The following is a 144179-nucleotide window of genomic DNA, read 5'->3' on the forward strand; positions in this document are numbered from 1 at the left end:
AAGCCAAGTTTGAGGAAAGCCAACATAACAAGAACTGACTGGTCTTGGGAACAGCGTGAGGCAGTGACAGAACATCTTGGAGGTTTGTGGAGATTGATTTAAACCCGGCAATTGCCTTTACACCTAGGATTTGGGGTAAAGAAGTACTCTGGCATGAAGGTGCCAGGCTTTTTGTGGGCATTTACTGCAGTCCTAAGTGCCAAAGTCAGGCACTACGCTTGCCCATGCACTGATATATGTTAGTTTTGTTCTTCCTCTCCCAGGACCCCATTCTTCCCTCCTGCTACATTCCTGACTCTGTGGCTTAGACAGAAGTGTGCAACAATGCCCAGTTTGCACATACACCTGAGATGTGGTGGCCCTAGTTCCTCTGCCCTCTTTGTGAAGAGGCCTCCTGCCCCCTCCCCCCGCCACCCCAGCCCAGCGGAGAATGACTCACCATAATGGAGAGGCAGACGGCTGAAGTACGTTTGGCGAAGACCAATAGCACACGGTGCGGCAGAGTCTGTTGGCTTTCCCTACCCTGAGCTTTCAAAAGCAAATCAAATAAGAGATGAGCCAGGTGCCAGGGTCCATTGATCTGAGTCTGTGAGAATTGAGGTGGATGTCGGCTGTGTCCCCATTTGGCACTTCCCTTCTAGACTGTGCCAGGAAGGCGCTAGAGAATGCCTACCGGAGAGCTGATGGAAAGCTCGCTGTCTGGCTTGCACTCCCTTTGTTTATCTGGGTCTCTGCACAGTGGCGTGGCCTCCATCCACCAGAGACTTGCCATGCTCGGCTTGTTTGACTTTGGCATTTTAACTTGTTTTTCATTTCCACGAGTAAAAGAAGATTATTCACTTAATAATCAGAGGGCAATTGGTTATTCAAGAACATCCTGTAAGCAGCACCGGGATCAGTCCTTGACCCTGAGGAAGAAAGGGAACAGACATTCCTTCGAATGGTGGACATCCAGCTTAGGAACTGCAGTGAAAAGAAGGCTGTCAAAAGCAGTTTTGGAGGGTCCATCCAGAACGCCCTGGAAACTGCACTGGCTTTGCAGAGCTCGGGGTTATTAAGAGCAGAGCTGTTTCTTTACCTGTATGGAATCCTAAATACTGCAAAATATACGAGGGCAAGACCGACTAATCACCTAACGTGAGCCCAGCCCTGTTCTGGGTCTTGGGATCCCAGAAGGAGGGGCTCCCAAAGGAGTGGGGACAGACGTTGACAGTCGGTGACCTCAGGGATACCTCCAAAGACTCTAAAGGAGGATTGTACAAAGCATGCTGAGAGCAGAGCAAAAGCCGGTCATGTTTGCCTGGAAAGGTCAGAGACAGCCACAGAAGTTGACTATCCAGTCCTTACACCCCTCTTCTGGAGAGCCTTGTGTAAGTCTCCCACTTCAAAGAGAATTTGTTTACAACATATTATGATTTGGGGTTCCCTTCTCTACTTCTATAGCTGTCATCACTGCTATATGTCCTTGCCAGCCAGACATTTCTGACTGGGCTCCTGGCTTCATGTAATCACAGTAACATTTATTGAGTTCTTACCAGGAGCCAACCAGGAGCCAGTAAGTCCTATCTCATTCAATCTTTGAACAATCCCATGAGGCAGCTTTTATTCCCATCCCCATTTATAGATATGAAATCCAAGACTTGGAGGGATTAAGTAGAATGCCCGCAGTCCTGCAGTGAGAGGCACAGAGTTATAAAATGGGGAGTCTGATAGCAGAGACCTTGCTCTAAACCAAGAATCAGCACAGTCTCAGTAGTGGGCCAAATCTGGCCCACTACTTGTTTTTGTAAATAAAGTTTTATTGAAACATAGCCATGTGCTTTTTTTTTTTTTTAACTATTGTCTATAGCTGTTCTCATGCTGCAAAGGCAGAGTTGAGTAGTTGTGATAGAGACCTGATGGCCCACAAAGCCTAAAATGTTTACTTCCTGACTCTTTGCAGAAAAAGTGTGCTGAACCCTGCTCTCAATCACTACACTAAACACCCTACCTTTCAATTAAATCAAAGTTACCCAGAAGGCACACGCTGCCTTATTCATCCCTGCCAGCCCCTCAGCCTCCAACCTGGGAGAGTCCATTACTGATGGTTACACTTCAATGGGCCTTAAAATGCTTGCTCAATTAAATGGATTTAACCTGTATTTAAGCAATCCTCAACCTGCTTCTAAAAATGTAAAACTTTGGGCAAAAATCATAGTTGTTGCAACCTTCATTAGGTGAGACAAATCCCAGAGATCAAGACTGATGGTTCTAGCAGCATAACAAGGACAGCCCTAAATTAAAGTGCGTGCCACAGCTGCAGTAAGCTCTTTGTAAGATGCGTTATTCTGGGAGCAGCTCTGCTATAAGCTGTCCAGTTTTAAAAAAAAAAAGACAATATATCTTTCAGCATTTTAGAAACTGGAAAGTACACATAAGCAAAACCTCAAGGAGACAAGAATAAATAAAGCCCATACTAAGTCTCTGGCATCTTGCAGGCAGCCCAGGGAAAAGAAGCCAAGGAGGCGGGATGGAGAGAGGGTGCCTTTTCTGCAATGGGGAGGGGATGTGGCCAGTCAGACCTGGAAAGGGTTGTCGTGTTGGAGGGTTGCCTCTGAACCAGGTGAGACTACACACCACAACCCTACCCAATGTCTCCCGTGGGGTTTGCTCAGTTTGGGGTCACCGGCATAGCAGGTGTGGGATGAAGAACATCCCATGGATATGGGAGGTCTGGGGTCAAGTCCCAGCTATCTTATCCCCTGGTCACTTCCTGACCCAGAAGCAGACACTAAGCAGGTAAGTCGTGAAGGTGTGTTGGGTATAGTGAGATGAGCACAGTCCTGGAGCCAGGTGGTCTCGGATTTAAATCCCCACCCTGCCTCCACTTCCAGTGCCTTATACAAGGGACTTCTATATTAGGCCAAAAGCTCTTTGAAGGCAAGGATTACCTGTCACTCATCCCTGTAGTCCTAGTACCAAGGAAACAATAGGTGCTCAACACAGAATGAACGAATCGCTTTGAACCTCTGAGCTACTGTGGACATTAAATGAGAGAGATGTCAAGCCTAACTAAGCCTTTAGCAAGCTCTCAATAGGGAGTATAGCGGTGACAGTGGGAATGATGACAGAGGGAATGATGACAGTGATGTGAATCAGCTTTTTTCGTGCCTCAATTTCCTCGACCATAAAATGGAATAATAATAATTGATAGGATCACATTATAAAGAATTAAGGTTGGAATGAATGCAAAAGCAGTTTCTTCCTCTCACAGAAGTTTTTGCCTCTTTTAGCTACGTGACAATCACCTGTTTCCAATTGCTTTCTCAGCACACTAACTGGAAAATAGTAGGTGCTTAATAAGTGTATGCTAGGTTGATAGCTTTTGCAATAGAGAGTGGCATAATCAAGAAAAATGACGCTATACAGACATAACTTTCAATTTTCATTGTAGTGAACATTCCAGCAATGCTGTGAAGAATCTTTATAAAGAGAAAGCAAGTGGCTTAGAAATTACATATTTTATGCCAATGCATACATTTATTAATATTCTCCCATACTCGCCAGTTTCTGGGGGTTTTCCCAACTACAGAGTCAGCATTTTAGATCAGTGTGCTTTCCAGATATTGGTTCATATCTTTCCTGAAGTTGAAAATGATTTTGGTTTTTTTGTCCAGGATTCTTCCGTCCTCGATATCATTTGAATTAGTTCACCTTTGTCACTAACATCTCCAAATGTGGTTAACCTCATAAATGAGTGCACTGGTCTTCCAGGTTGTCAATAGAGGTGGTTCCCTCACAGGCACCTGCTAAGCACCTCGAGGCAGCTAAGACATTGCCACCCATCACCTTCTCCCCTCCAACGGGTCATCAGGTCCCATACCATTTTTAGCTGAACCGATTTTATGAGCAAACATTCCAAGAATCCGTATGGAACAAGATACAGCTAACTTACAGCAGTTGTAAATTTTGCTACAAAACAAAACAGTGAAGGTCCTCCTACCGACAGTATAAGGTGGACATTTAGAGGACTAAGACTGTACCAGGCCCGTAGAAAATGGCAAGCACACTCAGGCCCGAGGAGACCAAGGCAGAGCTTCCTGCGTCGTTGTTGGTAGATCAGTCAACTGGGCGATGGCAATCAGTCAGACCAAAGTTCTGAATCTCTTTTTTCCCTAGGTGACAGGCAACGGCCTGCCAATTCCAGTTGCACCCTCTGCAGCTCCTGAAAGCACTTAACGCAAGTGTGTTAGAATAGCCGTCCTCCTGGGAGAACCTGGAGACCGCTCTCATTTGCAAGTTAGCCATTGGCAGTAGTTAGGTACACTAGTAACAAGTTGATAGTAATTACTTACTTACCATCCATCCTGCACTCGACTGCAGCCCACCGATGTGTCGTAACGCTGTGAGAATCTTCAAGAAATGCTGAGATAATTGGATAGAATCGATAGGCACCCGGAGAGCTCAGCCCGCTGCCTGTCCGTGTCACCTGGAGGAGGGGGATATTCATTTCCTCTAGGGAACTGGTTTGTCTGTTTGAACCCAGAGTGTGGGTTAAATTAATAGTTTTAAAAATCCATCTGCCTTGTATGTTATGCGACCCAGCCACAGTAGTGGGCTTGGTCTGCCTGCTTTTCAGTTGGGTTCTTAGGAACATCACACAAGACATGATAACAAGTGGGACAGAGTCATGAATTTAACCTACTCTATAACTTGAGTTTGTACCGAAAAAAAAAAAAATCTTTAAATTGTATCAGTTAGCTCTTGTTATGTAACAGACCACCCCCAAAATTCAGTGGATTCGAAGAGCAAATATTTACTATTTCTCAAATATTTATTACTGGTCGAGTGGTTCTTCTCATCTGGGCTGGCTCCGTTGGCTTAGCTGGTCTGAGATAGCTTTCCCCGTGTCTGGGATCTCATCTGGGAAGGCAAGGGTTGTGGGACAGCACGGGGTCTGTCAGAAGGAAACAAAGCCAGATGTGGTTAAAAGCGGTTCAACAGATTTTATTCAGTACCTACTGCGGTAGGGAAAAGAGCAGAGCTTTCAGTTTTGGTTTGCACAGGAGTGACTGGGCATATAAATGGGAAAAGGAGGGAGTCGGGAGGGGGAGCAAGCAGGGGCTAACGCAGAGTCAGGGAGGTGAAAAATTACCAAAAGCGGGTAGGAGGGTTGGTTCATGTAAATGCGGTTATGTGATTAGTGAGTCTGCTAACTGGGCTTAGAGAAGTTAGTCTCCTATCCTCCCACAGACTGCGAGACAGACGTCCTGTCCTTCCTGATGATTTCATTTTAATATATGTTTTTTAAAATTTTATTTATATATCTGACAGAGAGAGAAAGCACACAAGCAGGCGGAGAGGCAGGCAGAGGGAGAGGGAGATGCAGGCTCTCCACTGAGCAGGGAGCCCAACTTGGGACATGGGGCTCGATCCCAGGACCCTGGGATCATGACCAAGCAGAAGGCAGATGCTCAACCGACTGAGCCACCGAGGTGCCCCTGATGATTTCATTTTAAAAGAATGACTTTGGGGTCCTTGAGAAAGATACTCTAGAGTTGATGAGATATCTGTACATCGAAAGGGAGGGTGGAAGGATTCACAGTCAGCAGCTTCTTTAAATAAATGCTCTGAGAAAGGGAAGTCAGGGACCTATCTTCAGGTGTTGGCTGGAGCAAGGGCCTTGAAATTTCTAGAGAGGAACTCAAGAGAAACGGAGGCTGCTAGAAGCCATCCCAGTGTTTGGTCAAGCCACGCAGTGCAGAGGTTTGGACCGAGTCGGTTGTGCAGCGAGTTTTTGCGGTTCCCAGCTGTCTCTGCAGCCGGCATGTTAGCCTCCGACAGGCTCGTCTGGCTCGCTCACATGGTGTCGGAGGTCCCCGGAAGAAAGCGAAGATGAGCCCCCATACTCGGGCACATTTTAAGCTTCTGTTTGCTTCATGTTTGCTAACGTCACTTGGCCAAAGAAAGTCAGATGGCCAAGCCCAGACTCAAGGGGTGGAAAAAGAGATTTCTTCTCTAGATGGGAAGAGAAGCAAAGTCAGAAGGTAGGGGGGCATCCATACGGGGGTGGAAGGGGTCCTTGGCAGCCATCTTTGCAAACTATCTACCAAAGATTTTAGTCTAGCACCAGCCTGGGTTTTCCCCTAATTCCTATTCTTTAAGCAGAAGGAATAAAAAAAAAAAAAAAAAACAATCATATGACTATCTCACCTTAAGGCTTAGTGCATTCTGGTCGTTGAACAAGTGCATTTAGGTAGATCGAGTCTCCCTGGAGTCATAACGCTTACAGACAGCCTCACTCTTCCTAATCCGAAGACAGTATATGAGGGTGGGGACACGGCAGAGAAGAGGCACAGGATAGCTGCTGCGGTTAGTCTGTTTGGGTCTTGAACCAGTGGTCTCAGTGTGGTGGGAGTGGGGGTCTCATTCTCGCCCACGCCCTGCTTGCCAAGCCATGACCTGGCTGGGGCTGCAACAGCCTGGAGAAGGGACACCTCTTTCCTTTGTCTTCCCTCTGCCCACAAAGGTACCTTATTCTAATGCGCATGAAGGCACCACATAAGCTGGCAGAGGCCCAGGGTGTTCTCTACCTCCTCTAGTCCCTCGGGCGGCATCCCTTAATTAGCTGGTTACACCCTGCGCTCTTGGCTCTTACGGCAGAAGCCTGCGGCTGGAGAACCCATGTGGTCACGACATGGCCTCTCACGGCTTGCTGGAATCCAGTAGCTCGCGCCGGCCAGATCCGTCCCCTTCATCTCTTACATCGTTGAAGACCTCACTGGGTCTGGCTGTGATCCCCCATTAGAACCTTCTGGGGCAGCTGCTCAAGGAAGTGATTCTGGGTAGTATTCTTGGACGAGCTCTCTTGACCCTGCTGCAGGACCAGTCTCTCCTACACTTCTGGGTCCCATCTAAGCCAGCGCAGAACCACGAAATGTGATCGGACCCTGCTGCAGGACCAGTCTCTCCTACACTTCTGGGTCCCATCTAAGCCAGCGCAGAACCACGAAATGTGATCGGACCCTGCTGCAGGACCAGTCTCTCCTACACTTCTGGGTCCCATCTAAGCCAGCGCAGAACCACTAAATGTGCTCGGTGCCTCTAAGTCCATGGGGCTGCTCCTCAGACTACTCAGGGCAGGCCCCTGTGGGTGGGCTCTTCCCAGAATCCCTTAAAAGCAAGTATTCCTTTCTTGGGCACTCCCCTCTTTTTATCTTACACCCTAGCCTGCAGCTCAGCCAGCGGCAATCAGGGACACACATTTCTCTCATTTTCCGCCTTCTTCCTACAATCTCTGGGCCTGGAAATAGGCAAGGCTTCCCCACATCATATCCTCCTTGCTCTGTGTTCCATCTAAGTCTTAATGGTAGGCAGGGCAATGCCCTCTACTCTGTAGACAGGGATATCTGCTTAGTGCATTTTAGGTGCTAAAAGAGGAGACAACAAACTGAGGGTTTTAGTGGGGAGGGGGGTGGGGGAATGGGATAGGCCGGTGATGGGTATTAAGGAGGGCACGTACTGCACGGAGCACTGGGTGTTATACGCAAACAATGAATCATGGAACACTACATCAAAAACTAATGATGTACTACTGTATGGTCACTAACATATCATAATAAAAAAATAAAAATAAAAAATAAAATAAAATAAATAAAATTTAAAAAAATAAAAGAAGAGACAAATTCCCAGATACGGAAAATGATTTCTCAAGACAGTAGTATGGTTTGTAAGACTGCTGTCTTATTGCGTAATTGTACTTTGCATGGTGGAAGCCGACTGTGATCTTCCTCCTGGGTTAATCACCACCACCCTCTCTCCTGGGACACGGATGGGGGACTGGAGGACTGCTTCCATAAGCCAGGTCCAGCATCATCTGCATCACCTACAAAAGTGTAAAAATGAAAATTTGCAGGGACCGCCCCAGACTGATTGAATCAGAATCTTTGGGGATAGGGCCCAGGAATCTATGTTTTAACACTGCTTCTGGGAAATTCTGATGCCCACTAAAGTTTGAGAACACTGGGCTAGCATATAAGGCTTGTAATATACTCAAAAATGCAAATGAGAAAAATGCATTAATCACGCAAATTAGGAGAGGTTGGCAACTCTTGTCACTGCATGACACCACAGCTCACCATCATTCCCTAACTGCAGGCTTATCGTTCCATTCAAATGGAAGGAGCATCTCACCGGAAAGCCATGTCCTCAGAACCCCGGGCCCTCCTGTGGTCACTCAGTGCATGTCCTGGGCAAGTCGCATAACCTTTCCAAATCCTGTTTCTGCACCTAGGAAACGAGCATTCGGAGGAGATCATCTCCAGATTTCCTCCCAGCCTGTCACCCCATGATTCCGATCACTCTTTATAGTCTGACTAAACAATGCGACAGCTCTCCAAATGTGACTGCTCCTTTTTAGTGCTGATTACAAAAATATGAGGCTAAAGTAGTTGACTGACTTCCATTCTGGTTGGTACCTCTGGACAACACAAGAGAGCATGAGAGGTTGATACCACGGGAGCGGAATCAGCCCTGCTGTCTCCACCATTGACCGTGGAACAGTTTGCCGGAGGGCTGAAACTGACCAAGGGCTGTAACACTCAGAAGTCAAGTCGGACCACCAACTTCTCAGCATTTTCAATCCAGTGACTGTGATACAAATAAAAAAAAAAAGCTTTATTCTCTATCTACCTGCTCACCCTCATTGTTCTTTCACGATTGGAGTTAGGGAAATAACTGTTTTGAATTAAGTGGTCAACCTATATGCCAGTAAGGGCTGCTCATCTCTGCTCCCAGACTCAGAAGTCCTTAAACCTTTACGCATTTCCAGCCTATGTTTTATCCAAACCATGCCACTCTCTGGGCTGCCGAAAGATCCTCAAAGACCTGAGAATGAAATATGTTTCTCGATAAGAATAGTGCCCTCCCCTCACCCGAAGACGTCCCATCCCAGTCTCTGGAACCTATAAATGTGTTACCTCACACGCAAAAGAGACTTTGCAGGTATGATTAAATCAAGGATTTTGAGGCGGGAGACTATCCTGGATGATCTGGGTGGGCCCAGTGTAATCACAAGGGTTCTTCCAAGTGAAAGAGGGAGGCAGGAGAGTCAGAGGACACAGGAGGGTGGAAGCAGAGTCAGAGGTCAGAGCAACATAGAGCTCAGAGAAGGAACGCCAGAAGCCTCTGGAAGCAGCAAGCAGCAAGGAAATAAAGTCTCCCCTCGACCCTCCAGAAGAATATCTTAAAATTTAAGACTTCTGGCCTCCAGAACTATGAGATAATACATTTGTGTTGTTTGAAGGCACTAAGTTTAGAGTAACAGTAGGAAACTAACATAGTTGCCTCAACTCATTCTTTGTTGAGTGCTGACTATGCCTCAGTGTCCTGTGCTCACTTTAGAGGCATTATTCCTTTTCATCCTTAACAAGTTGTCATAGTTGTCCCAAGTCAACAATTAATTGTGCAGTCTGACCCAGGATCTGACGCAGGACCGTTTACACGATTATCTGCTGACGAAAATAAATGTGTTTTGATGAGGGTGGCAATCTTATGTTTTTTATTACTTTAAAGATAGTTTGGTGAATAACTAAAAGTGATTCCATCATAACATCTGCCATAGCACACAGAGAACAGAACACTTCCTAGATATTCAACATCCTCCATCCACAGTAATCAAAGAGCAAAATGAAATGCAAATTTGTCAAGGAAGGGCCACTTCTCTCTGGCTGACATAATTAAGTGGATAATTTTCTTATTATAAGTGGAGCTGGGGATTTGTTCATTCTCATTGAGATTATAGATGGAGCCTCCTTTCAGTTTGGTGCTTTAAAGATTCTCTTGCTCTCCTCATGGAAAATTCCAGATCATTTGCAATGAGGATCACTATAGTGCTGCTTGTTAGTGACCGTCCACTCAAGAAATGTACCACTTCTCGATAATTGATTCCACATGGCAAATGCAATAAACAAAGGATCGTTCTCTCCCTTCTGTGTAATGGTCTCCCTCAGGATAAAACTGATATAGGAAAAGGAGGTCAGACATAATCCAGTGGATTTCAATTATTCAGAGAGAAGATTATGCTCCCACGATTATTCATTTGCCCTCTTATCCTTCTATTTCTGTCCTACAGAATCCCATGTGGGAGCGGGACAGGGGTTGTGGGTAATCAGGCCTTATCCAGTGCTTACGGAGCCCGTGTGCAGAAAAGCCCCAGGCCCGGGGGTGCTGCTGTCTCAGACCTGGGTGGTGCTTTTAAGCAACCCTAGTGGGCTTTGAGCCCCCACAGCAAACTGGATCCTGGTAGGTCTTTAAAAGGGGGTCCAGCCTGCCGGAGTTAATCCTGCACCCAGATGCTGCAGTTCCATTTGGGACGACTAGAGAGCAGCAGAGAGTCGGCTGTCTTTCAGACGGCTGGGAGGTGAAGGACACGACCTAAGGAGCAGGGAGTTGCAGGCCAAGGTGGCAAGGTCAAAAAGGTGGCGATGACAAACAGGCCAAATATGACACAATGAAAACACAGGAAAAGAGTCCAGGGCAGTGACTGAAATATCACTGGGAGGAAATTTCAGAGTCCAGAGCAAAAGCCTCCAAGCTAAGAGAAGCCAGAATGGCCATGTAGAGAGAGGATGAGACCCATCAGCCAGAGGGAGACCCAGGCCGGAGATAACGAGCTAATTCTTATCCCCGAGGATGGGCAGTGCGCTCGAGGGGAGGGTGTCGGGGTAACCCAGCTGTAAGAGCATGTCCAGTTCCTCACATGGCCTCGGTCTCTGAACTGATCCCTCTGTGTTGTCCCCGACAGTCAGCTCTGATCCCCCCGCCCGCTCATCTAGTTCGCCACAAGAAGGCTGAAGACGAGCGAGGCAAAGCTCTCGAGCAGAGCTGAGGCCGAGGTTCCCACTGGGACGGAGGCTGTTGGGCCAGCCAGCGCCAGGCGCAGGTACCAACACGAGGACTGTCTCTGGGGTCCAGAGGAGAGGAGAGAGCTCCAGGGACACTGTGGCTCTGCGGTTCGGGAAAGTGGCGCGGGGGCTCACAGCACACACTTGGCAGGCCGGGACGAGGCTCACAAGATACATCTCCTGCGTCCAGGTGTGGCGGGATCCAGGGAACTGGGTTCTGAAGCCCTCAGTCACAGGGGTGTGGCCTCGGTGGCAACAGCCTTCTGCATGTCCTTAAAGGGAAGATGATCATTCTCGTGCCAGCAGCTCTAGCAAACACCGTCTCCTGCTTTCTTTCCCACCCCCTCAACGGCCTAGGAATATTGTGTCAAGCAAGGGAACATGATCTTACACCCTGCGTCATAGAACAAGAAAGAAATCCGAGGAAGGCATCACCTCTAAGTATTACTGCCGGGAAGTCTCCTTACAAATGACAACAAATGATTTCAGTGACAAGATAAAGTCTGTTCAAGGAGAGAGCCCTCTGAAGAACAGCGGCCGGAAGTGCGTCTCCACGGCGGGCACCTCCCTCCCACGTCCAATGACATCACACAGAGGACGGACAGTAAACAGGCCCGAGGGTCCCTGTCAGTACCCGCCCTGACACCGCAGAGCGGAGCGCGCAGCTCGGACTGTCGGCAGGAAAAGCTACATCAAATGTTTATCTAACGTTTTTGTGTAGCTTTTCAGGGACAATCAGGACCTGTACACAGAACCTCAGAGCTCCTAACCAATTACGTGGATGCAGCAAGAAGAAAGGCATTGGCTCAGGGGACAAAGATACCAAACCAATTCTTTGATATTCTATTAGGAAAACAGCCATTACATATATATTTTGTTTGTTTGTTTTTTGTTTTGTTTTTTTTTTGTTTGTTTGTTTTTTCAACCAGGTGTTGAATGCCTGTTTTGGTTTGAAGTTATGAGAACATGCGGCACCTACCAAATTCACCTTGCTTTACTTAAGCAGAAAGTAGTTTTCCCACAAGTGGAGTGCTGTGCTGGTCTGTAACTATGAGTTCTAGGACTGTATTTGCAGACATGGGAAAACACTTAGTTCGATATTATTAAATGCAAAAAAGCAAATTACAAAATAGTTTGCATTGTAGGAGTCCTTTGTAGGAAAAGACAAAAAGATTTAGAAGGCTATGAACTGGTCTATTAATTAGGCAGGTAGGACGGCTTTTCTTGTTTTCTTCCTTTTACTCGATGACTTCTTATTGTTATAAAATGACTCCATATCCTTTTGTAAAGTTGACAAAAATAATCATTTTTTTTAAATAGTCATAGCGTCAGGGAAAGGACCACTGTTACAGAATTTTCTGGAGTCGTGCTATAGTCCAACATTGCCTCACAGACCAAGTCTCAACTATTAGCAGGCACTTATAAAAAAAATTATTTCTGGAATAGCAGGAATACTTCTTGTAATAATCCAGAAGCTCAAGGATCCCTGAGAAGCATTCGAGAGAGAGCACATGTTTTGAAAGTCAGACGGGAAGCATGCACTCTGAGAAATGTCAACAAGTTGGCACAGGGGGACACCTAGAAGCCACCAGCCCTGCCTGTTTCCTGTCACTCTCTGGATCAACAGTGACTAGGTCCCCAGGACGTGCCCTCAGAGAGTGGCTTCATTTTTGGTCTGCTCCTGATTCACTGTGCAGTTCACTCTCATTGTTCTTAGGAGCCTCTTACAAGACCAGGACACCGGAAGTGGAGACCAAAGCGGTAGCAGAGGGGGTGGGGCTGGCGGCAACAGGGCCTCAGGTGGACTGAGCATCACACCGTGCTAGGCCAGGCCCTGGACCAGGTTCCTCTCCTTGTAAATGTTACTGGGTTTCATCCTTTTGTGATCCATGTGGAGCCAATGGGCTTTTGCTTCCCCATTCTATACTCAGAGAACCCTAGAGATGGAATTTTAAAATTGTAATGTATTAAACTCCTTGTAAACTGCTGAATGGACAATCCTCGAAGTATCTCAGAGGCGGTACGAGTAGCTGCCTTACACGGATGTTGGGAATATCAACTATTTAAAATAAAGCATTTAGCGTAGTGCCTGACATATAAGTCATATTATCATAAATGCTAGCTGCTGTTAAACATTATTTTAAAAGACAACTTAGGTGTTACAAACTTTATTTAATACCTCAAGAGGCAGTCAGTTCCCAAGGGTTCAGAGAACTGCAAGATGGGGCGGAAAGCAGGAAGCTTTTATAGGATAAAGAATAAGGAACGAGAAGGAGAAAAGTAGAAAATGAAGGAACAAGGAACTAAGGATAGAGCCCCGAGTTGGCCTGGCGTTCAGGGGTTGTCCAACCAGATGTATGTGCTGAGTTTCTGGTCAAGCAGATCATTGACAAGGACTCAGAAATTATCTAAGTTTTGGTTTGCTGATGCAGGACCCTGGGGCGGGAGTGGCTCCATCTCCAGCCTAGAAATTTATTTCAACACTGCTACGAGTGTCTAACTCAATTTTTTCTTTTTTTTTTTTAAACACAAAATGAATTTGCTTGTATTCTAAATCCCGCTTATTTTGAAGAGTTAAAATGTTAGTTTGATGGACTCTCGTCCTATGGAAACAGAGAAAAAGAAAATTCTCAATCATCAAAGAGATGATCGAACATCTCAGTCATGCTTAATTTGAGTCCCCAGGCATAGATTCCTTTCCGTTTCAAACTGATCACCCTACCTGATTTCATCCAGGGCTCAGAAGTTTGGCTCGTCCTTGCAATGCTACCTGGCTCTTCCAATCTTAAAGCGGGGTCTTTGTGTGCTAGGAATGCAGAAGGTTCAGTCTTACTGCTTTATTCCTTTCAACTTCCATTAGTGTCTTTCTTCCTTTTGAGATCCTGTAGTTGTAACCTACTTGGATTTCGGATGGGTTAGCCCAGGGAAGTTTGCTCCAGAAGAAGACTGTTGTTGATGTTTGCTTTCTCCTACCTGCTGAATGATACAGGAATGAAACTTCTAAAGAAAACCAGGGACGTCTATAAATAAGAAGACTGAGTAATTACCAGAAGTGGCATTCCATTACAAAGAGGACTCCAAATGACAGCTTATGCAAGTGATGGATATGGCTTTTGTTGCGGAGGTCTCTTGGGAGAAAAACCCGCACCAATCTCAATCCTTGTGGTTCAGCCATCCGTGACCAGGGCCTGTCCAGAGTTCTACACTCCCCTGGTCACAGTTATTATAACTCAAGCAGGGTAAATCAGAGCACAGTGGACTTTTTCTGGAACTAGTAACAAAAGAAGCACTCCTTTCTTTTTTCATTAGGATCACTAACTGTGAGAATTATATAAGCCTAGAGCTGCCGATGGCTCTCTTTGCCTTTACAAGGAGAGGTGGGGGAAACATACCCAAGAATGAAGCTAACCCGGAACTGAGAAATGGAAAGACAGTTCCCTGAGAGAAACTTATGGGCCCCCAGGTCTAGCCCTACAGAAACAACCTCTGTCTCAATCTTCATAGTTATATGAGCCCATGAAAGTAAGTCTGAACTAGTTTCTATTGCTTGACAACCGAAGGAGACCTAATTATGACAAAGTTTATTCAGTAATATTTATTGATATCTGCCTTTGTGCCAGGCATTGTGCTGGCTTCTATCTTGAGAAACTTCCATTCTACTTTGAGGCAAATGAAACAAAAAGTCATCAACAGGAGTGAGTCAGCCTCCAAGAGCCCATGGAACACAGAAATACTGCTTGACCTAAACCCTGGATATTCAGTGAATCTTGAAATGTCAAAGACATACTTCCCATGACACACTATCATGTTACTTGGTTTAACCAAAAAAAGAAAATCACATCTGAGGCATTGCTATTGCCACTGCAGAGCTTCTCCCTCAGTGCGCCGTAGTGTGTGGTCCTTTTAAAACTTCTCAGCTATGCTGGCTCCATCCTCTTGGATATGGAGTTCTCTAGGAAGCCATCTGGATTAGCTTCCTGGGGCTGCTGCAACAGAACAGCACAAACTGGGTGACTTGAGACAACAGAATTTAATCTCTCACAGTTCTGAAGGCTAGAAGTCAGAAATCAAGGTGTCTGTAGGGCCATGTTCCCTCTGAAAGCTCCAGGGAAGTATCCTTCCTTGCCTCTTCTTAGCTTCCGGTGGGTCCCAGGAATCCTTGGTGTTCCTTGGCCTGCAGCCGCATCTCTCCAGCCTCCATCTTCACATGGTCTTCCTTCCCCCCATGTGCTTCTGGGTCTTCACATGGCCTTCTTTTGACATACCCACCATTGGATTTAGGGCCCACTTTAAATTGATATGAACTCACCTTAACTAATTATATCCTCAAAGACCCTGTTTCCAAATAAAGTCATATTCTGAGGTTCCAGGTGGACATGAACTTTAAGGGGACACTATTCAACCCAGGATACCATCCTACAAAAGCCCTCTGTGGAACCAAACTTTCAGATATAATGGCACAAGGAAAAATCCCTTCTGGTGAGATTATTTCTCTACATGTCACAGAAATTAAAGGTAAAGCTTCTAATAGAAATTCTATGCTTTTGGAGTGAACCAAGAACTCTCACAAACTGGGCCAGCAGAAACTAAGAAATATAAACTCTATTACATCTGCATTTATATTTAGTCAAACTAGTTTCTGCTCAATCAACAAATAGTTCCGTTTGCAGACTGTGGGAGAGAAAGGAGAATCCTGAGAGAGATTTTCCTTCAACATAATTATTCACCATACAAAATGGAACCCCAATGGAATACCACTATACATCAAACAGAATGACTAAAACCAAAAAGAATGACAACTCCAAGAGCTGGCAAGAATGGGGAACAAACAGAACTCTCAGTTGCTACTGGGGGGAGTGTGTAATGGTACAGGCACTTGGGAAAACTGATTCGTGGTATATACAAAGTTAAACGTATGCTTACCCAACGTTGCCAGCATGTCTACCCTACGCATGCTCCTCTGAGGAATGAATGTGTACATCACAAAAGGACTTCTCCAAGACTTTTCATTGTGGCTTAAACTAGAAATGACTCCAAAGTTTATCAACAGGAGAAGGGTATATAAATTGTGATATATTAGTGTAATAGAATATTATATACTAGTAAGAAAAAAAAGCTAAAGACATAGAAAGATATGAATGAACCTCAAAAACACTTACATTGAGTAGAAAAAAAAAGCCAGACGTAAGAGAGTATACGTACCCTGAACTCCGCATGAAGTTCAAGAACAGGCAAAATTAATCTATAATGATACAAAATAGAAATATTGACTCGGAAGTGACATTAAAGAACTTCCTGGAGTGGTGGAAGTGATCTATATCTTAACCTGGGCAGTAGATATGTGGGTGTATGTGCACATAAAAATTTCCATCAACCTATGTACTTAAGATTGGTGTATGTTTATATAGGTAAGTAATACTTCAAAAATTATAACACTAATAGTGAAAGATATGGTTCCTGCCCTCTTGGAGCTTTGTGATGGGCAGCGGAGATGAACATTAACAAATTAAAGACTCAAACACATCATTAAAATTATTATAAATGTTATGTTGAAAAAGTGTACTTTGAGAAAGAGTGATAGAATACAATTTGGATTGAGGATTTATTTTCCAAATAACTTCCTACGTCACTATTTCTGCCTCAGATCTCTCTTGTGATCTCAGATAGTGTCCGTTATCTGCAGGCGTAGGAAGTAGTTGAAATCCAACTGACCCCAGCCTGTTTATTGGACCCCAGGAACCCTGGATCCGAACACACAATCATTTCCAATAGTGAGTCAGCATTTCATTCCAGAAAATTTAAGAAACTTGCAAATAAGAATCTCATACGAGTTGTCACTGGCACATCTTTCCTTGAGCCAAGGTAAGACAAGAGGGAAAGGTCACTTGACTGAGGGCTGCTAATGTGGACCTTTGGAGAGAACTGAATGAAATGATATACAGTATTCTCTTATCAAACATGCTCATCTACACGCAACAAAAATATTAATTTTCACTGAATTATTCATGGAGCAATATCTCAAGACATAACTACTTACAAGAGTGTTTATAGTGGAGGGAATGAAGTGGTCACTGACTTACCTAATAGGAAGTTATTGTTTATTAATTACATTAAATGCTTAAAGAAATGAAAAGCATTACAGAATTGAAATTTAAAAAAAAAGAAAACCCTCCTTGGAACGCCTGGGTGGCTCAGTCAGTTAAGCGTCTGCCTTTGGCTCAGGTCATGATCCCAGGGCTCTGGAATAGAGTCACATGAGGCTCCTTGCTCAGTGGGGAGCCTGCTTCTCCCTCTGCCTGCTGCTCCCCCTGCTTGTGCTTTTTCTCTCTCTGACAAATAAATAAATAAATAAATAAATAAATAAATAAATAAACTCTTTAAAAAATTTTTTTTAAATTAAAAAAAATTTAAAAATACCTCCTCAGGGCACCTGGCTGGCTCAATGGGTTGAGCCTCTGACTCTTGATTTCAGCTCAGGTCTTGATCTCAGGGTTGTGGGATCAGCCCATGTCAGACTCCCACTCAGCAGGGAGTCTGCTTCTCTCCCTTTCTTTCTCCCTCTGTCCCTCCCCATGCTTGCTCTCTCTCTCTTTCTCTCTTAAATAAATAAATAAATAAATAAATAAATAAATAAATAAATCTTTAAAAAATACCTCCTCATAAAAGGTATATGAAAAAAGAAACTAAAAATCTAAAACTTGAGAAGGTCATATCCTTGTAAAGGGTTTGGTTAGAAGAAAAGGAAACTTAAAGTATCAGATAAAAAGTCCCAGCAGATGGGAGCTTTGGAAAATCTTGTAGGCAGGACAGATGAAGTTTGTCTAAAAGAAAGGACCTAATCCAAAAATGCTAGTCTGATTACTAATGTCTGGGGTGGAAGCAGTAGTGAACCTCGATCAAAAGTCTATTAACAGCTAATTCAGCATCTCATAATCTCAGCTGTTCTAAGGCGTCCCTCTGCCTCTTGGGTCTGATGAGTAAATGCTGTGAATTTATCAGTTCAGTATAATACATTTTCAGTGTTTGCTTTAGAAATGGCTAATGTCTTGTTTTAATTTTGTGAAATTTCTGTAGTTTTGCGGAATTTTTTAGAATATTGAAAAGATTGGATAATTGGAATACACATACGTGTGTACATATATGTCTAAGAATATTGATTGAGTTAAAAACATTCACTAGCTACATCGAAGTGAACACCCAAGGGGAAGCTAATGAATCCGTCACAAGGAATTTTGGGGCCAAGAAAGATGTGTTCTGGGCGCTGCTTTGCCTCTAAGATACTGCTCTTTTTTCCCTACAGGTGTGAGGGGTTGCTCTTAACCATAGAGTCAGGTAAGCAAGAGGATCCCTGCCCCTACAGCCCATAATCCTGGCTAGTGTTACACAAGGTCAGAACACTGATGAGGATGTGTGTCACCATGGTGATCAACTTCAAAGGCCACAGAGACCTGCCCATGAGAGGAAACAACATCTCACTGGAATTTCTGTTGGTTGGTTGGTAGGTGTTGTTACATTTCAGAAGGAAGCAACAAATTTCTGAATATCTCTTCTCTGTCACCTGGTACCTCTGTACTCACTAGAATACCGTCTATGTAATTAGAATGAAACGTCCAATTACTAAGGTTGGTTGCACCTACATTTTTTCTATTTATTATGTGTGCAATTACTGTATTGTTGTCTTAGGAATAGATAAATATGGCAGAACTAAACAACGGTACAACTAACACCTTCTTTCAGACTTCCCTTGAGCTCACCGGCTCTCACATCTCGAAAGTGTGCTTTCATTTTTCCTTTTTAAAGGTTTTATTATTTTATTTGAGAGAGAGAGAGCACAAGCAGGGGGAACAGCAGAGGGACAGGGAGAAGCAGACTCCCCAGTGAGCAGGGAGCCCGACATGGGGCTCGATCTCAGGACCCCGAGATCATGACCCAAGCAGAAGGCAGATGCTTAACTGACTGAGCCACCCAGGCGCCCCGAGTGTACTTTCATTTTAATAAACTTCTCTGCTTCCACCGTTCATCCACTGTGTCTGGTCTGTCCTCGAATTCTCTCTTGCATCGAGACCAGGAGCCTCCAGTGACATCCCTGGGATGGGCTGGTGGAGGTCTCAGGGCCCAGGGTCTCCCCAGTTCACCCGGCAACAAACTGACTCTGTATAATCCAAGGCTGTTCAACAACGATTTCCTTAAGATGAGTTTTGAGCTGTGTCTTGAAGGATGGGTAGAAAAAAATGGTAGGCAAAGAGAAAGCAAAGACAGGTGGAGAGAATAGCACAAGGAGAAAATGAGACCAGAGAGAAGAGTGAAGGAATCTACTGTGGGGAATAAGAGGACCCCCATTGGGGAGGTATTATGGGATGCTGTTTTCCTTTACCCCCAACTGGGAAACATGAGGAACGTGTCTTAAGAGCAGGCATTTGAGCCAGATGGCCTTGTAAAAAATAACCCATTCTATGCTTTGGAATGTTCTAAAGTGGAAACCCATACCCAAGAATGGATTATGAAAAACAGTATTTTGCTATTTTTAGAAGCAACCGCCCTCTTTCTCTGAGTAATAAGCCTAATGCTCAGACTTATGACTCAAGAACTACAGGCAAATGAAAACTATATCAGATTAATATTTTCAAAATATTGTTCTTACTGCCTTCGCAGTTCTGCTCAGGATAACTCTGCCAAAAAAGACATTGTGAATCATGAGCACACGGTTTCATTTGCTGGATTTAGCAAAGAAAGAGGAGTGCGGGCCTTGGGGGTGGTGATGAAGGCAGAGAGCTCGCCAGCTGCTGGGCCAAGCTCTTGCAGCGACAGAATGACCTCTGAGGGCCGCTGCCAGGCCCTCTGCTCCCCAAACACAGCAAGCACAGCAAGAGGGCTCTGGAGCTGCTTCAAGGACGCCTGTGCCCAACGAAGGTCCTGAGGAGACTTCCGGATGGTTATGGTGGAGGGTTTTTGTCCCCTCTGTTGAAGTCTTGTCCCACAATGCTGCTTGGTACCCGAAATTGCCACATTTTTGGACTGTCTATAGGATCACACATCTGGATCTTGAACAGCCAGATCCAGAATAAAGAGTTTGATGGGAGAAGGAAAAACGAGAGCAGTAATGCTAATGGGCACCATTAATTAAGCGCTCACTACCTGTGTTATTGTGATACAGTAAAAAATACGTATTTAGTCTTTGTTCCTTTCCTGGCAGAGCTCCTAAAACCCTTGTAATTTCCTAAGTGGTAAGTGCTATAAAGGCTAGAGGGGAATCTTTTGTTATGTATAACAAGCCCCTTTCAACCACGTCTGAGTTTATGTAAATGAAGTGATTTTTGGAAAGCCCAAGAGGAGGGGGGGCTGGTTGCCGAGGAAACCAACCTTGTGATTAGAGTGTTGGAATTTTGAGCCCCACACAATCCCCCACTTCCCAGAAGGGGAGAGGAGCTGGAGATTGAGTTTAATCACCAATGGCCAATGATTTCATCAATCCTGACTATGTCATGAAGCCTCTGTTAAAATCCCTAAAGTACAGGGTTCAGAGAGCTTCTAGTTTGCTGAACATGGAGGTGCTGGGAGGGTGGTGAGCCCTCATACTTTCCCCTGTGCCTCCCTTCCATCTGGCTGTTCCTGAGTTGTATCCTTTTATAATAAGCCAGTAATCTAGTAAGTAAACTGTTTTCCTGAGTTCACTGAGTCACTCTAGCAAATTATTAAACCTGAGAAGGCCAGCATGAGAACCTCAGATTTAGATCCCAGAGGCACAGAGGATAACCTGCGCTGGTGATTGGCATTCAAAGTGGGGGTTGGGGACAGTCTTGTGGGACTGAACCCTCAACCTGTGAGATCTGATGCTGTCTGCAGGTAGATAGTGCCAATAGATTGGAATTGAGTTAAATTTTTAGGACACCCAATTGTTGTGCACTAAGAATTAGAGAATTGCTTGGTATGGGGGGTAGGAACCACACCCCCCACACTTGGAGTAGAGAAGTATTCAGTGAGTAGTGAATAAAGGGAACAAGTGTTTTCCCTTTCATGACCGTATTTCCTTTAACCCTCACATAACCCTGATGGGCTGATGGAATCCTGGCAGAGGAAACTCTTGGTTGGCCACTCAGCATCCATTTTTCCGTTTCTTTTACCGGTGTCATGTTTTGTTTTTCTTAGTGCAGCCTCAGGAAAAAACACATGCATTCCTGCTCCAATGAGGGACTTGATTTTTCTCAGGGTAAGCCCATCCCCCTCCTGGTGGTTGGTTTAGGAATGGCCACCTCAGAGGCCACTTTCAGGCAATAGGCTTGAACAATGGAAATCTGAGTAAGGTAAAAGGGCCCACAGTGACCCCAAACTCCCCCTGGCTGAAGACAGGCCCAGCAGGCCTCAAAATAGCCATAAGCCCTAGCTGACCAATGGGCTACTTACAATCAGGCACAGTTACCTAAAAAAGGAAAATTCCATAGGTCCCCATACCTCCTCACATTCCTTCTTTAAAAAGAGTCCCCACCCACTGCCTCATGGCGGACAGCCTCTCCGCCCCTGTCCTGCCAGCTGCTCCCTTGCCGGTGGAGTCAATAAACTTCTAGCTCCTTTGGTCTGCCTCACGTGAATCCTTTCACCACTCGTGCCACTGGCTTCCCCCACATTTGCGGGTGCCCATCTGATCAGAGACCCCTCATCTAGAAAGTGACTTGAGAGGAGAATGCTGCTGGGGAACTTCTTAGAAAAGTGTCCTTAGTCTTTGATGCTTAGATCAGCTGCAACCATAGAGCTAAGAGCTGGGGCAGAGCCCGTGTGGGGCCGGCAGGGCCTGCAGAGGTAAAGACCCGCTTCCTCCATAGTATAATTGAATTGCGGAATCAAAAAGCCCTGTAACCTGAATTCTTCTGGACAACCTGTTATGTAACATAATCAATGGCCTTAGTGCTTAAGCCAGTACAAACTGGATTGTTCTGCTACTTGCGGCCAAAAGTATCCTAACGGACGCACTGCTAGATTTTCCCACTTGGAAATCTTGACTCAGACGGCTAAGTAACTCAATCAAGAACTGGAGAGCAGACTTCAAAGTGAGGTCTCTCTGACTCTAATGCCAAGCTCTAATCTGCTGACTAACCTGAGAATGGGCCATTCACGGCTGTGGAGGAGAGCCAACAGGAACAATGAGCCAGACGGGGGTGGGGTGGGGGTGGGGGCAAATGTGATTCTTCTTCAGATGTTCCTCCCCACATGGGGGAGGGATCTGAGGCAGAGCTTCCTAATCAGCCAGAGCAGCCTAGCATCCTAGACTTAAAAATAACATCACCTCTCTCTCCCTCTCTCTTTCTCACACACAGACACACGCACACAAATAACATTATCACCATGTTTTTCTGGGTACAAAGTGCTTTTCTGATACACAATTTTAGTTGACCTCATTCTTTTAAGGATCCTGCTGAGACATGCATCCCACTTTATAGATGAGGAAACTGAGGCTCTGTGAAATTATAGGATTCACCCAAAGTCTCTCACCTAGACGTGGTAGAGTGGCGGCTTGATACAAAGTCTGATTCTAAATCCATGCTCTTTCCATGTCACTATGTTTGTCAATATGACTCTTGTTCTTACAGATGACATGCTTGAAACCATGTACTTTAAAAAAAAAAAAATTCTTGGCAACACCTTGGGAAATGGTGGCCTGCACAGTTCATGCAAGGACGGAGTGAGAGGGGGGTCTGCACACCCACCCTTCTAGGGTTCCCAAGCACACATCAGCCCTGGAGCCAGGAATCTTTATTGTCTAGAAACAAGCCCTTTAAGGAAGGTTGGAAACCCTCAAGCAATGAGACTTTTAGCCAAACCTCCTGCAGGGTTAGAATTCTGCAGTGCATTGATCTTTAATTGAAAAGCTCTTTGGGGGTGCCTGGGTGGCTCAGTCTGTTGAGTGTCCAACTCTTGATCTCAGCTCAGGTCTTGATTTCAGGGTCGTTAGTTCAAGCCCCATGTTGGGCTCCATGCTGGTCGTGGAAGCTACTTTAAAAAAAAACAAAGCTATTTGCTCTCCATTAGTACCCTTAGGCCACAGAAGAAGACATTCCCAGTACCTACCTCTCTGGGTAACTGGCAAAGGAACCATGCTGTGAAAATCTGTATCATAAACCAGTGAAGAAATTCAGGCTGCTGGTCTCCTAATATTACTGGCTGAGGGTTCTCTTTGGTTGTTTATAAAGATGATTATAAATTGGGTTTCCTCAAGCAAGCACCCACCCGCCCAGAACTATTCTGTAGTCTTCACTAGCAACTCTGTGCCCTGGCTGATTCTGTGTAGAGCCCCTCCCGGACATTGGCACGGGATGGCACTAACTCCGTGACTTGCCTATGTGACAAGGGTAGCAAGAGCAGATTTCGTGGCAGATCTTGTATACGAGCCATCAACTGTGCATCCATATTATGCTAGCACTTGGTAGAATCAGGGTTGCCAAAGAGCTGGTCATCAAGGAGCTTCCAGTCCAGTAGAGACAGATGTTACGGCAGAGACTTCTAGTTGAATCCAATATTCACTCTTCCCTTCTTCTAGAGAGAGAGAATTTTTAAATTGGTACATGATTACCAAGCTAAACACTGTATTTCTCAGCCTCCTCTGAAGCTAGTGATGGCCCTGTAACAAAGTTCTGGCCAATGGGATGTAAGAAATGATCTGTGCAACTTCCCTGTTGTGCCTTTAAAAAGAAGCAATGTCCTCACCCCTTCCCCTTCTCTTCCCTCCCACTGCTTGGAATGCAGACATGATGGCAAGAGTGGGAGGGGTCATCTAGAACCATGAAGTGAAAGCCACATATTAAGGATGGCAGAGCAGGGGTGCCTGGCTGGCTCACTTAGTGGAGCATATAACTCTGGATCTCAGGGTTGTAGGTTCGAGCCCTATATTGAGTGTAGAGATCATTTAAAAATGAAATCTTTGGGGGAAAACTAAAAGTATGGCACCGCAGTAACATAGGAGTAGTTAAGGCCCTGATGATTATGGAGCTGCCATACCGGCCCTGACCATCTCCCTGAACTACTACCCATAAGAGAAGTCAACTCTTCATTTAAGTCACTGTTATTTAGGTCTCTTTGGGGAAGAGGCCAACTTTATATCCCAATGAATATAGATGTGAACACAGATATCTGTAAACCAATGTCTAATAACTCAGTGCCCCATCTGTGTAATGATAGAGCCTCAGCGAGATGGTCTCCATTTGCTCCAGCGCTCAGAAGGCGCTTCACAAGTGATCCACAACCAGTTTGTTGACATGCACTGTTCTTCCATTTCTGCTCCCTGCCATCGACATTGCCTTCAGGGTGGCAAGCCTTGCCACAGTCATAGCCCATCACAAGAAGACCACCACCCAGGCCAAGAGTAGTATCTCGTCCACTTCCAAACCCTTCAGGCTTCTGGGTGAAGAGAGGTCCAGAAGTTCTTTACAAAGGTCAGAAGGGCCTGCTTTACAAATCTGGCCATTCTGTGTCTGCTGGGGCCTCTGGGCAGATCTCTCTAGAGCCCCTGCAGACACTCACGTTAGCTTTGGACTCTTCCTCTTCACAATAGTGTAACACTCAGTCCAAAGGGCCAGCCCTAGAGAAACAGATACCACATTACATGCCTTCCAAACCTCTCCTCCTCTTCTCCCTGCCCCCACCAAGGCTCTTCCTCCTCCATTGCTCACCAACCAAAAGTTCACAACCATATGAATGAAGGCAAATGGACACCAAGATGCGTTGAGGGTGTGTGTAGGGGGAACACTGACAATAGGCAACTGAAGTTAAACCATATATATAACCAAAGATCAAAGGAGTGTGTGTGTGTGTGTGTGTGTGTGTGTGTGTGTGTGTGTGTTGGGGTTGGAGATTCTGTATCAGCAGGAGGAGCATTATCTCCAGATCCACGCCATTTATAGGAACCTCAGAGAGACTTCCAATTTCCATCCCCTCTGAATTCTTAACAGGTAGCCAGATAATAGAGTCAATAGATAAGTTGATGGATAAACCGAAGAGTCTGTTTTTCCTTAATCCAGTTGTTTTGGTTCATTTGTCAAGAGTTCATAAAACAAAAGTACCTAGAGGGACCAAAAAAAAATGTCAACGAATAAAGTGAAAAACTGGGACACGTGTCCCACCCAAGGGGACTGTGGATGCTCAGATCCTGCTAACTGTTAGCGTGTAGGAATGGGGACCCAGACCAGATTAAATCAGACTTGTCAAAGAAAGTAACCAAGACATCCTAGTTTTTTATGTGAAATGTCCCAATTTTTTTTAAAGTTTTTTAAATATCCCAATTTTTAAATGCTGATCCTTAACTCAAATCTTTTTAAACCATTAAGTGGGCCAAATCAAATTCATCTTTGGGCCTCAGTCAGCCTGCATTCTGAATTTTGAAACCATGTTTACATCTGTACTTAATGTTTGCTAAATACTTGTCTTGAGCAGGACACTGTATTAGCTCCAGGTCGTATGTGTATCTATGTGTGTGGGGAGAGGTATAAAAACAAGGTCACTGCTCTCAGGGACTTTATCATCTATAAGGACGGATATGAAGATGTGACACAGACACATGCAATTGTGGGGAGGATAGAGTCCCATCTTATTTGGGGAAATCAGAGATAGCTGCCTGGAGGAAGCACTTCTTCCAGGAAGGGAAGCCAAAAGAAGGAGAAGAAATTCAGGAAGGGTGCAGTGGGTCAACAATGCCAAATGCTACCCAGAGATTAAGGAGAACAAAATCAGGGAAATGTATTGACTTTGACAATCAGGAGGCCATAGGTCAGCAAGGAGAGGTAGAGGGTAGTAGGACCTAATGAGTGAAAGTACAAGTGATACCACTTGCTGGAGAGACTTGATCGCCACAGGGAGGAAAGAGGAAGACAGCTCAGGGACTAGCAAGACTGGAAGAGACAGGAAGTCAGTGAGATTGTGGGAGGGGCACCTAGGGGAGGGAGACATGGGTGATGGTGGGACAGAAGACCAAGAGTAGACTCAAGGGGAAAGAAGGAGAGAAGGGAGCCAAGGGTCTGGGTAGGGGGTTAACCTTGGTCAGAGAAGGAAAGCTCCGAGGACATCACACGTCACAAGACAGTCCCCAAAAGTCCCATTTCTGAAAAACATCACAACAGAAATTTGTGCTGAAGAGTTGTAAAGAAGAAAGAGGGGAAAAGACCCTTAAAATTATTTCCATGGAAGTTCAATTAAAGAATAAATCTTTTTGACTGCAGGAAACATCTTTGAAAAAATAGGAACTCAGTGACAAGTTTTAAACAGGGTTGGAGGCAACACAAGTAAAGATGCAAAAAATTCAGTTTGGCTACAGATGAAGTCAAGAGCACGGTTAGCGTTAAGTCTATCTTGGGGAATGGAAAAAATGTTCTAAGAGTCCATATAAATAGAGTGGGGTTATCTGGGAGGCCGAAAGAAAGCCAATGACTCTCCAGTTATGAAACAGAAAAACAAAAGGATTAGACCACTGTAGATTATTTTAGAAAGTGGGAAAGTCTGTTGCACAGTCGTCCCCTTCACATTCTCTTAGACCTTTCCAGCCGTTATGAGAACTCGACGTTCATTCCTCTCCCGAGCTTGCCTGTAGTTGTCCATCCGCACTGGCCCTGGGCCTGACTTGTGCTGGCTGCTTCTCCTCGACGGCTTTCTAGAAAACCCAGAACTGCCTCCCCTGGCACGTCACTATCCCGCTAACTTGGTTTCACTAAAAGATTCAATGCTTTTATTTGTGCTACTTTCCTCGCTCATGTCCTCCAACAATTACAGATTTCTGTAATTGTTTCTAAGGTGATATCATGGGCAGAAGGTGACCTAGAAATAACACCTAGTGTGTGTTAGGGCACCTACTATGTGCCTGGCAAGGCTTCACATAGATCCATTATGGCCTTCAGTCCTGTCAGTAACCCTCCATCCAATCTCTGCCCCTTACCCACTGTGTGACCAAAGCAAAGGTTCTTACCCTTTCTTCAATTTCTTTCTCATAAAATGCAGTAATAATAATAAAGTCTATGTCGTTGAGTTGTGAAGATTAAATAAGTTTGACATATTTAGTGTGCTTAAAATAGTGCTTGGTATGCAGGGCGCCTGGGGGCGAAGTTGATTGAGCGTCTGACTCTTGGTTTTGGCTCAGGTCGTGATCTCGGGGTCATGGGATCGAGCCTGAGTCCGGCTCCATGCTGAGCATGGCGCCTGCTAAAGTTTCTCTCTCCCTCCCCCTCTACCCTTCCCTCTACTCACTGTCTTTCTTTCTAAAATGGATAGATAACTCTGTTTTTAAAAAAATAGTGTTTGGTATGCAGTAAGCTCTCAACAAATGTTCATTATTATTATTATTATTATTATTATTATTAAGGAGGAGCCATTATTATCTTTATTTGACTTGTGAGGAAACTGAGGCACTGCTTATTTAACTATTTCCCCAATGTCCACAGAGCCAGCTGGTCAGAGGTGGAGCTGAATGATGCCAGAGTCCTTCTTTTTGTACAAGAAACCAGTTAGAATCGTGAGCTAACAGAGTTCCATGCTTGAAGAAGGAAAGCTAAGTTGGCCAGTCATTTAGGGATGGTGTCTTCTGTGTCCATCCTTAAGTCCATAGGGCCACCACTCCTTGCTGTTAGGTGAGAGACTGGCTGCAAAGTGATCTTTAGCAATGACGTGGTGGTGCTTCTTGAGAGAAATGAAAGAAACCTATGTCTATGAAGACATACCCCAACAGAGTAAATGATTGCAGGAATGTGCTTGGACACGCCGGCTGCTGGCGGGCCTCAGGTCCACCCTGGCTGTCGGCCAGAAGCATCAGGTGTTTTGTCATGTGACACTCCCTTCAGGGCAGCTCACAACGCGGCGTCCTCCAGAACAAGCAAAGGAGAGAAAGAAAGTGAGAGGACGGCCTGAGAGAAGAGCCACCGAATTTCTGTTACCCAATATCTGCAGGGGTCTCCAACTTCTCTGCCAGATTCGATTGACTAGGATTGGGCCATTAACTCCAGCCCACACTCACGGCTGGCGAGGCGGGCATTGGGGGGTGGTGCAGGGGGCACACAAGCTCTTGAATGCCAGGGGTTGGGGGGCAATTTTAGAGACTGCCTACTGAATGAGTCCCATATGCAAACTCTAGTATCCTCCAGATTCCCCTTTGTTGTTAAACCCACTTGACACTTTCCAGTCTGGGCTCCAAGGCATCTGACTACGTTTGACCTTGTCGACGGCTCGCTCCTTCTTACAATTTTCTTCTCTAATTTTTGTCAACACCTCAGTTTGCGAGGTTTTGTCTTACCTTTATTTGGCTGCTGTTTTTACTTTCTTTCACAGGTCCATGTTACTCTGCCAAACTTCAAGTTCTCAGCTATTTTCTTCATCGAATGTCATCTGCCCAAGGACGGATGCCTCACTGAAATGACAATTTCCTGAGCTTCTCCCATGTGTTAGATGCCCTGACATTAACCACTCTAACGGGCAGAATCATTTACAGATTAAATTCCTTCGAATCAGTGGCCCAGGGCTCCTAGATTCACATTATTGGCTCTGAGGACAAACCTACTGGAGATTTCTTTTGACTCCACTTCTGAGTTAAATCTGAGATCACCTGTATAAGCAGGTGGGGTAAAAACAGGCCATTCCACTTTATTGTTTTCCATTTTGCTTTTGGAACCTATGGTGTACTTTAAAAAGTTGGTAATGTTTGTCCTGAATTTGCTCATCTGAAAATGATTTCAGTCAAGTAATTTAATGATTGGAACATTTCAGAGCTTTTTCCAGGGCACCAAAACTCTTAACATGGTTTATGAATTCTGCAGCACTTTCTGGCTGACTGTTCCCAGCTGTCTCTCCGTAACACCACAGATCTGGCCTCACGAAGGGATTTTCATACCCTTTATTTTCTTAAAATGTTTTCCACTTGATCTTAGGATCAGGCTCTGGTCATGGTAAAATAACAGAGACAGAAATGATCCCAGGTGGGTAAAAATTACTGTAAACATTTACTCAGTCATCACTGGGGGGAAGAGTCCTTGAACCTGGAATCTGGGTACCATCCAAAATTCCTTCTGAAGACCTGACAGGATTCTGTTGAGCAAGAAGATTAACGGTGAGGAAGCCTCAGGAACAACGGCTGTAGCGGATGTTACCACAACTTTCCGCCGGCTTCTTAGGGATAAAGAAATAATAAATAGTCATTCGTGAATAATGCATGAATCTGAAGAAGATGATTCTTAGCTATTCAGAGCATCTGAATTCTGGGAGTTCAGATCACGTCAGCCACCAAGAGGACTCTTTCCATAAGGCTTTCATTGACAGCAGCTTCACCAGGTGCCATCCGGGTGAGTGCTCCCTCGCCCTCAACAGATGCTTCCTTCCTTCCTTTTCTCTCCCTCACTCTGAGCATTCGCCATGTTTCTTTTATATTCTAGACAGGATTTTATTTAAAAAGCCATGAGCATTACTAACGTGAAGCTGTTTTAAACAGCTGGACATATGTCAAGAAGAAAACTATTCAGGGCAGGGTTCCAGAAAATACATACCCAAATGATTTCATTCCTAGCTCCATCACATGGTGTTGTCCTTGGCTGAAATGTGACAATTAATATTCCCTTCAAATTCTGAAAAAGCTAGAAGCTTCTTAAAGGGTTGAGGTTTGCGGCAAAGAGTTTTGCTTAGATGATTTTTAAATTGTTGTTCCATTATGGTAGAAAGTTATTTTTAGTTCATTCTTTTGTATTCTTGTTCAGTAATGTCTAATCTTGAGCAAGGAAAGGCTCCCCAAATTAAGTCACAGATCAGTTAAGGTTAAAATGAGATTTCTAGGCTCTTTAATAGTCTTTGACAAGGGGGACATGGATTTTGGTTTATATAGTTAACAGGCGACAACTTTGTGTCTTCTTCAATGTCTTTCAAGAGTGATTTATAGTTTCTAGAATATAGATCCTTTACATCTCTGGTTAAGTTAATTCCAAGGTAACATATGATTTTTGGCGCTATTGTAAATGGGATGGATTCCCTAATTTCTCTTTCTTCAGTCTCATTATTCGTGTATAGAAATGCAACTGATGGGGCGCCTGGGTGGCACAGCGGTTGGGCGTCTGCCTTTGGCTCAGGGCGTGATCCCGGCGTTGTGGGATCGAGCCCCACATCAGGCTCCTCCGCTATGAGCCTGCTTCTTCCTCTCCCACTCCCCCTGCTTGTGTTCCCTCTCTCGCTGGCTGTCTCTATCTCTGTCGAATAAACAAAGAAATCTTAAAAAAAAAAAAAAAAAGAAATGCAACTGATTTCTGAGCATTGATTTTGTATCCCCCCACATTACTGAATTGCTCTATAACTTCTAATAGTTTGGGAGTGGATTCTTTTGGCTTTTCCATATAGAGTATCATGTCATCTGCGAAGAGAGACAGTTGGACTTCTTCTTTGCCGATTTGGATACCTTTTATCCCTTTTTGTTGTCTGATTGCTGTTGCAAGGACTTCTAGTACTATGTTGAATAATAGTGGCGAGAGTGGGCATCCTTGTCATGTTCCTGATCTTACCCTATGACCTAGCCATTGCACTACTGGGTATTTACCCCAAAGATACAGGCATAGTGAAGAGAAGGGCCATATGCACCCCAATGTTCATTGCAGCATTGTCCACAATAGCTAAATCGTGGAAGGAACCGAGATGCCCTTCAACAGATGACTGGATTAAGAAGCTGTGGTCCATATATACAATGGAATATTACTCAGCTATCAGAAAGAACGAGTTCTCAACATTTGCTGCAACATGGACGGCACTGGAGGAGATAATGCTAAGTGAAATAAGTCAAGCAGAGAAAGACAATTATCATATGATTTCTCTCATCTATGGAACATAAAAACTAGGAAGATCAGTAGGGGAAGAAAGGGATAAAGAAAGGGGGGATGATCAGAAGGGGGAATGAAGCATGAAAGACTATGGACTATGAGAAACAAACTGAGGGCTTCAGAGGGAAGGGGGTGGGGGAATGGGATAGACTGGTGATGGGTGGTAAGGAGGGCACGTATTGCATGGTGCACTGGGTGTTATACGCAACTAATGAACCATCGAACTTTGCATCAAGAACCAGGGATGTACTGTATGGTGACTAACATAATATAATAAAAAAACATAAAAAAAATAGGCGACAACTTTGGACTCAGGTGAGTTGAGGCAACTTGCTCTGCTAAAAAGAGCAGAGAACCAAACTTCCAGAAGGACTTGGAACTCTTCAGTTTAATCCAACATTTACCAGGAAGCTGTTTGATAGAAGATTCTTTGGTGTCAGCAGAATCGCAATTATAATAAGACATGGTCTTTTGCTCTAAAGGATCTGAGAGTGTGTGCTGGGTGGGGTGGGGTGGGTCAGGTGGGGGAGGGCAACACATGAATAAATCAATAAAACAAGACTTGCTAGTCTATAGAGAGACATCCTTCTAGACAAGTAAGATAAATAGATATCTGTTGAACATCAGGCATCTGATATAGTCCCAATAGTTCATGTTTGCTTTTGTTCCCTTGCCTCAGGACACATATCTAGAAAGGAGTTGCTACAGCTGATGTCAGAGAGGTTACTGCATTTGCTCTCCTCTAGAATTTTTATGGTTTCAGGTCTCGCATTTAGGAATTTAATCCATACAGACCTAAAAAACCTTCAAAACGTATGGTATGAAAATCAACGAAATGCAAAGTTCTGCAAGTACGTAATTCAGTGAGTGAATCAAATTATGTACTCTATTATATCTCTGTGTGGGAAAAAATAACCAGGAATAGTTGACTGGAGACTCTGGTATTGGTGAGATCTATCTCTACTTCTAAAATCCTCAAAGGAATTCTAAAATATGGGCATTTGAGGTCCTTTCTGGACACTGGGAGTCATTTGGTCCATGATGCCCAGTAAAAATGAGACAGCATCCATGATGGTTTCCCCAGAACAGCCCCATTCCCAGGCTGAGAAGCCATAGGAAAGTTCAGTCCCAATATTGTGTTCAGTCTCCCAAAGGGTCCCACAAAACACCCCAGGGACAGAAGCCTGGACAACTGGCCATCAGGACCTTAGCCCGTGTTCCAACAAGTAGTAGGAGAACCCAGGGTGTAAGGAAAGCTAGGACAATTCCAGATACTGAAAATGAAGGTGCTTCAAACCTGCAGGGAAGAGAAAACTATTTTTTGTCCTCCCACAGACTGCATTTTCTCCCCCAACAGGTTTTCCCTCCCAGGCTATCCCTGTCTCTGAATTCTGTCCTTCCTGTTCAAAGCACATATCAATCTCTCCACTCTTTGAGAGGCTGAGCAGCTGTTTTCTGTGTCCTAGACCTAAATCTTGGCTCTGCAATCAGATTCTAAGCTAAGCCATTCATGCATTCAAAAATGGAGCGCCTACGGCACACCAGCAGTCATGCGCAGTGCTGGGACACAGCCGCGAACAAGGTCTCGGCCCCTGAAGAAGCAGGCTAATAAAGGACGCAATTATTACACTATGAAGAGCGCTAGAAAGGCAATTAACACGTGTTATGATAGAAAGTAACAGGCAGGACATCTCAGAGGAGGCAACCTTTACACTGAGAGCTAAAGCAAGAGCAAAGGCCAGCCACACAAAAGGGGCAGGGCAAGAGAAACTTCCAGGCAGAGGCACATGTCAAGGAACCGAAGTGGAAGGAGTTCGACTTCCTCCAGGAAGTGCAGATGGTCAGTGTTACTAAAGCATGGTGAGCAAGGGGGAGGAGGCAGGAGAAGAGGCTGGAGGCAGGCAGGGGCCAGACCTGGCAGGCCTGCGGATGGCCCCGACCGTAGGCTTCATTCCTGCATCAGTGCCTGCTCGGTCCAGGACTTCCTTCAGCGATCCCCTCAACGCCCAGCACAGAGCTTTGCTCAGGGGAAACTTTCAGCAAATACTCAACAGTTGAACGTGGGGCCCAGGTAGGCGCTAGCGTGTTCTCCAGGAACGTTTACGTTCTACTCTCCTAGCAAATTCCGATTCTACAATAGGGCGTTATCAAACCACCTCGCTTCTCAGAGGCGGTCCAGCAGCGCGGCTCAAGTCTGGAGATTCTTGTCCTGGCTCGTTATCCGCAAGCTGTGCACCGCGGGGCCAATCAGCTCACCTCCCGAGCCTCGGATTCCTTTCCTGTAAAACAAGCCTCGAAGAGTGCTTTCTCCTCGGGCCTCTGTGAGGAGTAAATGGTATGATGCATGAAGAGCCCTCCTCACAGAGCCCTTCTCACATCATGAGCACTTAATAAATGATTAGCTCTTGTCCTTTTATTATTAGCCTCAGCGTTATCAACTACGGTCCTTGAAATACCCCAAGTTTCCCAATTCCATCCTGCCTTTTCTATCTGGAGAAACCCTGGGACCCAGCTGGGTGCTGCGGCCCCAGTGATGGCTTCTCAGACACCTCGGGCAGAAGCAGTGACTCACTCCTCTCCCTGCCCCTGCTTGGCGTCGGTGACACCGGATGCTTACCGCGGTGCATGGCGGTCGTCTGTCTCCCCTGCGGGCTTGTGGAGTCTGTGAGAATGGAAGCAGCGCCTTTGTGTAACAATTGTCCATTCAAGGTTCACACGCTTTCATATTTTAACATCTCTGAGTTCGAGGATGCGTCTTACTAATAATGGCATGGTGCAGTTAACGAACAGAGATCTTTCTTAGCACATAAAATATGCATAAAATAACAGTGTGTCTTACAACAGATGGTGTCTCACAGTAGATAAATATGCTAGCTTTGGGCTTTAGAGAAAGACTGCTGGGGTCTCGTACTTGGTGTGCGTCCTTGTACGAATTACAGAACCTTTTGATCCATACAGTAGACATAACAATTGCATCTCCCTCATCCAGTAGTTGTAGGCATTCAATGACGTAATATATTAGCAGGTGTTTAGAATAGTGCCTGGCACATTTTAATGTTGTAGAATAATTAGTTACTGTCATTTGTGTTCCTCATTGGCCAGCTCAGTAATTGGCCAGACTGGGGCTCCGTAAATATGGGATGAATAAATAAAAGAGCAAAAGAGCAAATTAACCTCGAAAGCCATGGGAGCACAGGCTCAGCTCTGCACCCCAACTGGCTGCCTCTGCCCCCACCTTCAGGATCACACCCTCAGTCAGCAACCAAGACAACAGGGGCTCCAAAGCTGAGGGGTTCCGATCCAACACAGCTCAGACAGACAGACAATCTTTGCTTTGGGGCTCGACATCTGCCCCACCCCCCAACTCTCAGAGCCTCGCTGAGCAGGGGCCTGACATTCTTCCTATCCATCCTTCTTCCTTCTCTTCTTCAACAGCTATCAAACTTCTATCCTGCTCCGGGGTTCCCCTGCCTCCTCTTACCCCTCCCAGGCCTGTCCTCCCATCAGTCTCTTCCTTGTCTCATTCCACCTTGGCCTCTGCTTCCTGGAGGGTCTCCTGGAGAACACACTAGTGCCTCCCTGGACCCAGGCGACCCTTCTGCCTTTCCTGCCTAGACAGGCATGGTTTGGGTCACCAGAGGACAAGTGGCTGAGCTGAGAGGATGTGGAATAGCTCTGGGAGAATGCAAACCCACTGGAAGCTTTCACCTCTGCGCCATTCGTCACGGGCTATGCCAGGATTTCAGCGAGCGTGCACAAGGCCACAGTGGCTTACTGAGGAAAATCCCTTCCCCCTTAGAGGCCCCAAGAAGGCTATCTGAAACCCCATTGTACAAGGCAAAACTAAGTAGGGAACCTCAGCCACAGCCTCTCTCCTCCTGCCCTGCAGTGGACCTGGAGAATATTTTCCTGGTTCTTTGCGTCCTCCATCAGCCAACCAGGCCATGCCTCCCTTCGGTTGAGTCTGAGCAGAGCCACCAGAAATTCTGTCGTTGGGATCTTTTCTTGGCCAGGAGCCAAAGAGGCCCAGTTTTATATTCTGTTACCAAGAATAGATCCTGTTTCCTCCCTCTCCTATGCTTAATTCAAGAGTAACTAAAAATGCTAGGTAAACACACGTGCTATTTTTATCTGCACCTCCCATGTGCACACCCTCCTCCACTTCCAAATGTAGCCTTTCAAATCCTGGACTTACGCATCAGCCCAGTTGTTGTGATGGAAACACTGAAAATGCTTTCTCTCAATCAGATGAACGCTTGCTTCCATGGCCTGCCCCTTCTTCGCTTGTCCTTCCTGTCTCACTGCCCACTCAGCTGCCTCTCTCAGGATGAGGACCACAGGGAAAAAGGAGGCTTTGGTTTCTGTCCAAAGAAACCAATGGCTATTGTCAACAGATAACTCACAAGGCTCAAGGATGGCTCCTGCCTTCACTGGCGACTTTACCAGGCCTGGACTCCAGGGTCTCCCCTGACCCGTCAGAAGTATCTACCATGTCAAGAGGCCTCCATGCCTGAAGGGCCCGGATGGCTTACCAGTGACTAACACATAGCACGTTCTCAGGAATTCATTTTGAAATGTTAAATGGAGCCTGTACCATGCGAGTATGTAAAAATGGAAAACCAGTAAAATGGAAAGTAGTTGGTTGTATTATAAAAAATGTTCTTTGTTTTTTACATGGTCGATAATATTTTTTTACATAGCCAACTCTACGAGCACAGACCCAAGAGGGTCACTTTAGGCAGACACGCCTTTTTAGAGTAATTTTTGAGCGATGAATCTATGGTGAAATGTGTGGCATTGGCGCTCCCTGCCCAGCTCTGGCTACGCACAGGGCTGCTCTCCCACAGCTACCCGGCTTCCGTCTTCTCAGCTTCTCGGTTGGGGTTCGCAGGCTCCCATGTGAGAGCAGAGTGACCTGGGACAGGGCCCACCAGGCTGCTCTTAGTTGAAGGGTTTCTGTGGGCCAAGGAATGGCTCTCTTGCCAGCGCCAACCCCCACCCCCTGAGTTCTGGGTCAGGGTCCCTGTTTGCGCTGGGAAGGGGTCTCAGCAGGGCTGGTTAGGATTGAAAGTGCCCAGAAAGTTGAAAGGACTGGGGAGTCAAGGTTCTGAAGTAGAATCTGATTCAGACCCTAATAGGATCACATTCCCCACCACCCTGGTGCTGACTCCGCTCTCTGGAGATTGTCCGAAATAAGGGTCCTCAGCTGGGGTCACGCATTAAGATTCACTCAGAGAGAGTTTTTTTTAATGCTAAAGTTATGGCCCTCTACCCGGAGATGCTAATTGATTTGGGGAGGGAGCCCCAGAGTGAGTATCTTTTTTATTGATATTCAATTAATCAACATAGAGTGCATTACTAGTTTCAGAGGTAGTTCCGTGATCCATCAGTTGCATATAACACCCAGTGCTCATGACATCACGTGCCCTCCTTAATGCCCATCACCCAGTTACCCCATCCCTCCACCTACCCCCCCTCCAGCAACCCTCAGTTTGTTTCCTAGAGGGTCTCTTACGGTCTGTCTCCCTCTCTGATTTCATCTTATTTTATTTTTTCCTCCCTTCCCCTATGATTCTCTGTTTTGTTTCTTCCACATATGAGTGAAATCATATGGTAATTGTCTTTCTCTGATTGACTTATTTCACTTAGCATAATACCCTCTAGCTCCAGCCACGTCGTTGCAAATGGCAAGCTTTCATTTTTTGATGTCTGCATAATATTCCGTGGCATATATATACACCACATCTTCTTTATCCATTCATCCATCAATGGACATGTGTGCTCCTTCCACAGTTTGGCTCGTGTGCATATTGCCGCTATAAACATCAGGGTGCAGGTGCCTCTTCGAATCACTATGTCTGTATCGTTTGGATAAATACCTAGTAGTGCAATTGCTGGGTCATAGGTTAGTTCTATTTTTAACTTCTTGAGGAACTTGCATACTGTTTCCAGAGTGCCTGCACCAGCTTGCATTCCCACCAACAGTGTAGGAGGGTTCCCCTTTCTCCGCATCCTCCCCAGTATCTGTCGTTTCCTGAGTTGTTAATTTGAACCACAGAATGAGTATTTTTGAAAAACTGCCCCAGGTGATTTTAACCTGCATCCACTGAGAACTCCTGTAATAGACAGCTGGTCGTCCAACACCTGACTATACTTCGAACTCAGGCAAAACGAGACACGCTTTTGTGAGGAGAAATTTAGGAGCAAGGCAAGGGGGTGTGGTGTTTAGGGAACAAACATATCCACTGTATGGATATCTTCACATGTGTGTAAAATGTATATTTAAGTGTATACAATGTGTGTGACACACATGGATACAGGCAAAATAAAAATTAGCATTAGTCTAGGGGCGCCTGGGTGGCACAGCGGTTAAGCGCCTGCCTTCGGCTCAGGGCGTGATCCCGGCGTTATGGGATCGAGCCCCACATCAGGCTCCTCTGCTATGAGCCTGCTTCTTCCTCTCCCACTCCCCCTGCCTGTGTTCCCTTTCTCGCTGGCTGTCTCTCTCTCTGTCAAATAAATAAACAAAATCTTAAAAAAAAATAGCATTAGTCTTGAGATAGTCTCCTCCCGAGATAACTTTGAGGTTTGAGTTCTATTTTCTGTTTTCTTTTTTTTTCCCTGTTACTATTTTAAAACATTGATGTTATGGACAAACATGGTAGGATTCCATTTATATGAGGTCCCTAGAATAATCAAATTCAGAGACAGAAAGTTAGGATAGTGGTTACCAGAGGCTCAGGGGAGGAAGGGAGTGGGGAGTTATTGTTTCATGGGTAGAGTTCCACTTGGGAAGATGAAAATGTTCTGGAGATGGATGTTGGTGATGGTTGCACAACCATGTGGATTTCCTTAATGCAAATGAACTGTACACTTAAAAATAGTTCAACTGATTTTTTAAAAGTTGAATTGTAAGATAACGTATCTTTTTGGATAACTTCGAAGGCTCCAAGTTTAACAAGCTCCCATGATGCATAGCTATACACACGGAATCCTGGAAGTGAATCGGTTCATTCTTGCATTAGCTCCGTCAGAGGTCATCTCAGCTTCCTGCCTGTGGGGTTGTTTAGACCGTGGAGCAACGCCTGGAGATCTCCACTCTTAATTTACTGCTCCCCAGAAACCTCTGAGACATTCTACAGAGCTGTTCACAAAAGTTGCTGCCTATTCCTCCTCCCTCCACCACTGAGACCCTCAGGCTCACAGCTATTTCTTAACCACGCAGAAACCCTCAGGGCTATTTAATTCGCAGAGCAGCCAGCTTTGGGGATGTTTTCATGGAGCATCAGGGTTTGTGTGTAGGGGGAAGAAGTGTGGTGAAGTGGGAGTTTAAGGTGTCTTTGAGGATATGGTAGGTGAACACATGAATTCATTCCAATTTGTCAAATGGGTGGCACTTATGTGACAATAGCATAAGTAGTCAAGATGAATCAACTATTTCACTTATGCATTCTTCAAAAAACTATGGAGGAGCGACTATGAACCAAGACTTGTCATACTGGCATTGAAAGGATTCTGAGAAGTCCCAGACTAATTGCAGAGATCAAATGGGCTCTAATTGTAGAACATGAGAGGGGCCATACACAAGGCTCAAATATCATTCTTTTTGTTGCAAGGGCCAGAAATCCATTGAGCTTTAAGTAAAAAAGGAATGTACTGGCTCACAAGTCCAGGGCAAGGTTGCCCTCAAACACATCTGCATCTTGGTACTCAACATCTTTCAAATTTTCTCCTCTTATCTCTTGACCCTCCATGGTCCTTGTTCAGGGGCAGGTTCACCTTTCGTGGTGATCAGAACACTCTAAGTTTACTTCCTACTAGTTTAGCAAATTCCACTTAAAGAGAGCTATTTTTAGCGGCGCCTGGGTGGCTCAGACGTTAAGCGTCTGCCTTCGGCTCAGGGCGTGATCCCAGCGTTCTAGGATCGAGCCCCACATCGGGCTTCTCCGCTGGGAGCCTGCTTCTTCCTCTCCCACTCCCCCTGCCTGTGTTCCCTCTCTCGCTGGCTGTCTCTTTCTCTGTGTCAAATAAACAAAATCTAAAAAAAAAAAAAAAAGCTATTTTTAAGAGTTTCAACTAGAATTCTGGAAGTTTTAGTGAGATAAAATACCTATCTCTAAAGCTGAAAGAATGAGGGAACACAAGGGTTGGCTCTACCCAAACTATATAGGTAAGTGAGGGGTGGAGGAAATGTTTCCCAGTGGAAATAGAACTACTTAAACTGGAAGAGGAAATGGATCCTGGCCAAACAATTTTTCTCACCACGGCATGGAAGTTTAGATGAGGTAATGGCCTGGTCTCTTATAGGAAATCAGAGAAGGTTTCCCAAAGGGACCAGTATTTAAACAGATCTTAAGACCTTAAGAATGGGTAGGACCTGCTTGTGGAAGGAAGAGAAGGTTGAGAAAAAGGACCTGCCCCAGGGGAAAAAAAAAAAAAAAGCAAGAAAAATATGAATACTAATCAATGATTTTAGATGAGAAGGTTCTGTGTGATCAGCCTATTGTTAGGTGGTACGAGTTGGTCCAGAGAGAACAACACTGAATTGAGGCAAGATAGACCCCTGAACGTACATCAGCAGACTTGCCTTGGGACTGCTTTGGTCTTTCAATAATGATAGCAAGATTTCTTGAAAATAAGCAGGGCAAGCAGTGATACATTTTCATGTGATGTAAATGTCACATCATAGCCACTCTTGGTCAAAAACACACAAGTAGGGGTGCCAGAGTGGCTCAGTCAATTGGGCGTCCAACTCTTGGTTTCAGTTCAGGTCATGATCTCAGGGTCCTAAGATCAAGCCCCATGTCAGGCTCCACGATCAGCAGGGACTCTGATTGGGATTCTCTCTCTCTTCCTAACCCTCTGCCCCTTCCCCCTTGCCTGTGTATGTGTGTGTGTGTGTGCATGCTCTCTCTCAAATAAATAAGTCTTGGGGCACCTGGGTAGCTCAGTCAGTTGGCTCAGGTCATGATCTCAGGGTCCTGGAATGGAGCCCATGTCAGGCTCTCTGCTCAGCAGGGAGTCTGTTTCTCCCTCTCCCCCTGCACCTCCCCTCTACTCATGTCCTCTCTCTCTCTCTCTCTAATATTTAAATAAGATCTTTAAAAAAAATAAAATAAATAAAATAAATAAATCTTTTTTAAAAAACCACATAATTAAAATATCTATAGAAGTTACTGAGAAATTTAGACTATTCTTTGGGTTGGGATATAATTTGTGAAGTAAATTTGTTTTTGGTGCTCTTGGATTTTTGTCTTATTTTGTCTTTTAACGTACAGTGAGACAAGGTAGAACCTTACCCATTAGGAGATTTTCAATGAGCCTCATGTGAAAAAACAGGTAAAAGAGTCTGAGGCACAAGATAACACACAAAAAAGCAATATTAAGGTCTTAGAGTTCAGATATTTTCCTTTGTTTTACTTTTTTGCCTATAAAAATATAATAGAAGTCCACAAAAAGGATTATTTATGAAAAATAGAACTCCACGGCCTGCTTCAGCTGCCATTGTAAGAGTACATTTTCAGATACAAGTTCTTTTCCAGAAAATTCTTGAAAATTCTGAGAGGTTTTGTAATGTTGAATGCTTTCAAGGCTCAAAGCATGAGCCAGACAATAGTTCCAGACCTAAAAATGCTTCCAAATGTCTAAGGTTCTCTTATTCAAAATATCTGTCTTGAACCCAACCCATGGTCCTGAAAGCAGTGATTTTTTTTATTTCACTGTAGACTCTTCCTTATAGACCAACTCTACATGGGAGGCAATTCCCATCAAGGTTAAGTAACCATTGTTAACCAGATCTTCCCTCAACAAATGCAAAGAACCAGGAAGCAGAGCCCAAGAGCCCAAGAAACAAAACCACAGTCAACATTTATTCCTGATTTTTGTCACTGCTTCTTCCACACATTCTTATTTTCGTTCACTGTTAAATATACAGCAAGCAAAACTATATTAACATACACGTGAGGAAAACATGTGCAGAACATGAGCATGGTGGGTCATAAGTAAATCTGGTCAGTGGTCGGTTTCTGCACCAAAATTTATGAAAGTGGGCGTGTGTGGCCTGTGGGAGGCTGGGCCATTTCCAAGTGGAAGGACCTCAAGTGAAGAGCAAAACGAGCCACACTGAGCTAAAGAAGGCTGACAACACAAGGAGTTCCCGTTTACACCAAAGGACAAGGCTTCCATGTTACTTTTTTCCTGAGACTTCACTTTGTTCTTTTTTCCAATGAATGTTTTAAAATTCGTGCAAGACCAAATGAGACATGAGGAAGGGGACACAGGATGCAATTAGAGAAAGTACAGATGGAATCCAGGAAGTTCTGTGGTACATGGCTGATAAATCTTGATAAGGAGAAAATGAACAGAATATTTCATCAGTCCATCTTTCCCTAAAGGGAAAAAACACATACATTTTTTGTTTTGGATAAATAGCTAAAGCTTTTGCAGAGGGGAAAGTGTCATGGGAAAATGGGAAATGTCTCTAACGTCTACAGCGCACAAGATATCAAAAAGTAATAAAATATTAAAGGGCTAGAGGGTATATCTGTAAAAAATTATCGTACGCATGCTGGATAAAAAAGTGAAATTATGGGATTAAATGGTCGTGTTACTGAAATAGCACTCAATACATAAACTCAAGCATTCCTTTTCAAATTCAGTTTTTCAGTGGTTGGGCTTCGGATGCCTGAGCACTTTCGACATTATCTTTGCCTTCATTCTTCTTTATTCGGATAAACACGACTGCTAAAATTATACCTAAAAGAGAAAACGCAGGGTCAAAGAGATGGAATCTTAAAATGTACTATCACATTCGTTTATAAAGTAGTACTCTGGTAGGAAAAAATGACTCATGTGACTCATTTCTTTTTGTGGTTCAACAAAGTTTGGTTGTCCTGGTGAATAAGGGATTCTAGGCATTGGCTTTCTTGGATTCGTAAACTTATCATTTATCTTGTTGTCAGTAAGCATGTATCAAGTCCCAAATCATATCTAAGCTGGTGGCTATCACCGGGTCCTTAGCAAGGAGTATAGGACCTAACGCAAGCTGAAGACGAAGTGTGTAAGCATCTGACAGAGTTCCTGACCTTTGCACATATTCAACAAATGTCTAGTCCAGTCCTTCCTCTTCTCTAGAGGAATCTGTCCAATCAGAACAACCAGAAAGCTGTTCTCTGACCTGTTCACCTACCTAAAGCTTAGGTGTGTCCACACCAGATACCCCATTTGCTTTGATGCCTTCCTCATGGCTCCAGCTCTGGTAGACTCCCTAACCTTACTGGTTTCTCTTATCTCTGAACTCCTACAAAATTACATTGTGCATTTTAGCACTAACTGTGTACTATAAACCAGAGACCAATATGGAAAAGGGGAGTTGTTTTAAGGAAATTAACCTGGCAGCAAATTTACAGGAGGAATCATGGTGGAAGACACTGGATGCTCAGAGACTGGTTAAGAATCTTGCACTAAGGGGCGCCTGGGTGGCTCAGTTGGTTAAGCATCTGTCTTCAGCTCAGGTCATGATCTCTAGGTCTTGGGATCAAGCCCCATGTTGCTCTTCCCGCTCAGCAGGGAGTCTGCTGCTACCTCTCCTCCCCCGTTTGTGCTCTCTCTCTGTGTCTCTCTCTCTCTCAAATGAATAAATAAAATCTTTTAAAAATTTAAAAAAAGAATCTTGCACTTATCCCAACCCTATTTTGAAAAAAGTAAGAATATGAAACCGTAAGATCCTATTACTTCTATCTTTAGATATCCCCAAACTCATCCAATCTTTAATGTGTGGCAAAATTATGGGATTAAATTGTCATGAGAGAAAACTATTTGGTGCATAAACTCAAAAATCCTTTTAAGATGGAAGGGCGGACAGAGTCAGAAAACACACAGAAAGCATAAGGGACCTTGGTAAGTGAGTGAAAACTCAAAAGGCCAGCTCAGTTAGTACGAAAAGTATGTGTCAGCCTGTGGTCAGGGAGCAAAGATGATCCCCATGCACACGTGAGGATGGGTTGTGACTATGTCACAAAAGTCCTTCCCTGTTGTGAGAATGAGGAATTTGGATGGAATGGTATAAGGAAATGAGATCCCTTTTAGACCTGTGAATCAGAGTCCAATGTGACAGACTGGGTCGTGGCTGAAAAGACCAGAAGCCAAGAGAACAATGAAGAATTCTTAGAAGAACCCCACCCGTCCTTTGAAAAGAGAAAGGATGTGGAACGGTGTAAACCCCTTCAGTCAAGGGGATCTGGCTTGATGAAGGATCTATCTCTAATATTTAACTTATGGTGATGACAACAGTTGAAAGAGGACATTACCACAGTAAGCACTGAGCTTTTCACACAAAAAAGGAAGATGGCTAGAAATAGGGACTCTGCTGTCTGGCCTGGCCGGGGCCAAGGCAGGGTAAGGCCTGTGATAAGCTAAAATTGCTCCGGGCAGTAAAGAATCAGAGTCCACAGTCATGAAAATATGCAAAGGGAAATTGTGCAACATTTCAGGTATGTGAGCGTCTCCACTGGAAGGCCGACTCTACCTACTCCAACAATGGTAGACCGGACTGTGAGCTCTGAATGTAGGACCTGGTATGTCTTGCCCATCGCTGTACCCCCCATATCGAGCACAGTGGCTGGTTATATAGCAGGGCACATCTACTGCATTTCTTTCTCCTTCATCACAAAATCTTGGTAACTAGGTCCAAAATATAACAGTTTATGCTTTAAAGCCTCTTGTATTATATTTCCCAAACTAACCAACAAGGCAATGAAAAGTAAAGGGTTGTAGGAAGGCAGCAGCTCTCAACTGGGAAGGTCTGATGGTTTGCTGGTGATCTGTGTTCCTGGCTATTGCCCAGATTGCCAGTGAGCAGCCAGCAGACCGGCCCTGAACAGAGACCCTGAGATAAATGTTTCAAAGGCCCAGAGCAGGAATCCTTGAATCTGAGAAATTATACTCACCAATAACCAAAAAGGTGGTCAGGAGTATACCAACGGCCATGCCCACCGTGGGCATCCCAGACTGGTGACCTGCCGCCCGGAAACAGCTTCCTTCCACACACTTGCAGAAAGTAACTGCAAAGCAGAACAGTATTTGGTAAAACATTTTCAAGTAAGCAGTTGCAGAATTCCTTATCAAAGATAAGAATTCTCTCAAACTACCCATGGTGACAGACTCGATCCTGAGTTGTCTGCGGGAAAACACCTACCTGGTAAAGAGACTATTCCTTCCAAGGGTGGCTGACCACGATCATTGATGCGGATCGGGACGTTGTAAACTCTCTCCTCAAAGTCCGTGTGCTTGGTGCAAAGTTTGGCATGAGTTCCTGTCAGATCAGGGAAAAAATGGATGACATGGAAACACAACCTCAGAACCACGTATCAATAGGAATAAAGCTCATCTTTGCAGTACATGCTAAGGTTGACCAGGGAATGATTCAATGTAAGTATGAGTTAAACTACCCAAAGTATTACCTCTCTATGTGAACCTTCCGTAATGTCAAACAGGATGCCAAGACATCCTACGATTTGATCATGATTTCTCTGTAGAATGAACTCTACTGAATATAGCTGGTTATCATTATTCCCCTATAGCTATGTTCTAAAGTTAAATTGAATTAAACACTGGATTAGAAAGAGAAAAAATATTTGAAGAAATAATTGCTAATTGTTTTTCTAAATTTGATGACAAACTGAGGACTTCAGAGGGGAGGGGGGTGGGGGATTGGGATAGGCCGGTGATGGGTATTAAGGAGGGCACGTATTGCATGGTGCACTGGGTGTTATATGCAAATCATGAATCATGGAATGCTACATCAAAAACTAAGGATATACTCTATGGTGACTAACATAACATAATAAAAAATTATTTAAAAAAATAATAAATTTGATGACAACTCTAAATCCTCAGATCCAAGATTAGTAAATCCCAGGAAAAAGAAAAACAAACAAAACTATACTAAGGCATGTAATAATCAAATTGCTTAAAATTGGTGGAAAAGAAAATTTTAAAAGCATCTGAAGAAAAAAAAGATACATTAGATTTAAGGGAACAAAGAAGAAGAATGCAATCCAAAACAGAGTAGAAACAATATCTTTAAAGTACTGAGAGACAAGAGTCCCAATAAATTTAAAAGTATTCCAGTCAAGTGTTCTCTGGTCATTACGAAATTAAGTTAGAAATCAATAATCAGGGGCGCCTGGGTGGCTCAGCCGTTAAGCGTCTGCCTTCAGCTCAGGTCATGATCCCAGGGTCCTAGGATCAAGCCCCGCATCCGGCTCCCTGCTTGGCGGGAAGCCTGCTTCTCCCTCTCCCACTCCCCTTGCTTGTGTTCCCTCTCTCACTATCTCTCTCTGTCAAATAAATAAATAAAATCTTAAAAAAAAAAAAGAAATCAATAATCAGGAAGATGTATGAAATCCCCATATATTTGGAAACTATCTAATACTCTTCTATATAACCCAGGGGTCACAGAAGAAATGTAAAGGGAAATTAGAAAGTGTTTTGAACTGAATGAAAATGAAAACACAATACATCAAACTTTATGGAACACAGCTAACATGACACTAAGAGATATATTTATTGCACCAAATGTCCATATTAACAAAGCAAAAATTTCCAAATTAATTGCTGCAGCTTCCACTTAATAAAAATGGAACAAGAACAACAAATTAAATACAACATAAGAGGAATGAAGGAAATAATAAAGATCTGAGCACTGAAATACAAAACAAAAAATAGAGAAAAATCTTTGAAATCAAAAGCTGGTTCTTTGAGAATATTAATAAAATTAATAAACTCTAGCCGGATTGATCAGGAAAAAAAAGTGACAATTTTCCAATATCAGAATGAGGTGATGATATCACTTCATATTCTATAAATATTAAGAGAATAATAAAAGAATATGGCAAATAACTTTGTGCCAATAAATTAGACAAATCAAATGAAATAGACAAATTATTTTAAAAATATAAACTAATAATTTCAACAAACAAGAAATCTATAACTTAAATAGCCCTGTATCTACTAAAGAAATTGAATTTTTAATTAAAACTTCCTATAAAGATGGCTCTGGATCCAGATGGCTTTACTGGCGAATTCTACCAAACTTTAAGAGAAAAATAAAAAACAATTTTACATAAACTCTTCCAGATAATTGAAGAAGTAGAATAGTTCCTAACTCATTCTATGAGGCCAGCATTACTCTGATATCAAAACCAGACGAAGACATTACAAGGAAAGAAAAAACATAGACCAATATTCCTCAAGAATACAGATAGAGAAATCCTTAAAATTTTAGCAAATCATATCTAACAATATATAAAAGTGCTAATATTTCACCACCAACTAGGCTTTATATCAGTAAGGGATTGGTTTAAGATCCAAAAGTTGACTGATATAATTCACCAGTCAACAGAACAACAACAAAAATATCAACCACACAATCATCTCAATAGATGCAAAAGAGAATAAGAGAATATGTATATGAGAATTTTAGCATCCATTCCCAGTTTAAAGAAAGAAAGAAAACCCTCTCTGCAGGTTAGCAATAGGAGAAAAATTCTTCAATCTGATAAAGGGCATGGACAAAAAAGCTACAGCAAACTTCTTAAGTAATGGTCAAAGACTGAATGCTTTTTCCCCATATCAGGTACAAACCAGGGTATTTCTACTTTTACAACTTTCATTCAACATTCTACTGATAGTTTCAGCCAGTAATGAAACAAGATAAAGAAATAAAAGGTATCCAGTTTGTAAAGGAGATTAAAATGTTACTATTTGGGGGCGCCTGGGTGGCACAGCGGTTAAGCGTTAAGCGTCTGCCTTCGGCTCAGGGCGTGATCCCGGCCTTATGGGATCGAGCCCCACATCAGGCTCCTCCTCTATGAGCCTGCTTCTTCCTTTCTCACTCCCCCTGCTTGTGTTCCCTCTCTCGCTGGCTGTCTCTATCTCTGTCAAATGAATAAATAAATAAAATCTTTAAAAAAAAAAAAGTTACTATTTGCAGACAACAGGATTGCCCATGTAGAAAACCTATGGAGTCGTAAAAAAGGAAGAGAGAGCACTGCAAAATGAGTTCAGCAGTGTCATAGGATATAAGATTAATACACAAAAATCATCAATTATATTCCCATATCCTGGAATTTCTTAAAAATTAAATTTTTCAATACCATTTAAGACAGCATCAAAACTATGAGATGCTTAGGGGAAATTTTGCAAGAAATATACACTGAAAATTAAAACTTTGCTCAGAGGAATTAAGGAAGACCTAAACAAATAGAGATATATATCATGTTCATGGGTTAGAGGATTCAGTTTTGTTAAGATGTCAATTCTCCCCCAAATTCAGCTACAGAGTCACATGATCCCCAATCACAATCACCATAGGCTTTTTTGGTAGAAATGACAAGCTAAATTCTAAAGTTTATATGGAATGCACCTAGAATAGATGAAAAAAATTCTGAAAAAGAACACTGTTGGAAAAATTACACTACCTGATTTCGAGTTTTATTATAGTGTAACAGTCATCAAAACAGTGTAGTATTGGTATAAAGGTAGGCAAAGAGATCAGTGAAACAGAAAAGTCCAGAAATGGATCCATATACATGTAGTCACTTGATCTTTGACAAAGCTGCCAAGACAATTCAATGTGAAAAGGATATTATCAGAAAAATTAAATAGTCCTATTAAATACAATGAACCTTGACCTTAACCACATACCACATACAAAAATTAACTTGAGGGGCACCTGGGTGGCTCAGCTGGTCAAGTGTCTGACTCTTGATTTCGGCTCAGGTCATGATCTCAGGGGTCTTGAGATCCAGCCCCATGGCAGGTTCCACGCTCAAAGGGGAGTCTGCTTGAGATTCTCTCTCTCTCTCCCTCTGCCCCCTGAGTTTTCGCTCTCTCTCTCTCTAAAACTAATAAATGAATGAATCTTTTTTAAAAAATTAACTTGAAATGGACCATGGAGCTAAATGTAAAAGCTGACACTGTAAAACCTTTAGGGGAAAAAATTAGAAAATTTTAGTAACCTTGGGTATGGCAAAAATTTCTTAAATACTACAGCAAAAAAGTCACAAATTACATAAAATTTAAAAGTCAATAAATCAGATACCGTAAAAAAATTTAAATTTGTTCTTCAAAAGACACTGTTACAAAATGAAAACACAAGCCATGTCCTGTGAGGAAGTATCTATTAACATATTATCTGACAAAGAATTTGTACCTCGACTATAGAAAGAATGCGAGAAGTCAACAATGGAAACCAAACAGCCAAATTTTTCAAATGGGCACAAAATTTGACCAGGCACTTCACCAGTGAAGATACATGGGTGGCAAATAAACACCTGGAGAGATGCTCAACACCATTAGCCTTTAGGGAAACATAAATTAAAACCACAATGCTACCACACCCCCACTAGAACGGCTAAAATCAAAGAGACCAAGCATAGCAAGTGTTGGAGAGAACATCGAGCAGCTAGACTTCTCGTGCGCCCAGGGGAATGGAAAATGTTACAAACTGGAAAAACAATTTGCCGTTTTCTTAAAAATTTAACCATGCAGCTACCGTATGGCCCAACCATTCCACTGCTAGGGATTCAGCCAAGAAAAATGAAAGCATATGCTCTTACAAAATTCTTGTTCCCAAATGCTTATCGCAGTGTCACTTGATGCTAGGTGAAAATAGCCAGACAAAAAAGAGTACATACTGTATTACTGCATTTAGATAAAATTCTTGAAAATGCAAACTGATCTACAGTGACAAGAAGCAGATCAGTGGTTCCCTGGGGATGGGGGGTGGAGGGGGGATGGAAAAGGGGATTTGCAACTGGAGCATGAAAAATCTTGGGGGGTGGTGAAAGTGTTCTTATCCTTATTGTGCTGAGGGTTTCAATGGTATCTACATTTATCAATTTTTAGAAAATTGTATGCTTTAAATATGTGCTGTTAATTGGATGACAATTGTATTTCAATGAAGCTGTTTTTAAGAACCGTTATGAAATCTGCTTCTCAGCTGCCATTGGAAATTGTGCCAGTGTTGTTCAAATTGTCCAATTATCCAACTGTCCGATGGACACTAAGGGGGATGCTGTGTGGTCATCTTTCCTCCCTCCAAAGCCCAAGGCTTTCTTCCCTCTGAAGAGCTCCTCTCTAGTTCTCAGAGCATGGACTTCCTACCTGCAGCATGGAAGAAAGCTCTGTGGTCAGTGGCTGCAAGCACACCGAGGCAAATAAAAACGAATTGTAATCATTGATCAGTGTGCTGTTCGATGTACTTTTGACAACTCACCATTGATCCTGGAAACTTCCCAGGTGTTTTGTAACATATCACTACCAAGGGAAAAATCAAACTGTGGACCCCGAAATGACTGCTGGTCATCATCAGTGGCCTCGAAAATGACAGTTCCGGTTGCTTGGAGGGGGTGACACAGAAACAAGCCTGAGTCGTCCTTGGCTAGCCGAGGGGGGTTGTCGTTCACATCCGAGAGGGTCAGGTGGAAATAGGCTGTGGAGCTCAGGGAGGAGCCACCTAAGGAAGTGAGGGATTGAAACATGGTATCAGCTCTCTCATTTTCCTCTTAATGGGAAAAAGATATTTCCTTTTCTTAAAACACACACAGACACACACAGACACACACACACACACACACACACACACACACACACACACAGTTCAAGCACTTGGGTATACTGAGGTAGTAGAAAGATAACAAGCTTTTAGAATCAGACCTGGTTTCATTTCCTAATTAAAAAGTCTCACTGATAATAATAATAACTAAGATTAATATGCTAATATTTTTTTATTTAAATTCAAGTTAGTTAACATATAGTGTAGTAGTGGTTTTAGGAATAGAATTTAGGGGCGTCTGGGTGGCTCAGTCGTTAAGCGTCTGCCTTTGGCTCAGGGCGTGATCCCGGCGTTCTGGGATCGAGCCCCACATCAGGCTCCTCGGTTGGGAGCCTGCTTCTTCCTCTCCCACTCCCCCTGCTTGTGTTCCCTCTCTCACTGGCTGTCTCTCTGTCAAATAAATAAATAAAATCTTTAAAAAAAAAAGAATAGAATTTAGTGCTTCATCGTTTATATATAACACCCAGTGCTCATCACAAGTGCCCTCCTTAATGCCGATAAGCCATTTAGCCCATTCCACCCACCTCTCCTCCAGCAATCCTCAGTTTGTTTCCTATAGTTAAGAGTCACTTATGGTTTGCCTCCCTCTCTGCTTTTATCTTATTTTGTTTTTCCTTCCAGTCCCCTATATTCATCTGTTTTGTTTCTTAAATTCCACGTATGAGTGAAATCATATGGTATTTGTCTTTGACTAACTTATTTTGCTTAGCATAATACCCTCTAGCTCCATCCACGTCGTTACAAATGGCAAGGTTTCATTCCTTTTGATGGCCAAGTAATATTCCATTGTGTATATCTACCACATCTTTATCCATTCATCTGTCGATGGACATCTGGGCTCTTTCCATAATTTGGCTATTGTGGACATTGCTGCTATAAACATTGGGGTGCATGTGTCCCTTTGAATAGGCACTTGTGTATCCTTTGGATAAATACCCAGTAGTGCAATGGCTGGCTTGTAGGGAAGTTCTATTTTTAACTGTTTAAGGAACCTCCATACTGTTTTCCATAGTGGCTGCACCAGTTTGCATCCCCACCAACAGTGTAAAAAGGCTCCCCTTTCTCAGCATCCTCATCAATACCTGTTGTTTTCTGAGTTGTTCATTTTAGCTGTTCTGACAGGTGTGAGGTGGTACCTCCCTGTAGTTTTGATTTGCATTTCCCTGATGATGAGTGATGTTGAGCGTCTTTTCCTGGGTCTGCTAGTCATTTGTATGTCTTCTTTGGGAGAATGTCTATTCATGTCTTCTGCCCATTTCTTAACTGGATTATTTATTTTTGGGGTGCATGTGTCCCTTTGAATCGGCACTTGTGTATCCTTTGGATAAATACCTAGCTGTGCCATTGCAATTGATTTTGATGAGTTCTTTATGGATTCTGGATACTAGCTCTTTATTCCATATGTCATTTGCAAATATTTCTGCCCATTCCATAGGTTGCCTTTCAGTTTTGTTGATTGTTTCCTTCAATATGCAGAAGCTTTTTATCTTAATGAAGTCCCAATAGTTCATTTTTGCTTTTGTTTCCCTTGCTTTGGAGACGAGTCTAGTAAGAAGTTGCTGCAGGCGAGGTCACAGAGGTTGCTGCCTGTGTTCTCTAGGATTTTGATGGATTCCTGTCTCACATTTAGGTCTGTCATCCATCTTGAATTTATATTTGTGGGAAAGTGGTCCAGTTTCATTTTTCTGCCTGTGGCTCTCCAGTTTTCCCAGCAGCATTTGTTGAAGAGACTGTCTTTTTTTCCATTGGATATTCTTTCCTGCTTTGTCAAAGATTAGTTGACCATAGAGTGGAGGGTCCATTTCTGGATTCTCTATTCTGTTCCATTGACCTGTGTGTCTGTTTTTGTGCCAGTACCATATTGTCTTGATGATTACAGCTTTGTAATAGAACTTGAAGTCTGGAATCATGATGTCTCCAGTTTTGTTGGTTTTTTTTCAGGATTTTTTTGGCTACTTGGGGTCTTTTGTGGTTCCATACAAATTTTAGGATTGTTTGTTCTAGCTCTGTGAAAAATGCGGTGTTATTTTGATCAGGATTGCATTGAATGTGCAGATTGCTTTGGGTATACATTACTTCAAAACAACTCCAATGTGCATTTACTGATGACAAGACTGAGGTTCAGAGGAGTTATGTGACTTGCCCAAGGTCACACAGCAATAGAGAGCTTTCCACCCCACGAAGTCTGACTCTAGAGCCCACAATTTCTTCTCAACACTGACCCAGGTACGTTTGTTAAGTTTTCTATACCTCATTTCTTCAGCTGTAAAATATGTGACTTTGTGAGGATCCCACAGGTTGTGTTTGTTGAAAATACTAAAGGGCTGCCTGAATGTTATTTACTATGGTGTAGTGGTGAAAGATTTAGACTCTGTAGCCTTAACAGTTGGTAGCTGTGTGATGGTGAGCAAGTTACTTCTCAGTGCCTTGACTTCCTCATCCATAAAATATGGTCAATAATAGCACCTTACCCATGGTGTTGCATGAGGATTGAGTTATTACACAAAGTGCTTAAAACCAGGGCCGCCAGTGCAATGTAAACACTGACTCTTCTCATTCTCCCTGACATCAGTCACAGATACTGGTTCCAAGATTCTGACCCCATCTTGCTTTAATTCCAGTGAACCTTGTCCTTTTGCTTTGCTTTTCAACTGTCTTCCATGGCCCTGACCACACTTAACCAAAGGAGGAAAAGCCACTGTGCCCTTGAAGTCATTTCCTCTATCTGCATCGTTTCAAAGCCAACAAAGGGAACAGGGTTTTGAATCCTGGTTTTGATTCATGGAACTTCTAAAATGTGAGAGGTCTCTAGGACACATCCAAAGTGAAATGTTGATCCCCACAGTATGTTGTAGCGGAATGTGCGGCATAAAGGCTCAGCCAGAAACTTCCTACTGATTAATCGGGAGCTTTTAAATCAAGAGTTCAATGTATACAACGTGATAGTGGAATGTGCTTCTCTGGAAATAAAGGAGAGAGCGAGTCCCCGACCCGTCTCAGCAAGGCGTGTCTGCTTGCACACAACTCTTCCAAATTTGGCACAGACATCGGCATTTCTACCCTCATTGGCTTAACTTGACTGTGGCACTTTTGTTTTTATTAATGCTTTCACATGCAGGGACCATTTTTATGATTCCCATCCACTGGAATGTTCCCCATTCTACCTCCCAATCCTGGTGGGCCTCACATTTGGAAGTTTATTTTTTCGGTCTAAAACTGTATTTATTTAGTCCTAATTTGTTCCATTCTCATTTTTTGGTAAACTAGGCAGATATATTTGCTATTTAATTAGAGGCCTCAACCAGCATAAGATCAACAGAATTTCTACGCTAAGTTGGAAAATTCCATTTAAATGCAAAGAAACCTAATGTTTTCATCACCAGCCTTATCACTGGTATGCATACTATTCCTATGGGTGTATATTGCAATTTTTCAAGTTCCCTGGAACTCCACACTCAAAGTCAGAGGGAAATATATAGCACCACGACCGGATTAAATGGGATGCAAAGATTATACAGGATGATTCAAACATCCTTGGCTTGTCTACGTAGTAAGTCTTTCCTTTCAAAAGCTCACCCGATTTCAGCAAAACAGAGATACCCAGGGCCACCCAAACCTAGTGAATCAGAATCTCCAGAGATGAACTCCTTCTATCTTCTCGAACAAGCTCCCAGGTGATTCTGGCACATATGGAAGTTGAGAACACGGCATAAAACATATTCTGTTTCAGTACAGATCAGATTGAGCCGGTGCAATTTAAGGCTGAAGGAGACAGTCACGGCTAGGTCAGCAGGGCAGCGGTTTGGCCCTGCTCTCGGGAGAAACCCACAAGCGCTCTGGAGGAAGGGGTGTAGTTCAGCAGGGACACAGGAAGCTTCCCTGGAGCTGCAGCCCCCGCAGGGAACGCGAGTGCACAGCAGCAGCACCCCGGAGCCTGGCCAGCCTGCAGGTGCCCCCCTGCCTGAGAGGCGCCGGTGGACCCCACCTTGCACCAAGCCAGGGAAGGTGTGAGCACTTCCCTCCACTTCGGTCCCTTTGTCATCCTTCCACTAGAAGATATTCTGACAATGGGACCTGGTGACGTTTCCCGCCCACCTCACCCTCCCCCCATGTCTACTGATGGAGCCCGTAACCACCTGTTGCTTTTCTTTCTCACCTACTTCGGTGGCGACCACTTGCACCCGATACACACTCTCGGCTTCCCTGTCCAGCGGAGCCACAGTAGAGATCTCGCCAGTGACGGGGTTAATTTTAAGCCAGCCTCTCCTGTTGTCGCCCAGGGAATAACTTCATAAGGTGAAAAGAGCGAAAGAAAACCCACATTACTGTGTGTGAAGGGGAGAAGACAGTTAAGACCATTATGCTGTTCTATCAGCCTTGTCCCTGGCATATCGCTTACAGCGTATTTAAAGGATCGTTATTTTATATTATTAATGCTTTCCCGGCATACCGTCCATCTTCCAAAGGAGGATTTGCGCATCCTTACAGAGTCGTGGCTATATTTATTTTATTAGAAAAGGTATAGTCACAAACTCCAGAGGAGAAATCAAAGGATACCAATGAAAACAACGTGGAAGCATCTTTTAAAACTGATGAGCAAATCCCCCCCTCTAAGAAAACTCGAACACCCAGAGGTGGAGATGCTCGGTGAGCAGGTGGCTACTCAGAAGCTGCTGGAGACACGGCAAATTGTTCATTCTACAAACATCTATGGAGTGCTTGGCAAATATCGGGCAGAAGAGCAAGAGCAGAGATTACCAAAAAAAAAAGGGGGAGTGGAGGAGACAGACACAGAAACAGATAGTTCCAATAAAATGTGGCAAATACAACGAGAGGGGCTCTGCGGTGTCCCCGAGAAGCCTTTCTGAAGCAGGAGATGTCAACTAGGGCAAGAAAACGGATGCTTCAGGCAGGAGCAATTGCGTGAGCCAATGCAGAGAGGCCTAGGAACAGCCTGGTTGGGGGGGGGGGAGTCGAGCATTCCAGCCGTGTTGGGGTACAAATGGGAAGCAGTGGTTGGCAAAAGATGAAGCCAGGGAGGTGGAAAGAGCCAGATCATTGGAAGCAATGGGCAGCGACAGAATGCTGTTAAGCAGGAAGGCGATCTAGTCATATTTGTGTTTTCAGTGGAACTCATCAGCAGGTGTGTGAGAGTTGAATCTGAGATAAGACTAGAACCACTGGAAAACCAATTAGTGCAGCCCCTTGGGAAGGGACACAACATCGCCATAAGGATGTCCATGTCTTCAGACCACAGAATACCACCTCCGGAATTGTCCCCAAATAAAAAACAATTTAAGTTAGGAAAGAATCATATTCATACATAGATTCAAAATATTTTATACAATAAAAAAATACTGGAAACAACCTACGTGTCCAGAAGCAAGAGAATGATTAAAAAGTCAGGATGTGTTCTTTCATCAAATTAGTGTTTTTTTCCTAATATTAGTATGCTCTATATGCCAAGCGCTGTTAGGCTGTGTGTGCGGGTGATGAAGAAATCCTATGTACTTGGGATCTCATTCTGAGTAAGATGGGAACTCTTTGGAGGGTTTTCAGAAGAGTCCTATGATCTGATATACTTTAAGGACCACTGGATGCTGATGGATTACGAGTTTGCAGAGCCGCGAGAATAAGAAAGAACTCAGGCCGAAAACCTGGGAGTCATCCTTAATTCTTAATTGACTTACTACTAGTATCAGAACTATTGACTGATTATTCCTCATTCTTGAAACACTCTTTTCATTTGTCTTCTTATAGGACACTCCCCTTCTCTGTCTTCTTCCTCATCTTCCTGATTTCAATTTAATAATATTTACAGTATACCTTTTCCTTGATCCAAGAACTTTTCTTAAATGTTTTTGTTTTCCCCACTCATACACTCAAATTTGTATTCACTTGTCTTTGACTAATGATTTTTATAACATTCTCATGAAGAACGCAGAAGCATTTGTTAAACAATAAATGGTTGTAAATTATCAGCATTTTGTGCCCCATTATACTCTGTGACTCTGACGTATACAGTAATACCTACATTAAACCACACAGTTCTTTCCCTCTTACCTTTGTCTTTATGGGACATAGAGAGTAAACAGTAGGTGGGAACTTCACTCCCTGACAAGGAAAAAGGTCTTAGAGGTGATTCCAAGTACCTAAATCAAGCTCACTGGGAGGCGTGACTCCTGTCAAATGTTTTGAGAAATTTAAGGAATTGTCATTTATAACCACATGCAATGGTTTAAGCCAATGGTTTAAGCTGAAGTATTTGTTATGCCACAGATAGTAGTGCTAATGTGATAAAACAGAAGCAAAAGATCCGGGCTCAAATTCTATGTGCTTATTAACTATACAATCTTAAAGAGGTTATAGATATTGATACATACACAAACATATATCTTGGGCAAATCATCGCACAAGTTTAAGACAAATCTGCATAGGTCCTATTGCACTGGGAAAAACGTGATTGAGATTGTTAAGATGGAAAGATCTGCACGTTTTGTTTAATCACCTCAGCCTGAGCACTAGCCTCTCCAGGAGTGGGCTCTGGAATGAGTCTTGTCACCCCAGACCTGTTGTCTGGAGAACCAAGGAACATAGGCACTCTACATCCAGAAGATTCCCTTCACCCTATCAGGTGGGTGAGACTGTCCAGTTGGGCTTTTGCTTCATTCCCCTTGTCTAGAAAGAACTTCCTTCCACTCTAGGAGTTGGGCTGGAACTCTGCCCCAAACCCTGGCTCCCGCGGCGGGTACAGACACAGAGCCTGGCTTTGGGGAGCCGAGTCCCTGGACCCCATCTCCTGAGCTCACCAGCTCTCAGCTGGGATTTGTGGTGAGTGGGCTGGGATGGAAGCTGACACATTTCCCCCTTGCCTGAGCCTGATTTCTCGCGGAGGCCCCCAGGGTACTGATGACCGTTGGAACCAAGGTCAGGTTCACCCTGTGCCCTGGGATACAGCTTCAGATCACTGGCTGCTTTCTTAGGGGAGCGCTCTGGAGTCAGACCTGCTTCTCTATCCCTCCCAGTCCTCCCTCCTCCCCACTGGCCATGGCCCCAGCACAGCGAGGACCGCCCGGCACTGCTCTCCTCTACCTGACATCCAGATTTTCCGGATCCCTGGCAGTCACATTGCCCACTTTAGTGCCCACAGCCACATCTTCACCGACGTTTGCTTGGTATATGCGCTGGGAAAATTCGGGTACTTCATTCACATCTGTCACAATGAGCTTGAACGTGGCAGAAGAGCTGCTGTTGTAATTTACACCATACACCAAAGGCTCAGGATTTTCTGCTTGGAACACAATATCGTGAATGGCTGCTGTTTCAAAATCAAGAGGCTGTTTAGGGAAAAAAAAAAAAAGAGGAAAAATTAACTTGGCGGATGATTAGCCTCCTTGACAGGTTTATTCCCAACAGTCCTTTAAAAACTTTCGAACAGGGGCGCCTGGGTGGCTCGGTCAGTTAAGCATCCAACTCTTGATTTCAGCTCAGGTCATGATCTCAGGGGTGTGGGATCGAGCCCCACTCTGGGTGTGGAGCCTGCTTAAGATTCTCTCTCTCCCTCTCCCTCTGCCCCTCTCCCTCCCCTCCCTCTTTGTAAATAAATAAATAAATAAATACTTTTTTATAGAGCAGCAGTCCCCAATTTGGTGGCAGCAAAAACCCACTTCTCGGGATGATAAGAGCCTAAGTCTTTGCTGAAGGACTCATTAGAGCTTTTAATACGCTATATGCATTATGACTCTCCTAGAAGAGGAAATCAACACAGCATCCCTTAAATTTGTGTAACCCTGGATCCTTCATTCATTCAGCAGAAACTTACTAATTCTCTCAAGAAAATTCTCAGAAGACAGCTGGGGAAATGCTTATATAGAGACGTCCACGTTGTATAGAGAATGATTTCCCAGGGACCTCAGGATCCAAACCCCAAAATAAAGAACTTACCCACATAAAGGGTAGGAGAGGTTAGCAGAGAAAATTGAAAGATGGAGGATCTGCTCTCGTGACAGACCGTGCTGGACAGAGCCAGGAATCAAGAATCAAGAAACCAACTTGAATGTAATATGAGGAAGATTCTAACAGGGCTACCCAGGATAGAAGGAGAGGGGGGTGGGGGAATGGGATAGACCGGTGATGGGTAGTAAGGAGGGCACGTATTGCATGGTGCACTGGGTGTTATATGCAACTAATGAATCATCGAACTTTACATCGGAAACCGGGGACGTACTGTATGGTGACTAACATAATGTAATAAAAAATCATTAAAAAAAAAAAAAGGAGTGGCTTCAAAACACAGTAAATGCCCAACTCTGATAGCTTTCAAGAACAGGCTTAAACAACATGTGACAGGCCAGCATAGAAAGGACTTCCATAGCATTTCAGCAACTGGTTGCATGTGACTTTTAAGCTCTCTCTCAAGGCATTAAGTCCATGATTCTATGAAGGGAAGAGAATCCTAGTCCGAAAGGCCTGCTGAAGAGGAACAGCCCCTGAAGTTGGGCTTCTAATCTGGGATTAAAAGGCTTCTGGGGGGCGCCTGGGTGGCACAGCAGTTAAGCATCTGCCCTCGGCTCGGGGCATGATCCTGGAGTTCTGGTATGGAGCCCCACGTCAGGCTCTTCCGCTGGGAGCCTGCTTCTTCCTCTCCCACTCCCCCTGCTTGTGTTCCCTCTCTCACTGGCTGTCTCTATCTCTGTCAAATAAATAAATAAATAAATAAATCTTAAAAAAAAAAGGCTTCTGGGAATCTGTGAAGCCCTAGAAACCAAAATCTAAATATTTATATTATGCACAGATGTGATTTTTTCCTAGGGAGAGTATACAGTCACAGTCTCAGTGGTACCCGGGACCTCAAAAACAAAGGAACCAAAGTGAAGCCCAAAAAGCACATTATAGATTAGGGACACTACACTATTTGACTCACTCTCCCAGGCCCGTAAGAGCCAGGACCACTTGGTGGGCTATCAGTCTTTTAACTTTAGTTTATATCAGTTTCTCATTGGTTGAACAGAAAAGATAATATCCATTCAAGAAGAGAAAAGCTCATGATTGCATTAGCTTGGCCTGCCCTTCCCTAACATCTGAAGAAGTTCTCCACCTCAGGCCATAGTTGGCTCAATGCTGTCCTCTCTACACCCAATCCCCATCTGCTAGCCCCAAATGGACAAGCTCCATGTCCTCTAAAATCTCAGTACCTAACTCAGGACTCTAATTGCTTGGTTATCTATTTTAGATCCTTACTGAGCATAAGCTCTCTGTGTTATACTCATCTTGGCTTCTCCTCTCTTCCTTGGCACATAGTTTCCATCACGTATCAGTCAAGAAACAGGACAGAAAGGGACTCGTTCTTCTTGGGCCCTTGAGGGCTCCAGTGGAAAAGAGATTCTGGAGAAAATTCCCACTCTCCAGAAACCCCTCTCCTCCACACACACACAACATCACAACCCATTGCTAGTTCAATAGAAAGTACGATAGAAATGTTGTTCATATGGAAGAGAAAGAATTATGTATGAAGACTCAAGGCCATTTGAAATGGAAAACAAGAAGCAACAGACAGGATATACTATAAAGGATATAAAATTTTGTAAGCCAGACGAGATGTAAAAAAGAGGTTGTTCACAGAGATAAGCACCCACTGTCTGCAGGTCATGGCCCCATGATGACCTTTTGATCACCACCAAGTGGTCAGATAGGTCTCCCTACCTGGGGGCGGAATGCAAGCTGGGGCTTCTGACCCCCAGACACCCACTCTTCATCCCAGGGGATGAAGGCAGGAGCATTAAACCTAGAAAGCCTGGTATTTGGGACAGAAAGGCAGCAGCCCCCAGAGCAAGCCCGCACTGTGGACAAAGGATGCGCTCTCTGCTCCTTGCTGGTGTAGCCCAGCCCAAGCTCAGGCAGGCAGCTCCACTCTCTGTGCACTCAGCCAGAGGAGGCGCATCCCAGCCTCACACCAAACCGATCCTCGGTGGCTTCCCTGGCTTTCCCAGCCCATCACTGCGGCCCCCAGAGGTGGAGGATAAAGAAACGAGACATTATGTCTGCAAATGGGAAGCAGCCTGTGTTATCGAGATAGAATGCGTGAGGCTGAGAGTAGAAATCGATGACAGAGAAGACTGTGCGCCCCACAAAGGAGCTGGAACTTCATCCTTGAGAGCAGAGGGAGGCATGAGACACAAGACTGACGAGGTCAGAGTTGCATTTTAGGAAAATAACTCTGGAAGCGGCCATGTGAGGGTACCCACCCCCGACAGGGAGACTTGTTAGGAGAGGGAGTCAGGGCTCCTTAAATGCACACCGAGTGGAAGAACAAATGAGAAAGGAGCAGCCTGCCATTGATCACAGTGCTTAACTTTCACACCAGGAAAAACACCGAGCCGGGTCTTCCAGGGAAAAAATCAGAAATGAAAGACGCTAAATTAGCAAATGATCATCCGCAGAACTTAGTCAAGGACAGGCCTTGTCAAACCCTGTGTATCTTCGTTCATAACGTGGATGTGCCTGCAAAGCCAAGTCAAGAGACCTAGCGTGGCCTCTTGGGATGGTCGCGGGTCCTGTCTGAAGAGACGTAGTCATCAAATAAGCTGAAAAAACATGCTCGGGCCACAATTCCTCATCACGCAGCTGCTGGAAAGGTCAAACTCAGTGATTTGGATTCAACCTGGAGTCAGAGACAGAAGAGCTGAGGGAGAGGAGTGGAGACTGGGGACACATAACGCTGTCACCCATGATCGGCGACAAGAAAAAAGGGTGTGTGTTACTTTTCCACGTGACACTTGACCTAGTTAAAAATAGGTCCAGGCCTGAGAATTCAAAAAGACCAGCTGTGATAGAGAAGAGACAACATTTGCATTTAAAGAAATTAAAGCTGAAACAAAACCCCGAATTTCAGGAAGGGGATCGCAGGGGAATTATTGATAAGCCAGGCAGGACTCAGAGGCATAGATCTGCAGCTCCTGATGCCCGCTTGGCCCCAAGACCACCATGAGTACCGCACTCCGCCGCACGGCCGGCCGGAGCTTTGGGCGGCAGTAAATACTGAGCTTGTCTCAGCCTCAGCATCACGTTGGTGTGGGAAATAATAGAAAATATATGTATTGTTCTCTGCCCCTGGTTCCTGACACGGAGCCCCTAAATCCCTTGGAATTTCCCGGGTGAGAGGAGTACCTTTTGTTCTCATGAAGCCATTCTTGATGGGCTCCTGGGTTGCTTCAGCACGGAGGCTGCTCACCAGAAAGATCAAGCGCTTCTGGCCCCACCCCAGCCTCTCAGGAAAGAGAGACAAAGCTAGAGATTGAGTTCATGATCAACCCTGTCTATATGGTGAAGCCTCCATAAAAATCCCACAAGTTCAGAGAGCTCCCAGGTTGGTGAACATATCCCATGTTCTGGGAAAGTGGGGCACCTCAACTCAAAGGGGCAAAAGCTCCTGCCCTGGGGACACTTCCAGATCTTGCCCTACGGATCTTTCCATCTGGCTGTCCCCCTATGTCCTTTATCATATCCATGATACAATAAACTAGTCAATGTGCGTGTTTCTCTGAGTTCCGTGAGCGGTTTTAGCAAGTAGTGGGGCCTAAGGAGGGAGTCACAGAACCAGCCTATAGCCAGTTGTTCCAAAGTACACGTGACAACCTGTGATTTGCAATTGGCTTCCGAAGAAGGGGCAGTCTTGTGGGACTGAGCCCTTCACCTGTGGAGTCCGCACGATCTCCAGGTAGGTAGTGCCAGAATTTAGTTAAATCGTAGGCCTTCAGGCTGGTGGCAAAGGATTGTTTGGTGTGGAAAACGCACACATGTAGTGGCAGAAGTGAAGTCCGGTGGTAGTAGGAGAGCGAAGGAGAAAAACAGGGGGTTTCTCCTCTTCTCCGAGCGCATATTAAAATGACTAATCTGCGGGCCCTCCCCTGGAGAGGCTGAGTCAGCAGTCCCTGGTTCACACCACTGGACCCTTGGGTTGGGCAGGTTTGGCCCCTTCAGCAAGAGGGGAAAGCATATCAGCTCACAGACAGAATCCTGGCTTCCACCCTAGCTCGAATTAATCAGAATTAAAATAATGCTGGACATCTATCAAGTTTACTGTGTGCCAGGTACTGTGCTAAAAGCTATGTATGTATTTTCATGTTTAATCTTCCAACATCCTTATCAAGAAGGTGTCACTATTTTACCTATTTTTACAGATGAGAGAACTAAGGCTTTGAGAGCTGACCCCATGTGGTCAAGATCACAGGGCTAGTAGGTGCCAACACCAGGCCTCAACAGAAACCATTTTTCTAGAGGAGCCAGAGGCCTGGGGTCAAGTTCCCAGCCCTACCATTGCTGGGGGACCTGAACCCCATCTGTACAGTGGAGCTTAGTTCTGCCTTGGCTGGAGTCAGGGTGGGACCCTAAAGAGGAGGGATGCAGACATGCTCCGCGAAGTGGAGATGCCTGCTGTGGGCAATATGGCTTCCTCAGCGAATTCTGCCTGCGATTAGCACCTTTATAATTCAGGTGAACATTGCTGATAGAAAGGTGACTAAGAAACCTAGTTTCTGGATACAACACCAAAAGCACAGGCTGTAAAAGCAAAAATACACCAGCGGGACCACATCGAACTGAAAAGCTTCTGCAGAGCAAGGGAAATGAGCAGCAGCATGAGAAGGCAAGCAACAGAATGGGAGAAATTATTTTACAAACCATTTATCTGATGAGAGGTGATTTGCATCAGATAAGAGGTGATATGCACTGCAATTCACTAGTATAAAAAACCAAAATAACCTGATTTTTGCCTAGAAATAACTAGGCAAAGGACTTAAAAGACGTTTCTCCAAACAAGACACACACCTAGCCAACAGGTATATTAAAGATGTTCAGCATCACTACTCATCAAGGAAATGCCAATCAAAACCACACCTGTTAGGATGGCCATGATCGCATTTAAGAAAAGAAACAAGTGCTGGCAAGGACGTGGAGAAATTGGAATCTTCCTGCACTGTTGGTGGGAATGTGAAATGGTACAGCTGCTGTGGAAAACAGCCTGGAGGTTCCTCAAAAACTGCAAACTAGAACAACAGTATCATCCAGCAATCCGAACCTGGATACTTACCTCAAAGAACCGAAAACAGAATATTGGCACTCCCATGATCACGCAGCCTTATTCCCAACAGCCAAGAGGCGGACACAACCAAAAGGCCAGCTGACAAATGAATGCACAGGGAAAATGTGGCATATACACACAGTTACACAGCCTTTTAAAAGGGAAGAAAATCCTGCCATGTGCTACAGCATGGAAGAAACTTGAGGACATTAAGCTAAGTGAAATAAGCCAGCCACAGGACGAATGTTTGATTTCACTTCTTTGAGCTACCTGGAAAAGTCAGACTTACAGGAATGAAAAGCAGAATGCTGATCACAGGAGCTGGAGGGTGGGGGGAAGGGGGAGCTGCTGTTCAAGGAACGTAGAGTTTCGTTCATGCAAGCGGGAAGAGATCTAGAACGCTCTACAACAGTGTGCATCTAGGGAAGGTACACTACAAAGGTAAGAGGATAAATTTCATGTGATGTGGTTTTTTCCAAAACTAGTTTTAAACATTAAAAAATGATGAACATGATGGTTCAAAAGCAATGGTAGTCCCCTAGCAGCTTAATGGGCAGGGAATTAGAAGCCTAAGTCATACACAGGTAACCACATTATAGAGTCTAATTTATTTAAAACATGAAAAACAGTATAAATACATGCACCTGTCACAGTGAATACAGACATCCTAAGGGCAGCTGGTTAACATCTGGTGTATCCTAACCAAGAATCCACACCTTAGGGTCAGTTGCTGCTTAGCGTCGAAGAGACCTGAATCAGAGGTACACACTCCAGAGACAGCTCCTGCAGGCCTCGAGCTCCAACCCGCTCAAGCAGTGCTAGAAGGTTTGATAATTGGCAGTGATCTTACAAAGAGAGGAAGGTGGCGATGTTCGTGGTATCCAAGACATGTGGTTTGGCTTAAAATATACTATCATCTCTCAGTCATCACATGAACGAGAGTGGGAGCGTCTGGCCAGTCCAGCAGCCTATACCCTTCAGAGTTCTAGAATCCCAGTTCAGTTCTGTTTCTGTCTAAGATCCCCTTTCTTTGGACAGTCAAACAATCCTCTCACTAGAATACTGTTATCCCAGTGCCCGAAGGACAGAGAGCTAGGACTTCCCAGGCCTAAAGCACAAGTTGGATGACGGTTTTTGTGCCTGTCTGCTAATAACTGTATATAGGACAGAATTCAATTATTTATTCAACCAACAAATATTTATCAAACTCTACTCTATGCCAGGCAGCATTCCAGACACTAGGAATACAAGCACAAAGCAATAAGGACACGACAAGGATTTTGGTCAGGGGCCCGCTCAATTGTAACATGCCTCCTCGTGTCAAAGTTGTGTGGAAGGCTACTCACAGCTCGCACCCACCACTAATCATTCGGGGTCACCAACATCTCCCTACAGGTGCCCATTAGCCACAAATGGTCAAATTAACTTAAGTTGGCTCACAGCAAGCCACCACGAGAAAGTGTTGACATGTGGGAATCATTCATACTGAGATGGGCAGCTCTCTACCTTCTCTTAGATGGCTAGAGAGCTCTGGTCCTGGGAGAAACTGGGAGCTATCTGCCCCCTCCTGCTAGGAAGGGATCCCCCGTGCTGCCTGGACCACCCACTGCCAGCTCTGAAAACGACCCTTTCCTTTATCTGATCCTTCTGCAATTCTTCTTCTCCACGTAGACAGCCATGAACAGGGCAGGGAGAGTCATCCCCGCTCCTTTTCCAAATGCAGACTGACACAGGATGCTAATGGTTTCAGTTGGTCCTCACGCAAACCTCGCTGCTGGAGCCCCGTGAGGCCCTTTGTTGGAGGTGAAGTGTATGGTAAAACTAGGATCAGAATCCCGACACTCTGCTCCCGGGCTCGCTTTGGCACTAGCACGTTTCTCCCCATGCTTCTATTCATTTTCTGTGAAATTATTCTACTTTGTCTTCCTCTTCAGCTTTCCTTGATTCTGGTCCAAAACTTTCCTCCTGAGCCTTTTTTGCAGCCTCTAGTACACACACTATAAACCTTCAACAGCCAGCCATGCTTACAGACTCACTATTGCTGTAACTCTGACCCCTTATAATTTCAAATATATCAGATGGCATTGAGTAATGCTTCCTATTGAGTCATCTGGTAAACCATTTACATGCTCTGAAGCATCGATGAGGCAGCCACGGAGAAAAAGGTCAAGATTTAGGCTTACAGTGGGGGGTGGGAGTGGGTTGAGGGAGGGATAGAAAGATCCTGCACAAAGAAGCAGGTACTATAGTAATCATGACTTTGGCTCTAGACGTCTTAGTCCTTACAGAAGATAAGATAAAGTAGAGCCAATGAACTTAGCAATATCATAAAAGATGAAAGCAGGGTGTTGGCAGGAAGGATAGGATGAAAGGATAAACTTGTCTATTAAAACTTGAAAGGAGATCTACCAATTTCCAGTCATTGTTAAAGAAGAATCTATGGTTGACACATTAGAATAGAGGGTCTACAGCCTTAAGGGTCCGCAGGGCTCATCCAGTCTAATACCCCACATTTGCAAAAGGAAAGGTAAAGCCCTGAGCAAAACCTACCCACTCCCAAGACTTAACAAATAAACATATAGAACACCAAGCTGAATTTGAACTTCATGTAAACAACAAACAGTTCTTTTAGTAGAAGTATGTCCCAAATATTGCATGGGACACACTTATTCTAAAAAATTGTTTATCCTATATTTTATATATCTTATATGGCAAACCCACCTCCCTCCACAAAAGTCACTTGCTCAGTTAGCAACAGACCCAGAACTAGAATCTTGGCCTTCTGTCTTTCAGGAGGTCGAGAATGAATGAGTGCTCTAGGAGTCCCTCACCACAGAGGTCACTGCGAGGTCACTGCTAATCCACTGCTCTGCTTACCGATCTTGCACCATCATAAGAAACTTCATTTATAAAAAGAAAAAAATCCATTAAAGGGGCTCTTTACCTTTTTAATTATGACATATCCAGCATTGGTTTGGGGATCTGTGTCAACCCCCAGTCGTCCATCACTGTCTCCCTGTGTAATACGATACAGGATTTTAGAACTCCCCGTGAAGGGCTCATCACCATCGGTGGCCTGGATGGTTAAGATGGTGGACCCCACGACTGTGTCTTCAGTAACGGTCAGGTTTCCATACTAAGAAAAAAACAGGGAAGGAAATGAGAATGTCCATTGTCATCAAGCATAATTGCCAAAGGGCAAATTTGTCTCTTTGGATTCACCGCGAACACAAGTCATAGTCTGGATCAATACTCACCAAGCGTGCTTTCCTAGTGAGAACTACGTAGCGTTGATTTTGACATCAGTCATCCTCGTAGACTGATATCCATTGCACCCAGAACCATGTCTCGGGGAGCTACTGGGAGGGTTCTAAAACAGATCCCCCTTCTCACGTCCAATGCGTTTATTAACTGCAATTATGATACTAGCGATGATAGAAACAAAGAGCTACTGTGCATCGAGAGCCTAAATTGTGGCAGGCACTTTACATATATTATTTTAGTTAATCTGTAATCCATCAAGGAAGGGAGGTAAGAGGCTGAACTTTGGAGTCAAACAGCCTGGGGCTGAATCCTCGGCCTGCCACTTAGTAGCCGGGTGACCTGAAGGAAGTCCCGTCATTTCCTCAAGTCTCAGTTTCATCGTCTGTCTAACGGAAATGATAGCAATGCAACCTACCTCGGGTTTGCTGTGCGGATTGAGAGAGATAAAGCACTTGCCCCCTCACGGCTGGCGCCTGATAAGGATTCAGGAAAGATAAGCAAAAAAGCACCCTATCGAGTAGCTACAGCGTCATCTCCATTTGGCAGAAAAGCAAAGGATTGGAGAGGTAAAGCCCACCCAGGCGCTCACAGCTAGGAAGTCCTAGAATTGGGACTTAGGCCCCTGCTCGTCCAACTCCAAAGCCTGTGTTCTTGCTCACTGTCCAGGACCGTCTCCCACCCCTCCACTGAAAATCCCCCACATCGTCTCTGTCGGTATCATGATCTTAAAGACGGTAACAGGCAGGGTCCCCAGGAGGCCCGGGGCAAGGACAGATGCCCACTCGCTCTCTCCAGGGCTCAGTTTGCATTTCCAACTCCCAAAGCAGGGTGTTCTTATCCTCAACATAAAACCACCATGTGGATGGAACACAAGAAAACCACAACCAAGGAAGGGCTCGTGGAGACTGAGAAGGAATGGGCTCTTTATCTCATGCCTGCGGGGCCCCAGCACCTGCTACCCCTTATGTTCAGTCACACCTCTTGCTGCCTCAAGTCCTCTCATAAATCAATTCCCTTCCTTTGTCACAGCCTTGTCCCTACTTTGATTTACGATCGTCATCACCACAGGGCTCTGGGCTGTCCCATAAGTAACTTCAAACATGACAGTCACAGTCTAGTCAAACGCGCTTCTCTCTGCTCCAGGATAAATACAGACCTCCCTTTTAGGGGAAGCAGTGGTAAAGCCACCCCCAAATTTAAAGCCCACATCAAAGTCAATGAACATTTATCTTGACGTTTTCTCAACTGATCTTTTTTCTCCTGCTCTTTCTGCCCAATTTTCCTAATTCTTGCAAATGTCTTAAGCACATTCTTCTTTGGCTTAACCGAGAGGTCCATTTTTCCTCTCCTTTCCCTTACCCAGTTATTGCAAAAGGAATTTAAATCACCAATATTCCAGATATTAGGTTTTTGACTAAAAATGCTTTTTTTTGAGACCTAGTGGTAATCCATTCACTGTCACAAAATATATAAGGATGAAATGCAAATAGCCATTCAACTCCTTTCAATTTGAGAAAGATTGCCACTGCAGCTTTTAAGCAAACCCTTGGAAGAAATAAGCCATTGGTAGAAGTTTATAAACAGATGTTCCCAGATACTCTTAACAGTGGATGCTGTTGTTCCCTGAAGATTTCCACTGCAGATGGGGTCTGGGTTTGTTACCAGTGTACTGACTATAAAGCTACCTTTAAAGTCTGGAATTCTTCCTAACTATTCATTGTGTCTTTATCCCAGAAGTAAGGGTCAAGTAATATGAACAAAGTAAAGAAAAAACAACAGATGAAAATGAAAACTACTCACATCTGATTTTTCAAAGATGGGGATCTGGTCATTGATATCAATAACATGGATCTGCACATGACAGAGGGTTTTGAAATCTGAAAATCAAAGTCATATCACAAAAATTTTCATTTAACATCATGCATTAAAACCAGAAATCTGCAAGAAACACATTGGCAAGGGAAGTGACAGTCACGACCACAATTCTGCTACTGACATGCAGTGTTTGTGGGGACACGATTCTCTGCTCCCCACCTGCACCCACAAGCAGGTCAACAAAAGGAGGCTGGAGAAAGCTCTGAGAGAAGCTTCCCTGGGCGTCCCGCTGTCCTCCAACCGCCCCTTCCCAGGGAAGGCATGTTCCTCATCAAGACTAGGTTTGGTTTGGTTTTTTCCCCGTGAAGCAACCTCTCTTTTCTATCTAGTGAAACTTCTGCAGCCTTCAAAACCTAGTGCAAAACTATCTTTCCAGAAAGCCTTCCCTGAGTTGCTCAGCCGGCTGTCTTTCCTTCTTTGAAGACTTCCAGCACTTGCCATCCTGCATCTTCTCTGTCCTCTATGGTGGGAAGCTCGGGTGCCTGCTCCTTCAAATGAGGGAAGAAGCGGTACAGTTAGCCCCTCTCAAGAGGCCTAGCTACCCAGACTATGGGAGGCAAGAGGGGGTCAGAAGTAGCTCGTGGTATTGCATGGTGCACCGGGTGTTATACGCAACTAATGAATCATCGAACTTTGCATCAGAAACCAGGGATGTATGGTGACTAACATAATAAAAAAATATTAAAAAAAAAAAAGAATTAGCTCGTGGAGCCCTGGGAAAATGACACAGGCTTTGAGGAGTGGGTTTGACAATTCAAAGATCTAGTCTGAGAGAGCATGCTCAAGCTAGGTCCAAGATGAGCGCAGAATACAGATGGGGATGGGGTGCCCAGGGAAATATCCAGAATGAGAAACAACATGACAGGTTCCTTGTTGAGGTTGCCAAGGCCCTGAGCCATGATGTACTGTGTTGTATAACAGCTAAGACTCAGGGCTCGGGAGTTCCACTGCTGAATTCTGACTCTGCCCCTTATCAGATGTGTGAGAGTTTATCAGATGTGTGTCACTAGAGGTCTCTGCACCTCAGTTAGTTAATATATAAAATGTAGATAACAACAGAACTGGGGTTCTTGTCATAATACAAATTGTCAGCACTCTCTGAGTACCAGGCACTGTACTATGCTTTACCAGCATTACTCATTTCGCTGTCATGTGAATTTCATGACGTAGGTACTAAGATCGTCCTCATTTAGTTCATGAATGAGGAAGCCACAGGATAGAGAAGTTAGGTAACCAGATCGAGGTCACACAACTAACGAGTGGTCAAGCCGGACTTCAAATCCATGTGCTCCCTTTGCCCTCTCTGTCCGCTCTTCACCCTTCACCCTGCTCCATGTCCCGGCAGACCGACCTCAGGAACTGCATCCGGGCTCCTTGGCTGCTGCCAACGGCAACACTGACAGGAGATGGGAGGAGGGGCAGGAGGAGAGAGGTCTGGGGTAGTTCCCCCCAGCTGCCTCTTCTGTAGGCAAAAGCAGAGGGCACGTTCCTTCGGGGAATGCTCCCTTCGATCACCCGTTCACACCTCAGCGGAGGGCAGGCTGTCCATTGCCCTTCACACCTCCAGTCGGTTCCCTTAACCTCACCCACAACCTTTACAAATCAACCCTTATTTAAACTCTTCTTGAGGATTCCCTCTGAGAAGCTGATTTCTGCTGGGATCCTGATGGATACACTCAAGCGGTGTACCTCCAGAGATGGTGTTCAATGCACCAGCCTTGAGGCCAGGCTTGTGATCTAATAACATTGAATTATAATAATGGATGTTAATTAAAGCTGGGGTCAGTCCCCAGAACATTAGAGGACAACAAAAATGGCTAACAATGGGGGGGGGCGGGTTCCCAGGACCTGAACTCACTGGCTCCCTGCTCTGCACAAACTCACTTGGGCCAGTAGTGGCCTCCTGGGTAATGAGCCCTCTCTGATCTTCCGTAAAACTACGCTAATTAAGCCTCGTCTCTAGGCTCTAGTGGAACACAACTGAATGTTTAATTCCGTCTACACACATGCATGTATATTTATGTATAAATCTATTTTATGATCTGGTCCCTATTTTCTATAGATGTACTCACGAACATGGACAATTTGTAATCTGATTCCCCCTTATACTCTTACAGCCTCCCATTACTTCAGGTCTCCATGCATTTGCAGATGGAATTTCTTCTCCTCCATAAACCCTGCACTATTCTGTAACTTGTCATATCCATCCATCAAAACTCAGCTCAATGACACCTCTTTCAGAAAGCCTGATCTGCTCTCTCCCTTCCCCGAGTCACTCATTTCCTTCGTGGGCTACCTTGTACATGTTGCTTGTAATTTATTTATTCAATGCCTATCTCCTCTATCATGAATGCTCCTTGAGGACAGACCCTGGGTCTTATTCACCTGCATATCTTCAATACCCCGAGTAGGGTCTCATGCAAGGTGAGTGCTCAGCAACTGTGTGTTAAGAGAATGGATGGCTAAGGGTGTGAAACTGTTAACTCATCACACCCAGGGATGATTTACTATACTCACTTCCGTTGTACCTCTTAACATAATTCTAGACATATATTAGACCCTCGCTATTGACCAAATTACTAACTCCCCAAAAGTCTATATTGGGGGCCTGTTAAGCCCTAATTTTCTTCAATATGTCAATATCTGTACAGAGAAGGAAATGCGAGGAATGGTGTGAAATGATGTTCTTTTCTTCTCCATACCTATATAATCTGTGACTCCTTGCACAATGATTATGAACTATTTGGTCATCTGAGATTGCATGCTCGTTAACTCAAAGAAAGATTCTTAACCCAGGAATGTGTGTGTCCCTAAAATCAATCTGGCTCTGAATACATGTGTTCTTGTGTGTCTGTGCACAATTGTCCAAAAATGTATACATTTGTTAAAGAACGCACAGTTTTCATCAGATCTTCAAAGGGCCTATGTGACCCAACAAAAATTAAGAACCACTTGCTCTGAAATTGTATAGGAGTCAGAAACAATGTCTCCTGATGTCTCATGGCCAGCTGAGAGCTGACAGAAGACAGAACTTCCCCAAAGACGCATTTCTCCCCCACTTTCATACAATAGAGTCCTTAGAGTCCAAAAGGGAGAACTGGAAAATACAATTAATACTCAGGTTCATGATCACAGCGGCCATGAGAATGGGCCTTGCCGACCTCCAACAACTGGAACTTAACTGACGATGGCCCCGCCGCTTTGCTCTGAAATCCGGCAGCATGATTGCATCGAGGTCTTGCTTCCCATGGGCTGCCCCCAGCCAGTGACAGGCCAAGAGCAAGGCAGGCAGGCCAAGACAGGCATGTTCTAGGAGATCACAGACTCCTTCAATGGACAACTTTGGACTTCCCAGGGACCTTGGCCAACTTTTTTCTACCCTTAGTGGTCTATGGTGCTCCCACCAGCCTTCCTTCACTCAGGGTTAGGCTTGTCCTGTGGTCTGATGGCTCCCCCAGCCTTCTCCGGACACCCCACCACTTTTTTCTCATGGCCTTTCCCCTAATAAAATCCTTATACATTTAATCCCCTCCGGCATCTGCTTCTCAGAGGACTGGAACCAATACAATAATGCTGCCTGAGCCGTAGCCCCAGCCTCTACCATGTTGGACCAAGCGCCTCTGCGCTCCATGTGTGTCTTACGAAGGAACAGGAGCTCTCGATGGCCCCTGTGATACCCCCCAAGCATCAGCGCAGCCTAACAAAGCACAATGAGAAGGAAAACAGCTATTTTCACTTCTGAGAGCGGATGTGATACTAACCCTTGTCAGCCACCTCCACTGTTAGGTTGTACTGTGGCGTGTCTTGCTTCTTCAAGGACTGCTCAGCTAACTGGAACACTCCTGAGTAGGTCTGGACCAGGAAGAGTCCTTCCTTGGGCAATGCGGGGACTTGATCCACAATTCTGTACACTAAAACACTGTTGGCAGTGTTTTCTTCATCCTTGTCATGGGCAATAAGAGTCCCAATATTGCTCCCTGTGGAGAAAGAATAAAAGGAATCCATCCATTACAGATTCTATGTAATCTACTGTATTCAAAATGGTTTCCCTGGATAAGCATGCTCCTAGAAGGGGGTGCAGATCACTGGAGCAGCAGGCTGAAGTTCTTACGTTTATTTGGGTTTTCTAACTCTTTCCATAATGTAGAGTGCTGAGCAGTGTATTATTAGTCTGATAGGGCCAGCATAACAACGCACCACAGATTGGGTAGACCTAACAACAGAAATTTATTTTCTCACAGATTTGAAGGCTAAAGGCCTAAGCTCAAGGTGTTGGCAGGGCTAGTTTCTTCTGAGACTTCTCTCCTTGGCTTGTAGGTGGCTGTCTTCATGTGTCTTCACATGGGCATTCCTCTATATGTGTCCGAGTCCAGATTTTCTCTTCTTAGAAGGACACTAGTCATATTGGATTAAGGCCCGCACTAATGACGGTATTTTAACTCAACTATCTCTTTATAGACCCCAGCTCTAAGTAATAGTCCCCCTTTGAGGTACTGAGGGTTAGGATTTCACCATATGCATTTTAGGAGGGACACAATTCAGCCCATAACAAATAGTGTCCTACAAAACTTCATGTCCTCCTGGAACCTCAACTGTGACCTTATTTGGAAATACAGTTTCTGCAGATGTCATTAGTTAAGGATCTTGAGATGAAATCATCTTGGATTTAGGGTAGGCCTAAGTCTAGTGATTGGTGTTCTTATTAGAAGTAGAGATGACACAAGTCACACACAGAGGAGGTGGCCACGTGAAGGAGGAGGCAGAGACCAGAGTTACACCATAAGCACCGAGCAATGCCAGGAGCCACCAGAAGCTAGAAGAGGCTGGGAAGAATTCTCTGCTAGCTGGCATCTTGATTTTAGCTGTCTAGCCCAGAACTGTGAGAGAATACGTTTCCATTGTTTGAAGCGAAGTGTGGTAATTTGGCACAGCCATCCTTGGACACCGACAGACAAGACAAATGGTATTAACTAGACAAGGAAAAGCCAACTGTGGCTTGTTTCTAAGCAACTTTACTCCACAACTGCAGACACTGACCCCACCCCGAAGATAACCCGGGGCAAAGACCAGGCACACATCCCCCGCCTTGCTGCGGTTTATGGCCCTATGTATTTTATGCCCGTGAGTGTCTCGGTCCAGGGAGTTCCAGAAGACAGAGGCTATGACTCACGGCTCCCTCCAGTTCTGGGTGAGTTGTAATAGGTTCTGGATCATCTCGCTCTGTGAAATGAGAACTGTGGGTTTCCAACAGGCAGCAAGAATCCCACTGTGGGGCTAAAACTTGAATACGTCCCAGTTGTGGAGTTAGGTTTCACCCCTTCCCCAATCAATTTGCATTCACTGACTTACATGGAAATTTGGAGACCTTGCCTTTTTTTTTTTTTTTTGAGGGGGGAGGTAGGGAAGTGCTTGTGTTACGTCTGTAACGGAGCTAGACACATGCAGATGTGTCCCGTGGGCTGGGGAGGGAGCATCGTGACCAACAGGGCACAAGCGAATATTTATCCAATGGAGTAGCCGCTGCTGTTTCTGAATCCGTGACAACCAAGTCACCTTTGTGGCATGTATCTGCCCTTAAGTGTCTGAGCGTTGGGATCAAAGAGTATCTTACTAAATTCTGCCATCCTTTGGGGTCTGAGCAGCCCTGCTTTGGACCTCTCCTCTCAGCAAGTTAAGTGTAACACAGAGGACACTCTTCTCCCACCTCACAGGAAAATTCCAGCTGTCAGTGGCACTATGAGGACTGTTGACGTCAGTGACCAGGGAAATTCCAGTACAGGATGCCTCTCGGTGGGAGCAGAGAACTTTCTGGATGGGCCAGAAGTAAAAGGAGGGCTAGGTCTCTGGGTGACAAAGGCCAGGAACGAGTGGGAACCCAAATTGATTCAGAGGTATTTACAGCATCTCTTAGCGCACTCAGAAATACTTTAAGGAGGTAAGGCTTTTACGAGAAGCTAAATTTCCTCTATGAACACATAGGATTTGGTAACAAGTGGGATTTCAGAATTAATACTGGCATTGCTAAAACTTGGGGGCATGAGTCCCACAAGATTCTGGCTAATAAAAGACACCAAAGAGGAGAATATCAACACACTAAGGAACAATGTAGTATTTTATTGAGCTAGACAGTAAACCCCCACAGGGCAGGGACATTGTTTTGTACCTCTTTTAGGCTAAATATAAAAAAACAGACTCAATCCCTGTTGATTTATAAGAATTCCTGGCCCATTAAGTCTACTATTCGACACTTTGTGAAATACTGTCACAAAATAAATTCTATTCTTTAGAGAGGAGAATAGCTCCCTGGGCCCCTGAACAATTTATTCTACCAACAACGACTTCCTCACCAGTCTCAGAAAACTAGCACTATCCTCATCCCAAAGGTAAGCAGCTTCTCAAATGGTTCCCAAGGATCCCCCCATATTGATTCCTTGGCGTAACCCCGTGCTTCTGAGTGTGGGCGGGGCCCAGTGACTCACTTCTAATCAGTGGACTATGGTGAAAGTGATGGACGCCGCTTCAGAGATTAGGTTATAAAAATCCTACCTTTCATCTCGCTCGCCATTTTTCAAGCTGTCCCTGCCCCCACCCCACCAAGCTCTCCCTCTGAATCAAAGGCATGCAACTGAGCCGCACTCTGATTCCTGACTCACAGAAACTGTGATGTAACAAATGCTTGTGTAAGGCTGCAAAGTTTGGGGACTATTTGTCATGCAACAATAGATAACGAATACACCAAATGTTAGGCCCTATACAAAGAGACTTGAGGAATCATCTGGAAAGGTCTTCAAAGGTCCTCTGCCTTCATTCAGCATCACAGACCAGAAATCTGGGAGGTTTTCAAAAAGGGTGACGCCACAAGTATTTCTTGGCTATTGTCACTCATTCCATTGTTACACAACAGCACTGTTAGAAGATTCTTTCTTGTAATTAACTAAAATCCTTCAAGCTGTCATGTAACCCTTCCTGCTGCAGCAAGAATTAGAATAAATGAAAAAGACAGGCCCTAAGCAGAACACACGGACAACAGGTCACCTATATAGGACTCCTGACAGCAAGAAAACAAACTTACAAACATGCACATTGAGCAAAGAAGCCATAGGAGCAGGGCCCATCATGCTGCCAGAACACCACCCACTGTGTCAAAAATGTGTAGCAAGAAGAGTAGAGCGATCAAAAGAAAATGATGAGGGGCGCCTGGGTAGCGCAGTCGTTAAGTGTCTGCCTTCGGCTCAGGGCGTGATCCCGGCGTTCCGGGATCGAGTCCCACATCGGGCTCCTCCACTGGGAGCTTGCTTCTTCCTCTCCCACTCCCCTGCTGTGTTCCCCCTCTCATTGGCTGTCTCTCTGTCACATAAATAAATAAAATCTTAAAAAAAAATTAAAAAAAAAAGAAAAGAAAGAAAATGATGAGAGTGTCCACAGAGCATAAGAGGATGGGCTCACAAGGACAGCAGAGCCCTAGGAGTGGCAGTCATAAGAGCCTGCTAACCTTGTAAGCCTTGAAACTTGCACAAAACAACAGACAAACACATTTCAAGAAATGCCAGCCTGTTTAACCAATGGGCTCATCACCACGAGGCAATAGACAAGAGTTGTCCCAAATCCAGGAAAGTCATAAAACTCCCAGAAATCTGAACGTCCTCAAAGTAGTGTCCCCTGCACAAAACTAAGGCTACCATTCGACACAATACAAGGTAACAAAGCAGGTCAAGAAGACTTGCAAGGACAAGAAGAGGTAGGACTTGAACTTCATCTCCCAGCTTCCTGAGCTATTATTTGACTCCTAGAGAGGGAGGAACAAGGGTCAAGAGTCGACTTCCATTTTTGGCGCTTGCTTTCTGCAGGTATCTGACATTGGATGTAATTGTTTATCTAAATTATTTAGCACATTTGATGAGATTTTATCCGTTATTGAGATTGTTAGAAGGCAAATAAGAATCTACGGGAAAACCTTGCAAATGAGATAACCTTATATATGTTTACAGGATACCGGCATAAGTGGTTATGGTGCCAGTGGCAGTGGTGAGGGCGTAGAAGTAATTAGTAGTAGTAGTAGTGGGAGTAATTGTGGTTGCAGTGGTGGTAGTAGTTATAAAGGCTCCAATTTAAGAACACTACCTAGATATTGTTTGAGCCGAAATACTGTACCTGTGTGATTCCCAGAGTGCATTCAAATCTCTCTGCTGTGCCAGACGTGCACAGATGATTCCCGATCACACTTACCTGCCCATCTTTTACCTGGTAGGGAGGAGAAAGGGACTGCGGAGGTAACACACTGAGGAGAGTCACACGGCTTTGAACCGCTCTCGTTTCTTACCTATGTTTTCATTCTCCTGGACCTCAAATACAGTCACTGCAGATGGACACGTAGGCGGATTATCGTTAACGTCTTTAACTTTCACACGAATTTCGAGTGGGTATGAAAGCGGTTGTCCAGCTTCATCCTTTGCCACAGCATAAAACACATACTACAACAGGAAGATCAGTGTTAAGACAGGACTCCTCCATCATCCCCATTAAAAGGCAGAGAAAACAGCTATTTAATTTACCCTTTTATTTTCAGTTTCCTTGGAACTGGGAAACAAGCAAAAATGAAATGGGTCAGATCTGTAGGGTGCTCTCTTGTCTTTGAAAGCAATAACGTACTGGGGTTCAGAACACAGTTTGGGGGTTTTGTTGTTTTTAAATAAAATTGATCCTGCACTGAGTTGTCCACAGGCACAGGACTCTGTCTTTGCTGCCCGTGAACCTCTTCCCAGATTTACTCACCGAATCCTTCTCTTCTCGGTCCAAGGGCTGAGTCACATAAATAACTCCCTCCTGGTCAATTGAAAATGGGAATCTTGGCAGTTTCTCCTTGTCAACTAAGACGTATTGTGCACCTGGCTCGTTCCACTGCACCTATGAGGCCCACGGGGAGTTGTCAAGAGACATATGTCAGGACCAAGAGAACAGGAAAGGAATAAACTCTTTTTTGGCTCTCAATTTAAAATTTCTGACAATCTTGTTTGTACGTCTGTGGTTTTCTATAACTACTTCATATTCAACCAAAAATAAGCCTTTTCTCTCTCTCTCTCTTTTTTTTTTTTTTTTTTTTTTACCAAATTATAGTGCTCAAAAAAAGCACATGGGGTATTTTTCTTCTCTAAACCAATTCTTTGTGAACCCTCTAAAGAGGCTGTGGGTTGTTCTTTTGGAAGTCTGACTGTGGAGCCTTCTTATCCATGAAATATCAGTCTAAGAAACGAACTGTACTTTGCAGCTGGTACTATCTGAGAACAAAGCCAAGATGTATGACAAGCTTCTCGAGTTCCCCAGTGAAGATGACAAGAGCAATAGGAGACACTCTCACCTTGTCTCTATGCCATGATTTAAGTAAGACAAATAGTTCATAAGTAAAGCACATTCCTGCCCTTAATATTTAGTCTTAAAGACTTCAGAGATAAGAATAATTGCCAACTCCTAGTGTTGTTTGTAAACAACTTCGCAAAAAATAAACTCAATCGTAAGGTCGGTCCACTTGCTAGAGACAGAGCCTGGCCTCTCTGATATTCTAATACTAATAGTAACAGGGACTGGGGGTTTGCCACATGCCGATGCAACTCTAAATGCTTTCAAGTATTATCTCATTAAATTCTCAAAGAGCCCGATGAGGTGGAGTGGTGGGGACTATTGTTATACCCATTTTATGAATGAGGAAACTAGGGCACAATGTTTAAGTATGTTCTTTTTAGCATTTGTAAGTCCTTATGGAGATAACCTCAATAATAAATAAGACTTTAGTAAAGGCCTAAGTCTGAAACTCTCACGGCTGGGAGTCCTGACACATTTTCTTAGCTGGGAAAGCAGAAAACCTCTTGCTTTCATTCTTTTTTTTCCCCCCTGAAGGTGAATTTCATTAATTCAACATTTCAACAATTAAAAGTCCTTTTAAGATGGACAATACATATGGTGGGATGGGCCTTTCCAGTGCCCCTGAACAACAACACCCATTCAGAAAAACCTTACGGGACCTACTAACTGACACTGGTAACATTAATACCGTTTACCCACTTTCACAGACACTACCTCTGAATTAATCTCCACAACAACCAGAGAGGTGTTGTTATCCCCATTTTATTGATGAGAAGTTGGGACTCAGAAGTGTTAAACAGCTCATTCATGACCGATCATTAAAATAATGGAGCGGGCACATGGTTTTGGTTATCTGCTTCTAAATCCAGTGCTCTTTCACTAACCCACAGCTTTCATGTCAAGGAGCCTTCTGATCTGCCAGAAGAGGTAAGATCTGGGTAGAGCCAAGGGCCAATTTCCAGGATCTAAGGTAGGAGCGGACCCAGGATAAGAGCTCCAGCCATGGGAGTGGGAAGAAGGGGACATGTGAATAAAGAGGAGAAGCACATATAGGAGAAGGAGTTGTGGGAGGGTGGTCTCCAAGGGTACAGGTTGCCTACTTGACTCCTACTCTTGGCCAGTCCAATGTCTGTCCATCAGTCTATGATGGGATGAGTCCACAGCATAAAGGTTTTGTCACAAGAATAAGAAGCAGCCTTTCAAAAATATTTACAATTCCTCTTCAAATCACGTACATAAACATGATTTATGCACCATATACAAGCCACTCCAGTGCAGCCATATCCCACACTACTGACAGTACACAAACATTAGTGGTATCTACTTGGAAGGTAAAGGTGAACGAAGTTCTCCTTTAAAGCATGTGTGTGTGTGTGTGTGTGTGTGTATCTGAATCCAAGCTGGTAAAGTCCAGAGTTTATAATTATGCTATGTAAAAAGGTACCAAAGAAATACATCAGTGAAGACCATGAGAATGGGCCTCTACAAAGTGAGGCCATTTATCTAGTGGTCTCGAGACACTCCTTGGGCACTACCTGAGTGATTTTGATGGGGTGAGGATCAGTTAAGTTTTCGAAAATCTCCACAGGTTCTGGCTTTTTCCAAATATTCTCCTTCACCACAATATCCACAGATGTGCTGTCACTGAAAGAATTCTCATTCTGGCCTCCCATGTCCTTCACTGAGACCACCAGATTGTAGTTAGAATTCTTACTGGGATCCAGTGCCCGGGATCCTATGGGAAGTAGGAGAGAAGAGAAAAGGGAACATCTCCAAAGGTAACACAGATCTAGGTCCCTTTTTCTGACTCAGTCCCATGAAGGCATCGCTTGACTTACCATCTAGGGTAAGTGAAATCGCCCCCGTTTTGTTGTTGATCTGAAAGTACATGATGTTGTTGATCTTGGGAAGCTGGATGACAATTTCATAAATAAGCTGACCATTGGGAGTGGCTGGGTCATCCAGGTCGGTTGCGTTGACATACATGAAGGGCTTTCCTGTTGAACGAAATACCCCCAGAGGGGGGAAAAGGTGTTAATTGACATCCAAACCAACCATAGCCACTTTTATCTTCTAAGAGGCAGAGACAGAATGGGAGAATTTATACCAGTGGGGAAATAAATCTTTATTCTACTTCCTTCCACTCAGGTGGGGTTTCTCAAAGTATGGTCCAGGGACTTGTAGGGGTCTTTGAGATTATTTTTAGGTTTGATGGAGTCGAAACTCATGCACGTGTAAAAGATCCACTGAAGCACAAGACCATTCAGTGGATTTTAGCATAAAGGAGTATCCGAAAATGCATTGATACAGTTTCAGATTTCACATTGCCACCAGCCTTTAAGAAACCACCACTTGTTGAGTTCTGGTATAGTATCAAAGACTATCCAGAGTTATCTGAAAATGCTATTACAATGCTCCTCCCTTTTCCAACTGTATATCTGTGCTTCTTATGCTTCAACCAAAACAGCGTCTGGCAACAGAATGGATGCAGAAAAAGGCACAAGAATTCAATTGTTTACATTTAATTATTCCAGTCATCAAAGAGATATGCAAAGATGAAAACAAAGCCATTCTTAATAATTCCTTTTGTCTTTGAAAATAGTTATTTTTCATTAAAATATGTTTATTACTTACCGTGAATTAAATTTTTTAATTCTAATAAAGTAAATATTGGTAGATATGATCAGTGATGTACCAGAGCCAGCTCATGAGAGCCAATGGTTGAATATCCAGAAACTTCGTGAGCCAATTATTAACACCAGTGGTAGCTTAAAATAACCCATGGTGGCAGTATTTATACCACAGAAATTGGAAAATCCTACAGATCGGGGCTTTTCCCCTCAGAGAGACAGCTATTAAACATTTACCAGGACATCACAGGATAAAACTCATATATTTAAAAAAGTTCTTTGGCGCCCCGGTGGCTTAGTCATTAAGCATCTGCCTTTGGCTCAGGTCATGATCCCAGGGTCCTGGTGTCGAGCCCCACATCGGGCTCCCTGCTCGGCGGGAAGCCTGCTTCGCCCTCTCCCACTCCCTCTGCTGGTGTTCCCTCTCACGCTGTGTCTTTCTCTGTCCAATAAGTAAATTAAAAAATCTTCAAAAAAAAAAGGTTCTTTGGAGTCATTAATAATTTTTAAAAGAACACAGGAACACTGAGACCAAAAAGTTTGGGAACCACTGATCTAGAAGAGCCTATTAGTAACGAAAGAAAGGGTAAGACTGGGAAGACTCTTATTTAGCAGAATTCATAAGTGAGTCTTCGGTTCTAAGCTCGGGGATAGAGATGCTCTGCGTAATGAAGTGAAAGGAATATTCTTCCTGGGAGTGGGCGTTGAAGAGAGAGATAGAGAAGACTAAGTAACATAGAGGGAAATTTGACAGTGACTTGGTAGAAATGGCTAAGAGTCTCTCTGAGAACCCAGAAGTCTAATATGCACATTTATTTTCTTCATATTCATATTACGACATAATGCGCCTTCATCTGCCCAAATCTTCCACAGAACCACACACCCAGGCCTTGAGGAGGGGCTTTTATGGAAATAAAGGGTAGAAGCAAAGTGAAGAGAGGAGCTGTAAGTAGGAGTTGAGAGTAACAGAAGAAAAGCAACTGGGAGCCAACAGTGACCATGAGCATGAAGATTTCTGCGAGAATTTAGGAGAGTGAGCTCACCTTTCCAGAGTATTCTTGAGTGTCCTAGAGCTCTAAGGTGTTCTAAAGCTCGTTCTAGAATCATAGTTCTCAGCTGGGGTGATTTCGCCCCCCAGGTGACATCTGGCAATGTCTGAAGGCATCTTTTTTGTTGCAGCTTGGGGGGAGGGGTTGCAGGGATGCCGCTAACACCCTACAATGCTCGGGACAGCCCGACAGAGAGAGAGTTATCGGCCCCAAGGTGTCGGTAGTGCCAAAGCTGAGAAAGCACGTCACAGAGCAGTGAGGACAATAAAATAACTCCCAGAGGGCTGCTGTGAAATTTAAGTATGACAGGAAGTGCTTAATGAGGGAGCTGCCGCTGTGAGCCCCACAAATCCGCCCCTTCCGCCTGATAGTCTTTCCGTAAGTATCTCCGGCCTCCCGCCTTTTACCTGGGCGAGAATTCTGTCTTACTGAGCCTTCATACTTTTTCTGGAGAAATGTGGGTCGATTGTCATTGATGTCCTTCACTTCTATGGTGATGGGAACGGGGCCCTCCACGACAGTTCCTTGAGCATCCAGGGCTGAGACCTGAAATAGAAAGGAAAAGGAAACCACCTTGATGAGTCTGAACCCGAATCACACATCCGAAGGCAGCTGAAGGGAATGAGAGCTCGAAGATTCAATAACCTGGTGACTGTAGGGGAGAAAGACCCCAATAACAGCCCCATACTGGGAGCTACTAAAATAGGGACCCACTCAGTTAAACTCCACTAATCGTGTCTGTGTTTTTCCAGCAGTAAGGTATGCTGGACACTGGACGTGCTTCTTCTCTTAATAGTTAGAATCCGTGAAATAAGAACATTTTGACTCTTAAGCCTATGGAAGTGCCATGTCCTCTGACAGAGCATTTTAGTGGTCAACCTGCAAAGCCAAGAGAAGTTACCAGATGGGAAGTTTTGCTTGCTCTTTTTTCTACAATCAGCTCTCTACCATTCCTTTGTATTCAGAGGCCAACCATGAAAAACTAAGGGGGACAAAGAGGGAGAAGGTCTCTTTAGTCAGAGCCTCTGAACACTTCTGCTTCTGGCAAGGCCCACAGGAGCTCCGTCCCCTCACTGATGCCGACTTCTCTGTGCATCCAAATCCCACGCAATAGCCACAGGCAGATACCACTGAAATATCAGAGAAGTGTTGGCTTGGTTTGATCCAGGTGCTTGAGCATGGCCATACTTGAACAAGTAAGGCCACCTGAGGGCCTTGGCAATTCAAATTGGGTTACTCTGGTTAAAAAGCCTGAGGAAGAGGGTATCTTTGCCATACCCTAGGGGTATCCCTTTGTAGTTGGTAAAAAATGGACAAACGAGATTTGCAAAGCATGCCATTAATGTCAAGAGAGTTGCAACAGGATTCTCTGAAAGAGATGAAGGTGCCAGTGATACTTCCAGCACAAAGCTAAAGGTGCTCAGAGAGGCTAGAGCTAGGCTCCTTTGTTCTCAATTCACCTGGAGTTTGTGAACAGCTCTTGTTTCTCTATCCAACGTTTTGTTATGATATAGAAGTCCATCTGGTTGTATCTGAAATATGCCGTCTGTCTCTCCGGTTAGTTTGAAATTCACAGCAGGAGGACTGGCCTTAAACTGGGTAAAAGCAAAATCAGATTATGTTGTAAGGAAAAACAATGTTGTAGAATTTGTAGAAAGTCATCGATTTCGGGTAACATTTTCATTTGTATAATCACTAAATAAGATCTGAGCTTTTAAAGTGATACATCTTAGGGCCGCTTGGGTGGCTCTGTCATTTAAGAGTCTGCCTTCTGCTCAGGTCATGATCTCGGGGTCCTGGGATCGAGCCCCACATTCGGCTCCCTGCTCAGCGGGGAGTCTGCTTCTCCTTCTCCCTCTGCCCCTCTGCCCCCCATACTCTTTCTCTCTCTCTCTTTCTCTCTCTCTGTGTGTTTCTCAAATAAATAAATAGAATCTTTAAAAAAATAAAGTGATACATTCTAAAAGTTTGCTTGAACATTAACTATTTAACCTTTAAAATACATTCCCCTCAAGAAACAATGTATGATATAATTTAATACATTGATAAAAGCCAATTAATGCTTTAAATTGTAGCTGGAGTTAGATGAGATTTTTTCTGAGAATATCTGAGAGCTTTAACATTGCTAGCTTCTAAGAAACATTAAAAGAAATAACTTTATTGTTAGGATAAAAAAGATGCCATCTGGTACTTCTAAACATTGTGACAAAGATTAAGAGATATTTTAATATTAAGGAAAACAATTTGAAAATGGCTTTAACTTGATAAAAATTTTTTTTAAAGATTTTATTTATTTATTTGACAGAGAGAGAGACAGCCAGCGAGATAGGGAACACAAGCAGGGGGAGTGGAAGAGGAAGAAACAGGCTCCCAGCAGAGCAGGGAGCCTGATGCAGGGCTCAATCCCAGGACCCTGGGATCATACCCTGAGCTGAAGGCAGACACTTAATGACTGTGCCTCCCAGGCGCCCCTAACTTGATAAAATTCTATATGACAATCTCTTAATTACTTTTTCAGAAGTGAAGAAAATATCAATAATTATTCATGGAATAGTTATAGCACTTTTAAGACCACGAGAATAGAAAAATCACATAAAATAAAGCAGACATTACAGTTTGTTCAATCTCACTAACAATTTTAACACGTTTTTATAATTTTTATTAACAAATTAAAAATCAATAACCACCGATGTTGTAAAGGACATAAAGAAACACATATATTATTGATGGAAATGTAAATTAGCACAAATTTCCCTTTGGAAATCACTTGAGGCATAGAATGTAGCCTTTGATAGCAAACATCACTTAACAGAATTTATCCTAAGGAAATATTTCTCAAACAGTAAACTATATGCTTGTAGTATAAGTAGCCTTATTTATAATACTGGAAAGTTGAAAACTCCTAAATGATCAAAAACTAAACATGATAAAACTATTATAGAACATAAAGGTGATAGAATGTTAATCACTAAAATGTTCATTCTATGAATTATGAAGCAGCATAAGAAAAATGATATTATGAAAAGTAACAAAAGGAGACTATAAGAGTAAATCTAAACTATGATTGTAAGAGTACCAAAGCATTCATGTCAGTGGGCAAGATATGGGGAAAAAATAGTTAATGTGTTAAGTGGGTAGAACTGTGGGTGAATAGCTTTTTGTGAGTGTTTGCTTGTTGATGTTGTGTTGTTTATATAATTAATAAAAGTGTTACTATTTTGTGTTTTAAGGATATCAATGGCAAAGATGGAATAAGGATCTGAAAAAAACTTTTCCTCCATAAAAGCAATGAGAAACTGGAAAAAATTGTAAATAAATATCAACTTTTTCAGAACCTTGGAAATTAACCAAATGCTTGAAAAATCCAAGGCGTGATTATTTAAGAAAATTACTATGACTAAGAACCAAGCTTTGTGATTACTTTGCCTTGCCCTAATTTCATTGTCTTTTCTCAAGATAAGCAGTGCCTTGAAATCCAGCAGCCTTACAGCCATAGCACTATGGAAGGGGCAGAAAGGGTTTGGAGTTTCCCAAACAACTGCTATTATCTGACCTATCTGGAGTTCCCTGGAAACACCTACTCAAAGGGCTTGTCTTTATCTGACCTCAGAGTTCACTCACTACAAACAGTTTTTCTCTTGGGGAATTTGTCAGAAATAATCATCAATAATTGTTTAACATTGCAGCTACCTGAGGCAGTGATAACAGTTGATGCAAACAAGAAGCTGACCAAAATACTCAAAAAGTTCATCTGGGGAGTAAGATGACCTAGGGGGCATTGAAAATCTCCAATATAGGAGGCCTGGGTGGCTCAGTTGGTTAAGAATCCAGCTCTTGATTTCAGCTCAGGTCATGGTCTCAGTGTTGTGAGACTGAGCCCCAAATCAGGCTCTATACTCAGTGACTCTCTCTCTCCCTCTGCCTAACCCCTGCTTGTACTCACTCTCTCACGCTCTCTCTCTATAAAATAAATAAATAAATCTTTAACAATAATTAAATATTTTTTAAAAAGATCAAAATAACTGAAATCAGGACTGTAAAAAGGGACATCGCTACCAAAGTTATAGAGATAAAAAGGGCTAATGAGAATATGATAAGTAATTACTTCCCCCATGAATTAGACAACCTACATGAAATGGATGAATTCTTAGACAGGTGGAAACTATCAAAATGACTAAAAAAAATAAATAGGAGATCTGAATAAAACTATAACAAGTAAAGAGATCGAATTAGTAATCAAAAAACTTTACACAAAGGCCCAGTACCAGTTGGCTTTACTGGTAAATTCTATTTAACACATAAAGAAAGAATAACACCAAATCTTAACAAATGCTACCCAAAAAAATAGAGTAAGGAATACTTCCCAATTCTTTCTAGGAGGACCGTATCATCCTGACATGCAAATGATAAAAGACAACCCAATAAAACTACAGACCAATACTTCTTATGAATATAGACTCAAAAATCTTCAACAAAATACTAGCAAACTGAATCTAGCCACATATAAAAACAATTATATACCATGACCAAGTGGAATTTATATCAGAATACAAGGCTGGTTCAATATATGAAAATCAATTAATTCAATACCCTATGTTAATAGAATAAAGCACAAAACCAAATGAATATCTCAATAGAGGCAGGAAATCATTTGACAAAATCCAACATTCTTTCTTGATTAAAAAAAGAATACTCAACAAACTAGGAATAGAAAGTAATTTCCTCAACCTGATAAAGGGCATCTAAGAATAACCCACAGCTAACCTTATAATTAATGGTGAAAGAATAAAACCTTTCTCCCAAAAGATTAGAAACAAGAAAAAATTCCCAATCTTGCCACTTCTATGTAACACCATACTCAAGGTCCTAGGCAAGCAAAAGAAATAAAAAGCATCCAGATTAGAAAGAAAGAAGTAAAACTATCCTATTCATAGATGATGTGATCTTATATATGGAAAATCCTACAGAATCTAAAAAGTTTATTACAGCTATTAAATAAGTCCAATAAGGTTGCAGAATAAAATATCAATATAAAAAATCGATTGTATTTCTATATGCAAGCAAAGAACAATCTGAAAATGATATTAAGTAAACAGTCCCAAGGGCACTAAATGAGGAAAATATGCAGCCAAGAATACTATATCCAGCTGGGCTGTCATTGAAAATAGAAGGAGAGATAAAAAGCTTCTAGGGCAAAGAGAAACTAAAAGAATTTGCGATCACCAAACCAGCCCTACAAGAAACATTGAAAGGGGTTCTCTAAGCAAAGAGAGAGCCTAAATAACATAGACCAGAAAGGAAGAGACAATGTACAGTAACAGTCACCTTACAGGCAACACAATGGCACTAAATTCATAACTTTCAACAGTTACCCTGAGTGTAAATGGACTAAATGCCCCATCAAAAGACACAGGGTATCAGATTAGATAAAAAAACAAAACCCATCAATATGCTGTATGCAAGAGACTCATTTTAGACCCAAAGACACTTCCAGATTTAAAGTGGGGGGGTGGGGGTGGAAAACAATTTACCATGTTAATGGACATCAAAAGAAAGCTGGGGTGGCAATCCTTATTCAGAAAAAATTAGATTTTAAACTAAAGACTGTAATAAGAGATGAAGAACACTATATCATACTTAAAGGGTCTAACAAGAAGATCTAACAATTGTAAATATGCCCCTAACATGGGAGCAGCCAATTATATAAGCCAGTTAATACCAAAATCAAAGAAACACATTGACAATAATACAATAATAGTAGGGGACTTTAGCACCCCCCCCTCACTGAAATGGACAGATCATCTAAGCAAAAGATCAACAAGGAAATAAGGGCTTTCAGTGACACACTTGACCAGATGGACTTCACAGATATATTCTGAACATTCCATCCAAAGCAACAGAATACACATTCTTCTCCTGTGCACATGGAACATTCTCCAGAATACATCACATCCTGGGTCACAAATCAGATCTCAACCAGTACCAAAAGACTGGGATCATTCCCTGCATATTTTTGGACCACAATGCTTTGAAACTCGAACTCAATCACAAGAGGAAAGTTAGAAAGAACTCAAATACATGGAGGCTAAACAGCATCCTACTAAAGAATGAATGGGTCAACAGGAAATTGAAGAAGAACTAAAAAAATTCATGGAAACAAATGAAAATGAAAACACAACTGTTCAAAATCTTTGGGATGCAACAAAGGTGGTCCTAAGAGGAAAATATATAGGAATACAAGCCTTTCTCAAGAAACACAAAAGGTCTCAAATATGCAACCTAACCCTACACCTAAAGGAGCTGGAGAAAGAGCAGCAAATAAAGCCTAAACCCAGCAGGAGAAGAGAAATAATAAACATTAGAGCAGAAATCAATGAACTAGAAACCAAAAGGACAGTAGAACAAATCAATGAAACTAGCCGCTGGTTCTTTGAAAGAATTAATAAGATTGATAAACACTTGGCCACACTTATCAAAAAGAAAAGAAAAAGGACCTAAATAAATAAAATCATGAATGAAAGAGGAGAGATCACAACCAACACCGAAGAAATACAAACAATTATAAGAACATATTATGAGCAACTATATGCCAACAAATTAGACAACCTAGAAGAAATGGATGCATTCCTAGAGACGTATAAACTACCAAAACTGAACCATGAAGAAATAGAAAACCTGAACAGACCCATAACCAGCAAGGAAATTGAGGCAGTAATCAAAAAATCTCCCAAAAAACAAGAGCCCAGGGCCAAATGGCTTCCCAGGGGAAGTCTACCAAACATTTAAAGAAGAATTAATACCTAGTCTTCTGAAACTGTTCCAAAAAATAGAAATGGAAGGAAAACTGCCAAACTTGTTTTTTGAGGCCAGCATTACCTTGATTCCAAAACCAGACAAAGACCCCATCAAAAAGGAGAATTACAGACCAATATCCCTGATGAACATGGATGCAAAATTTTCACCAAAATACTAGCCAATAGGATCCAACAGTACATTAAAAGGATTATTCACCACAACCAAGTGGGATTTATTCCTGAGCGGCAAGGTTGGTTCAACATCCTCAAATCAATCAATGTGATACACTACATTAATAAAAGAAAGGACAAGAACCATATGATACTCTCAATAGATGCAGAAAAAGCATTTGACAAAGTATAACATCCTTTCTTGATTAAAACTTTTCACAGTGTAGAGATTGAGGGTACATACCTCAATATCATAAAAGCCATCTATGAAAAACCCACAGCGAATATCATTCTCAATGGGGAAAAACTGATAGCTTTTCCCCTAAGGTCAGGAACACAGCAGGGATGTCCACTATCACCACTGCTGTTCAACATAGTACTAGAAGTCCTGGCCTCAGAAATCAGACAACAACAACAAAAAAAATAATAAAAGGCATCCAAATTGACAAAGAAGAAGTCAAACTCTCACTCTTTGCAGATGATATGATACTTTATGTGGAAAACCCAAAAGAGTCCACCCCAAACTGCTAGAACTCATACAGGAAATCAGTAAAGTGGCAGGATATAAAATTAAAGCACAGAAATCAGTTGCATTTCTATATACTAACAGTGAGACAGAAGAAAGAGAAATTAAGGAGTCGATGCCATTTACAACTGCACCCAAAACCATAAAATACCTAGGAATAAATCTAACCAAAGAGACAAAGAATCTGTACTCAGCAAACTATAGAATACTCATGAAAGAAATCAAAGAATATACAAAGAAATGGAAAAAAGTTCCATGCTCATGGACTGGAAGAACAAATATTGCGAAAATGTCTATGCTACCTAGAGCAATCTACACATTTAATGCAATCTCTATTAAAATACCATCAACATTTTTCACAGACCTGGAACAAATAACCCTAAAATTTGTATGAAACCAGAAAAGACCCCGAATAGCCAGAGGAATGTTGGAAAAAAAAAAAAAAAGGAAAGCTGGTAGCATCACTATTCCAGACTTCAAGCTCTATTACAAAGCTATAATCATCAAGACATTATGGTACTGGCACAAAAATAGACACATAGATCAATGGAACAGAATAGAGAATCCAGAAATGGACCCTCAGGTCTATGGTCAACTAGCCTTCGACAAAGAAGGAAAGAATATCTAGTGGAAAAAAGACAGTCTCTTCAACAAATGGTGCTGGGAAAATTGCACAGCCACATGCAGAAGAATGAAACTGGACCATTTCCTTACACCACACAGAAAAACAGACTCAAAATGAATGACAGACCTAAATGTGAGACAGGAATCTATCGAAATCCTTGAGGAGAACACAGGCAGCAACTTCTTTGACCTCAGCCACAGCAACTTCTTCCTAGACACATCACCAAAAGTAAGGGAAGCAAGGGCAAAAATGAACTATTGGGACTTCATCAAGGTAAAAAGCTTTTGTACAGCAAAGGAAACAGTCAACAAAACCAAAAGACAACCAACAGAATGGAGAAGATATTTGCAAAAATGACATATCAGATAAAGGGCTAGTATCCAAAATCTATAAAGAACTTATCAAATTCAACACCCAAGGAACAAATAATTCAATCAAGAAATCAATAAATGGTGCTGGGAAAATTGGACAGCTACATGCAAAAGAATGAAACTTGACCACTCTCTCACACCATTCACAAAGATAAACTCCAAATGGATGAAAGACCTCGATGTGAGACAGGAATCCATCAAAATCGTAGAGGAGGACATAGGCAGCAACCTCTTTGACATCAGCCACAGCAACTTTTTTCATGACACATCTCCAAAGGCAAGAGAAACAAAAGAAAAAATGAACTTGTGGGACTTCATTAAGATAAAAAGCTTCTGGGGCGCCTGGGTGGCGCAGTCGTTAGGCGTCTGCCTTCGGCTCAGGGCGTGATCCTGGGGTTCCGGGATCGAGTCCCACATCGGGCTCCTCTGCTGGGAGCCTGCTTCTTCCTCTCCCACTCCCCTGCTGTGTTCCCTCTCTCGCTGGCTGTCTCTCTGTCACATAAATAAATAAAAAAATCTTTAAAAAAAAAAAAGATAAAAAGCTTCTGCACAGCCAAGGAAACAGTAAAAAAAACTAAGAGGCAGCCCACGGAATGGGAGAAGATATTTGCAAATGACACTACAGATAAAAGACTGGTATCCAAGATCTACAAAGAACTCAATACACAAGAAACAAATAAACAAATCAAAAAATGGGCAGAAGATATGAACAGACTCTTTTCCAAGGAAGACATACAAATGGCTAACAGACACATGAAAAAATGTTCAAAATCATTAGCCACCAGGGAAATTCAAATCAAAACCATATTGAGATACCACCTTACACCAGTTAGAATGGCAAAGATTGACAAGGCAGGAAACAACAAATGTTGGGGAGGATGTGGAGAAAGGGGATCCCTCCTACATTGTTGGTGGGAATGCAAGTTGGTACAGCCACTTTGGAAAACAGTGTGGAGGTCCCTCAAAAAGTTAAAAATAGAGCTACCCTATGATCCAGCAATTGCACTACTGGGTATTTACCCCAAAAATACAGACGTAGTGAAGAGAAGGGCCATATGCACCCCAGTGTTCATAGCAGCATTATCCACAATAGTTAAATCGTGGAAGGAGCCGAGATGCCCTTCAACAGATGACTGGATTAAGAAGATGTGGTCCATATATACAATGGAATATTACTCAGCCATCAGAAAGAATGATTTCTCAACATTTGCTGCAACATGGACGGCACTGGAGGAGATAATGCTAAGCGAAATAAGTCAAGCAGAGAAAGACAATTATCATATGGTTTCACTCATTTATGGAACATAAGAAGTAGGAAGATCGGTAGGAGAAGAAAGGGAAGAATAAAGGGGGAGTAATCAGAAGGGGGAATGAAGCATGAGAGACTATGGACTCTGGGAAACAAACTGAGGGCTTCAGAGGGGAGGGGGGTGGGGGAATGGGACAGGCTGGTGATGGGTAGTAAGGAGGGCATGTATTGCATGGTGCACTGGGTTTTATACGCAAGTAATGAATCATGGAACTTTACATCAAAAACCAGGGATGTACTGTATGGTGACTAACATAATTTAAAAATATTATTAAAAAAAAATAAATGGGCAGAAGACATGAACAGATACTTCTGCAAAGGAGACATCCAAATGGCCAACAGACACATGAAAAAGTGCTCCACATCACAGAGCATCAGGGAAATACAAACCAAAACCACAATGAGATGCCACCTCACACCAGTCAGAATGGCTAAAATTAATAAGTAAGGAAATGACAGATGCTGGCGAGGATATGGAGAAAGGGGAACCCTCCTACACTGTTGTGGGAATACAGGCTGGTGCAGCCACTCTGGAAAACAGTATGGAGGTTCCTCAAAAAGTTGAAAATAGAGCTACCCTATGATCCAGCAATTGCACTACGGGGTATTTATCCCAAAGATACAAAGGCAGTGATCTGAAGGGGCATGTGCATGCCAATGTTTACAGTAGCAATGTCCCCAATAGCCAAACTATGGAAAGAGATTAGATGTCCATCAACAGATGAATGGATAAAGAAGATGTGGTGTATATATATACAACAGAATATTATGCAATCATCAAAAAATGAAATCTTGCCATTTGCAACAATGCGGATGCAACAAGAGGGTATTATGCTAAGCGAAATAAGTCAATCAGAGAAAGACAATCATCGTATGATCTCATTGACATGTGGAATTTGAGAAACAAGGGGGATCATAGGGGAAGAGAGGAAAAAATGAAACAAGATGAAACCAGAGAGGGAGACCAACCATAAGAGACTCTTAATCTTAGGAAACAAACTGAGGGTTGCTGGAGGGGAGGGGGGTGGGAAGGATGGGGTGGCTGGGTGATAGTCATTGCGGAGGGTATGTGCTATGGTGAGCGCTATGAATTGTGTAAGACTGATGAATCACAGACCTGTACCCCTGAAACAATACATTATATGTAAATAAATAAATACATACATACATACAATTCCATTTATAATATGATCAAAAAAAATAACATACTTCAGGAGAAATTTAACCAAAGAAATACAATATTTGTGAAGTGAAAACTATAAAACATTGTTGAAAGAAATTAAAGGAGATCTAAATAAATGGAAAAACATCCCATCAAAATTAAAAGCTTTTGTGCTTCAAATGGCACTACCAAGAAAGTGAGACGATAATCCATAGAATGTGAGAAAATATTTGCAAATCACATATCTGATAAGGAGCTTATATGCAGAATATATAAAGAGCTCTTACAACAATAAAAGACAAATAACCCAATTTAAAAATAGGCAAAAGATTTCTCCAAAGAAGATATAAAAATAGCCAATAAGCACATGAAAAGATACTCAACATCATTAGTCGTTAGGGAAATACAAACCCAAACCACAAAGAAAAAAATAATACCACTTCACCCCCACGAGGATCGCTGTAATAAAAAACACAGATATAACAAGCATTGGCAAGGGTATAGAGACATTGGAATCTGTGTACAATGCTGGTAAGAATGTAAAATAGTTCAGTTGCTTTGAAGAACAGTTTTAACGTTCTTCAAAAAGTTAAACATTCAATTAACTAAGATCCAGCAATTCCACTCCTAGGTATATATCCAAGACAGCTGAAAACATGTGTCCTCACAAAAAGTTGCATACGCTTGTCCATAATAGCATTACTCATCATAGCCATAAATGTCCATCAATTGATGAATGGCTATTCAAAATGTAGTATATATCCATACGACAGAATATTATTCAGCTACAAAAAGGGAATAAAGTATTAATACCTGCTACAATACGGATAAACTTCGAAAACATGCTAAGTCAAAGAAACCACGCACAAGAGGCCATATGTGTGACTCTATTTCCATTAAGTGTCCATCTAGGCAAAGCTACAGATACTGAAAGTAGATTTGCATTTGCCAAGGGTTGGGAAGAGAGGAGAACGGGGGCTGTTAAGATACAGGGTTTCTTTGAGGTCGATGAAAATGTTCTGGAACTAGATAGTGGTGATAGTTGCACATATTTGTGATATATTAAAAAATCAATGGTCTGTACATTTTAAAAGGGTAGACTTTACGGTGTGTAAGCTAAATCTCATGACAAAGAAAAAAATGACCTAGCTGAGATTTGTATTATACTATGTCATGATCTGGAAGCTCCTGGGGTACTGAGCTGGAGCTAGTTGTAAATCCCCAAAGAAAGGAGTCTGTGGTTGTTTAGTTCTTTTTTTGTTTTGTTTTGTTTTAAGATCTCTTACTAACCCAAGGACCAGTCTCATGGGACAATGAGCCTGTTTGTGGCTCCCACACTCCAGGCAAGAATACTTGCAGTGATGCTAAATGAAGGGGTCTGGGGGCGCCTGGGTGGCACAGCGGTTAAGCGTCTGCCTTCGGCTCAGGGCGTGATCCCGGCATTGTGGGATCGAGCCCCACATCAGGCTCCTCCGCTATGAGCCTGCTTCTTCCTCTCCCACTCCCCCTGCTTGTGTTCCCCCTCTCGCTGGCTGTCTCTATCTCTGTCAGATAAATAAATAAAATCTTTTAAAAAATAAAAATAAAAAAATAAATGAAGGGGTCTGTACGACTCCTCCCCACCGCTGTGAGAAAGAGCTCGAAGCGCATGTTACCGTGACAAGGTTTGCTGCATCCTCTCCACTTACAAAGATGCGGAGGGCATGGTGTGCTTGACTAGGAGACAGGAGACCTGTTTTCTAATCTCAGCTCTGCTGTTAACTTATTTAAGCCTCAATTTCCTTATCTATAAAACAAATGGTTGGTACCAAAAGTCTCCTAGGTCTTTTCTAACACAGAGATTCTGAGATCTTAGGGGAAGGAAGTCGCCTTCACCTCCCACTCCTCTACTCCAACACGCTCACCCATAAATAAGAAATGTTCAGCCATGACAACTGGGCTATCATTTCTGGCCAAAAAGAGATAGGCTAAGGTGGCTAATGGAAAAAGAACAGAAAAAGAAGTAAGATAGGCTAAGCTGGCTAATGGAAAAAGAACAGAAAAAGAAGTAAAGCCACCCAAGGAATGGGATCCCCAGAGACTGAAATCATCCTATCCAGCCAGGTTCTAGGTCTGTGAGGTTTGCAACTTGGGGACCACCTCTGTGTGGTCCTGATTCTGTTCACTGGAATGTGGACCTTTGCTCACAGAACACCTACTCGGCACAGCCCAGCCTCAGTGCGTGCTCTTCCTCTGGCAGCACGGGGCAGGTGTCCATACTGTGCCTTTGCCGAACTGCTCTTCTCTCCCTTCCTCACCAAGTGAATGCCTATCAGACTCCAGAGCTCTCAAAGCATTTGCTAATCCCTCAGGGCATGACTTCGCTGAGTGGAGGAGTCAAGGCCTCTCTAACACCCCACATGGCCAGGGGGACAGATACATGTGCACCGCTCCAGCTCGTACTCTGGGGCTCCTTGCACTCATCTGGTACCAACTGAAAGAAGGGAATGAAGCAGGCTTCAGTCTCTCCTCTGCACACGGGAACTGCCCAACAAAACAAATGCTTGGCAGTTAACAGAAGGCGTCCCCCTTAGGGGGTAGTTCAGCATCCCTCCATTGCTCCCACAGCACGGGGGGTGGGGGTCATGGGCACACCCCGAAAGCTCATCAAACCATCCTCAACCACTCCAAGGCCAAGTGGGCTTCCCCTGCAGACTTCAGGTAACTGCAAGAGTATGTTTTTTTTCTCTCCCCGTTATATTTCCCGGACTTTTTCAGTGTCCTTTATAGCTGGAGTCTCCTCTTCCCATCTACAGGCCACCCCTCAATCTGATGCTTTTCTCAGTTATCTAACTATAGGAGATGACCACCTCCCAGCACGGCCAACCCATAGGCAAGGGCCCAGGGATGGGTTCAGAGGAGGTAGTAAGGAAAAGCACACCATTCCAGTGCTCCGCCAAAGAACGTCCATCTTCCAGTGCTTCAAGCAGCATGCTCATTGGACAGAGAGTCAGATGGCCATTCCACTCCAGAGAGTCTGTTCCCTTCCCACCCTGGGGGACAGGCAGAGCCTACAGGCACCAAGCTCCCCACCCCAGGGATGGGAGCACTTCCCCCAGACACAGTTGAAGAGGTCTGAATGAAAAGGTCATGCACAACCCTTCACAAGACTGAGACCACCCATCTCTCTGTTTAACTTAGCTTCTGAAATCATTCTTGATAATGAGATCGGCCATGCCTCTATTTTATTTCCTGCTATACAGTAGATTAAGGAGTAACGTCCTCTGTGAGAGCTTGCAAAATCAAGATAACGGTGATCAAGAGGAGCCATTACCTGGAATATGACTTGACTCGCTTCTTGGCCTTCAAAAATGGAAAATGTCATGGGTTCCAGGGGTCCACTAAACTTCCTCTCTTGGCTATATCCAGTTGCCTGTTAAAAAAAGGAAAGACAAAGAGAAAATTGGCATACCCATCATTATGCAAATGCTCTACCCCTGAGCTATACCCCCTACCCATCATTAGGAATATATACGTGCCTCTTGCTGATTTTATTATGGCTTCCGGGGCTGATACATGAAACGCAAAATTCTAACCTAGCTCAAAACAATGCAAAATACAGTCAAAACGGTAGAAAGAGATCTTTTATATTCTTGAGCTTCAACTATGTCAAGATGGCTTCCCATTAGCCTTACACCGTCTTTCTCATTTGACTATTCAAGCAATCACCCTGTGGGGAGAATATTAACACTCCCATGTTACAAGTGAGGCTCACAGAGGTGAAGCTACTTGCCCAGAGTAAATTCCGGAAGTGGCTGACCCGGCACACACATGGGGATCTGACCGAACAAAATTTCTATTTTCCCACAAAGCCACTCTGCCTTCTAAAGACCACACGGTTTTATACCGGCTCCTTAAAACACCTCTCCTCTACTCGCAGGAGTTTATAAGAACATTTCTGGCAGATGGCCAGCACCTTATGGTTCACAGTCACTTCAAGGACAACTGAATTTATAAGGGAGAGAAAGATGTAGATGTGTTGAGTCCAACGCTTACTCAGCACACCGTTACGTGGTAAACTGTAGTCAAAGCTGAACCTGAATTTGCACTGTGACTTCAAGAAACGCTTTCTGTTTTAACACTTGATTAGCCGTCTACACTCGTGTAGGAATAAAAAAATAACAAAATGTTTACTTCAAGCAGTAACCCTACAATGTTTCTAGAACCCAAAGCCCCTGAACTTGACAGGCAAGCAGCCTCTGCAGACCCCCAAATCCAGGCTGGAATAGCAGTACGTGGTGGCTGGGACAGGGAGAAGAGAAATCAGTATGTGCTGAGTTCAGTCCTAAGAAGTTAGTCCTGACAACAACTTGGGGACAAATTCTTAACTGTTAGCTCTGTTTTCCAAGCGGTGAGACTAAGATGCTAAGAGGTGAAGCAATTTGCCCAGGTAGAGACAGGAAGCAGGATTCGTACCTATGTCTCTGCAGTGGGTGTTCTCAGCCACTGTGCCCCACTACCCACCAGAGGGAGCAAAAATGGCCGGGACAACCTGGCAGGAACACAGGGGCATCAAGGATTTACAGGATGGTGTGACTCCAACCGTTCCCAGCCCAGAAAGATGGGGAGCATACGTAGCCCCTGCCATCCCTCCATCTCCCACCATGACTGTCCCTCTAAAGTGAAGCTGAGCACAACGGGCAGCACATGGAGGTACAGCCAGTCATCAACCCACCCACAGAGGGCACCCTCTAGAATGAGGGACTTAGTACCCATACCCGAAGCTGGGGTCCCCTCCTTCCTGTGTGGTTCTTCAGGTCTCCTAAGTATGTAGAAATCAGAGGTGGGGTGGGTTAGGATCAGAAGTATAATATGGGAAGTAGATGGTTTGGGGAGCTGGAGAGGTAAAACCAAGAAAGTAAGAAGAACTAGGGGGAAGCGAATTTGTTTTTTCCACTTCTTTAGGGAGAGCAAGTACACTCTTGGGATGGACATACTGAGGATAATAATCAGGGTAAGAGTACGGGAAAAGGGCTTCCACTATACTCCTTGGTTCACTGAATCTTGATTAATTTGATACTGGTTGTCTGGCAAATGAGGGCTTTGGAATTTGGTCTCCTCTCCCTCAGAGTTGTAGCAGGCCCATGGACTAGCTGCCCCCAGCCATCGCCATCTCTCTCCCTTGGGAAGCCAAGAGGTCTCCTACCCAGACTCCCCTGCAGCCATCAGGGCAGCCAAGTGACCCAGTTTGGGCTCATGAAACAAAAGGTGAAGTCTGCTGGGGTTGGGAGGTATGTTCAAGCTTTTATTTTCCCAATGAAAAGGGACAGGTGTGGCTAAATTTTCCACCCTCTTCCCTGTTGTTCCTACTCAGACAATAGACCTCACGTCTATGGCTGTGGTGGTTGCCATGAAACCATGAGGTGACAAACCAGCTCAAAAGATGGAGGAGCAAAGAGAAAGAAGCCCAAGTCTCTGGTAACATCACAGAAATGCAAAACTTGACTTGGGCTGTCCACTTGAGGCTTCTTGTTATCTGAGGAAAATCAGCCGCTCCAAAGTTGAACTTCCTGTTGTCTATACTGAGAGCATTCTTAACTGACACAAAAATTGTATAGAGTTTCAGCTCATCAACTCCTTTTAAGGACTATCTTCCTGTGAGGGCTCTTTCTCCCCTGTACTCCTTTTCTACATCTTCTCCTCCAGAAGGCAGGACACAAGAACCGGGGGCAGATGTCCAGGCACCCGCCATGGTTGGTACAAGACAAGGGTGGCGCTTTCTGTGAGGCCACTACTTAACAGCAAACGGCCTTCATCAACTTTTTGCTCGCATCAGCAAGGGCCAGTCTTTCAGCGGTTCACACCAGTGATGGAATCCAGACGAAACCCCCACTAGTCAGTATATCTCAGTGGCAAGGTTCAAAGTTGGGTTCTCATAACAGGGCAGCAAATCTCCCTTTGTGTCATGAACATGGCTATCTGGGCTATAAAGATTTCAAAGTACATGTGCCTGTCATGAGTCATCAAGCTTACTGCCAGGACTGGGAAAGACGATGTGGGGGGTGTGAAAGGAAAAGTGGGTCCATGCAGGAGTTGGAGGGATAATGTCCACCATCTTGCACAAAGAGGCAAAAGGAAGGGAAGGGAGGGGAAGAAAACTGACATTTTTTAATGTTCCCGGTGCAACAGCTGTGGGACTCAACCCCCCACACGTATCATTTCTTCTGATCCTCAGCAAGATCCAGAAAGTATCTCCAGAGAAGTCCCACAGCAGAGACAGATAATGTGGGATGAAGGCAACTCTGCTGGATCATCCAGCCGCAACTCTAAGCCACACTGCCACCCTGCCTTCCAGGCCAGCTAAGGACACATGCGGCTGCCAGATCCGCCTGCCTGGTAGCCGTCCTCATCGAACTTTCCAGTAAGACTTCTCCGCAGTGATTATAGAGTATTTATGCCAAACTCTTTTTCCTTCTAGAAAATGTGTAATCCCAGGCAAAACTCTAGAGTGGCTTCTCCTTGATCTGCCTCCCTATTCAGCACCCTTCCCAAACCCAAATCACTCACTCGCTTTCTCTTCAGGGCCCTTGCAATATATTCACTCAATGTTTCTCACCCCCTACGGAAACCAGGACTCAGAAAAGAACAGGAGAGACCGTGGAAGTATGAGATACATGGCTGGCAATCACTTTGCATTGCTCTCTCTGCTGAACAAAGCCTTACACTGAAGGAAAGCGCCAACCAAACTTCCAGGCTTCACAGGAGAGGGTTTGGGAGCAGGGGTGGGTGGACGCGGGAGAGAGAAGTGGCTCCGTCCTAGCACCCCTGCAATCCCACCACACAGGTAACATCCCCCCGCCCCCGCCTTCGCCAGACACAGGTGTGCACGGGGCTATCTTCTGGGCAAGGCTCTTGCTGCCGGCAGAGGTTTGGGCCCTGTTTTCTTACTCTAGGTAGAAGTCCCACTGGGCTGAGATTGGAGAGAAGGAAAAATTATATCCAACCTTTTATCGAGGAAACAAAAATACACGTCCCATTCTCAGACAAGATAAGGCCACTAATATCAAATTACCACGACAGAATCTTCTCTTAGATCTCGTTGTTTCCTAATATAAATCCATAATTATATATTTAATTTCTACCCTACTCCTGGCTTGGTGCTATGTGCTGAGGCTACAAAGATGACATGATGGTCCTCCTCATGGAAGTCAAAGTCCATAGGAGTGGAGGCACTGAATATTTAAAATGTTATAGTAAGGGACGCTTGCGTGGCTCAGTCAGTTAAGTGTCTGACTCTTGATTTCAGCTCAGGTCTTGATCTCAGGGTCATGAGTTCAAGTCCCGCATTGGGCTCCATGCTGGATGTGGAGCCTGCTTTAAAAAAAGTAAAAATAAAATACAGTGCTATAGTAATAATAATAATAACAGACAATAACAATAATAGCCAATATTTATCCAGTGCTTCAATCACGCCTGTCACAGATCCAAGGGCTTTATAAATGCATTATCTCGTTTAATTGCCACAACAACCAATAAGGCAAGTACTCTCATTAGATCCATTTCACAGGGCAAAAAACTGAGGTTCAGAGCTTAAGTAACTCACCCAAGTTCCTATGACTAGGAAGTGGCAGTGCCAGTTTTGTACCCCGGTCTGACTTTACTATCACCCTGTGATAACATAGAGAGCAAAGGACATCTGAAGGATGAGAAGCGTAGATAAGTCAAGAGGGGATGTTTGCCCTAGTCCTTATGCAGTCCTAGTGACAAGCTTTGAGCCCCCAGTCTGTGCAGAGGCAACTTGCTCATAAAATTTGAACTGTAGCTTCCTCCCCTCCCCCAGAAGGAAGGCTCTATTTCATTCTGTAAATTTTCTGCTGTGAGGGCTCTAGAGGGCTCTCAGGAACTTAAATTCAATGTTATTTTGGGGTCCCAGAAGAAAGGAACCAAGATTTGAGGTGTGAGGATCTAGTAACTTCCTTCTAAGGAGAAGCAAGTGCTTCCCCATAATCTTGCTTCCTAATACAACAGACCGTTGGGCAAGCATATGACCTTTATGAGCCTCGTGAATATAACAAAGTTGGCACCCCACTATCTTCCCAAGAACGAGGGCTGGGTGTCTCCTGGTTCCATCCAGCTCCAACCTGTAGAAGCCTGTCAGTTGAGAGGGTTGGCTCAACAAATGGCTAAAGACAACTTTGACCAGAATACTCCAAACCATATATGGGAAGAAAAGCACAGAGCAGAGCAGTTGAAAATAGAGAAAATGCTTTTCTTAATAATTCAGTGGTAATTTTTCACGGGTCAAAGTACAAAAAAAAAAGTCAAGGTTAAGGGACATAAACTAATATATACCTATATGCATAGACTGTGTGTACGTACATACTACATACACATTCTAATATACGCTTCAGTATACTTTTCTTCCAGATTCCCTGAGCTATACGTGAGGGTCTAAATACGAATACACAGATTTGTTTGAAATGGACTTGCCCATTAAATAGTACTGGCTTTTAAGAGCTGAAAAAAAAGCACTTGCCTGGTTGAAGGATAGACATATGACTTGTAGCCATTTCACGGGGCAAACTACGTGTCCTTTGTATGCAATTTAATTCTGATAGGTTTTTTTAAGTCATGATAATCATTGTTTCCCTGGTATGAGGTAGAAATGGCAGAAAATATTCCAGCAAATAAATAAAGAACATCCTCTTACCAAATAAAGTGCAAGGAAACACAAGCAATGAAGTGGGACTTGCACCATTGTAGTTTTCTGTATCGAAACTCCTGTGAATAAACCAGAGAATAAAAGCGATCAGCTACCAGTCTGTTAAAATCATGTCTTTCCAGCCAGAAAGGATCATTGGACAATATCCAGCTATAAGCCTAGTAGAATGGGATCACTAAAGGCCAGCTTCTTCTCTTCAGGGAACAAGCCAGTCTTCCGGAAGCTTCATAATACCTCGTCCATAGCAACACACAAGTCAACATCTCAAAAGAAGCTCATGGTAATTCCATTTCTTTAACTGCTTCACTTTATTATAATCGTCTCCATTTACAGGTCTTAAATGATAGAAAAGAGGTATAGTTTTCACTTTTATGATATGCATGGGAAAGACATGTTTCGGCAAATGCTGGGATAGCTAGATACTAACATTTTCATGGTTCTGATTCAAAGCTGCAAATACGTGAGATTCCTCAAGCAGAAAGAACACAAGAATGTTCACAGTCCTTCGTTCAAAGCCCTCACCAGCCACCCTTTGGTCTTCTCAACATTGTTGTCAACTGGGCAATTCGCCTAAGGAAAAAGTGTACTTGTTATTACTCCACAAGCAGCCAAATAAGAATCCAAACTCTGTCCTTACTCTCTTCTGTTCAGTATTATTTTTCCTTTCTTTCTTGTGGCTTCACATTTTTTAGAAATTATAACTTTCACCCTGAGACACATCATGACTAACTGATTTTAAGATCTGATATAAATCTTCCACCTGGCCTGTACAGCAAGGTTGTCGCCCACCGCAATGCCGGCCCGCCAAAGCAATGCCAAAAGATCGGCAAAATGAGAAATGCATTCATTCCACCAAAATTCTGACCACTTCATTATCTCTACAGATTAAAGGTGATCCTGGTTTACTGTTTCATCTTTTCCTTCCTTTCTTTTTCTTTTTTTACGTTTTTCCACATTGAACTTATCTCACTAATATAATCAGCGTGAAAAAATGGTTATTGACATTCTAACCACTCTAAAAATGTAGTCCCTGACATTTTTTAATTTCTTACATTTGGATAGCTTATATTTGAACTTCAAAAAGGTAAAAGCACTATCCCATTTTAGCCTCACAAATGCCACCAATGCCCTGGGAGATAAAGATAGAAATAAGCATTTGTTAAGTATCAACTATGAGGTAGATTTGGGGAGGGGCCTTTACAAACAGTGTAACAGTGGTGTAGACAGTGGATTCTGAGTCAGAAAGACTGGACTAGAAACCTAGCCCTACCTTTCATGAGCTGTGCTGCTACGCGTATACCACTTAATTTCCCTGTGCCTCAGTTTCCTCAGACAGAAAATACATAGCAATAGCTCAATAAAAAATGTGTGAGTTTCTCATGGACATGATGAGTTAGGAAATGTTATACTTCTTTTATTTAGGAGGACATGGAGGTTCAAAGTTAAGTGATTTGCCTAGTACATAGGTAGGAAGGGACACTGCCATGCTTCCAGCCAGATCTGTCAGATCCTAAAGACCCAAACCTCTTTTAACTCTTTCTACCGTAGGTAGTATGGGAGCTGTGGAGATACGGAGGTAGGCACAGAGAAACAGATATGCAAAATGCATATAAATCCCTGAAGCGACCTTTACCAAGGTTTTATAGTTATTTTAAGGAAGAGCCAGGATTAAAACCCTTCAGGACAATCAGATTCATAAACCCTGTGAATGTTAAAAAATTAGCTTTTGCAACAGAATTAATGTGGTCATTGTGTTCAAACATCATTTTAGAATTGGCTCATTATCTTAAACACAAACAAGACATTTTTCTACTCCTTTAGACTGCTTATGTGGTGTGGAGACCCATGGAAATAAATAACAATGTCAGGCTCTGGCATACTGCGATATGGAATGTGTGACTGAATAAATTATTAAGTCTAACTCGTTTTGGTTTTTTTTGTTTTGTTTCGGTTTTTTTACCTAGCAGAAGGCACATGGTCAGCTTGTAAGAGGAGCAGAAATACAGATGGTAATGGCGCATTTGGGGATCATTTTCCTCAAGCTCCTCAGCATTCGAGAGTTTTCAAAGACTCGTCCCCAACTTACTCTTCCAGCCTTATCTCCCACTCCCTGCCCGCACTCAGGAACGCTGTCTACCGTGATGGACTCTGTACCCTGAGCCTTCCTGCCTCCATGCTTTTTGGCACTTGCTGCCCACCCCACCCAGCACGAGGCCAGCTGGAGTAAATGGACAGTCAATATTTGCATCAGGAAGTTGGACTGAGGTTGTCCTTCCTCACCTCTACGTGTTCTACTTGTCATACCTTCCCGTCTACGTCCAACTTGTCCGTTGATTTTAAAAGCACTGAATTATTATGAAAAGCTTCTCTCATAGGACAGATCCTGCGCTAAGAAGTGGCATAACCCAATAAGGGGCACAGAGTCTGCCATCATGGAGTTAGAACCCAGCTCCTACTTCCTTCATGAAATCTTGCCTGATTTCCAGCCATAAGTGTCTTCCTCTTGAAGCCCCTCCTGCCTGGATTTTTTTTTTTTTTATCGTTTATTCCTATATCTGTGTTATTGCCTGTACTAGAAAACAAAATCCTTCAAGGCAGAGGCCTTATGTTTAAAAGTTTTTTAAACTTTTTTAAACTCACAGCTTGTCATGCGATGCCTTGCATATATTAAGCCCTCAACAGATGTTTGTTAAATTCTAAAACATTTTAATTATCTGTCAGTGATATCTTATGAATTTGTCCAATCTATAAGAGCTTTCAGAATAAACATAAAATGTTCAAGGAACCTAATTTGAGATTTAAAGATTTGTTTTGATGCAAAGTAATAATTTTTTATCGTCGATGAAAAGTGTCACTCCTCTTTTAAATACAATAACAGATTTCTGCTCGGTAAATAGGTTAAGAACTGGTGGATACATAGCCTCTCTTCTTGAACTGATTTTTTAGTGCTTTTAATCTTCCAAAGACATACACTGAACGATAGAAAAGCAAATACAAATAAAATAAATGCCTTATTTTCATCAGATACTCAGACAGGCCACCGTCTGGGATGTTTCAAGGAATCTGACAAGTAGAAGCAGCAACGCACTTAGCCTTGATTTTGTCATTTACAGTTCGTCTCATCCCTCACAGAGAGGTTTCCAGTGGGAAATGGAAGTAACTGCTTTTCCCACCGCCCTGCCTACGGTCCCGTGACTCCTCTGCAGACAAATCTATCCCCCGCGGCAGCTGCTGGGAGCACGGACCCCGGAGTTCGACCAGCTGGCTCCTCCAGGACTTGGGTCTACTCATCCGTAAAGCAGGGGTGATCAGAGTACCCACTTGCGAGATTTATGGGGTTCAGCGAGTTCATATGTTCAACAGTGTTTGTTAAATAAAAATTCATTCTGCCATCCCCGTGGGCTTCGTCGGAATTTTGAACGTTGTCCTACAGAACGTCTCCTTTCACGCTCCCTGGCTTTCGGTGGCCCCGACAATGAGACGACTCCAGAAGGAGCCTTCACAGCCACATTCTTATGACCAAGTGAAGCAGGGAGGCAAAGCCCCTACCTCCATGCGTCCAGGCAAACGGCGCTAATGCGGGGATTCTGCCAGAAGGGGACTTTAGCCTCTCAAACAAGTCTTCCCTCCATTTCCTCTTTGCATGGACATAATTCCACTAATGAGTAGCACATCCTGGATCATAATATTGCTGGAGGGAGAGCACAGTTTAAAGCTGAAACTGCCTAAAACGGCCAAGCCACACACACTTGATAGATTTCCTCACCAACACTACTTGGACAAGGATTGGAGAACATTTCTAGATAATTCAGTGACATTTTATCTAAACTACCTGAAATGGTTGCTACAACCATCTGCTTGGAATTTTTGCTATTTGTTGGGGTTTCCCTCGGGCACAAAGACTAAATTCAGACAGTTTCTATGGCAACTATCTGAGAGGTCAAGTGCATCCTTAGCGACACAGGTCAAAGGTTTTTTGGGGGGTGGGGGGGATTTTGAAAAGCCACCACCACTTGCTTTTAATCCTGGACAAATATGGAATCAGGGCTGCTGGCCTTGCTGCCTGGGGCTGATGCCTTGATTCACCACAGCCCACAAAACACAAATCCCCCCACTCCCTGAATCAGTGTCCAGCCGAACAACCATGGAAAGGCAGCGAACACTTACTGAAAACAATCAGACTTCTATATGCATTACCTTACTGATTTCTCATAAGAACCCGATGAAGCCGGTACTATCAAAATCTACCTCTTAGAGAGAAAAATTAAAAAGCGAGGGTCAAAGAAGTTAAGAGACTTGCCCAAGATCACACTGCTGGGCTAGTTTCCACCTATGCAATTATTCATAAACATAATGAGACACCTAGTATCACTTCATCCATTACACATCTTCCCAAAAATTCAAAAAAGTTTTTCTTTTTTCTTTTTTTTTGGAAAGAGAGAGAGAAAATGCAAGTACAGAGGAGCAGAGGGAGAGAGAGAAAATCTCAAGCAGACTCCACACTCAGCATGGAGCCCAACACGGGGCTCAATTTCACGACCCTGAGATCATGACCTGGGCAGAAATCAAGAGCCAGATGTTTCAATGACTGAGCCAACAAGGGGCCCCATTTTTTTTAAAGATTTTATTGATTGCTTCTTTCGTTCATTCATTCATTCATTCATTGGCGAGAGAGAGAGAAAGAGCATGAGCAGTGGGGCAGAGGGAGAGGGACAAGCCCACTCCCCACTGAGGAGGGGAAATCTGGATATAGAAACACACCGGGAGGGAAGATAATGTGGACACATGGGGGAAGACAGCCATCTACAAGCAGAACGGAGGGGCCATGGTCCTCTGAAGGCCATGACTTTGGATGTCTGGCCCCCAGAACTGAGACAATACATTTCTATTGTTCAAGCCACCCCATCACTGGTGCTTTGTTATGCCAGCCCTAGCAAACTCATACCCCAAGCAACTCTGGTTTTGACTGAGAAAGGCACCACCATTCCAGGATAGAGGAGGCCTCGGACAAGGCTGTGTTCAGTTATTACACATGCAGTACCCACGGCATCTCAGGGGTCCACTCAAGGCTTGATTAATTCTCCTGCTGTGTTCCAATTCCTCCAAGAGGCATTTTTAGACACTCTTGTCATTTCCCCATTTATCTGAGTAAGGACAAGGAATTTCTAGGTCCCAGGTCTCCAAACGTTCAATAACTCAACACACAAGCATCGATTTTCTCCCCTTGCAAAAAGCTCAGTGATAGGCAAACCTTAAATAGAGTTAGTCATCTCTCATCCTTTAAAAAAAAAAAAAAAGGCATTAAGGGCTTTGAATTCAAGTAATTTACCCTGCTCAAAGGTTGAACTATGCATTTCCAAAGAACAAAGAAGGTGCAGGAGGAGAGGACTAGAAAATGTGTTTTCAAATATCATAGGTGATGTGGGCAGGAAAGGATGTGACTAGAATTCATAATACCACCAGGACCAAACAGCACTATAGACCCTGTGCACCTTTTATCACACCTCTGCACGGTATATAGCTAAGAGCGGCATAAATTATAAAGCAAATCCAGATATGAATAAAGATCAGATTAAAAGCCTGCTCGCACCATTGTTCATCAAGTAATGTTCAGATCAATCATGCCCATCTTTTTGATCTCACTCGCAAATCTCTGGCACCAATAACATCTATTAAGGTTTAAAAAAATCACAGGAAGATCCGAGTGATTTGCACTCTTGGCAAATTAGGGACCCAATTAAAGTGGCCATTAACAAGCTAGAAATAAACAGGCAGCCATAAAAGCAAGGCTGCTGCCTCATACTTCAGACTGCTTTAGGAGGAAGGAAGGAAGGAAGGAAGGAAGGAAGGAAGGAAGGAAGGAAGGAAGGAAGGAAGGAAGGAAGGAAGGAAGGAAGGAAGGAAAGGAGGGATGGATGTTCCCCCAGCCCAACACACAAATACAAGCACTTTGGTCTCTCACTAAGCTTTGTAATGTAGATACGCCAATCTTCCAGTATATGCAAATCTGGATTTACACGCATACAAAATTGAGGGTGATTATTTGTTGTATCTATAGGTTCATGGTCAGATGAATGGGCTCCTGAAAGATACATGCTCCCAGGGCGCCTGGGTGGCTCAGTTGGTTAAGCATCTGCCTTTGGCTCAGGTCATAATCCCAGGGTCCTGGGATTGAGCCCCACATCAGGCTCCCTGCTCAGTGGAGAGCCTACTTCTCTCTTCCCTCTGCTGCTCTCCCTGCTTATGTTCTCTCTCTCTCTCTCCCCTGTCAAATAAATAAAATCTTCAACAACAACAACAAAAAAGAAAGATACATGCGCCCCCCCCAGGACTTAAAATGTTTTAAATCTATATGATTGATTTAAATACAAATTACTACCATAATTATTCTTATGAAAGAAAAAATGAGCTCTAAGGAGTATTTTGATACCTGTGTTTAAGCTCATTCCTGGCTAGCTTTCATTCCACCCAACACTCCCTGGAAGTGAGTGAGGGAAGGGGAAACTCCCGTCAGAGCCACACACAGTGCCCAGCCCTGAATGAAAGCTAGTCAGGGTAGGTCAAAGGGAAGGGAGGTGCCCTCATGGGAACAGGTGGGTATCTAGCCATGGTGCTTCCCTGACGTCTCGAACAGGCTGGCAGTAAGAACGTCAGTGCTGAATTCCCTTTGGTGTGCAGGTTCGTACGTCAGAAACCCTAGGAGGAAGCGAGAGAAGAATCTGCTTTCCTCCCTCCACGCCAGAGCATCATAAGGGCCTTCCCTGGCCTGAAGAGGAAGGTAGGAATCGCTATGTCTCATAAAAGATGGCTTAATTATTTTTGACAAAGCGTTTCCGCATGTATTATACAACAGTTATCTGTGTATCATAAAGCATACAGATCAGCATTTGTCAAGATAATAAAATCACACATTCTGTCCTTAGAAATTCAGTATGAGGTAAATCTGAATTAGATTTCACCCCATCGGGTTTAGACACGGAGATTAAAACAAAACAAAACAAAAATCCCCCCAAACACTTGCTGTAACTCTAGCTCATTTATAAAGTAGCCCGGAGGCAAGGATTCACGTCATGAAAATGTACAGTCCTGCCATGTGGCAGCTTCACTTTCTAATCCCTGTAATTAGATCATAACTGACAACTGGGATGGGCAAGAGAGTCAAAGAAAAATGAAATTAACTCTGTCTTCCTAATACCATGCCTCTATGCTATCTCATTCATGAGTTAGTTTTCTTTAGTTGAAAAAAAATTTTTTTTAATTAGCTGGCATTTTATGAGCACTTACTAAGTTAAGCACTTTGGACAATTTATTTCATTTAAATAGCACAACAATCCTCTAAGGTAGGTCGTGTTGTCATCCTACAGGAAAGGAAACTGAGCTCAGAGAGGGTGAGGAAGGGGTGCCAATCTGACCGCAGAGGCTGAGCACAAATCCCTCCCGGTGGTGAAGAGGTGCTCATCCCTAGTTTAAGCATTCCTGAAGAGCACAAATCAACCATTTTGACTTCTGTCTCTTTCTCAAGAACACAGGTCTTACTGTTTGAAGATAATTAAAATATGGTAAGAAATTATTGATTCAGACTATCACGGATGAGAGGATTCAGTATGTCAGTCTTACATAGAATCTTTTAAGAGAAATCGAGTTTTCTTTGTGCCATATACACAATAACCAGGTATAGCTTGGGCTGTTACATATGCTCAAGTGAAAATCAACTTTTTTTAATACTCCAACCACTAAATAATTATGTTTTTATTACATTTATATTTACTGTACCTCCATAAACATTTCTGTTTGTTCTCACAAGTAACAAATAGGTAGATAGATATTCCTGTAACAAACTGAGGTACTTTTCTCTTGTGGAATCAGTGAGTAAACCATAGAATGAGCCCCAGTCTAGGTTCAAGACCAGGGATTTCTGAATGAATCCAATTTTATGTCAACGATTAAATCTATATATGCTTATCCATGTAAACTTAGACCCATAAAAGCCCTTGTTTGTGAGCCGTTGGAGAAAGGGGCATGATGACTCATGCTCAGCTTTCCTTCTCAGAGTAATGTCTTTTATCATGGAAGAAACGTGGGGGCACATTCTCTTTTCCAGAAAGTTCTTTTGACAACAGACTAAGAAGTTGCGTTTCTGCCAGCATATATTTTGCTTTTTACAAAAGAAGGGAGGTGGGGGCACCTGGGTGGCTCAGTCGGTTGAGTGTCCCACTCTTGATTTCAGCTCAGGTCATGATCTCGGGATCCTGGAATTGGCCTGGCTCCATGCTCAGTGGGGAGTTTGCTTGAAGATCCCCAACCTCTCCCTCTGCCCCTCCTCCCCCTCAAATGCTCTCTGTCTCTCTAAAGTAAGTGAATAAATCTTTAAAAAAAAAGAAGAAGAAGAGGAGGAGGAGGAAGAGGAAGAAGAGGAAGAGGAAGAAGGGAGGAGGCACAGGAAATGCAACCTTCACCTTGAACAACAGTGACTTTTCCCAGGGGTCATCTAGGCAAGTGTCCAAGGACGCCACACCCACACCTCACCAGAAGACTTACACAGTTGACCCTTATACAACTCAAGGATTAGGGGCACTAAACCCCTGCACAGTCAAAAATCTGCCTACAACTTCTGACTCTCCAAAACCTTAACGACTAACAGCTACTGTTGACAGGAGGCCCTACTGATAACATAACCAGTCAATCAACACATATTTTCTATGTTATATGTATTATATATTGTGTTCTTACCACAAAGTAAGCTGGAGAAAAGAAAATATCCATCTCCCTCACGACCCTGAGATCACTACCTGAGCTGAAATCAAGAGTCCAGCTTAACCAACTGAGCCACCCAGGCGCCCCTAACACTTGAACTTTCTAATGGAGAGAAGAGCTAACATTCATCAAACATCTACCACGTGGCAAGCAATATACCAAACTCTGCAAGCATATCTAATTTACTCTCACAACTGCTTGGTTAGGCAAGTAGCTCCATTTTATAGATGAGAAAACTAAGGTTCAGGGAGCTTAAGCAATCTGCTCAGTGCCCACTGGCTGGTAAAAGATGAAACTGGCCTAACCCATCTGCCCAACCCTGAAGACTCATAAAGTCTACACCCTGCAATCTGCAATAAACCCTCACTCAGCAAAAGACACTTCGCTTCCTGGTGAGAGCTGAACATTGTCCATTTTTCCTTGTCACCCAAATGTGCTTTCTTTTTCTTTTAAATTATTTTTCACTTGCTATCTAAGTTTTTAAAGAAAAATAAAAACAAGAAAATATCAGAGAATGTGTCGCCCTTCCAATCTCCTGTTGAGCATCTCCCATTGCCGAGGGCAGCTGTCCCCAGAAAGTCCCCCACAATAAAGGAAAAACCAAGGCAGAGCAGAGACCAGACCTTGGAAGACACAACAAGCTGTATACAACCTGACATCTCAAAACGATCGCTTGTGAGCAGATGGAACATCCAGCACCAAGCTGGAAACAAGCACCAAAAGCTGACCGACACACACACCAAGTCTTGCTCTCCCAGTTGTGAAGGCGGGTCTGTCCCTCTGTTTTCAATTCTTATGTCCAATACTTTTAAGAAAGGGTTTCTTTTCTCCTAGGCATTTCCCCTCCCCCACTGTGGCCCAGACAGTCCTAATAATCTGAAATCGAACTTCATTCTCTGAGAAGTAGATAGAATGTTCATTTGTTGAAGACCACATCTGAGATGACACTGCATAAGAATGAGATTCCAACCCTGATTTCTAGAATACAGAGCCCCAGAGCATCTTAGGACTAGGCACTTTTATGTTTTAATCACAAAGAATGGGTATAACACTCATTTAAACATCCCCAAACTCCTCTTTCCTTTAATTCCACAGTCAACCTTGATCCAACCAAAGCCACTTCATTAAATAAATTTATAAAACGGGGAGACTAGTGAAAAGAAACCAAAAAAGAAACTGTGCTCCGTAAGTAAAACTTGTCACACTGAGAATAAACATCCCTCCCCTTCCCAGCCACATAGCACCTTCAAGGAATAAATTTGTCCAGCAACTTCTTAAGTCCCCCCTTCCACAATCTATTCTGTCATTCTTGAAGAAGTACGTTATCAACATAGTTAAGACATGTCAACCCTTACCTTTCCGTAAGTAAATAACAAAATGGTTGTTAAAAGTTATTTTCTTCCATTCAGCTGTTGAGACTCTTGCTGGGGCTTGAGAATCTCCCTGGAGAACACTCCCTTTACACTGCTCTGCTTGCCCAGCCTCTCCCTTCACCTTCAGTCAAACATTAACCATCAACTGGCTTTATTGATTCCCAGGGGTCATCAGATGTCATAAAAGGTATCATTATATTCACTACAGAAAAGAAGTGGGTTTGTACCAAAAGAAGCTAATTCATACCCAATACCTCTCCAAGCAGGTGTCCGAAATTTTTGGATGCAGAGAAGTAAATCAGAAGACAAAAAGAAGTTAAAGTGGAGAAACTTTCCATGTATTCAACGGGCCATAGAATTTGAGCTCCATGACATCAAGACAGTTTATCCATATTTTGTACACCCGACGTTTAGCATAGTGTCTGCATAGAAGACACAATTAACAAATATTTGTAAATTCCATCTCAAACACAGAGTGCAGGGTGCAACGTCTGAGCAATGACGCAGTTCACTGATAACCAGCCTGGAGAGACATAAGAAATAACTCAGAAGGTGTAGCCAAAGAGGCGACCTGGCAGTGCCTGCTTCTGAAGTTCAAGGGTCCTCTTCAAAGTCTGCATGAAACAACCAGTAGTCGCCTGCCCCCCAAACACACACAAGTCCTTCACCATTCTCTTCACAATTCTGAGAATACATTTACCCATAGAGCAAGTTACTTCTGCCACTCAGAATGAGGTTTCCAGTTAAACAGTAAAAGCCAACAGCCCCAGATTTCTTAAGTCAAGGTGTCCTTTGGACTGATTTTTGATTCCCATCTCTCAGTCACTCTGGAAATCCACCCTGGAGAATCAATGTCACTTTTGTGTCATATGTGTCACACTTGATCCTGTTTCTGTTGACCTTCTGATACTCATTCCTGGGCTTCTCCTGAGCTGTGGCGTGCTCTCCATTTGTCTCTAGATGTGTGTCCGGCATAGTGAAAGAACAAGAGCACAACCCACTGCCTAGATGGACTTCTTCTTTCTCAGATCCCTTAAAAGCCCAGGATTGCTCTAAGCCTCATTTATCTTGAGAACCTTGAAAGTGAAACCATCTCGTCATAGGTGAAAGGTTTAGCACACCCAGTGGACTAGCAGGTCTAGGAAAAATCCTTCTCCTTTGTCTCACAGCCAACATAACTTGCAGGAAATGAGGTCAGTGAGGCTAAGCAATTCTCAAATTCACAACACCTCTGCCCTCCCATTAGTTAAATAAAATGACCTTGTTCTACAAAATCAAATAGTTTCCCATGTATGTTTCACTTCCTGAAATCAATGACAAGACTCTCACTGGCATTGCTCTAAAAGGAGTTTGCTTCTTTAGAAACATTTAAATAGTGTATGTAAAAAAGAACTTTCAAATCTATAAGGTGGTTTTTTAAAGAGTTTATCTGTTTATTTGAGAGAGAGAGAGAGCGCGAGCACACGCATACATGAGCAAGGGCGGGGATGGGGGGAGACGCAGACTCTCCGCTGAGCAGGGAGCATGATTGGGGGGCTGGGCTTGATCCCAGGAGCCCGGGGTCATGACCTGAGTCGAAGGCAGATGCTTCATCAACTGCGCCACCCAGGTGCCCCTTATAAAGTGTTTTTTAAAGTAAATACATGTGGGGCGCCTGGGTGGTACAGCGGTTAAGTGTCTGCCTTCAGCTCAGGGCGTGATCCCGGCGTTCTGGGATCGAGCCCCACATCAGGCTCCTCCGCTGGGAGCCTGCTTCTTCCTCTCCCACTCCCCCTGCTTGTGTTCCCTCTCTCGCTGGCTGTCTCTCTCTGTCAAATAAATAAATAAAATCTTAAAAAATAATAATAAATAAATAAAGTAAATATATGCATCACTTTTAGTCATCCTTTCTCGGCAATCATATACAGCTGTGTTCATGGCCTGTTGGTTTATCAGTTTAAAAATATGTTTTCTCACTTAATCTTTACAGCATGTACACAAAGTAGATTCCATCTTACAAAGAGAAAACAAAAGTTTTACCTTTTGCCCAAGTCACACAGCCTGTGATTACAGAATTAGGACTCCAACCCTGGTCTGCCTGATTCAAAGTCCAACCTATTCACCATAACTATAAAATCTGCCAAATTATTGTTCTTCTAGTTCCACGTGACTAATAAGAAAATCCACAGGAAGAAAGGCCCCTGTACGACACCTGTCCTGATGGAAGATAGCCAAGATCCGAAACTGGGCTTCTCTGTACATTCTGTGCTCCTTCTAGCCCCTAGCTTCCAAGTCAGAGAAGGAGGTTGACTAAACTCTAAAAGGCCAAAACCACCCATCGGAAAAATCAACAGGTGATCCCATCTGTAAATTATAAAGACTTTTTCTGTGCTCTCCGGGATAACCGGTTAGCATGGTTCTGAGAGCTGTGTGTTTCATCATTATAAATTATATATACTTATAATTTATAAAATTGTCTGGATTTTATCATTCTATATGTTCTGCCCTGTGTTTCAGGATAAACACCATTGTGTCTTAGGAATTCATTTTCATCCAAAAATTAAATATTGCTAGTTCAATAGTTTAATACTGACTCAGTAATAATGGGAATAAAGAAAATTTAATTGGCAAATTACTGATTCCCTTTCTCAGAGCAAAGGAGATATAAATGATTTATATAACAGAAACAGATGAGGAACTGAAAAGATCTGGGCAGATACTTTTAACTGATTCACGGTGTTTAAAAACATTTTAACACTTTTGTCTAATGTTAACCATTCCTTCGACATTAGCCCTAGAAAATGTATCAGTAATATTGTAATTTATCAACAATGCAAGTTAGCAAGGAATAAAGTTAGGATTGACTCCCAGATAAAAACTCCATGAAAATTTGGAATTATTCTTAAAATTCTAAGTATGTTACATTTCCAATATTTTTACTCTTGACACCTCGAGTAAATGAAATCCATGAATGCTAAGTTTCTCCGTCTTTCATGCACTTGCATTTTAATATCTACTGTGTGTGTTACATAGCATGCATTTTGAGAACATTTTATCATGAGTTTATCAACACACAAGCCTCACCGAACAGAAGTGTACAAGAATATTTTAAATTACTTATTTAATATCTGTCTTGCTCTTGTTAACTTAATGATGGCACAAACTTTGTCTCCCATGGGCACTCAGTAAATATTTTTTAGAATCAAACTCATTTCAGTTGCTTATTTCAGTAATTCGGAACAGTCAGGATCGCACACAGGCTCCCCCAAGGCTCACGGGAACCCAGACAAGTAAAGGATTTCTCAGGCCCTCAAACCAATATCTTACACATTTTGTTTCAATTTTTTAAAGTTTATTTTTATTTATTTTTAAAATTTTATTTGTTTTTATCTTTTTTTATTATAATAATATTTTTTATTTTATTATGTTAGTCACCATACAGTACATCCCTGGTTTTTGATGTAAAGTTCTATGGTTCATTAGTTTGTGTATAACACCCAGTGCACCATGCAATACGTGCCCTCCTTACTACCCATCACCAGCCTATCCCATTCCCCCACCCCCCTCCCCTCTGAAGCCCTCAGTTTGTTTCACACCTTTTGTTTCAAATTTATGTAGTGAAACGAGGTGAAATTAATTTTCTGCTAGTGAATGTTTTAGGCAGAAACAAGATTTTCCCTGGTTACTTTCACAGGCCAGGACGGTGTCCATTTTCTGATGAATTTAAGCAACACGGCTCTTCTAGGTAGCTCTGATACTTGTCTCTGGGTTTGTCTGAGTCCGGGTTTTTGTGTAGTTGTTGTTGTTTATAGAGACAGCAGAGGGGGGCAGTTTTAAAAGCAGAACACTTTAACAAACTATTAAATGATTTAAGACTCAGCTCAAATAAATCACTAATTCCAAGTAAGAAACATTAAACTTTACATCATGCTTGTTGCAAAACTTAGCTGACAGCCACCTGTGCTCATCCTAAAAATATTCAGAAAAGACAGTTTGACGCTAACAAAGGTCGGGGTTTTCCCCCTCACTACGTGGACAGACGTGGACCCAGTTTGAGTGGTTTCTTCCAGGAATACTGTATTTAACTCCATCTGTAGCTGGTTGCTCCAGGCAGCAGCCCAAGAGGCGAGGTCCTTAACCTGGCTCTAGTTACCCGTGTCGTGAAACTGCTGACCAATCCTGTGAATGGAATGATTAGTAAATACCCCCATCATCAGCCGTACAGTGGACAGATGGCTTACAGAGCTTTCCAAACCTGGAGAGTGTATTAAAACTGGGCCTTACCCCAGGAGATCCTAGTTCGGTAGGTCTGGGGTGCACCCCAGGAACCAACATTTCTAAAGCATTCTGGAATTCTGCTGCAAGTGATCACAGGGACCCTTAAGTGAGAAACACAAGCTTAGGGATCCTGTGCTTCATCTGTCAGTAAACATTCTTTAGCAAAGCCCATACTTGAGATTACCATCCCCCTGCTGTATAGGGTCCATTTCTGCACAATCTCTCAGACCACGATGCAGTTGGTTGGATATTGTTCCTGCAGATTGGGTCCAGTGGATCCAAATATGCACAGCGTCTCTCAGACGCTTTTTCTTGGTCTATGGAACTTTTTATCTGACCTCAGATTTTCTTTAAATTCCAAGAAATTACAATAATCTTGTCGGTTTTCTGAGACCTGTCTCTCTCTCCCTTATCAGATTTCACGCATGTGAGTCTCTGCTCACATCCGGTTCACCATTCAGACGGTAGCATCTGGCTTCCACCTCCTCTATCCCACTGACCCTGCGCTCGCTGTTCTCTGCGGGTCTCTCGTTCAGACACCAAAATGTTGAGACTGCCTCTGAAAATTCTGTCCTTAGGAAGTATTTCCTGGGGGTGCGGGGAGGGGGAATAGTCTTTTCAACTGTAATGAAACTGGATATCCACATGCAAGAGAGTGAAGTTGGACCCCTACCTCACACAAGTCAGAAAGATTAACTCAAAATCTATCAAAGAACTAAACGTAAGAGCTAAAATGATAAAAGTCTTAGAAGGAAACAGTGGTAACTCTCCATGACCTTGGGTTTGTCAATGGTTTCTTAGCTATGACGTCAAAAACACAAATAACAATAGAAAAAAACAAATTGAACTTACTAGAAATTAAGAATTTTTGCTTTGAGGAACAATATTAAGAAAGTGAAAAGAACACACAGAATGGGAGAAAATATAGCAAACCTCTTATTTAAGAAGGGAATTGTATCTAGAATATGCTAAAAAAAATCTTAAAGTAAAAACCCAATCAAAAACGGACAAAGGATTTGAACAGACATTTTTTTGAGAAGGTATACAAACAGCCAACATGCCCATGAACCGAGTCTCAACATCACTCTGCATAAGCAGGTCGGACATCAAAACCACAGTGAGCCACTACTTCATACCCATCAGGACAGCTAGAGCAACCAGGGCAGAGAGTAACAAGTATTGGAAAGGAACTAGCGAAGTCAGAATCCTCATACACTTCTGGGGGGAATGTAAAATGATACAGCAACTTTGGGAAACAGGAATGAATGTTTACTCAGAAACTTAAACCTAGAGTTACCATATAACCCAGCGATTTCACTCCCAGGTATCTCTCCAAGACAGACGAAAACTAAGTCCACACAAAGTCAGGTACCTGAATGTTCACAGCAGCATTTTTCATAATAGTCAAAAGTGAAAACAACCCCAATGTCCATCAACTGATGACCGGTTAAATAAAATGTGGTTCATCCAGACAATAGAATATTATTCATCCACAAAAATGATTGAAGTAGTGATATGGGCTACAACTGCATCACCGCTGAGAACGTAACACCAGGTGAAAGAAGCCAAACCTCTGAGGCCAAATACCGTATGAATCTATTCATATGAAATGTCCGGGATAGGCAAATTCATAGAGGTAGAAAGTACGTTAATGGTTGCCTGGGGCCAGGGGGCAGGGCATGAGGTTGGAGGGTTATAACTAAAGGATTTGGGGTTTCTTTTACTGGGGATAAAAGTGTTCTAAAATTTTCTTTGCAATGATGGCTTCGCAACTCTGTGAATATACTAAAAACCATTGAATTCTATACTTTAAATGGGGAATTTTATGGCATACGAATTTTATCTCAATAAACATGTTACCAAAAAAGGGAAGTATTCCCTGCAACCAATCCCACCCTGATATGAATATTCAAGACATAGGCTAAACATTTTCTGTCACCTCAATCCAGGCCCTTCGAAACAGATCATTTGTGTTCTCTTATCACAGATACTTGGGGATTTTTTTAAATCATTTTCCTTTCATTTAAATATTAAAATTTTAATGTTTTACTTATTATTTTATCTCCTCTTTTATGGTTTACTTTTTAAAATATGAATAAAAGCATTTCACTACTTGGAGATTATCTCTGCCCTAAGCAAAGAAGAAAGGAGAAAACACCCATGTGACCACAGGCCCTTGGGTCAGTCTCCTAGTGTTTCAGCTCAGCCAGTTCAACACTAGATAAACCTCTGACCTACAGCTGCCTCTCTACGAAACCTAGTAACTTGAGAGATGAAGAAGAGAAAATTTTTCTGTCTTTGGTCTTCCCGCTCAGGATAACATTAAGCCTACTCTCACTAACAACCCAGGAGAATTGCTGGGAAAACCCTATTATCTTAAGCCTGGAATTTTCCAGTTGCTATATGAGAAAATACAGGAACTGAAATCTCACATCTGTGATTCGCTGAATGCCCCTGTGGGAGCCGGTGCACAGGAGCAGCCCACGGTGCAGGGGGAGGGGGTGGAGGGAAGCAGATAAGGTGGAATCTATTCCACAGTCTCCGGCTTCACCAGCAAGTGCTCAGGGTGCCAGATCGCCCTTCTAGCAAAGCGTGGGGGAAGCCCAGGAGAGCATCCTCAATGGCTGGAGTCTGCTCGCCCACCTGCCCCTGGCTGAGATCTGAATGGCTTGACCAGCATCTCACAGAGGCCGCTCCAGCTGGGCTGGAGGTGGTCTTTGGTGCCAAGACACCGGTCTCACAGCTGCCGCTTGCCAGGCCCTTTTCTAACTGCTCCCTCTCTCTATTATCTCAATCTGCACCACGACCCCTGAGGTAGCTATTGTTATTACTTTACAAATAAAAAAATTGAGGAACAAAGAAGGTAAAAATAGACTCTCCCCGGTTTGAATCCAAGTAAGAATAGAAGAAAAAAATCCAAGCGTTTAACGGGCTCCCCTCAGCTGCCGGTTCCCACCTGCAGACCATGTCCCCACACAGCTCTACTTACCCACAAGGTACCGCAGTCGGACAGGTTCAAGTGCACCAAGCAGCCAGGTCAGCTCACAGATCCACAGCCAAAATGGCCGCCCTTGGACCCCAATGCAGTTCCCACCAGCTGTCCGTCCCCCACCACCTTTCCTGAGAGTTACTTCACGGGGAATCCTGTCCCAGCTGAGCAAACTGCCCAGGGATCATTCCCATGAAGAGTAACACCGACCACTTTATCCCATAGAGCGTTTTCCACCTGAATCTCCTCCCCGCTGACAGGCTCTCAGGGTTCCTCCTGAGCCCCCTTGTCATGGAGCGCTAGCATCACCTGACTGACTCGGATTCAGTCGCTCTCTTTCAGCTGCTCTGGAGGAAGGTCCCCCTCTCCCAGAACTCATCAGGAAGTGGTTAGCTTTACTACAGCTCAGCTCAGACAAGCCAGGCCTAGTGACCAATGTTGCTCAGAGGTACACATAACGCCAGGCCCACCTTGCCTCCAGCAAATAACTGAATTTTCCCTGAATCGGTGGGCTTTCTAAAATGTACCCTCCCTTCAGTGACTGAATATTCTCTCCATTCCTGGGCTATCGCGTGGCTCCCAATACAACAATGCTGACTTGGGGACCTTCGTTCTGGAATTTAGCACGAGTCTACAGGGACTTTGAGCCATGAGAAGTAATTTCTTCTATCTTTGGAACACAAAGCTCTTTGGTCCTTTTCTTTCTGGGTCACGAAGCAAAGGAATGTGGGGAGAATTACCGGGGAGCCCATCCTGGGGTCACAGTGTCAGTGGCACATTTCCCAAGCCTGACACAGACAGTGAGAACTTATTTCTCCCCATCTGTATACAGCTCCATGATAAATTAGTGTACCATTCTTTAAGGCAGAGTGTTCAAGACCACAGACTTTGGAAACTTGCAAGTTAGGATCCGAATCCCAATTCTAATGCTATTCTTTGACTTCTGTATGTATCACCAGCATGAATTTGGACATCTTGGACTAGACCCTTGATACCATACCCCCCAACTCTGTGCTCCTCACTGCAATGGCCCAGTCAAGGGGGTAAAACGCTAAGGTGCATTAGGGGTCTTTGTAGAGAGCTCCAAACTCTGTCTAAAAATGGTACCATGACATTTAAGTGTATATTGAAGGTAGAAAGAGGAGATTCCCAACATTTTCCATTAATTACTTTTCTAATAAGGTTTTCAACTCTACTCCACCTGCCGTAAGCACCTGCCCCTCTCAACCACACTCAGATCAGAAACCAAGAGCAATTAGCCTCATCTGTCATAAACCTAAGTAACTAGGAGGCTAGTCACCCCATCTCGTGGTGTCAGAGGCTGCTAGACAACTAAAATTAAAATCTGGCGTCGTTACCACACCAAACCAAATACAAAGGAAGTCACCGAAGTTAAGTTCAGATCTTCGTGTAAGTTTCTATTTTAAAAGCTGATCTATAAAAAAAAAGAAGAAAAAAAGCTTAACTGTAGCAAACATCAGTGGAAAGCTTGAGATGGATCATTAGACATCAGAGCGGACATGACTTGGACATAACATTTCTCACCAAATGATTTCTGGAAGTAGGGTGAGAAGTTGGTTTCTATTGGTAGCTGATTGGACAGTTGCCCTGACTCCATGGCCCCGTAGCGACATCTTCATCTTTTGTGGAGCCTACAATTCTCCCCTTGAGGACCTTTGCACAGTTTATTCAAATGTAACCCCCTGATTAGTCCACAAGTTATTTTGCCACCTGTTGATCCACTGAATTTAAACACGTTCATCTACTGGATTTAAGGATGAGTCCCGATTCTTGTTTAACTATTTACTCTGAGAGATAAGCAGTTACACTGATTATCTCTACTTAGAGAATTATCTGTTCTGTGCCAGGCATCGGGCAAAGTGCTTGGCTTACGTTATCTCTCATGTGGGCAAGTCTGAAAAGTAGACCCTGCTCTCCAGACCCCATTTACAACTGAGGAAATGGAAGCTCAGAGAAGTCAAATGTCTTGCTCCAGGGCACACAGCTGGTAGATGACCCCGTTAGGGTTTGAACTCGGTTGTAACTTAAGATCTTTGCCACTGTGAACACTGGTCCTGACTTAAAGGGACGCTCTACTTACAGCTTCTACTCTGGACACCCTGACCACTCCCTTCCTCTTATCACTTGGCCTCGTGGTGGCTTTACTGCCACTAACCGGAAGAGGCCTTAGTATACAACCAACTCTGTTTTGTAACAGTCTAAAAAGTAGCTCTGGGGAATTTATGCCAAAAGTAGAATTGTTGCTTTTGCAAACTCTCGGATGTTTAAGTAAGCAATAATATACCAGTCTTATTTATTCCTATGCTCCTATATTCTGTCCAGGACATATTTATATAAATTCATCCAGAGTATCCTGTCCAAATTCAGAGCTCTCCATTTCAGAAGCCTCCTGGGCTCACTAAGATCCTCCCGACGTGGTAACAACTGGTGGTCACTTCCTTGAGCGTTTTCCAAGCTTAAGTCACGCGGGCCATGCTGTGCGGAGAAGAACTCTCGGGTCACAGGGAAAAGTTTCTCTTATAGACGTCTTTCAGTGAATCATGAAGTGAGAATGATAGAATCCAAATATTACCACTTTGCCAACCCTGAAATATTAAGTATAGGCAAAGAACAAATGGATAAACTGATCACTATATACTACCTGGCAGAAGTACTCAATACTGTCTACGCAGGATTCATGTGGAAAAAAAAAATGTACTTGAATCAGACCAAGCCTCCAACTTTAGAGTGAGATCCGACAATGTAAGATCTCTTTGCATTGACTGTATAGAAGATGAGGAAACATTCTCTGTGAAGACATTTTTTACATCCACCATTGATAAAAGCAAAGATATAACATTAAAATGTAACTTAATAGAGGCTTTTCTGCAGGGGTTTTAATTAATGAAATCCATCTAGGATCATCTTTCTGCTGGTGATTAATTTGATTCACAGATGGATGCAGAAGGCCCACAGGAGAATCTGTAGTCTGTAGTCAGACACTGAATGCTTCATCCTGGCCGTGTGACTGTGACTTGATTTTTCTCATTTTAACATTTTGTAATAGAAATTTTCAAACATAAACAGAAATAGAGAGAATAATGTCATGAACCCCATGTACCACCACCCAGCTTCAGCAATGATCAGCACATGTCCAATCTTGTTTCTTCTACGCTTCCCTTGAACCACGTGATCTCCCACCCCAGAGCATCTAAATTGGCTTCTAGAAAATGGGGTCTTGTCTGGAAGCAGCCCTCTGGTCACTCTGCTGCAGGTAGAATGGTCCTCCCTTGCCTGGAATACAGGCCAGGCTTGTCAATTCATAAAATCATGTCAGCTTTGCCCTCTGCCTGACTACTGGCATCCGAAGTATAGAAGCTCTCTTGCTTACAGACAAATTAGATTCTTGGAGCTTTTTCCAACTCTATTTGTGCTCAACACTGTACAAATTACTTTTAACATTTCTTGTCTGTGGTAGACAATTTTGAGGAACTTTCGTTCTCAACTGCAGACACTGGTGAGTTTGACTCTTAACCACAGAAGTTTGTGAGTTCTGACTCTGAACCACAGAAGTTGCTGAGTTGAAAAGACTGTATCAACAACTCAGAATAACCACCTTCCAGGTCCTAAGCAAGTAGCTGAGTCTTTGCCTGGTGACTGCTACTCACCGCTGATTAAAAACCTGCATGAATATGGGAAAGATCCATGCCTCACACCACACACGAGATACAATTCAAGTAGATCAGAATTTCTTTTAAAAAAAATTTTTTAAGGGAACTATACAAATACTAAGAGGTGAATTCCTGTACGACCAGGAAATGGAAAAACTTTCTTAACTCAAAACCAGAAGCAACAAAAACATTGAGAAACTTAATAATATTAATTTATTTAAAAATTTTGCATGGACATGAACACCAAAAGCAAATTAAAAAGAAATGATAAATTAGGAAAAAACAAAAGCAACAATAATAGAGAGAGGGTGGATATATTTAATGTATAAGAGCTGCTAAAAATAGAAACAAAAAACACCAAAAAAAAAGTAGTTGCCATTCCTAAAAATTGAAAGCAAATGAAACAAACGAACTTCACTTTGTATTGGGCTGGCCGCATAAACACGAGGGGAATTAATCCAAGTAATTTTAAAACAGTAATTTGACCATGTACCCCTAGTGGGATAGAGCTTAAGGACAAAAATAACTTTAAAGAATCTTAAACTGTTTCAGATATCATACTATTAGTAATGATACTGTTATCATTATTCCAAAACATAGTAAAGCAGAAAGTAATTATGTTAATATTGCTTGGAACCAGGATTTTAGGCAGAAGAGAGAAAATATGCAAATACAAAATCAAAGAAGTTAGATAAAAAACCTTGCATCACTCAATCCAAATTCAAAATATTAGCTGGAACTCATGATGTATTTTATCCTAAATATTTTTTATCATTCTGTCCACTGAACCAGCCTGGAAACAATGACCAACTTGTAAGCAACAGCCAGCCCTACAACTAGTTTGTGATCTTTAAATACCATTTTTCACAAAAGGAATTAAGCCTCCTTGGAGAAATTGCTGATTCTAGGTCTGCAGCAGGAAATCTACAAAATGTGCCTAGAACATTTGTCATAGCGGACAGCCAGAAAGTTATCAAAAACTCCTGCAGTTGTAGCAAAGATTCAGAAGCCAACAGGAAGAGGCTTTCACAGGCAGAACATGGAAAATTTTGAGAACCAATAAGAATAATGACCACAATATGAAATATACGAAATATGTAAGTTCCATGAGATCACAACAAAAATGTATTCATCAACTTCGGAGGATGTAAAGAACCAACGTATTATTCTGGAAACATGTAAATACAGGGCAAAAATCGAGGATTTAACCTGCCTTTCCTATATAAACTGAATTTCAGGGTAGCCAAATAATTTTTAAAGAAAAGTTTCTCTTTAGAGAAGTCTTCCAGCTAATAAATGAAGGAATATTATCATTTTGCAACCCCTACTGAAATAATGGATCTCCGCAGAGATGATGGACTAGAACAGACAGACTATGACAGACTAGGTCACTCTGCGCTCCTGAGAGAAGTTATGCAATACCACCTATGAAGACTTCTTGATGAAAATTTGTACCTGCGTCAGATCAAATTGCTAACTCTAGAATGTAAGTCTAACAACTCATTTGCGGGAAATGCTGGTCAGAGGAACAGGTTATAGATGATATGATACCTCAGGTTGCAAAATACGGAATGTGAGAAACTACAGGACAAAAGACTCTAGTTCTTCCATATATAAATTGAAAAGGGGTTGGGGAGGAGGGAGAAGCAGCCTATAGATTAAGACATATTTAAGAGAATTTTTGGACCTGGTTGAAACAACCAATTCTTTCTAAAGAGTGGGGGTAGGGGAATGAAACAATTAGGAAAATTCCAATGCTGTCCATTTTTAGGTGTGATAAGAGTTACGTGGTTTCAGTTCTCGAAGAGTCCTTACAATGTAGAGATAGATATGGAAAGAGTTATGGATCGAGTGGTTTAGTGTCTGGGGCTCGCATCCGAAGAATCCATTTGGGCTGCGAGGGTGGGTAGTGAGGTGCAGGGGGACAGAAGTGAAACAAGATCAGACATGAGCTGGTAGCAGCTGGAGCTGGTGATGGTCCATGGAAGTTCATGACGCTGTTCTCTCTACTTTTGTTTGCATTTGTAATTTTCTATTAGGAAAAGTTAGGATGCAGGGCGTCTGGGTGGCTTAGTCAGTTAAGCATCTGCCTTCGGCTCAGGTCAGGATCCCAGGGTCCTGGGATGGAGCAGGGAGCCTGCGTCTCCCTCTCCCTCTGCCTCTGCTCCCCCTCTTGCGTGCACGTGCGATTTCTCTCAAACAAATAAATAAAATCTCTAAAAAAGAAAGAAAGAAAGAAAGAAAGAAAGAAAGAAAGAAAGAAAGAAGAAAGAGAAAGAAAGAAAGAAGAAAGAAAGAAAGAAAGAAAGAAAGAAAGAAAGAAAGAAAGAAAGAGAGTTAAGATGAGAAAATTTGAGTCACACACACACACACACACACACACACACACACACATCCTGACCTTCCCTAACTTCTTATTCTTGAGCAGTGGATCTGGGTCAATAATGGGTGAGTGATGGGGTTTTTTTGTTTGTTTGTTTAAATAATCAAGACATTTCCTTCCTAAAAGACAGTCATGAGCACATTCTCATTGGAAAGCTGCCTGAGAAGAGACTGTTCCCAACCCTAACCCTACCATGTGCTGAATCCTCTTGCTTCACATTCGGGATCTGGCCTTTCAGAAAATTTAAATGAAGGCTCCTGAATTAGAAGGTAAATTTGGAGGTCAAAGTCCTAAAATATTAGTATTGAAACATAAAACCTGTTCTCCTTTGTTAGCATCTAAATGCAAAGCCTCTCGCAGAAGCTGGGATGCGTGGCCAGGTGGGTGCAGAGTGAAACAGAGCACGTACAGACACCCGAGCCCGTGACCCGTGAGCGAGGGGAACGTAGGGGGGCAAGGGGCCGACTGACCACTGGAGACTACGCCCAGGAATTTGCAGCCACTGTGGGAATGCCTTTAGCCTTTCACAGCATGATTTGCGGTTCTGTATCTCCAGCCATCAGGGAAATCGGAGCTGATGTTGGGGAGTTCAGAGAGGTGGAATAATTTTCTCAGGGTCCCACAGCTGGTAAGTGATCTAGTTTGTCCTCTAACCCAGGGAAGTCTGCCTGCAAAACCCTTTCTCCACGGTCTGGGTCTGGCAGGCCTCAGGGCAGCGCTTGGTGGACACTGATGGCTGGTGTCCCTGCAGGGGTCATTCAGGTAACAGCACCGTCTGGGACAGGATGAATACCTTGTTACAGAAAGCAAGTGAGTTCAGAGGACAGCTCAGGCCTTGGTCATTTATCTAGGCAGCAAATCCCGGACAAAAGCGTTCGGAAAGCCTGGCAGGTGCTGGTGGGCAATGAGTATAAGGAAGTGCATCTCACTGCTCCTTTTTCCCATCGCTTTATATCACTTTTAAATAGATCATGAATATTTTTATAGACAGATGCAGTCCCTTTTCCCCCGTGGCAAGTAATGCAATGAGAGCTCATTTATTTAGCCTCCTACTGATTAGACAGTAGAGATACAATACAATGAGTATTGATGGCCGTAGAGATGACCCAGAAGCAGCAAAATGTCCTGAAGAGGTTTATGACTCATCAAAATGCAATTATATTCCAGAGAGGCAGAGCTTTAAATATCTCTCATTGAATTAAATGTATCTGATAAATGCTCAGCTGCATGTGGCTATGTGAAATCCATATACCCAGAACACTCGCCTACCCAGAATAACACATTCTCCGACCACACTGACTTTCCTGCCATTGGGTCGAGATAAATATGACCTCCGCCAAAATATTTACTTCAGCGCCTGAAGATTTTGGAGAAAATAGACTTAAAACTGAATTGGAAAGAATGTAGTAGAAAATGATTGCCCAGTACATTGGGGGAGGCCTCCCAAATCTGCTGTCCTGTGTAAGGAAATAATAGGCGTAAAATCCTCTGTATGCCCGTAATCGGTAAGGGCTCCTAGGTGGCACCTATTGTTGTTATTGTCATATTAGAATTGTTAATCTCATGCTCCATGCCTTGTGGGTCCTTCAAATAGAGCTACACTGAAGCAAACTGGGTCGTGTCCTCAGAAGAGGAGTGGGTGTGTGTCTTTGGTCTTAGCTTGAGCTCAGATTTACTTGAACTCAGTACAATCTAATAACTACCCGGGCTATTCCTCATTTACTGCCTTTAATTTATCCCAAATAAGCAAATACATAAAAAGCAGGCACAAGACAAAAAGACTGTTCTTGAAATGCAAAATCTTCCTGGAAACATGCTGTGAGTTGTGTTGTTGAATGAAGTCCCTCAGCTGGTAGCTGGTATGAAGCAGCAGAGAATGCAGATGCTGTCATTGGCTCTCTACCTCTGTATCAGTCGGAGTTCTCCAAAGAAGCACAACCAATATGATGTGTATCTATACAGAAAGAGATTTCTTTTTAGAGAATTGGCTCATGTGATGATGGAGGCTAGCCTGTCCAAAATCTGCAGGGTAAGCCAAAAGACTTAGAACCAGAAAAAGCCAATGTTACAGTTCAACTCCAAAGACCATCTGCTGACAGAATTCACTCTTGCTTGGGGGCTGAGGGTGTGGGGGGTGGCGGAACGAGCCTTTTGTTCAATCAGGCCTTCAACTGATTGAACGAGGCCCACCCACATTAGGGAGAGCAATCTGCTTTATTCAAGTCCACTGATCTAAATTTTTAATTTCACCCAAAACACCTTCACAGAAGTATCCAGAATATTGTTTGACCACATATCATGCCCAGCCAAGCTGACACATAAAATTAACCCTCACAATCTCTCTCTCTCTTACACATACATTTCTCTTACATCTTGACAAGATTCATCCCAAAGTGAGGAAGGATGTATCCAGGTTGGGATGCAAGGCAGCAGGGTTATTGTAGAAACCTCCAAAGAGTCTACATGCCTGCTGAGAGCATCATGGCATTGATTCCAAGGTATGATTTGATCTCTTCTTCTCTAATGAGAAAAACAACCCATTGATTGAGAGAATAGGCATTATTTATCTAAGATGCTATTTTTCAAACCTGTGAGCTAAATATTGTTATATTCCCACTTACAGATGGAGAACCTCTTTTCGGTTAAGTGATGTGCCTCTATCAGCTGATAAAAGAATCTAAATCTGAACACAGGTCTTCAAATTCCATACAACTTGTGACTTCTCTTTATGCTGTGCCAGAAGTGAGGAGACCGTGAAGTGCAGACAAAATGCCTGTAACAGAAGAAACCTGTGATAGTCAGTCTGTCATACTGCATGCTGTTGCATGGTTTCATCTGTGATTAGGGGAGCTGGGGGAGGAACACTCATCCAGATATACATCCAAGCCAACAGACTGCAAACCGTACCCCCTCTTCTAAAGAGATTTGGGGATGCTTTGGTAGCAAGACACACCCACATTTCTCAATCCCTCACACCCTCTTGACAATCATCACTTGTTGCAGATTCTCGATGAGGCCTTGGAAAAGCTCTCACGGGCCATCTGCCGGGTCTCTTATCTCCTCCAACTCCAAACTTAGATTAATGGTGGCTCATAGTTTGGTTGGAGCTATTCCAAAGAGCTGCTGAGAGGCAGGCAGCCAGTGGCAAGGCTGCACTTTGATCTCTAGCTGGCCCCTGTTAGCACCCCAGGTGACCTACTCCAGGGCTCCCCTTGGGGAACCACGTTTTGGGCTCATGCTCAGATCTACCCAAGAGTAGAAACAAGAGTAGAAACACTTAGCCAGAGAAACATTAGAAAATTGGAATAGAATCCTTGTGCTGTTTGCTTTTTAAAGCATGTGTTAGCATTTGGGCTAGAGAAAGAAATCTGTTTCTTCTTGTGCCCCCTAGATAACCCTACTCCTGCTTTTGTTCAGTGCCTGATCTCAAGTAGGACTGGAAGCCTGGGGAGCAGGCAAGAGGCTGAGTGCTTGGCAGAGCCACAGGCATACCCTGCAGGTGCAGACATAAAAATAACACACAAATCCATAGGGTATCACCCAACAGGCACGTCCAGGACAAGCCACATCCATCATGGCCGACTTCCGGTGAGAGTGAGAACCAGAAAGGAGAACCTGCCTTTCCTTCCGCAGTGCCTCTTGCAGCAAACAGTGAACTAGTCCGTGCACATTTGCCAAAGCTCTGAAAATCATGGCTAATGTGAAAAACAGTGCAAGAGCAGTTAGTCCACACCAGGGCAGCCATGTGCAGACTGTCCAATGTAACAGTAATGTCCAGAAACCAGGAAAGTGGTTGCCTTCATTCAAAAAACGTGTTACTAGCAATAAGGTAATCCCGGAGAGGATTCCTATAAAGAGAAGAAAATAATACATTAACACATTCAGATCTCAAAAATGACACTCTGAGGTACATCCATAGTCTTTATGACTATTTTTCTAGGTAAGGAGATGGGCCCAGAGTGGTTAAGTAAACTTGCACAAAGTAACACAACTAATAAAGAGGTCCCACCAGGTTCAGAACCAGGAAGTCTGACTCTCAAGTTGAAAACCACCACCGACCACCCTACTACATCACGTTCTAGTTTTGTAACTGTTTTGTGCTTATAAGACAGTTATCAGGACTGTGGAGATTTATCATTTTTTAATTCTCACATTTTATTTTGCATTTTAATATCACATACATTGGTTTCTATGAGAGACCATAATAATATTGTATATTTTCTAAATATCTCATAATTTGGACTTTTTTCCCACCAAATAAGATCTTATCCATGCCATTCCTCCAGCATTGTCCATATATGTGGTGGGCCAAGTTTTAACCCAAACTGGTTATGTAAAATATGAGATCATGCCACCATACTACATTGTTTCATTCCTGTCACATTAATTTTTAGCTTCTTTCAAGAATGATTCCATTTTATCAGGAATTAAAACCGTAAATTGAGCTCTAATTTCGGTTTCGCATATCCATGAGTAAGATGACAGGAAACTGAAGTGAGATTTGGGTTTTCTGATTTCATTGTTTGCGAAGTTTGTGGTTTGGTGTTGTTTCTTTTGTCTGTTTGTTTGTTTTTTAGGGTCTTCCTAAAACCGTACCATGAAGATAATCTCATTTGGCATCTGGTGACAGGTGAGCAATCTGTTTCAAAGTGAATAAAAATTTCATAGTTTTTTTTTTTAATGTCATTCCAATGCCTTAAACTGTCCTTGTGGTGTCACAGGTTATGCTGTGACCTAACTTCTGAGTTGCTGTGACATCATAACTTCTTGAAGACTCCATTCTTTCAATTGCAAAAAGGAGCTAATAATCCCTACTCCTTGGAGTTATGAGATATAACTAAGTAGTAAAGACAAAGACCCAACACAAGCCTGGCACAAGGAGGGACACGATGACAGTCAAAATCCCCATGGTTCTCCCTGGTCTGAGCTCTACCAGTCACCAGTCATGTGACTTTGGATATGCTTAATTCTTCTAGAATCCTACCTCCTTGTGTGTGGGTCTAGATCTCAAAGGGTCCCACTGACTCTGACTCTGTGATTCCAAGATGCCCTCTGTCCACCCATGCCCCTCATCGCACTGTCTGCCCCCCACCGCACCCAGGCTGGCACTCGGACCCAGCCCAGACTGCCACTAGATTTTCGCATCCCTGCTCACATCTATTATCTTCAGGACATCTGAATTGAGCTAAATGTGCCAATTATGCTCTACTCAAGTAATTGCACAAATTTGAGGCTGCCTCCATTAAAATGAATGCTTGGGCTGAAGAAAACTCAGCTTGGAAATGAAAAAGATACCCAAGTTTGCCAGAGAATTTTCTTAATGCTTTTAATGATCTGGAGCTGGCAGAGCCGAGTGTCCCGCCAAGCAATGGCGCTGTCTGTCTGCCTTCTTCCAACACGAGTACACTCTGGCGGTACTATGCAAGCACTCTCACTACCCGTTGTCATCACATTTGATTTGGAAACTGGATCAAAGAGAAAGCAAACTGAGGGTGAGCTTAGTAAACTATGGGGTGCTGAATAAATCCAACGATAATTACATACAATCCGCCATTTATTGAACACTTACTTTGTGTCTAAGTACAATCATTAAGACATATTAAGCAATACCCACAAGCATACTGCGAAATAGGTAGTACTTATGAAGTAGGAATTTTAATTATCCTCATTTTACAGATAGGAAAACTGAGGCGGAGAGGTGAAGTGCTCTGACTTAGAGCCCGCATTGCTTGCCACCACACTGTGGTACCCGTGATGACAACAGTCGGTGATGATAGCCTATATTTAGTGAGTGTGTGCAGTGCACTGGATGCTTTACAGACATAACACAAAGGGGGGATTCACGCATAGAAAACAACAACAGCAACAACAACAGCTTCTTGGGACGCCTGGGTGGCTTAGTCGGTTAAGCATCTGCCTTCATCTCAGGCCATGGTCCTGGGGTCCTGGAATCAAGTCCCACATTGGGCTCCCTGCTCAGCAGGGAGCGTGCTTCTCCCCCTCCCTCTGCCACTCCCCCTGCTCATGCTCTCTCTCTCTGACAAATAAATAAATAAAATCTTTAAAAAAAAAAAGCTTCTAAAATGTCAACATTTTAAGAAAGGAGCAAAATTTATCTCAGAGATACATGGTATTTTTGTTTATTCCAGTTATGTGTTAGAACAGCCTGGAAGCTTTTTAAAAATACCAATATCCAGGGGTGACTGGCTGGCTCAGTCGGTAAAGCATGTGACTCTTGACCTCAGGGTTATGAATTCAAGTTCAAGGCATGCAGCCAACTTAAAATTTAAAAAGAAAAAAACCTCACAATATCCAAAACCTACCCCCAGTCCTGGGGGTGGGACTCAGGCATCACTCATTTTTTTTTTTTTTTTTAAGAAAGTTAGGCTGCCACATGAAACACTTATTTGGAGGGATCTGGAATCTTGGAAGCTTGACTACCCTACATTCTCCTACAAATGGGCCCTGAGAGCTTGTTGGGAGTTTCTAGCAGGGGAGCACCAGCTACTTGTACCCTTGACTGAAAAACATTCCTCTTCTACTGGGAAGGTCATCCTCTTGGACCAAGCGTGCAGCTCTGGAGGGAGGCACAAGGAGCCATGAGGGAGAAAGGGGATAGCCAGCCAGCCAGCCAAATCAACCAAGGCAATCAGCAGAGTGACAGATGTCACAGCCAGATCACACTCACATCCACACATCGGTCATTTTTAAGAGCTTTGCCCGTGAGTCTGAGGCCCAGGCAGGTGAGAGCCACTGGTTTACTTTAATCACCATGCTTAGGACCATTTTTGGTGTGAATGTGACTGGGATGGAAAAGGATGTCAACAAAGAAAAAACATTCTGCATAAGAAGGGTAGGAGACTTTGGAGTCTTCTTCAGGTAGGAAGAAGAGTTGGGAACCCGAGAACAGGGAGAAGAGAATATTTGGAAAGAGCTCTAAACGGTCCAGGAGGAGAGACTAAAGCCCCACCCACAAGACAGCAGGCAAGACCCTGAGGGAAAAGGTGGTGTGCTGGGTCCCCAGATGCACGCCCTTTGCAGTATGACTTTGCAACTACCCCTCATCCGAAAGTAGAGTCCTTTTCCCCTGCTCGTGAATCTGGACTAGCCCTGTGGCTTGCGTTGACCTGCAGAATGCAGCAGGAGTGACACAAAGCCTTTGTGAGCCCGGATCTCAGAGACCTTGCATGCTTCAACCCCCACCACGTGCACGAACCTAGTGTGACCTGCTGCAAGTTGAGAGACCACATGAAACAGAGCCTACGTGTCCCAGCTCAGCCACCAGACATGAGAGCTCTGCCGAGATCAGCAAAATGGCCCACAGCTAACTCAAGATCCATGGGAGAATCCAGCTGAAACCAGAAGAACCGTATCATTGATCCTCACCAGCTGATGCACAGAACTGTGACCCCTGCGTTTCAGGATGATTAGTTACGTAGCCATCGCTAACTAATACAGATGACCAGGGGGATGGCCACTAGAAGGTTGATACCTAATCCTCAGTTTTTGCTTGTTGTCTGGTCTGTGCTGTAAACCCTCTGCACCAGCCCCAGTGAGGCTCACATCTGCAGTCGACACAGCCACTGTGGTCAATGACACTTTTCCTAGTGGAGAAAGGGGCAGGGGGTGGTGAGTCACAGGAGGACACACCTGGTGGTGAGTCACAGCAGGAGAGGGCAGAGGGGCTTGAGAATCCTACAGAAGCAGGAAATCAGAGTGGGGGGCCTTGGGAGAAAAACACCCCCACCCCCATACCGAGAACTCAGAGCTGTGAAGGAGGAAGATGGGACAATATGGAAAGGGCCTCCAGTGAGCCTTCGGGGTATCAGAGGAAAAGGCGAGTCTGTAGGCTGCCGGGCTCAGGAGCACGCCTGCAGCCGACCCAGGGGTCCCTTGCTATTATTCCCTCACATCCCCCTAACTGGGCGATGGTTGTGCCCTTCCTATTGTAAGGGTAAGGATTACAAGGGGAAATAAACTCCCCGAGCTGACTCAACAGGGAAGAGGTGGAACCGGGACTGTCTGACTTGAGAGCTGTCTGGGTAATTAGGTGGTGGGAACTCGGAACGCTATTCCTAAAACTCCAAGCCTCCAGACCGCCTGGGACGTGGCCATTAATGGCCTGCTGGCCTTATTTGAAGACTGGGTAAAGTGACCCCAGACCCCAGATTTAAATTCTCCTGTTCCACGCAAATGCCACCCTAAGCAGTCCCTGGGACTTTTCACTCCAGTGAATGGTTCCATCGGCTTCTGCGATCCAGTCCCCCCTGTTTACAGCCAGAGCCAGTGCTTCGGGGTCCCTGTGACCACTGGGGTGGGGGGCAATAGGGCACTCAGATGGGGAGCTGGGACCGGCCTGAGGTCACATCGACATTCCCGGCTCCCTCCAGTGATCTAATTCAGTCCCAAGATGCGGCCCTTCTTCCCCAGAGCCTGAGCTTGGCTGTGACGCTGGGACCAAGCCTCAAGCACCCCAGCATGTTCTCTGACCCTCCGCATTGTCCGGGAGGAGAATCCAAGACATGGGCATGCTAAGGCCAGGGGTCACAGGGACTATCAGGCCCCCAGAAAGAGTCCCATCCACAGCTTGTGTTTCTCTCTCTCTCTCTCCCTTTCCCTGCCAGAGCGGAGTCAAAATCATCTGTGTACACTTGAAATCTCCCCCTTCAAGAATTATGCTTTCTTGAGAAAAAACTGTGCCACCTGACTTCCCTTTCAAATTCCAAAAGGACAGGCTTGATTTTACCTCCCTGCGTCTCCAGGGGGTGGGAAAGAGGACAATTAAGCTCATGAGACCCCCATCTGCTCGGCTCGCCCATCTCACAAATACACGCTCCAGTCTGGAAGGATCCACGGCTGCAGTGCCCGCCGGCCCCGGCAGAGGACGTGACCCTCACAGCGTGCGCAGGGCCTTGCCCCGGGAGATCAGGCAGGTCAGGTAAAAATTAATGGAATGTGAAGCACCTTCTCCTCACGCTAATTGCAACACCAGTTTCCAGCCTCACATTTGTGCGAAGCTCTTATCATAATCAATCGCGTACTTTCTGGGAGGGCAGCTGCGGGGAGAGCTTGCTCAGGGTCCCTGGGTTTCAGAACATGCCAGTGAGTCTCTCCCACGGGGACTCACACAAGCATGCCTCACACCCGTCTCGGCAAAGGCCAGGACTTCGTCCATTAGCAGCGGTCCCCGGAGGGCGACTTCGCCAGCCTCCAGAGCCCCCTTTCCTGGGGCCCCACCGCTGGTGGATTCGTCCCGGCCTCTCTGCCCACTCTACCCACAGCTGTTCCCAAGCTGCCGCCTACCTTACACGGTGCCGCGAGCCTCCGCACATCCCACACGCTTCCTGTTGCTAACAAATGAGTCCAAGCTTATCAGAGCCGCTTGCAAGATAATTAAAATCCAGGGCCTGGAGGGTCAGCTATGGATGGGCTGTTAGGACCCCAGTTACCAGCCGCCCACCGTAAAGAGCCATCTGCGCTTCACTCACAGCCGGCGAAGCCAACCTTCCTTTGAACCCTGCAAGTCTGCAGAATCGCAGGTGGGAGAAGGGGGACAAGGTACAGCGGGACACAGTGGAGCGAACGAGACGGTCTTGACTTTGAATCCTGCCCTGTGGCCCACGGGCCTAGGGCAAGTTTTTCACCACTCCAAGCTCGACACTCGTCCCTTGTGGAATGGAGAACGACCACCTGCCTCCGAGGGTTGTAGCAGGTAAGATAAGGTACCGAAAGGCAAATACAGAAGCGAGCGATGCTTGCGGCGTTGCCGGGCCAGCTCGGCAACCTGCCCTTGGAAACCGTAAGCTCAGGGCTTCAGGCCCAGCTCTCTGCCAGTGATCGTGAGGTGACCAAATTCTTTCCCTTTTAAACCTACACTCCCCATCTGTGTATTAGGGGTGCACCCCACTATTTTTCAGCCTTCCCGCAATGGCATGAGGCTAAGCAGAAGCCCAGACGTGGTGGCACCGCGCGGCCAGAGGTTGATTCGTGTTCGGACTTTCGAGGGCTGGGGACAGGGAGCACGGCAGGCAGGCTGCAGGAAGAAGAATGTCCTCGTGGTTGGCGTGAGGGTGGGAGCAGGGAGTCCAGGATGGCAGGCACCGGGGGAAAGGAAGGGTCTCCGCCCCGAGAAGCAGCTTCCCCAGCAAGTGCACACCATCTCTTCTAGAAAATGACAGGGTGCTCCCGCCTTGCAGCTGACTCCTATGAGGACATCCGGATCTATGGGACCTGGGATGTCTCTGTGGCCTTTGAAGTCTGTCATGGTTCCCCCACGAAGACTCCAAAAGCAGGCTCTGGCCAAGGCCTCATCACAACCCGCTCCCTGGAGCCTTCTGGCTCTCTCCCCATCCTCCAGTGGGAGCCCAGGAAGGACATTACCAGCCTTCAGCTCTGCAGGAGAGAAGAGTCCACTGTGCTCCCAGGCATCTCTCTTCAAGATCCCAGAAGGCAATGTAGCACAGCAGCGCCAGAACAGACCTAGGCTCAAATGCCACTGACATGCTGCATGACCATTTACAAGGCCCTCAGTCTTTCTGAGCCCCGCCTTCCTCCTCTGTAAGATGACAATAATACCAGAACCTAATGAGGTTGCTGTGAGAGTTCCCCGAGAACACATGTAGCAGGACCTAAAGTAAGTGCTTGGCAAATGAGAGCTATTTGTCCACTGGGTGGAAAAATCTGGAAGGTGGGAGCATCATAGACAGTAAGGAAAGTCATAGACTGCAAGCTACAGAGCAGAGAGCACAGGACTGAGAATCAGAAGACCTGGATTTGTATCCAGCTGGGCTGCTTCATAGCTGTGTGACCTTAGACCAGTCACTTGACCCCCACGCGGTGGGAAGGACAACCATCTCACAGTGCGGTCATGATAACGCATGTGAAAACACAGTGTTCAAGGGCTGCTGTGGACCAGGCATTATTTTATGGACTCAGACGAGAGACCTTGGAAATCATTGTCTCAAGGGCACGTATCCTGCTTTATTTAATGTCACATCCCTCTAGCACACAGCCTGGTGCCTAATCAAAGCTCAGTAAATGTTTATTTTTGTGTTGTTTTTTTTAACAACAGATGGATCCATTTATTAAGAAAACAGTCCTAAATTTATATGGACCAAATAATAGGGGTTCAAAATACATGAAACACAATGGATAATATTATAAGCATTAAAAACTATAATTATCTTTAAATCCCTTAACATACTTCTCTGTAATTGCTTATAAAAATTTCAAAAAAATTAAGCTCAGTAAATGTTTATTTTTGAATTAATAGATTTAGCCCCACCCTCTTCACTTGACCAAAGAAAAAATCCTGAAGCACAGAGGTGACCAGACGTTCATGGAAGAACTGAGGCAGGTCCCGTGTCTTGTTTCCTGCCTCCTGCGTCACGTTCTAGAGAACACGTTCTCAGCACCAGGAACATTCCCACTGCGCATTCTCATGGGTCCTAGCTTATTGCCCTCAGCATGCCCTCTATCCCTATACCTGACCCTCCAGAAAGAGAGGCCAGTCAGAGCTTTGAGAGGCTCCTACCAAAGCCCCGATCGCTCCCTCCTGAAACCTGTTTTCAGAGGGCCCCAAATCACCCTGCCAATTGGCCCTAAGTTTTGAAATTAAAAGCCAGCCATTCCCACCTTACCTGGAGCTGATGGCGTTGCTGCAGTCCTGGTGAACAGCCACTCATTTCTCGAACACCAGGATCTGTGAAAGAGTGAAATACGGATGCCTGCATGGAATTTGGAGAAGCAACAGAACATAAAAGGCCCTGGTTCTGAAAGTCACAAAAGAGTCCCAAATCTGTGACTGGATTCCCAGCTATGCCCTGGGGGAGACAAGCCCCTGTCGGCCCCCACATCTGTCTGCCCCTAATCACTTCAAGCCACAAGCCTGTCAGACACCAAGAGTTAGCAAGCCGGGAGCCTAGCCAAGGTCATGCCAGTATCTGCCAGGCCACAACAGCCAGACTCTCTCCTCTGTGTTTACAGGGACTTCCAAAACCCAGCTCTCCGGGGGTGAGGCATGGCCAATTAAATCGGAAAATGAAAATTGAACCGAATTGGTTGTGTGCTGTTGCTTCTTTAGAAGAAAGTAGCTCTCCGTGTTTGGAAGCTGGGAGACCAGCTGTGGAGTTTCCAAGACCGAGCTCTTTCTACCCCCAGGAGACTCGTCAGGCCTTTGTCCCCAGGTCTAGGCCAGTGCTCATCAAAGTGTGGTCAGAAGACATGTTGTATCAGACTCTCCTGGGGGCTGGGGCTGGGCCCCACTCTGGTACTGAAATGGAACCTCTGGGATCAGGGCCCTGGGGTATCGAAAACCCCCCTGGGGAATGGAAGTCTGACCCGCAGGCTGTAGCCCCCTTCCCCCAAGGGCTGGTGCTGGATCGCTATGTTCCACAGGAGGGGAGAGAGGCATTGATGCCTCGAGGTAAGAAGCAGAATGACTTGCTGACAAATGGAATTGGAGTTCCAGACCTTTGGAGGAGATGGGACTCCTGCAGGGCGATCCCAGCCTTCCGCCTGCCACCCCACAAGCCAGCGGACTTCAGTGTGGGTTCGGCCTCATGGCTGTCTGCAGAGGCAGGATGCTGAGAGATGTGGGGAGCCGCACGAAGAGCCCTGTGTCGAGCCCGAGGTCAGAGGAGGAGAATACAGGGGAGGGCATCTCGGGAACCCACCCAGAGTGTCAGTGCCCAGTACACAGTGAGGACCAGCACCCAGTGGGGTACTGAGGATCAGAAAGAACAATAGTGGGGCGCCTGGGTGGCTCAGTCGGTTGAGCATCTGCCTTTGGCTCAGGCCGTGATCGCTGGGTCCTGGGATCCAGTTCCACATCAGGCTCCCTGCTTGGCGGGGAGTCTGCTTCTCCCTCTCCCTCTGCGCCTTCCACCTGCTCGTGCTCACTCGTTCTCTCTTGCTCTCAAATAAATAAATAAAACCTTCAAGAAAATGTTTTTAAAAATTTAAAAATTAAAAAAATTAAAAAGAAAGAACAATAGTGATAAAAGTAACCATTCCTTTGAGGCCAGCTCTTTTGGCCTCAAATAAATCCCATGGTGTCATGAATATTCCAAAGGAGTGGAGGTCTCCCCCAAAAGACCAGCCCTGTGGAGGAGGGGCTGGGCTAAGATTTAATTTTCCTTTAAAAAATAAAGAAATGTGTCATTCCTCATATCTCAGTGTCACAGAGAAATTTGCACCCATTACAGAGATGATATGTCCACCAAAATCCATAAACTATATTTCTGCTGGGCTTCTGTGAGGTCATCACTCCAGCTGTGAGTTTATGAGAGGATTACTCAAGTCTGACTCCTCGCTTCCCAGCATGAACTTGGGAAGTCCAAACCCACCACAGCTTAGCACTGGCACGTAGGCGACGTGGGTTCCTGCCTTTTGCACGAGATAGGTCTAAGTTAGACACTGAAGAAAAGACTCAACCAATTATTCCAATTATTAGCCTATCTTGGTTTCTGTTGCTTGCAACCAATGAACTCTAAATGCTGAAAGAGACCTATTTGCCACATGCAAAAACATGAAGCTGGACCCTTACCTTACACCATATACAAAAATTAGCTCAAAATAGATCAAAGACCCTAACATAAAACTACAAAACTCTAGAAGAAAACACTTCCAGGGCATTGGATTCAGCAATGATTTCTTAACTATAAAACCAAAAGCACAAGCAACAAAGAAAAAAATTAGACTTCATCAAAATTAAAAATGTGCAGCAGACGACACTAGAAGCGAAGTGAGAAGGCAACCCACAGAATGGGAGAAAGGGGGCATGGCACGTCATGGCATGATCTGTGCACAGAGACTCAGTTGGGGAAGAGGAACACCTTCCGGAGACAGGTGGTGGTGATGGATGCACAGCAGCGTGAATGGACTTTGGGCCTGGTTAGAACGGTAAATTTCATCTTGTGTGTATTTCATCACAATACAAAAGAAGCCTACTTCACTTCCTAGAACCCAACTTTCCCTGCATGTATTTGAGCCCAGAATTCTCCCTTTCACCAGGAACTCACATGAATACCACAGAGAGCAAGGGTCCCAGAGAACATACTTGGGGAAAGGTTGGCACGTCACAGTGTGGCTGGACCTTCGAGGACAAAATCCCACGGAGGAGTAGGGCGAGGGTCTCCCCTCACGCAGGGAAGGACCCGCGGGCCGGTCCTTAAGACGGAAAGCACTCAGCTGCAGCCGGCAGAGGGGGCATCCGCTTCTCCGGGGCCTGCTAGCAAGACATCTGTGAGGCAGTTCCCAAGTGGGAGAACTTAGAGGAACCCTCTTTCGGAGGCAGGCGTGGAAGGTTGGAAACAAGAGAGCCAGGCCAGAGGCCGGAGATAATGCGCCCCAGGCTGCACCCCCAGGGACTGTACTAGACTGTACCGTTGATGTGCAGAACACAGGTTGCTTAGCAACGTCAGGACTTAAAAAAGAGCTTTTTGAATTGTTTAGCCTGTTCTCAGCCGCTAAGTGGAACTCCTTCAGCAGGGAGTTTGGGCCCCCCTTTGGCCCCGGCATTCAGGAGGCATTCCCCACCAGGATGACAGCGAGACTGCCCAAGGGAAAGACGGTCATTTAGGGAACCAGGGTAGACGAGTGTCTTGTTAGATAGCCCCTCCCTCGCTCCAGGCTTCCTCCTAAAACTGATCTCTGAAGGCTCTTGGTGTTTGTTTGAATAAGAAAATAATAAAACATAGCTAAAAGCTTTTGAGCTTTCATCATGGGCCGGTAACCGGGCTTTGCGTGCATTTTCTCATCTCCTGTAAACAAAACAAAACAAAACAAAACAAAACAAAACAAAACAAAAACCAAGAAGTAGGTACCTTTTTAATTCATTTATTTGATTTCTTTATTCAGATGAGAAACCTGAGCACATGAAAGATGAAGGTACTTGTCCAGGCTACCCAGCTGGGAGTAGGTGGAGCCAGGATTTAAACCCAGGCAACCGGACTCCAGAAGCCACTCTTTTCTCGGCCACTCCATCCCATCTTTCCAGCCACCTGCGCGCAGGGCTGCGCAGTCTGCATCTTCCCGCTCAGGCACAAAGGAAGTGGATTCTTTGTGTCCCTTTGCCTCTTCTTTCTCACACACACAAGTACAACCGGAAGCACCTGCGAAACCCTCAAGTCCCATTTATCTGTTGGGTGGAGACTTGTCAGCATAAAAGCAGGGGAACGGACAAGGTCACGATCAACCCAATTTTTTAATGAGTCAAACGTCCTCATCTTCAACACCTAAAATAGCATTTCTCATTGCCCGTTGTCTGTACAGAGACTCTCAAAGACACAATTAAGGAAATAAAATTAAGAGTTCCCTTCCTTTGCTGCCAGAAGAGATAGCATTGGCATTTTCCCAACTGCTAATGTTTTGTAACTGGCTTTATACATTCCAAGAGACGGTGACCAGGGCCAGTCGAATATATCAGCAAAGTAGGCGACTGTCTACATGCTGGGATCCGAGAGGTAAGCCAGGGGCAGGGCGCTGAGAGACCCACCTACTTCAAAAGACCTTTGCCTGTGCCAGTCACACTGTAATTCTCCCTCAAACATTGTCGAACTAACTGATGGGCAAAGAAGTCCTATTAACACCTATATGTGCATAACACTTTAATAGCCCTGCAGAGATTAGAATATTCTTTTTTTTTTAAGATTTTATTTATTTATTTGACAGAGAGAGACAGCGAGAGAGATAGCACAAGCAAGGGGAGTGTGAGAGGGAAAAGCAGGCTTCCTGCTGAGCAGGGAGCCTGATGCGGGGCTCGATCCCAGGACCCTGGGATCACGACCTCAGCCGAAGGCAGATGCTTAAAGGCTGAACCACCAGGCGCCCCGAGATTAGAATATTCTTTAGGATTAAAAATCACTTTCACTTATCACATTTTGTCATCTTAAAAACCCTATGAGGTTGGTATCACTTTTCTTATTTTATGTGAGGATTTTAAAGCTCACTAGTAATGAGCAAAGCCAGGACTAGTACCGAACTAAGCCTTTAACGCCAAGGCATAAGATATTCACACTTACCGACACAATTACTCTTACACGATTGCTTCACCTGCCAGAGGCCTGAGCCCAAGACAAGTAAGTTTTGATAGATGCCCTGAGAAGAGCCAAGTCTGGTTTGAATTCACCAACCCAGCCTTAGCCTGTCAACCCCAAAGCTCGAATGCTGATAAAGGCGTGTGCCCCAGGGCCTCTCTGTCTGCACCTGCCTTGACCTCCCCATGTGGACCCCCGAGGCCTGCTGTGCTGTGTACTTGGCCCAGGACTTGTGCAGAACTCTGTTTCAGTTTCTCATGTGGTCTGTTTTGAACCGTGGCTCCCTACCTGGCACCCTGTACTCCACTTAACAAATGTGACCTTAAAAGTCACAACAGCACCAGCATCCTGTCGACGCTAATCTGGGCTGTGACTCAGAGAATTCACAGTTCCTAGCGACAGTTCAAACGGGCCCCTCCCCGGGGGCTGGGTGGGGGTACCCCTGGGGCCGCTACTTCTCTCGCTGGGGTTGCAGACTCCTGGCGCTGCCGGCTCGTCCAGGAGACAGCTGGACGGCCTGGTTTCGCTTATTTTTTTTCGACCTCCGCTCAGAACTACTTTTGCCCAATCATCCCTCAGATAACCCAAGCTCCTCACGCTGCTGTTTCCAAATAGTGAAACACACCCTGGCAGGCCACCAGCTCCATCTCGTAGTCAAATAGGTGAGTCACAAGGCGATCTCCTTTGGACTTAATAGGATTTCCACTCCTATCTCAGGGCCTTGTCCAGCCTGACGTGTACAAAAAAAAAAAAAAAAAAATTACCGCTTTCAAGTACACCCGATGGCGGGGTTTTTTTTAGTCAAATAAAAGCCGACTGACCGCTGGCGTTGCACCCCTCACAGCCCTGTGCCGAACCCATTCTCTGCTGTTTGCACACTTGCTCCTCCTTGTGTCTTTTGGTGCGCCTGGTAGGGCAGCGTCTGGCAACACTGCCGAGAGGGCTGTAATTTCCGCATCCGATTTTTATTTTCAAACACCTGCCATCTGCACTATGCTTACTCCCTGCCTTTAAGCGAGGCTGGTGGAAATGCAGACGTGTGTGTGTGAACACGTCCACAAGCATCTGTACGTCTGGTTGTGTATGTATGTATCTACGTGTCCGTGTATGCACATGTCATACAAAATTGCAAACACCTTTCAGGAAAGCTCCCTCCAAAACTTTCAAATTCCCCACAAGGCAGCCTAATTTCTCAGAGTCAAATAGCTGCCCTCGGGCCTCTGGGTGATACCAGTAAGATGCGGGGCACTTCTCAGTCCCCCCACATTTCCCTGTTTCTAAAAGCTGACAGTAAGGGGTTAGCTTCTCTACTTCGATTCAAGTAGTTAAAAACAACAGCAGAAGACACAGGCACATTTTTGTCTGAATTACTTGACCACAATCCCAGCAAACTTAAATTACAACTCGTCCTGAGTTTCAGAAAGGACGTGCACGTCTCGAATACTCCGTTCCCTTGGTGGACGCTGCAGTAAGACCACTGACAGCAGCCTCATTTTTGGCATATACCGAAAAGTGGAGCAAGATGAGAGTCTAGCGGATATTTCAAGTTCCTCTAACTGCAGTACTCTACTTTTTCTTTTACTGTGAGGCCTCTCTTGCCCATCGGTACCCCTCGCCAACATGCGCACGCGTGTGCACACACACACACAACGCATACACTCGCGTGTACACATGCATGCCTCCATGTGCACACCTACGCAGAGCCACCCCTGCATCCAACTGCAGTCCTTCGCTAAAAGCCTCCACTCCTTATTGGCACCCCTGTCTCCCTAGCCGTAGTGTAAGAAGAGCAGGTGTGCCGTATTTCCTGCCTCACTTCCCCCGACATCAGGCGGGACGAGGACTGATGGTTTAGGGTCTCTTGCTCCGTGACAGTTTTCCAGACAGTCGCGAAGTCAGAAGCCGAGCCCTGACTCCAGTGTAATCTTACGCTTGCATTTGCCCCACTCAGCTGCCACCCGCCCCCTCCATGGCCTCTGCCCCGCTGTCTGCTGTGGTAGGCGTCCGGCCTCAGTGCCCTCCCGGTACAAAACCCAAACACCGCCAGACGCATACGCCCTGGCAGCCCCTCCGTGCACTTCCTGGGGGAGCTGCTGCTCGCGATGAACAGCGCCCCTCCCTGCCCCCCTACCCCTGCAGCCAGCAGCGCACACCTGCGTGCGCCTGGCTCGGTGTTCCGGTGGCTTCCTCGCTGATCTCCTCACAGGGGCATCTCATGCCTTCTGGTTCCTGCCTGGCAGCTCTCCCGGGCCATGTCCTGAAGCAGTGCCACTTGGCCTGTCACATCCCAGTTTGGAAACGTTCAAGCGCCGGCATCGTCTTCTGAACCGAGTCAAACCTCTTGGTCTGGAAATGGACATCTCTGCAGCTGCTCTCCATCTTCTCTTGCAGATCGCTCACTTTCCACCTCTTGGACCACGAGAAATTAAGTGCTTTACATTTAATCCCCACAATAATCCTTTGACATGGGTATTATCCTTGTTTTACAGATGAAGAAATTGAGGCTTACAGATGCTAAGAAAGTTGCCCTAAATAACCCAAAGTACTTGGTTTCCTAGGGCTGCTGAGCTTACCATAAACTTGGTGGCTTAAAAGCAACAGAAATGTATTCCCTTGCAGCTCTGGAGGTTAAACATCTAAAATCGTGATGTGGACAGGGTCATACTCAGTTGGAAGACATTAGGGGAGAATCCTTCCTTCTCTTTCCAGCTCCTGGTCATCCTGGGCATCTTTGGTACTCATTGGCTTACCAATGTCTCTGCCCCATCTTTACATGGGCCTCTTCCCTGTGTGTCCCTTCTGTATCCAAGTCTCGATCTCTACCCCCCCCCTTTGTGCGCTCACTGGATTTAGGGCCCATCCAAACGCCAGAAAGATTTCGTCTTGAGATCCTTAACTAATTATATTTTACTGGTAGAAATCTTGAATAGCCTCCAAGATCAAGCTCAATGCCACTTCCTCCAGGAAGAAATTCATGATTGCTCCAGCCAAGCAAGGAATTCTTTCTCCCACCCAAGCTCCAACCGCCTTACTTCCCATGTCTCTGCTGCTCCTTTTTATCTTCTATCCTATTCTGGATTTTTCCACAGTTGTCCTCGCTCCCCACCATGCCCATTTCCCACTAACATATCACGACCTCGTTCTCGTGCTGTGTATTCCCCTCCATAGGCATAGTCAGGTGAACTCATAATCATCTGCCTCTCCCTGTATTGAACAGTCGTGTATTAGTGAGCAAAAATATAGGATGCTTCAAAACCAACTTTTCCCCCATGCTCCCGCTTCCCCAAAATGGAATTTTAAAAAATAGCCCAGTTTACTTTTCCACATTGAATCCAGTCATTTTAATAATAATGTTTTCCTTCATTTGAATCTTATCTAATGGCAGCAAATCCAGCCCCTTCCAGGTGTAATCCTCCCATGGTTTTTTCAGTTTCTTCTTACCACCAATGCCACCTTCTTTAGCTTTTGGGGACAGGCAAATATACTATTTTCGGGGGCTCTGAGGACCCGGGTAATGTCTTAGTATAGTCCCAGCACCCAGCGATGCCCGGGCGCCTCATAAAGTTGAGGGAGGCACGAGGGAATGAATGAAGGCATAAACGTTTCTCTGGAGTAGAAGTCCTCACAGTGAATATATTTGCAAATGACACTACAGATAAAGGACTGGCATCCAAGATCTACAAAGAACTTCTCAAACTCAATAAACGAGAAGCAAATAAACAAATCAAAAAATGGGCAGAAGATATGAACAGACACTTTTCCAATGAAGACATACAAATGGCTAACAGACACATGAAAAAATGTTCAAAATCATTAGCCATCAAGGAAATTCAAATCAAAACCACACTGAGATACCACCTTACGCCAGTTAGAATGGCAAAAATAGACAAGGCAAGAAACAACAATTGTTGGAGAGGATGTGGAGAAAGGGGATCCCTCCTACATTGTTGGTGGGAATGCAAGTTGGTACAGCCACTCTGGAAAACAGTGTGGAGGTCCCTCAAAAAGTTAAAAATTGAGCTACCCTATGATCCAGCCATTGCACTACTGGGTGTTTACCCCAAAGATACAGACGTAGTAAAGAGAAGGGCCATATGCACCCCAATGTTCATAGCAGCAATGTCCACAATAGCTAAATCGTGGAAGGAACCGAGATGCCCTTCAACAGAGGACTGGATTAAGAAGATGTGGTCCATATATACAATGGAATATTACTCAGCTATCAGAAAGAACGAGTTCTCAACATTTGCTGCAACATGGACGGCACTGGAGGAGATAATGCTAAGTGAAATAAGTCAAGCAGAGAAAGACAGTTATCATATGATTTCTCTCATCTATGGAACATAAGAAATAGGAAGATCGGTAGGGGAAGAAAGGGATAAAGAAAGGGGGGGTAATCAGAAGGGGGAATGAAACATGAGAGACTATGGACTATGAGAAACAAACTGAGGGCTTCAGAGGGGAGGGGGGTGGGGGAATGGGATAGACTG

At 44.0% G+C, this 144179-nt stretch overlaps 1 protein-coding gene across 1 annotated transcript; it reads right to left on the reverse strand.

Annotated features, from left to right (window-relative positions):
• Nucleotides 1-40488: 40488 nt before the first annotated feature.
• Nucleotides 40489-110422, reverse strand: CDH17 (cadherin 17). The gene is made up of 18 exons (XM_026495728.4): nt 110335-110422; nt 100214-100284; nt 94838-94936; nt 82027-82161; nt 80974-81112; nt 78726-78884; nt 78423-78622; nt 76303-76434; nt 75851-76001; nt 71292-71507; nt 67456-67532; nt 65336-65527; nt 56406-56650; nt 53470-53600; nt 48975-49214; nt 43890-44006; nt 43642-43755; nt 40489-41449 (listed from the first exon to the last, which is right to left on the reverse strand). Exons 2-18 carry the CDS (start codon nt 100259-100261, stop codon nt 41349-41351), a joined length of 2496 nt encoding a protein of 831 aa, XP_026351513.1. The 5' UTR covers nt 100262-100284; nt 110335-110422; the 3' UTR covers nt 40489-41348.
• Between the last annotated feature and the right edge of the window lie 33757 nt (nt 110423-144179).

This window comes from Ursus arctos, unplaced genomic scaffold (genome assembly GCF_023065955.2).
Source record: "Ursus arctos isolate Adak ecotype North America unplaced genomic scaffold, UrsArc2.0 scaffold_6, whole genome shotgun sequence".
Lineage (NCBI taxonomy): Eukaryota > Metazoa > Chordata > Mammalia > Carnivora > Ursidae > Ursus > Ursus arctos.

Bases quoted from the DNA above. Each gene is read 5' to 3' on its own strand.
- CDH17 (XM_026495728.4), bottom strand. From the start codon at position 100,261: ATGGTGCAAGTCCCACTTCATTGCTTGTGTTTCCTTGCACTTTATTTG. The intron at 53,601-56,405 runs GTAGAGGAGAGC...CACCTTATGAAG, and splicing joins CCGGAAAATCTGGATGTCAG to TTATTCCCTGGGCGACAACA. The intron at 41,450-43,641 runs GTGAGTATAATT...TTTCTCTTTTAG, and splicing joins GACCACCTTTTTGGTTATTG to GTATAATTTTAGCAGTCGTG.